Source organism: Myxine glutinosa, chromosome 8 (assembly GCF_964187855.1).
Source record: "Myxine glutinosa chromosome 8, kmMyxGlut1.1, whole genome shotgun sequence".
In the NCBI taxonomy this organism is placed as follows: domain Eukaryota; kingdom Metazoa; phylum Chordata; class Myxini; order Myxiniformes; family Myxinidae; genus Myxine; species Myxine glutinosa.
Window position 1 is genome coordinate 101,655,849 of NC_136268.1, and position 144,179 is coordinate 101,800,027.

The following is a 144,179-nucleotide window of genomic DNA, read 5'->3' on the forward strand; positions in this document are numbered from 1 at the left end:
CGTGGGCCTCACCACTGCACATCGTGCCAAAGCCGGGGGGCGGATGGCACCCGTGTGGTGACTACCGCCGCCTCAACGACACTACCACCCCCGACAGGTACCCGATCCCGCACATCCAGGACTTTTCCGCCCGTTTGGCGGGACGGGTCATATTTTCCAAAATTGACCTGATACGGGGATACCACCAGGTACCTGTCCGGGCGGCCGACGTCCCGAAGACGGCCGTCATCACGCCGTTCGGGCTGTTCGAATTTTTGAGGATGCCGTTTGGCCTCAAGAACGCGGCCCAGGCGTTCCAGCGCTTAATGGACGGCGTGCTGCGTGACCTGCCATTTCTTTTCGTCTATCTGGACGACATCCTCGTCGCCAGCACGTCCCGCGCCGAGCACCTCCTCCACCTCCGAACACTGTTCGGTCGCCTCAGCGAGCACGGCTTAATTGTCAACCCGGCCAAATGCCACTTCGGCAGGACGACCGTTGACTTTTTGGGCCACCGCATCACCAAGACCGGGGCCGTGCCGCTGCCGACCAAGGTCGAGGCCATCACCACGTTCCCGCGTCCCCGTTCCATCAAGGCCCTACAAGAGTTCCTCGGCATGGTGAATTTTTATCACCGATTCGTGCCCTGCGCTGCTCAGCTCATGCGGCCCCTTTACGAGGCCCTCCGGGGCAAGCCGGCCAAGCATGACATAGTTTGGTCCGCGGCCATGGACGCGGCCTTCACGAGCGCAAAACGGGCCCTCGCCGACGCAACGCTGCTGGCTCACCCGGTGCTCAACGCGCCCATCGCCCTCACTACGGACGCCTCCAACTACGCGGTGGGCGCCGTCCATGAACAATGGGTGGACGGGGTTTGGCAGCCACTCGCTTTTTTCAGCCGGCAACTCCGGCCGAACGAGTTAAAATACAGCACGTTCGACCGCAAGCTGCTCGGTCTATTCCTGGCCGTTCGCCATTTCCGAAACCTCCTGGAGGGCCGCCCGTTCACGGCTTTCGTCGACCACAAGCCGTTGGTCTACGCAATGGCCAAAGTCACGGAGCCGTGGTCGGCCCGCCAGCAGCGCCACCTCTCCGCCGTGTCGGAATTCACCACGGACATCCGGCACGTCGCCGGCAAAGACAACGCCGTGGCCGACTGTCTTTCTCGGGCCAGCGCGAACGCGGTCCACCTCGGCGTGGACTTCGCGCTCATGGCGGCCGACCAGACCACCGACACCTCGGTGCAGGCCCTCCGGGCAGCGGACACGGGCCTCCGCCTGGCCAACATCCCCTTCGCGGGCACCGTCCTGTTCTGCGACGTCTCCCAGGGCCAGCCTCGCCCCATCATGCCCGTTTCCTGGCAGCGCCGCATCTTCGCCTCCATCCACGGCCTTTCTCACCCGGGCCGGAAAGCTTCTCAGAAGCTGGTGTCGGCGCGTTTCGTCTGGCACGGCCTTCGACGGAACGTCCGCGACTGGGCCAACGCCTGCACGGCCTGCCAGTGGGCCAAGGTCCACCGCCACACCCAGGCCCCGCTAGCACCTTTCACCGTGCCTGCACGGCGTTTCGACCACGTCCACGTGGACCTGGTGGGTCCCCTGCCCCCATCGCTGGGGTTCACACACCTGCTCACCATGGTGGACAGGACCACCAGGTGGCCGGAGGCCGTGCCCCTCACCTCCACCACCACCGCCGACGTGGCGCAGGCGTTCATCGCCACCTGGGTTGCGCGCTTCGGCGCACCGGCGGACATCTCGTCCGACCGCGGCCCACAGTTCACGTCCGAACTTTGGGGTGCGGTCACCCGCTCGTTGGGGGTCACGCTGCACCGCACCACGGCCTACCACCCCCAAGCCAATGGGTTGTGCGAGCGGTTTCACCGCTCCATGAAGGCCGCACTCATGGCCGGCCTTCAGGACGACGGTTGGACCGACCGGCTGCGGTGGGTCCTTTTGGGCCTCCGCACGGCCCCCAAGGAGGACCTCCGGGCGTCCGCCGCCGAGCTCGTCTACGGCCAGCCGCTCCGCGTCCCGGGCGAGTTCGTGCCCGACGCTACCAGTCCCTGGTCCGCCGCACACCAGCGCTCGGACCTCCAGGAGGCCGCCCGACGACTTGCCCCCGTGCCAACGTCCCGCCACGGTGGCCCCCAGTCCTACGTCCCCCCGGCGCTTTGCACAGCGGAGTATGTCTTTGTGCGTCATGACGCGCACCGGGGGCCACTCCGGCCGCCGTACGACGGGCCCTTCCAGGTCCTGCGACGGGGCGACAAGTCCTTCGTCGTCGACGTCGGCGGCCGGTCGGACCGGATCTCTGTGGACCGCCTCAAACCGGCGCACGTGGACGTCGACCGACCACCACGGTTGGCCCTTCCTCCGCGGCGAGGCCGCCGCCCGTCCACAGTTCCCCCCGCTCGACCACCCACCACCAGATCGGACCCCCCCCCCCACGACCCTCCAGGGGTCGCTTCGGCCGGGTCATCCGGACCCCCCTTAAATTGACCCTGCCGGTGCAGGTCGATTCTGGAGGGGCGTGTGTAGCGGTTCCCGCTGAATGTACACAATCGCCTTGCACCTGCCAGGATGCGGCCAGGGCGCGATCTCCATGCCGGGCTCGTCCGGACGGGCCCAGACGCGCCTCTCCTGGGCATGCCCGGACTCGCTGTTCCCGGGCACGCCCGAACCTCCCGGGCACGCCCGGTCTCGTCTTTCCTGGGCATGCCCGCTCTCGCCTTTCCAGGGCTCGCCCAGAGCGCCCGGGCACGCCCAGCCTCGACTTGCCAGGCCGCGTCCAGGACGCCCGGGCATGTCCAGACTCGCCTTTCCAGGGCTCGCCTGGAGCGTCCGGGCATGCCCGCTCTCGCCTTTCCAGGGCTCGCCCAGAGCGCTCGGGCACGCCCAGCCTCGACTTGCCAGGCCGCGTCCAGGACGCCCGGGCATGTCCAGACTCGCCTTTCCAGGACTCGCCCTTGACACCCGGGCATGCCCGGTCTCGGTTTTCCCGGGCAAACGCCCCGGCATAAATGTGTATATATTGTTGCGGATATGAGATTGGCATCCATCCATATCCGCTTGTAAATATTCCCCTATTTCCTCCATACTTCCCAACTATCCCCAATCCCCCATTCCCTAGTCCCATTTCCTGTAAACAACACTCTGTAGACCCGACCTCCCCCTATTTCCCCCATTAAATGTCGCATCCAGGTCCACCGCATCTCACGTAGACAACTATAGGACATCTTGCTAGTTATTCTTAGTCTATGTCAGTTAAGGACTCGTTTCCATTAATTCTGACTCTTCGTTGCACCAGAATGTGATTGTATGGCACCGTTAGGAAGTTTAGGACCTCCCAATACCTCCCCGCAGCTCTTCCTCATGGTACAACAACAACAACAACAACAGCGGCGGCGGCGCGGGGAGTGTGCGTCCTCACTCCGGCTTGGTTGGTAGGGGGTGTTGAAAGGGCACCAAGCCTTTCCAACGAGCCGCCATCGAGCATGTGCTCGACGGGGTTACCACGTAGGGGCTCGCTGTCAGCTCCTCGTCAAGGGCGGAGCCCGGTAACCCCCCGCACCGAATAGAAGCGGCGGACCGATCCCATCTGGGGCGGAGCCAACGAGCCGAGGGCGTGTCACTCCCCGCTGAGCATGCGCAGGAAGAGGGAGGTGACGTCAGATGCGCGCAGAGCTGAAGGAGAAAGGACGCACCCTCCGAGCGCCGAGAGACTTCCCAAAGACTGAGCTGTATCCTGTCCCTGAGCCAAGGTGCACCTTGTGCTATCGACTGCCTGTCCTTCCCTGCCATCAATCCCTGTGTAAGTCAGTCTTGTTCCGTTTGTCTGTGGTCTGTCTGGGATAGATAAGATTGTGTCTAAGTGCCTATCTCTTCTGTGCTTTACCTCATACCTTGTAATCTACCCCTTTTCTCCACCACCAATTATATCCTCCTCCGGAGGTCTTGAGAACTGTACCCCTTGTGTCGTTTCATTTATCCCAGTCGTTGTGTCCTTTCCAAATCATTGATTTAGCATAGCGCGACTTGCTCAACGTCGGGTGGAATCGGGTGAGTTGGGGAAGAATCGGGGGAATTGTTAGGTCGCGGCAATACCACCGCTCGGTAAATAACATCTTAATCCGCGATCCGTAACAACTGGTGTCGAGGAGTGAGATCGGACCCGAAGCGCGCTTAACGCGCTCAAAATTACAAGTAACCGAAATTTGTTTTGTTTTAAAATAAAAACCCGAATTTTGAAAGTCGCGCTATGGCGGATCAAGACGGCTGGGTTCCGGTAGAGGAGAGTGAGGCAGGGTCGATCCAGGACCAAATTGAGGGACATGAGGAGAGCGAAGCAGTGAGGGCGGCAGGTTCGCAAAATGGCGTCCTCGCGCACGAGGTTACGGGCGCGCAAAATGGCGCCTCGCACATGGCTACGGCGACCGCGCCCGCGACCGTAGCAGCGCCGTTGGTGGATTCGAACCTTTTTTTCCTGCAAATGAGGGCCCTTATGGGACAAATGGGAGACCAAATTGGAGGTTTGAAAAACAGTATAGAGGCTCAGAGTGAGCAAATGGGGGTAATGGGGAACCGGATGGATGCTCAGGGTGAGCGATTGGAGGGCCAAATGGGGGTAATGGGGAACCGGATGGATGCTCAGGGTGAGCGATTGGAGGGCCAAATGGGGGTAATGAGGGACGAAGCGAGGGGTACCGGTGAGGGGTTAGACAAGAAATTTGGGAAATTAGACAATAGATTAGGGGAAATACAGGAGGGGTTAACGGGGGTAGAAAATAGAATGGCTGCCCAGGAGAATCAGATAGAGGGAGTGAAAAATGGGTTAGAGGGGTTAGAAAACAGTATGGAAGGCAAATTGAGGGACATGAGGGACCAAGCGGAAAGGGAAGTTAAAAAAATGGGGCAGCAGATAGAGGGGGTCAGAATGGGGGTAGAAACTAAATTGGATGCTCACAGGGAGGAAATGGAGCAGATGAGGGTGGCATCTGGGCAGGAGATGCAAGTGATGGGAGAGGAGATCAGAAGAGGTGTGAGTGAGGAGGTCGGAGGAGTGCGCGAGGAGGTGAGGCACTGTAAGGAGCGCATGGAGAAAGAGGTGAGAAAGGGGACTGTAAAATTGCAAGGTGGCATAGAGGAGTTGACGCTGGAAGTGGAACAGCTGACGGAGGGACAAAAAGAACTAACGGAGCAGGTTCAAAGGAACACTGCGGTACTAGGAGGGTTAAGAGCGACACAAAACGACATAAAAAATGACTTGATAGCGACACAGAGGCAATGTCAGATGGTACGTGAGGGACTGACAACGAGGTTGGACGAGGTGACAGAGGTAATGGAGACGAAGGACCGGCAGGTGAGGACGCACATGGAAACGGTCAAGGTAGCCTTAGAGGAAGAACTTAAGGGGGCGCACGAGGAAATAAAAGAGGTGAAGCAGAAATTAGAAGAAGTGGAAGAAGGGGTGAGCGAAATTAAGAAGCGACGGAGAGGGGATAAGAAAGAGATAAAAGAGGAGGTAAAAGAATTGGTCCAAAGTCTGTGTTCGGATCGTGATGATGTGCTCATTAACCGGATGAGGGATTCGCAGGTGATGGAGGAGAAGCGAAGAGAAAGAGGACCCGGTGTAAGTGGTGACCAATATGGTCGTGCGTATGATGCGCCAGGTGATTTAATGAGCTTGGGGGTCGAGATGGACCCGGGTGTTCGTGAGAGGCCGTTGGTGAAGTGTGCGACAGGTCTGGTGTGCGAAAAAGGAGGTGTGCGAGAAAGTCCGACTCTGGGGTGTGTGAGGAAAAAGTGCGTGCCAAGGAGTGAGGGTGCTGTCGAGAGTGAGTCGGTCGTAGCGCGTGTGCGAGGGAGCACATGGAAGCGCGTAGTGAGGAGTGTTACGGAGGGTGTAAAGGGAGAATGCACGCCTGTGGTGAGTGTTACAGAGGATGTAACGGGAGAGGGTGTGCGAGAAAGATGTGTGACGGACAGGTGCATGGGGAAGGAGTGCGCTGTCAAAGGTAAGGAAGAGTGTACACCTGTGGTGAGTGTTACAGAGGGTGTAACGGGAGAGTGTGCGCGAGAAAGGTGTGTAACGGACGGGTGCATGAGGAAAGAGTGCGCTGTCGAGAGTAAGGGTGAGTGCGCTGTCAAGAGTGGAGGTGAGAGTAGTAAGAGTGACACGGAGCGTGAGTTGGTTGTGGCAGGTGAGAAAGGAAGCACACCTGGAATGGTAGAGCATGTGTGGGAATGCACACTTGAGTTTGTCGTGAGGCACGTGGTTGGGTGTGCGAGTGAGAGCACCCCTGTGATAGTCACAGAGGAGGTGACCGAGGAGGGGGCGCGAAGAGGTGTGTTGGTGAGGTGTGCGACCAACGAATGTGTGCCAAAGTGTTCGGTGGTCAGGTGTGTGACCAAGGCTGTGAGTGGAATGAGTGTACCGAGGTGTGTAAGGAAAGGTACGAGGAGCATGGGAACAGCTGGAGGTATGAGCAAGAAAGGGGTAGCGTATGCGTGTAAGCATGCAGGTGAAGCATCGACGGTAACCGGGTTAGCGGTTAGAGCGACTTATAGCCGAATCGGGCCCTCGGTGCGTGCCGGGCTTCGCGTGCCGCGAGAACCAGCGGGGATCCGAGCCACGGCGGGTTCGAAAGGACCGGCGTACGCGATCCACGCTGGGCTTCGCTTTGAACGGCCGCGTCCGTGCTCCACTAGGCGGAGTGGGCAGCCCGATAGGAAGGGTCGTCATGGCGACCACTTTTTGTTGGGGCATTCCGGCAGGTCGAGATCGGGCCATGGGATGGCTCCGTGCCGAGATGGTGCGTGGGACCTCGGCCCGGGTAAACCTCCTTCCCTGCACCGAATGCGGGACGTATCCAGCCGCTGGCACCAAACAACCCGCATTCATGGCTTGGCTGTACGAAGCCGAGCTTTAGAAGTAAATTGGCGCACCGAGAGGCATTAGTAAGTAGACTGTAATGACGAGGATAGTGTTTTGGCCCCGAAATTAGGAAAACAAAATTTGATGATTGGCAAAGGATTGGCAGTAATGATTGGCAGATGATGGGTAGCGATTGGCAAATTTTTGATTTGTTTAAATTTGATGTGCAAAATTGGTAGTGGGAGATGCCCGATGTGGTGGGATGGCAACTCTGTCATCCCTCACAAACGGGGTGGGGCAAATGCGCTATAGATTATGGGGTGTATGGCAGTGAAAACTAGCCCGGGTGGGTTAGGATATTGTGTGTAGGGATCTAGCGAAGATGACATTAGGTAACGTTAAGGTTAGTTAGTGACTGATACCTGTAGTGGGGACGCAGGTAGATTAGAGTGGATGATAATGACGAGGGAGCGCAATAGTTTAAAGGGACGACTGGGAAGCGCAAGTTTCAGAGGGGAGTAGTTAGATGAGATGATGCTGTGTGAGAACTGGACAGGTGTGTGGAGCAGTGTATGAGTAGTGAGTGTTGTGGATCAGCGCGAATGCGCTTGGGGGAGAGAAGGGTGCAGGCGGCACCAAGTACGAGAGCCCAGGTGTGCAAGTACAGGTGTGTGGAATACTTGGAGTAAGTGGTACGGAGTGGTGTGCATGGTGCGAAGGTGTGGATGGGGGAAGAGTGGACCCCTTTCATGAGTACCCGGGGCGGGTAGTGTAAGTGTTAGGTAGCGGGTATAGGTAAATTGTGGTTGGATATTGGCATTTGTGGTGCGGTTGCAGAATGGTATTGTGGATGGGTGCATTAGTGTTGTGGAAATGGCTGGGCGTGTAGTCTGTTAGTGTGTGTAGTTGGTTTGGGCACTCCACCACTGTGAGGATGTCGGCCAGGTGAGGCCGCAGGTGGGCTCTGGGAGCCGTTAGTGTCAGTGGGTGCCTGAGGATCCCGGGTGTGGATCGGGCAGCCCGTGCCAGAGAGGGCACTGAGGGGGTGAGAGTGCGAGAGGGCCTTCCCCAGTTAGTTAGGTTAGGGTGAGGAGCAGGTAAGCTCGGGTGGCAACTACAGTGGTGGAGGTGTGCAGGTGGGTAGACCTGCTGGGAGAGCTACACGTCACAGCCCAGAAATTGTGCGAGGGCACCGGGAGATGAATCGGGGGAGTGAGACCCCAAATTGAGAAGCACCACAGGTTGGTCAATGGGAATTGGTTTTTAGAACCCATAGTGTAAGTTGGCCAATGGATTGGCAGGGAAAGACCCCGGGTAATGTAAAGTTGTTAAAGTCATTTAGGAAATAGTTAGGATTGATGAACCTGTCGCACCATACGCAGCCACTTACCTGAGGTGAGGATGATGACTCCACACCTGTGTTCCTTTGTTCTGTGTTGCAGGAAAGGAGAATTGCTGTGTGGATTTGTGAGACGCATCACGACGTGGATGAGACATTGGGGTGATTCCATCTCTCCCTCCCTAGGAGGGACTGATGATGAATTGGTGATGGCAAATTTTGATGTTGAGTTGGAGATGGCAAATTTTGATGAGAGTTGGAAATGGCAAATTTGATTGGTTAGGAGGGAGAGAAGACGAATTTGGTTTATGGGAGGAACGGGGAAGACAGTAGGGACGGTTGTTTGATGTGTAAAGTAGATGTTTATGGGTAGTGTTGTGTTTTGTGGATACCGTAAGGGGTAAGGGAGGGGCAATGTAGGTTACCTGGTGGGGGGGGGGGGGGCGTACGGTAGGAACGTACCTGTCTCACCTGGTTCCCATGTGCCCCCAGTGTGCATTACCTTACATTGCGTGCACTTTTGCGCCCTTACCACCTTACTCACTTGTCTTCTTTTGTCTCCCACCTCCGAGGATCTGGCTTTGGGGCAGAGAGAGAGGAGAGAGAGGTGCTGGCTCTGCAGTTGTGGGCCTGTACTTCCGCTGCTTGCTGCCTGGATCGATACACCATATGGACCGCAATTTTGGTGGCCGCCCACAATGGACCGCAGTTCTTTTGCGGGCAAGCACCACCCGTTGATGGACCTCTGGGTCAACGTGGCACCTATGCCATACAGGTGAACCACTTATAGTTGGCCCCCCTGACGGCCACAATTTAGAAATGGACGCGGTTGGCGCCTTTCTTTATTCCTAAAGAAGCCAGAAGGCCAAGTGCACTCCAGGAAGGCAAGACCAGCGGCAGAACATCGGCCGGCTGCGACACCACCGGTGACTATGAACACTTTATTGGTGCACCGGATGGTGCTGACTGTGTGTATGGGGTGGTGCTTTTGGTGCTTGGACGGGGTGCTCTGCACATTATTAAAGGCCGTAGGGCCACAGGGCACTCGTGGGTTGGTGTATCGATGCTGGCATGCGTGCTCTCTCTATGCATAACATCTGCATGTGTTCCTCAAAGAACAGGTCCTGGATCGTAGTGTAAATATCAGTGTAGTCTTGTGTAAATGATGCTCCCTACCGGCTGTATGTTTAGTTTGAGGATGCTTTCCGCGATTCGGTTATCCTGTGGGTGTGTTTCTGTGAGGAGAAGGGTGCAACGTCGCAGGGGGACATATTTACTCATTTGTGAACATCTGTAAAACTGTCGCACTCAGGGTTGAGTTAATAGTAGAGGGAACTACATCTGAGTGCCACACTAAAGTAAGTAAAAATTTATCGGGTCGGGGCGCCCCGAGGTAGAGAAGGGTGCAATGTTGCGGATATGAGATTGGCATCCATCCATATCCGCTTGTAAATATTCCCCTATTTCCTCCATACTTCCCAACTATCCCCAATCCCCCATTCCCTAGTCCCATTTCCTGTAAACAACACTCTGTAGACCCGACCTCCCCCTATTTCCCCCATTAAATGTCGCATCCAGGTCCACCGCATCTCACGTAGACAACTATAGGACATCTTGCTAGTTATTCTTAGTCTATGTCAGTTAAGGACTCGTTTCCATTAATTCTGACTCTTCGTTGCACCAGAATGTGATTGTATGGCACCGTTAGGAAGTTTAGGACCTCCCAATACCTCCCCGCAGCTCTTCCTCATGGTACAACAACAACAACAACAACAGCGGCGGCGGCGCGGGGAGTTTGCATCCTCACTCCGGCTTGGTTGGTAGGGGGTGTTGAAAGGGCACCAAGCCTTTCCAACGAGCCGCCATCGAGCATGTGCTCGACGGGGTTACCACGTAGGGGCTCGCTGTCAGCTCCTCGTCAAGGGCGGAGCCCGGTAACCCCCCGCACCCAATAGAAGCGGCGGACCGATCCCATCTGGGGCGGAGCCAACGAGCCGAGGGCGTGTCACTCCCCGCTGAGCATGCGCAGGAAGAGGGAGGTGACGTCAGATGCGCGCAGAGCTGAAGGAGAAAGGACGCACCCTCCGAGCGCCGAGAGACCTCCCAAAGACTGAGCTGTATCCTGTCCCTGAGCCAAGGTGCACCTTGTGCTATCGACTGCCTGTCCTTCCCTGCCATCAATCCCTGTGTAAGTCAGTCTTGTTCCGTTTGTCTGTGGTCTGTCTGGGATAGATAAGATTGTGTCTAAGTGCCTATCTCTTCTGTGCTTTACCTCATACCTTGTAATCTACCCCTTTTCTCCACCACCAATTATATCCTCCTCCAGAGGTCTTGAGAACTGTACCCCTTGTGTCGTTTCATTTATCCCAGTCGTTGTGTCCTTTCCAAATCATTGATTTAGCATAGCGCGACTTGCTCAACGTCGGGTGGAATCGGGTGAGTTGGGGAAGAATCGGGGGAATTGTTAGGTCGCGGCAATACCACCGCTCGGTAAATAACATCTTAATCCGCGATCCGTAACAATATATTGCTGCCCGATAAACGGGCTTGTCAGAATACCTGAGCTGTTTTGTTTCAATAAAGCAACTCGGACGAATTCCGTCTTTGGTCGCGTCAATTCTTTCGACTCGCGTTGGAGCGCAGCTCCTTCAACAGAACAGTATGTTCACAGAATGGAGGAGACAATAATTCATAGATGTTTCGGTGAGCCCGATCTACCTAGACAAAGAACGCTTGGCTGGCAATGGCTGCGGTGACCACTTTGAATGGAATAAAGGCCTTAATGACCCTCTAAGCCTAAGGATACCTGTCATCTACCTTGCATAAACCCTAAGATCATAATTTTCATTGTTGTTATTGACTCTTGTTTGTTATAAAATGTGAAATGAATGAATGAATGAATGATCGTTTTAAGGCCATTTTCCCCCGCCAGAGCAGGGGTTACCCTTGCGGGCCCCATGACAATCATGGTTCCCTGTTTGAGGCAATGTTTTTATGGCCGGATGCTCTTACGATGTGCAGGGATACGGTGTACCTATTCTAAATCTAGGTACACACTGGGATCATTCATCCCAGTAAGCTGGTACTCAATTTGCCGACCTCGGGAGGATGGCAGGCTGAGTCAACCCCCCTGGCGTTGATTCAGCGATCGATCGGGATTCAAACCCAGGATCCTAGGATCCCAAGCCGGCACCCTAACCGCTAAGCCAACACCAGGCTAGAAAATGTGAAATGTTAAATACATTAATTTGTGCATTGCAAGGAATACCTTTCCCCCACTAGAGACCCATGTTTATCCTGAGCATAGTACTCTGCATGTTACTTTACCTTTGTTCTGTTAACCGTGCACCACAATTGCTTTGTTGTTGCGTCGCCCCCACCAGGGATATAGTGGTTGCTACCTCAGCCTGCCAATGGCTGATGCTGCTGATTAGCTTCAGGCACTGGTCCCGTGTCAGGGTGCTCAAGTGAGCAGCGGAACGAATCGACTCTGCCTGTCGACCAAATGTCCTGGCCAGGATGCACAGAGCTCTTGTCACTGGGGCGTGCTGAGTTCAACAACTACTTTGCTACTCCCCATGCAAAACATTTATTCAATGTAGCTCACAGGGGCTAACGAAATGAGCTTAGGGCGGAAGTGGTGATAGAAAGGAACCAGAAATTGTGGATTATATTTGACACAAAATGGAACTCAAAGCATGGTTTTACACAGAAGTTCAGCATCACTCATCTCTCACGTTTCCCATCACCCACCATTGTCTCCCATGATTCTCGTATTGGTTTGCTGTAGAAGTTCACTCATGAGGCATTCCACTTGTTGCAACTCCATCTGTTGTTGTTGTTGTTGTTGTTGTTGTACAATCCACTTAAACTCCCCAACCCCCACGCTTTCCTCCTCCTCTTCCTTCCCTGGCTTGGGCATATTTTCAGCACCTGTTTGTCCCCCCCATCACTTTCTTCCCAATTGCTATCTTTTCCTGGACTAAGCTCACTTGCTTTTCTGTGCATTCTTGCTGCCCACTGCTCCACTCACTCTTTCTAGAAAGCCCTTTTGTGAACACCTTCCTATTCTGTTTTCTGTTACTCTCTCTTTCAATTCCTTCTTTCTCTCTCATCCCATCTTTCTGCTTGTCTTTCTCTGCCATTTTAAAATATACCAGGCCCAAGGCTTCACCCTCCACTGTGTGTGGTCCCAATGTCTCCTCTCTGCACAAAGTGCCGTGATTCACGTCTTCTCTTGTATCACAGCTCATGTCCCATTCACGACCACCATGTGAACTATGCCGTTCCAACATGATGCTCAGACGGTCATTCCATGTGTTCCACGACTCTCGAATTCTCTGTAGAACCTGCTGCTGCAGACTGATCGACTCTCCCATGTAACGCTGCATATCCTGGCACAAACACTGAACATTCAGGCACAAATGTTAAACAACATGTCCTGGAACAAACACCCAAATCGATTAATCTCTAATAGATAAATGCCTTTGGGTTCCCTGATCTCATTGCCGCATTAGATCTTGCTTATTTACAAGCATCATTGTACAGCATCATACCCTTATGCTAACCAATGCTCATGAACACTCCAAGGTAATTCCATGTATCTATATATATAAAACACAGTGTGTGTGTGTGTGTGTGTGTGTGTGTGTGTGTGTGTGTGTGTGTGTGTGTGTGTGTGTGTGTAATGTTACCGATAGACTCCTAAACGGAGAGGCTTACGTGCTTGATATTTGGCATAGACATGGCCATTGAGCCTGGGACGAACATGGCCGAACTCAAAATATTTGACGATCCATATTTTTTATTCATATTTACCTCAGCGCATTTCAGCGCACGGAATCAACGGAATCAGAGCAGGTGGGCGCTGATTCGCTCAGAGCGATCACGTGATGACGCTATGAACGCTATGACGCTATGAACGATATGACGCTATGAACGCTATGACGCTATGAACAATATGACGCTATGAACGCTATGACGCTATGAAAAAAAAAATCGCTATGACGCTATGAACGCTATGACGCTATGAACGATATGACGCTATGAACGCTATGACGCTATGAACGATATGACGCTATGAACGCTATGAACGCTATGAAAAAAAAAATCGCTATGACGCTATGAAACGCTATGAACGCTATGACGCTATGAACGCTATGATGCTATGAACGATATGACGCTATGACAAAAAAAAAATCGCTATGACGCTATGAAACGCTATGAACGCTATGACGCTATGATGATATGAAAAAAAAATCGCTCGCTTTGCCAAGGGGCTCGCTCCCCCCGTTCCCCTCCCCTCCCCTTCCCCCTCCCCCTCCCCTCCCCCGCCCGGCAATGCCGGGTACTTCTGCTAGTATATTATATACCAGCGGGGTATGCTTACACATTGTAAGCAATAAGGCACCATGCTTCGTACATAATAAATAGTAGAAGCTTTATGATTATCGACAAGCATCACCGACCCCCTGCTAGATATCAATTGGGTTCAATTTTCTCAAGGATGCGTTTATGGTTTTTTAATGTAAATTTTCACTGAGATTTTTATTTCACAATTTACATTTATATAAATTACAATTTTCAAATGCAAGGTATAGATTGAGGTTTGTTAAAAAAAAAAACGAAAAAAAAAAACGCATTTACAGCTTAGTTTATACACATTTTCATTTCCGGATGCTTCCGGTTAGCTTTAATGTCCATCGGCATACCAAATTTCAGCTTTGTACGACACCCGGAAGGTAGTGAACATTACTATTAGTCAGTGAGTCAGTGGTTGGAATGAGCTTTATATATTAGATATATACAGTGCCTATAGAAATTCTACACCCCCCCCCCCCCCCCCCCCCCACTTTCGAAATTTTCACCATTTGGTGCCTTATAGCCTGGAATTAAGTTGCATTAAATCAGACTTTTTCCACCTTTATTTACACATCGTAACCCACAACTTCCAAGTGAAAAACAAATTCTACAAATTTCAGGAAATTAATAAAAAATACAAAACCAAAAAATATTGGTTGGATAAGTGTCCCCCCTGAGTTAATACTTGGTGGAAGCACCTTTGAAACAGGACAAGTGAATACACAAGGAACTTCAATGCAGAAAGAGGCCACTTGGCCCATAAAGCCTGCGCTACATCACCATCGTATCAATTCAATCTAACTGTTCTCAATCAATCTCAATGAATTCAATCCAAGTGAACTTAAATTCACTGAGAGAGGGAGTGCGAGTGGTGGAGGAGTGGGGATGAGAAGAGTGGGCCAAGCACAGACATCACCAGTGTTTTATAATTGGTGCAGAATTGTTCTCAATGATAAGTCATCTTTACCTGTTGCCAATGCCTCATATCAGCCTCAAGTTCTTCCATCATGGTGGTCATGGGCAGTGTCAATAGCTGATCTGTACCAGGCCTGACAAGGGAGTAAACATCATGAAAAATACAGATGGTGATTATATTTTTCAGATTTTCAAATGTCAAAATTATTGGTCTACCATGATTTGTACAGTCGAGATTTGAAAGATGACGAGAGCAATACATCATGCATTGGGAGGCAAATTTGCTCTGGAGGCAAATTGTACATGGTTCAAACGAGGTGCGAACGAGGCATTGGTGTCTCAATGTATGTAGGAGTGTGCTATGATCAAGCCACCAACTGGAAGTACAATGCCAGGAGATTGTTTAGAGTTTGTTCCTCATTTGAAGAAAAAAAACAAAAAAAAACACCTTTAGAGGCCATTTTTCCCCGCAAAGCGGGGGTTGGCCTTTTTCGGGAACCGTGGTTGTTGTTGTTTTTCGGTCCCCTTTTTGAAGCAATGTTTTACAGCCGGATGCCCTTCCTGACGCCAACCCTTTTTGCCGCCTTTAACGACAAACAGGGAATTACCAGTGAACTGGTACTCCATTAGCCGACCTCGGAGGGATGACAGGCTGAGTCAACCCCCCTGGTGTTAATTCAGCGATTGACCGGGATTCGAACCCAGGATCCTAGGATCCTAAGCTGGCACCCTAGCCGCTAGCCCAACACCAGGGACTCCTCATTTGAAGGAGATGAGTAATTAACTCAAGGTTAATGAGGTTGAAGGACAGGAGCGGCGAGCACAAATAACTAACAGCACATTCTGCTGTAGCTGGTTCGTCCATCTTTGCAAGTCCCGCCATACAGATTCAAGCCGCTCTGGACTTGTTCTTTCTGTGATACAGAGCTCCTGGCACAGGTGAACCAACTCAGAAACCCAGCGTTTTGCATCTCCTTGTAACCACGAAGTCTCTTCAGCATCCTGTAACATAGAGTATATATTCTACTATAACCAGAACATCACTGCACCTCCAAAGGTACTGCTTGAAACTTGAACAATGGGGTAAAGTACAAAGAGTTCAAGAAAATGAAAACCATTTGAAACCAAAAAAAATTTAAATCACGAATTAATAACATACATATTTTATTACCTTCCTTATGGTTTCAGTAAAAGGGATTTGGGAATTAGCTGAGAATCAGCAATTCAACACAACACCTTACACATGTTGGGACAATCCTTATTATTACCTCAAAATTGTCAGCATTTATAACAACTAGGGCATGCCCGTACTATATCTATATCTAAAATTATATCCCCCCCTCTATTTACATGAAATGGTTTGGTCCATGAAATGTTTTGGTCTATTCGCAACGCCAAAGCGAACGGCGAACGCTTTACATGAAATGGTTTGGTGCATGAAATGTTTTGGTCCATTCGCAACGCCAAAGCGAACGGCGAACGGCTTGCGAGTACAGTGACAATCCCCCCGGGGTTTTAATTAGTTTTAAAACATCGTTTAACGCCAACATAGCGCCAACATAGTTTGCCGACGGGAAATTGCCCGTACTATATCTATATCTAAAATTATATCCCCCCCCTCTATTTACATGAAATGGTTTGGTCCAAAGCGAACGGCTTGCGAGTACGGTGACAATCCCCCCCCTCTATTTACATGCAATGGTTTGGTCCAAAGCGAACGGCTTCCGGAGTTTGGTAAAGAAATCGCCATCGCGTGCACAAACGCGCAGGAAAGCGAATGAATCGCAAATTCGGTTTTATTAGTTTTAAAACATAGTTTAACGCCAACATAGTTTGCAAACGTGAAATAAATGAATACGCTGTCAAATGTGCCATCCGAGGCAGAGTGTGTCCTCCACGTTCGGCACACGCGATCGTTCGCTGCTCTCTGATTGGTTGAATCGTTTTTTGGACATAGCTCGGTAAGTAATTGTCCGATTAATATGAAACCTTGAAAAGGCACATCCTCGGGTCCCCAGCAATATACCTGGCAAGTTAAAAGTATATCGGACCCGTGGTTGTCGAGAAACAGCGGTCACAGACAAACAAACGTACAGACGTACAGACGTACAGAGATTACTGGAATTATAGATAGATGGCTATCAAATTATTGCCAATAAAGAGTACCCACGTTATTGCTCAGCGGTGAATTGGATTTACGAAATACAGTGGCCTGAAAAGGTACTCACCCCCCTGCCCCCCACCCCTCCAAAGCTTCACATTTTGATGCCACCTGAGCTTATTTCATGATGCTTTCAAATCAAACGCAATATATAGTCTTCACAAACTACTCCAAAGTGATAAAGCTAACAAATACAGATACAATGTGAATAAGTTAGATAAACAGAGAAAATCAGATTATTCTCAGTTGCATGCGTATTCAAACCCTTTGCCTAATTAACCCTAAATCACTTCAGGAACAAATTATTTGTTTGAAAGGTTACAAAATAAGTGTAATAGGTTTCACCTGTAGGTAATCAGTGGTTTAACTGAGAAATTGAGCTTGCCCGCTTATCTAAGGAGTTTAAGGTGCAATTCACTTGGTCAACAAACAAGGCAAATATAAAGACCAAGGAGCTTTCCAAAGAAGTCAGACATAAAGTGGTGGAGAAACACCGTTCAGGAGAGGGTTATAAGAAGATTTCAAAGTCACTCGTTATCCCTTGGAGTTCAGTGAAATCCATCATTAAGAAGTGGAAGCCATATCATACCACCCTGACTCGACCCAGATCAGGTCGCCCATCCAAACTCAACAGCCGGGCAAGCAGGAAACTGGTTCAGGATGGCACTGTAAATCCAACAATGACTTTGAAAGATCTGCGTGACTCTATTTCCGAGATGGGGGTCAGTGTTCATCAATCAACAATATCCTATTGCCTTCCCAAAGCTGACCTTTATGGACAGGTGGCAAGAAAGAAGGCATGATTGAAAAAGACACATCTAAAACCTCCTGTGGAGTTTGCAGGGAAAAAAACATCTTATTGATACTGCCGGTATGTGGAGAAACGTTTTGTGGTCAGATGAGACAAAAATTGAACTTTGTGGTCTAAATTCAAAGCATTACGTCTGGTGCAACGCCAACACTGCACACCACCCAGTCAACACCATCCCTACTGTCAAGCATGGTGGTGGAAACATCATGTTATGGGGCTGCTTTTCATCAGCAGCGACAGGCAAGCTTATCAGGATAGAAGAGACAATAGCCGGTGCAAAGTCAGGAGAATCTTTGATGAAAACCTCCTCAACTCAGCTCTGAATCTGAAAATGGGTAGGAGATTCACATTTCAGCGGGACAGTAACTGAAGCACAAAGCTAAAGCCAAGCTGGAGTGGCTGAATAAGAAGAAAATAAATGTTCTTGAGTGGCCCAGTCAAAGTACTGACTGGAACGCAATTGAACATTTATGGCGAAACTTGAAGATTGCAGTCCATCAACGATCCCCATCAAACTTGGCAGAACTTGAGCAATTTTCACATGAAGAATGGGCAAAGATTTCACCATCTCACTGTGAAAGCTGGTAGAGAAAGACTCCTAGCAGTCATTGCTGCAAAAGGTGCTTCCACCCATAGGCGTATTGATGTGGTGGGAGTAGGAGGGGAGCAGGGGTGGTGGTGAGGGGAGGAGAGGGTAGGGGGGTCACCGCCCCAAGCGAATGTGGATGGTGCGCCAAATGACACCACCCAAAACATGTTTTCATGCTCCATTTTGGTTGCACTGTACTGTATACAAATTACAATACAATGGACTCATGAGAGGACAAGACGTAACTTTCAGAACTTCATTTTACAGTTTAAACTCCGTGGTACATGTCGATGTGTCGTGTCGATTTTTACGAACCCTTTCCATCCAGTTTAACATTCTTGTAATTACTAATCTCCTAATTCATATATTCCTAAACACAGTAAATAAATCCGTATTAGTAATTATGGGGCTTCCAGCTGTGTAAATCTCTTATCTTATCTAATTGTTTTGTAAATCTTCCAACACACGAAGTTATGCATTCTGTAATATAAAGTGATCCAAAGGGATTGAAGGGTTCTAATTGTTGGACAGATATTTTGTAATGACGTAATTACGTGTCGATCATATCCAGATGTCTTGTGCCGTACGATCCCAATTAGCAATGGCTGGGATCACGTGTCAAGTTAGTTCTTTAACTTCCTTGTCTTCCTCTCTTTTCCTTTTGATGTCTTGGGATTGGAATCCCCACTTTTCTCTCATTTCACCCTCGTTATGTCTGCAGCCATTTGAGGATAATTGTAATCGGCGCTCTTTCTTATTTTTTCCTTCTTTCACAAATAGTTTCCTTAAGCCTGGACGGCGTGTACACATGACGTGATACAACATCGTGTATGACCCATGACGTATGGTGAGGACAGGTGTGAGGGGAAAAAAGGAGGAAGGTGCTGGCACTTGAAGGGTCTGGACAGAAGGGTGAATGTGGTGAGAGGCTTCAGCGAGTGTGGTGGGCTGGCAGAATGGCCTAGAGGTACGCACACTCGCCTCTAACCTGTCTAGCCTGGGTTTGAATCCTGGCCCAGCTATAAACTGTCATCCTGGTGTTTCACAGGCGGGGTGATTCATCAACGTGTGTGCTGTCCCTCGGGTGGACGTTAAACTGGGTGTCGTCCCGTCTGTTGGCATTAGTTGTCTAATGTCGAAGATTCCACCGATGTTCTTCAGAAAGAGTAAGGGAGGCCAACTCTCCTGCTGAACGCACTGGGGAAGCTTAGGGATCCCTCATATGCCCCCCCCCCCCCCCCCGATATAAATTACTGACTATGCCAGTGCCTGTGGGGCACCAGTGCCTGACCCTTTGCCCCGGGCACCACAAACCCTAACTACACCACTCCAGTTCCACCAATTTACTGATCTAAGGGGCTAGATACTTTTGTAAATGGTGAATTTTGATTTGTACATGGTTTTTGCAGGTATTCCTGACATGTAACCTCCTTCAACTATGTGTTTAGTTTGATCTCTTCAGTTATGAATAAAAAAGTACATTTGGAAAAATTGTTTCTACATAATTCGTAATTCATCTAAATGTGGCATTATTGGTAGGAGGTGAATACTTTTGCATGCCACTGCACGTCCTCAGTAGGTAGTTCAGCAGGATGTAACAAAGGTAGCCAACTTGCCTTTGAACTGTCTTGAGAGATAGTAGTCTCTGTCAAAGATAGTGTCGGTCTGTATCAGCAGACAATTTGAATGATAGGTTTTATCAACTGAAGTTTGCCAGTGGTATGTGATACTCCGTGGGAAGCAAAGTAAAGCTGAAGTTCCAGGCATTGACCCTTCGTCATATGATAAGTTTTATTAACCCAAGGTTGATAGAGGTATGCTAATCGCCATGGGAAACAACGGGTCGCTGAGGTTTCAGGCATAAGGCTTTCGGAGCAGGAAACGAGGTTGGAGAGAGAGGGTTTATACATATATTGTTTCGTTTACCTAATAGGCATTCATGAACGATGAATGGGTGCAGGATCACCAAAATTGCTGCACGACAATGTTGAGTGCTTCCATATGGAGAGGTATACTCTCTCATCAAACTACAATAAAGTAACAATGAAAAAGGTTGCTAGGAATGAGAATGTTATACATATATCCCATTCGGTTCCCTAATTGGCTATTATCACTTCATGGGTAATATGGGCCCAAGCCCTGACATAGTGTAGCCATCCATGACCAAACTGTTTCCCAGAGCATCATTCTGCTGAAGTACCTTCCTATCCATGGCTGAGAGCCAACTTTGAGCAGGTCGCCACTTTGTTGCAGGATGCTTTGGTTAAGGCAGGCATCTGAAATTTGGCAAAGGTATAGGTACGCAATGGCCTACACTTTTTGAAAGTTACGGTGGGATCATTAACATCCACCAGTGAATGTGGACATATTAGACATTTGGGCTAACATCCATCCGAAGGATGTTGCCTTAAATCTTCAATTCCCTGCGCATGAATCACCAGGATGACAGATCATAGTTGGGAACCCAAACTGCACAGCTATCCTGTCAGATTATTGGTATATTAATCAGCATTTCAATGACGTCTAATAATTATACTTTCATTTATTAGCAGAACACCAAGTGCACACGAGTCATGAAGTGCCAAACTCAACCATCGATGTCATGGAAGAGAGTTGGGAGAAGCAGTGTGTCATATGATGGGTGCTGTGGGTACAAATTGTACCTGCCGTGCCTTACCGTGCAGCTTAATAGAGTGGCAAAGTGTGATGCAAGCGCCAGCCAAGTCTGAGCACGACTGTGCAGCCTCCATACCAGCTCCGTGCCTTGCTCCTCACTCGCCTGCATGAAAGTTCATGATGGAAAATGATCTCACATGTACAGGAATTGCAAATAACAAGCAAACTACAATGAAACGGTTGCTTATTGAGATATGGTATGAAACGGTTGCTTATTGAGATATCTTATACATGCTGTTATTAGGGTCTTCCATTTCCACATGGAAGACCTATTGCTATTAACACTTTCCATTTCCAAATGGAACACCTATTATTATTATTACCCTGTGCTCGCGAAGCAAAAAGCAGGGTTCGGCATTCAGTTGCGTACATGTGTGCGTGTGTACGTGCGTGTCTGCATTTTTAAAATTCATTTTCACGGCAACCGTTGGTCCGATTGACACAAAATTTTACCATAGGAGTGCCTCGGCCTGTATCGTTTTTTTTTCATAATTATGACTTCATAGGTAACGTGGTATGGACGCCATCTTGGAAAAAGGTTGCACCTCTATATCTCTGAAACCACTCAATGGAAAAAGTTGAAACAAGGCTCATTGTCAAGTACTCCCCATGGGGAATAAGATATGTTGATGATGTCATCGATGCCTTAATTATGACGTCATAATTCGACAAGTACAACGCTTGATTCGAACAGTATGAATTTTTTTCTCTGCAATTGTTGGTCAATTGACACGAAATTTTCACCATAAGAGCCTATATAGCTTGTAGAATTTCACTGATAAATTATGACGTCATATGTCACGTGGTTACGGGTGCCATCTTGGAAAAACTTCGCACTTCTATATCTCTGAAACCGCTCCATGGAAAAAATGTAAACATGGTGCATTGCAAGTACTCCCCATGGGGAATAATATATGTTAATGATGATGTCATCAGTACCTTAATTATGACGTCACAATTCTACATGTATAATGCTTCATCCGATCAATATGAATTTTTTTTTCTCTGCAACTCTGTGTCTGATGGAAACAAAATTTCCACCGTAGAAGCGCCCCCTTCTGCAGAATATTTTAATGATAATTACGACGTCATAGGTCACGTGGTACAGGTGCCATCCTGGAAAAACATTGCACCTCTATATCTCCAAAACCGCTCCATGGAAAAAATTTAAACGTGGCTCATTGCAATTAACTCGGCATGGGGAATACGTGTTGTTAATGATGACATCATTGGTTCTTTAATTATGATGTCATAATTCGACAGGGACACCCCTTATTCTTTTCAGTTTGACATTTCTTGAGCGTGATCTATGCACCAATTAATTATGTTAGAGAATATAAATTTATGATGTCATCGCTCACGTGGCCTGGCAGCCATATTGGATCAAAAAAAAACCCCTCCAAAAAGAGAAGAGTTGGCTTGCACCAAGTTGACTGCTCAGGGTAAGTATTCTATGAACACCATCTAGTTATTAATTATTATTATTATTATTATCATCACATTATTAGGGCTTTGCATTTCCAAATGGAACACCTATTATGAACTCCACCACCAAAGGTGGACAGAGGTTACATTTTCATCCTTGTTTGTTGTTTTTTTTTTTTGTCTATCTGTGCTCAGGATATCTCAAAGAGTTATGGGCAGATTCGGACGAAATTTGGTGGACATGTTAGGTATGCGACAAGGACGAATTGATTAGGTTTTGGTGAAGATCCAGAACTGCAACCGGATACTATAATTTTAAAAAGATTCTTCACCATTGATAGATAGGGCCAAAAACTATAGGTAGCATAATGTCTCAAAAGGTTTCAAAAGGTTATGGATGGATTCAAATGAAACTTAGTGGATAGGATGGGTGTGTAACAAGGGCAAATTTATTCGAGATTTTTTTTAATTTTTGAAGTGATTCTTCACAATTGAGAGATGGGGTCAAAATTATATATAGCATTATATTTGAAAAAAGTTGCGGATAAGATGTGTCAGTGATGAGATCAAGCCGATTAGATTTTGATTAAGGTCTGGATGCAGATCCAGCATCTCAGTGGGACACAAAACGAAAACTGTGCCGCCTGGTGGAGGTAAGCAGCTCTCCACCGAGTGACGTTCTAGTTAGTACATTATTAGGCCTTTTAATTTGCGAATGGAATACCTATTGTTATTCTTCCAGCCATATTACTATTATTATTAAGCCTCCCCCTAAAGAATAGCGGGGCTCATACCTGTTGTAGGGTTGTCCCTAGTACTTGATGGTACCTCAGAGTTTATTAGACCCCAAGGTGGCCACAAAGTCCCTATGCATAATAGTGTGTCCTGTTACTTATTTGTTTTCCAGGTACGGCTTCAGTATGACGGACACCAGTGAGTACACGATAGAGGAGAGACTGATTACTTGTGTTTGGTTTCACGACCGTGCGCGAGAAAGAGCAAGTTTTGAAGACATAAGGACAAGATTTTCGCAGAGGTTCGATAAACCAGCTCCTATGCGCGACACGATGCGGGCATGGGAGAAGAAGCCTTTTTCAACAGGGTGTCCTTGATTTAAAGCATTCTGGTCGTCCGGCATCACGTCAACACCATGTGGACATTATTGAAGTGTTTACCTCAGCAATCGATCCAGGAATGTTTATTTTTGGTGCAAAGAAAATCGTGACCTATGATGTCATAAATTTAATATTTCAATACAAATGGGTCATAGATCATGTGCATGCAATTTCAGATTTTAGGATAAGGAATTCGACTTAAACATTTTTGGCTGGTATACCATTTCACCTGTGATGTCATCATTATCATGCTTTTGTTCCCCATTGGAAGTACTTGACAATGTGCCAAGTTTCAAATTTTTCCATTCAGCGGTTTCTGAGAAATAAGTTTTTAATTATTTGCTTTTAAATCAAGATGGCTGCCATACCACGTGACCCATGACATCACAATTATCATAAAAAACATTCTGCATGGGTGTCACTCCTACCCTGAAAGTTTCGTCTCAATCGGACATATGGTTGCTGAGAAAAACGAGGTTTAGTCCAGATGGACGTATGGACGGACGGACAGACAACCCGAAACCATAATGGCTCCGGCGACTTTGTCGGCTGAGGCATAAAAATTCAAATTTGTGCGGAGAATGGAGGGGAGCATACAGATAAATTCTAACGAAATTCTAACTGCGTGCATTGGGACTTTGTGGCCACTCTGTACTAAATCACCAATTATGTGTTTTTATTAATACATGGTCAAGGCCCGTGGAAGTGCCTGAATACAACATGCCAAAGGGAACAGCAGGAGAAAGGGGAAATGCCAACAGCAAGGAGGAGGGAGAAAGTAGATGGAAACGGACAAACAAGGGATGCAGGTAACGATGAGGGTTAGGGGGAGAACGCAAGGGGTGGACAAAAACGAAACATAAGCAAAAATTTGGGAGGGGTGGGGGTGGCTAACAGGTGTATAAAATATCCTGGTTTTGGATGTGGAATGACTTGAGATGGTTGTGAATGCTTAAAGACATGAAAGGAAGAATGAGTGTGGAAGGTGGTTCCACAGGGTGGGGGCAAAAGAGGTATACATGAGTGGAGGTGAGCAATGGTTTTAGATTTAGGTGAGCAATGGTTCTATATTTAGGTGAGCAAGGGGGTTGCTGGTGGACTGCTGGCGGACTGCATGCGTCCTGCAGACACTTGGGGGGATAAAAAGCACACAGAGGGCCGAGGGTGCAAGGTCAGAAATGAGGCGAAAGTAGACAAAGAGACCACTGACCTGTCAGCGATAGTGAATGATAGGCCCATAGACTCAGCTTTATTGTGAGAGATTCAAATAATCTTGAAATATTGTACAGTAAGCTAGAATACTGAATCTACCGATATTTTACAGTAACCTAAAATGCGGAATATACTGATATTATACAACAAGATAGGGTTCTGACTGGACCAATAATGTAAAGCATGATAGATTTATTGAAGCTACTGATATTGTTCAAGTCAATCGGATGAAAGTTGATGATTTTATTTGGCCTTGACCTTTGACCTTTTGACCTCAAAACATAGACTTATAGGTTTTGATTGGTGACCCAATTTAGTGACACAACATGCAAACGCTGTTCAAATTTCAAGTAATTGGATGAAAATTGATGATTTATGCTACCTTGACCTTTTATAACCTCAAAAACAATATATGCTTCTAGGTTTTGATTGTTTAATCAGTTCAGTGACCCAATGTGGTGAAAATGTAAGTTGACCCCAGGTGTGACGCTCACTTAAACCACTGGGCGGTGTCTATAAGACCTCGGGACGTCCGCGACTCGAGGCCACTCCTGCGACTTTATACAATGACATGTAGAATTGAATGGTACGTACCCACTTATATTCTAGGCTTGCTTGCATTGACTGATATATCCAATCTTTCTCATATGATGCCTTGATCCTGACATATATGTTGCATGGTGTATTTTACAGGATGATGTTTCGATCTAATTGAAATTAAACCTATCTATGGGACGAGTTGTGGATTTGGTTGATTTTCACAACACTTAATTTCAATTATGATCTTCGGAAATGGCGGGACACGAGTCTTGCGATGGCCGGATGAACGCAGATCACAGACGAGCGTTCCCGACATTCTCCGCGCTCCTGCGAGGCCCACCTCGGAGTCTTGCGATGGCCGGATGAACACAGATCACAGACGAGCGTTCCCGACATTCTCCGCGCTCCTGCGAGGCCCACCTCGGAGAAGAATGACCGGCGGAGGACCCGTCGAGCTAGCTCCAGCTACGGGGCTCCGACTACTCTCGCCGCCGGTCTGCCTCAAAAGGACCGGATGCGATGGGGACCTAGCAAGCCTTTTGCGGGACCGCGTCGACGCAAACTGCTCTCCTGAGGCCCGAACGCCGGAGCAGGCATGACGGACTCCGGCAAGGCGCCTGCTGAAGGAGGCCCCTGGGAAATGTCCTGGGCCGCAACCCCGTCGGAACGACGGACCCGCTTGGCGCCGAAGGTACGAATCTAGCCTCGGTTGCTCGAAACGCTAACGGCTCCGTCCGAGAGAATCATCCTAGATTTGCGTGCCTCGGCCCGAGATGAGATTCCCACGCGAGTGATCGCAACTCCCATGTCGGCCATGCCTCCACACGGCCGGCACACTCCGACCACTCGCTGCTCGGTGGAATCGCCTCCTCCGCGCGGATCGCGCACTGCTCGTCGGGATCACGCCGTGCTTCACATGGCCGGCTCACCCTGACCACTCGCTTCTCGGTGGAACCACCTCCTCCACGCGAATCGCGCACTGCTCGTCGGGATCACGCCATGCCTCACATGGCCGGCTCACCCTGACCACTTGCTTCTCGGTGGAACCACCTCCTCCGCGCGAATCGCGCACTGCTCGTCGGGATCACGCCGTGCCTCACACGGCCGGCTCACCCTGACCACTCGCTTCTCGGTGGAACCACCTCCTCCGCGCGAATCGCGCACTGCTCGTTGGAATCACGCCGTGCCTCACACGGCCGGCTCACCCTGACCACTCGCTTCTCCTCCGCGCGAATCGCGCACTGCTCGTCGGAATCACGCCGTGCCTCACACGGCCGGCTCACTCCGGCTGCTCGGGCACTGCGCCCTTCGCGGGCACCACTCTGCGAGGCCGGCGATTCGGATTGCGGCTCATCGAAATCCCACCTACATGTGGCTACTCAACGAGGCCGGCGAACTCCGCTGCCCGGAATCGCCTCAATGGAGGCTCGCTTGGCACCATGCGAGGACTCATCGCAGCACGGATGAGTTTCTAAGGACGTCGAGCAGGACCTTCATAGCCTTTCACGACACTCGGGCTTATGCTTATGATAGATGATCGTATACCATGTGTATTCTATATATATGACTATCGTATCGGCATGTATCGGCATGGCATGTATCGGCATGCCGACATGTATCGTATACCATGTGTATTCTATATGACTAACTATGTCTAAAACTCCGGACAAAACACGGCCCGAAAGCTAAACAAACGAGACGCTACTTCAGGGCGTGATATGTATTCGATCCTCTGACCCGACAGCTAAACAAACGAGACGCTACTTCAGGTCGTGCAGTCTATCGTTGCCAAGCATGCTCGCCCTCTCGAATCGGCGAAGCCGCACTGATTCAACGGGCCGAGCTCAACTTTCAGTTTCCCTCGTACGCGGTGCGCCCTAGATAATACTTTCGCTCGTCGGCCGGGTTAGTATTCCGTACACCGATCTCGAGCCCGCTCGAATGCTGCTGCCCAATGGACGCGAGACTTTAGATTTCGGAGTGCTACTTTACTCCGTCTGGGGATACCGCTCAGCTGGAACTCGCTGTCAAACCCGCCCGCACGCGCCCGAACCAATTGATGACGTCATCAACTAAATCACGCGTTTGCTTTACAGCACCGCGCCTGATCGATCCCGATTTAACGGGATCACGCGTTTTGCTCACGCGTTCGCGTTTGCTTTGCTTTACAGCACCGCGCCCGATCGATCCCGATTTAACTGTTTCCCGCGCTTGCGTCATCAGAGTTCGTCTACCTGGGTACCTCTACAGATAGCAGAAATCGATAGCATCGAAATACTCCATCTGACCGCCCCTGCCCGACAGTGCGTGTCATAACGTGGCGGCCTTCGAGGGCGCCTAGCCAACATCGCGGACTTATGCCGTTAATCGATAAGGCACGGGGCATTTGGGGGTGCACGGTGACCCCATGGCACGGTGACATTGAGCGTTGCGCCCGACTCCCTCGTCTCCTGAGCAAGCCACGTGGGCACCGGCCCGCCGGATCGCCCTTGACTCTGGGCTTGTTGCTTCTAGGACACTTGGGGGTGCACGGTGACCCCATGACACGGTGACATTGCGCGTTGCGCCCGACTCCCTCGTCTCCTGAGCAAGCCACGTGGGCACCGGCCCGCCCTTGACTCTGGGCTTCTTGCTTCTAGGCCAGGTCTCCTGGCTCGCCTCCACACATTTCGAGACTGCGAGACGCCTCGCCCGGCCGCTGCCTGATTGCGTTCCCTCTGCCCCAGACTGTGAAGGTCGCTCGACTTCGGTGCGCGATGCGCAGCTGTTATCTCGCACTTCACGATGGGGGGGGGGGGGGTTGAATGAGTGAGGGGGTGGGTGATGATCCATCCATCTGGGCCATCCTCTTGGATGTCGATCCGATCACCGAGCCCGATCTCTAGTGAGGGGGTGGATGATGTTCCATCCTTCCGGGCCGTTCTCTTGGATGTCGATCCGATCACCGGGCCCGATCTCTAGTGAGGGGGTGGATGATGTTCCATCCTTCCGGGCCGTTCTCTTGGATGTCGATCCATCCGGGACGATTTCCATTTCTCGATGATGTTCCATCCTTCCGGGCCGTTCTCTTGGATGTCGATCCATCCGGGTCGATTTCCATTTCTCGATCTCGACGTTTTCTCTCCGGGACAATCCCTCCGGGACGGTAGCCGGTATAGCCGATCTTCACCGATCCTCTGCAGGTCGGGTGATTCTGCGCGCTTCGCTGGGAAGGCGCATTTCGGTCGTTTCGTGCGTCGTCGTAACTGCCATGCCAGTCGTTCGGGCAGCCTACGGAGGGCACTCGTGGCGAACGTTTTGCTTGAAACTATTTGCCGGAGCTTGTAATTCGTACGCGCTGCCGTCAGAGAGCGCTCGAGTCTCGTGATCTCAAAACAGGGGGACTCCGGGGTATCGCATAACTCTCGTTATGGCTCTCGTCGGTTCTCTCCCTCGGCATGCGCATTCCATGACAATTCCATGACATGGATCTAATGTGGATCGACCATGTACCCATTCCATGACAATTCCATGACATGGATATAATGTGGATCGACCATGTACCCTTGGGAGCCAAGGCAGGTACAGACTTACTGTAATGGACTTACTGTAGTGGCCTCCTGTCATGTAATCTTACTTACTGTTACAACTCCTAGGCCGGTACAGACTTACTGTAATTGACTTACACTGTCATGGCCTCCTGTCATGTAATCTTACTTACTGTTACAGCTTACTGTAAAGAGGCTTACTGATTAATCTTACTTAGATGCACGGTGACCGTGAGGCGTGAGGCTTACTGATTTACACATCTTCCACATCGACACATCTGCCTGAAATGCGTTGCGTTGCGACGAATGGACATTCGCTCTTCGACAAGGTACACCTTATGTAATGAGTTGCATATCGCAAAGGTACACCTTATCCAGCACGTAGGCCTGTGAGACTAGACTATTGGGACCCACAGGCTCATCGTCTGCCAGTATCGGACATGTTTGCTAACCAGGCTATTGGGACCCACAGGCTCATCGTCTGCCAGTATCGGACATGTTTGCTAACCAGGCTATGAGTGCGCCTAGAGAACATCTGCCGTCCCTCCCTTCGCCTGATACACCCCTGCCTGAAGCGGTGAGGGCACTGAGGTGCCCCTCCGACACCTGCCTCCAGCGGCTACTCCGAAGCAGGGGACTCCGGATTTGGGGACGACGTACCCGGTAGTTCCGAACCTGTGCTGGCAGGGTAATTCGCCACACTGACCTCTACGGATGGACCGACTGACCTGTACTACTGATAATGGATTTGTTTCGTATAGAGCTTTCCAGGAAGCCCTAAAGACGCTTTGACAGTGTGCGAAACATAACACAATGGCGCAAAGACAAGAATCAATAGGGATATTTCTTTGACACCCGCATAATGATAATGATATAATGACTTCCTCTACCTATTAATGCTGACGCGCGCTCGCTTCCTGCCTAGTGGCAGTATAGTTCTAACGGCGGGGAGAATGTGGTGAAAATGTAAGTTGACCCCAGGTGTGACGCTCACTTAAACCACTGGGCGGTGTCTATAAGACCTCGGGACGTCCGCGACTCGAGGCCACTCCTGCGACTTTATACAATGACATGTAGAATTGAATGGTACGTACCCACTTATATTCTAGGCTTGCTTGCATTGACTGATATATACAATCTTTCTCATATGATGCCTTGATCCTGACATATATGTTGCATGGTGTATTTTACAGGATGATGTTTCGATCTAATTGAAATTAAACCTATCTATGGGACGAGTTGTGGATTTGGTTGATTTTCACAACACCCAATACACAAATTATGTTCAAACGAGCAGAGCAGGTGGATGGAGTTTGCACAATATTTGTTGACAAAAGTAGTCTGTCTATTGGAAGAAGACACTATATATAGATGTTTGTGTGGTGTGTGTCTAAAGGGGACTAACTGGTCGAAATGTTTACAGGTATACAGATAATGGTGGCCGTTAAAGAAGAAGAGCACTTGCACAGATGTGTGCATTTCAAGATAGCCTTCTTGCACTTGCACGATGAACAGGCGTTTGTGCAAGTGCCCTTCACATCGAGATTCCTGGGATTCTCGATCGTCATCAATGGCTCATGGGCTGTAGACCAGATGCTCACTTGGAAGACACTCCTTTTGAGATGTTGGGCCAATGTGTCACATGTGAGGGGGATTCTCTCCACATATCTATTCCTCTGGCAGAACATCCTCAGGTCAACTCATTGTCATTGGTGATAGAATCCATTGGAGTACAGCCTGCAGAGAAATTGCATCGCCGCTTCTTTCAACTTTGGTGATGTCTGGAACAGAATGCTAGTGACAGTTGCAAATTCTTCCATGAGGGATGGCATTTCTTCCTTCACCTTGCAACAGTATTGTTTACCCTTGAATTTGAATGAAGAGGTGTTGTCTGAGCCAGTGAACGCAAGGAAGAGGACCATGGCATTGCATGTTGGTGTTCTCAAGCTCGAGACAATGGTGTTCAGGGTGGTCATTCTGGTTGACTTTCCTGTCATTCTGGTTGCCTTGAATGAAATACAGATTTCTGAAGCTGGGTTCATGGTCATGATGTGGTGGAAATTGTACAGAAGTACTGTGACTATGTCTGTGTCCCCAGTATGAACCATCCGAAGTGATGAATATTGGAGGGCATGGAGGAGAAGATAGGAGGACCATTCATGATATTAAGAACTTGATAACCTGAAGTGATATAGGCATCTTTGTCATGTGGGAACTGTACAGGATGTTCCAAAAAGATCTGGACAACTTTGGATGTTAATTTATTAAGTACCACAAGTGATACAACTATACGCTTTGTTTTATATGATACAGAAACTCAAAGTGTTCTTTATTTTCAGGTCTGGTGGTTTCATGTAAAATAAAATGGTGACTACATAAGAGAAAGCTCAGTGTGTCGAATGGTTCATCGAGATGAGATCCGACACGCAAGTTCAACGTACTTTCCGTACAAGGTATGGAAGGAATCCGCCATCGTGGACTAGAATCAGAGAGTGGTACAAGAGGCTTAAATAGACTGAAAGTTGTCCGAATTATGTGTTTGTCTGAATTATGTGACTGAAAGTTGTCCAATGATGTCTCTGCTTTACAACGTTGTATGCGAGATTTTTCTGCAGCCTCTTCCGGTGGGATCAATTGGAATAAAAGTACAGCATTATGGTGTGGCAAAGGCAATCTCTCTTGTGTATCACCACCCTCACTCCCACACAACCTGGTCTGGAGAACGGATGGGGTTAAATATATTGGAGTGCATATTGGTAATCGTGAAACAGAAATGAAAAATTGGGAAGGAGTGCTGGAACAAATTATGCACAGATTGAAAGCATGGGAAGGACTGCTGAGGTCCATCTCCTATCGAGGTCGTACCCTTGTCATAAACAATCTGGTTGCAACAAAATTATGACACAGAATTATTGCTTTACAGCCATCAAACCAACTAATTATGGCTACTCAGCGAATGCTGGTAAACTTCTTTTGGAGTGGCTACCATTGGCTGAGGCCTGAGATATTGTACTACCCCCGGAAGGAAGGTGGCCAGGGCATTGTTGATATCTCTGGCCGGGTTGTGGCCTTTCGGCTGCAGTCTCTGCAGAGACTACTGTTCACTGAACAGCTGCCCTGGTGGCCCTTTGCATTTTTTCTGTTACAACAGGCTGGTAAACTGAGATATGATCGGCAGCTTCTTTTGATAGACCTCGAGCATATAAATTTTGCCTCTCTTCCGAGATTCTATCAGAGTTTATTGGACATTTGGAAAAGGTTTGACGTTCACCGCTTCCTTGAGGGCTATAATTGTCGAATGTTCCTTCAAGAACCCCTTTTCTTCAATAACTTTTTTCCTGGTATCCCTCATAGCCATGCCCTGATTAAAAAAATTATCCAAGGAGGGATTAACAAAGTATGTGATCTGAGAGATTCATCTGGAGTTAAGTGGAAACCTGCTGGTTTGGTGGCAACCTCAGTTGGATCTCGGTCTGTCCGACTTGTAGACCAAGTTGTACGTATAGTCATTAGAAAATTTAGACAGCTAAACATTGGCTGGGAAGGTGTTGGTAACATTGAGGATTTTCGGTTAGGTTTCCCTGAAATCAAAGTGCTCCTTTCTTCTTCTCTTCAGCCGGAGATTGAACATACCCCCCCTTTTCATCTTGTAACTAAGATTGGAATCCGTGATCTCTCTCGACAAAATAAGAATGTACCCCTCTCTGGGAGAACACGAGTAGCTTTGTGGTCAGAGCGGTTAGGGTCGGGGTCTCCGTCTACTCCCCTTTGGCCTCACATGTGCACCTTACCAATACATGGTGTGTTAGCGGATATACAATGGAGGTTAGCACACTGGGCGCTTCCCTCCAATATTTTTGTCCACCGTATTAACAGCTCGCTGCCGGAAACTTGTCCTTTCTGTGATCAGAAAGAGGATTTTTTCCATGCTTATGTACAGTGTCGTAGACTGACATCGCTTTTCTTGTTCCTTGAATATCTTTTTCACCAACTGTCCTTCCCTTTCAATATGCATATGTTTATATTTGGTGTGTCTTTCAGGCCCACATGTAGAGATGTGGGTGTTCTTCTCAATTTTTGGTTGCTGTTGCAAAATATGCGATATATAAATCTCGGAAAATTAAAATAGATAACGGCTATGGCTCTGATGCTATTTCTATTTTTAAAGGGTTTGTCTCAACACGATTCAAGCTAGAATTTGATTTCTTTGTCAGTAATGGAAACGTCCAACTTTTTGAGAGAAAGTGGTGTATTGGCAATGTTTTGTGCTCAGTCGACGATTCAAAAGTGATAATTACTTTATAACTCCTGATTGATTTGACTTTTTTTTCTTTGGAACTGATTGCTTGCATATATGTTTCTTCCTGTGTCCTTGAATACATTTCTCTCTCTCTCTCTCTCTCGCTTAGTTTTTCGCTTAATTTGCTCTTGATGTATTCATAGCTCTTGCATGAGCATTTCCTTTAAAATTGGTTGTGGTTTTGTTTGTGTCTTCACCTTTGGTTTGTAAAATATATATTTTTGTATATTTGCTGGTTTCTTTTAAATACCCGTTGCTCTTTTTGTGGTGTATTCATGATCCTTATGCAATTTATTTAAACTGGTTGCTTTGTTTTTTACAACTGCTTTGTGAAATGGCTTTACTTTTTTTTATAATAAAAGGACACAAAAGTCAAGTCTCTCTGTCTCTCTGTCTCTCTGTCTCTCTCTCTCTCTCTCTCTCTCTCCCCCTCTCTCTCTCCCCCACTCTCTCTCCCCCACTCTCTCTCCCCCTCTCTCTCTCTCTCTCCCTCTCCCTCTCCCTCTCCCCCTCTCTCTCTGTGTTGTCCAGTTCTTTCAAAAGCCTCATCCTCTGTATTTAGAATAAAAAATGTTGTCTGCAGGATTTCATGTCTGTCTGTCTATCATATGAGTTTATGATCGTCAATTTATGATCTAGGAACAATGTATTTCAATCGAATGCTATATTTTGAACACGAATAGAACATGAATAGGAAGACAAGTCTTTCATTTTACAGTACCTTGGCTCAGAATTTGTCAGAACCCAACATGTGCAAAGAGAAGCGAGATAATATTTTTACTCTTTGCCTGGCAGTCAAACAAAATTGAAAATCATCCCAAACAGGAAACTTACTGTTCTTAAGGATGTCCTAATGGACACATATGACGGGCACAAATAACAAATGTAATGCGTTAGATAGGGTGATGTAAAAGACGCTGGGGAAATGGAGTGGTGTTTCAGGGTGGTGTTCAGTACTGCTTCTGAGGTACTTTAATGGTAATAAACTTCCGGATGTATTTTTTAACGATCGTTAAAATCAACAAGGATTAGTGAATATAAATCACACTGCATGGGCGGGTATCGTGTTCTATGAACTCTCTAGTTTATAATAGATTACTTTAACTTGGGTACAATCATCCACCCAAGAGTTACAGCCTTTGAGTGAGTTTCACCAAACAGCACTTCGTCTTTTCCAAATAAGATTTTTTTAAAGGCCTGTACAAGATGAAATGCTTTGCTGTTAACATTTGATACCTTACCTAGAATTGAAATTCAAGATAAGGTATTGTCATTGTGCACCGTCCATGCCTTTTTCGACTTTCCCGGCCAAACTGCTGGGCAGATAAGGCTAAAATTTGACAGGGAGTTTCCGCTTCTGACTGGTAATGCGGATTGCAAACAAAGCTCGTTCCAGCCATGTGACAGGAAGTGTGTCAAAATGTCGGACTTAATAAATTCCTTCAAAAATCTTTTTCTCCAGACCCACTAGTCAGAATGCTTCTAAATTTGAGTTACAACATTAGGCCAGGGTAGAGATGCTAAATTGTGGTGGGTATGACGATCACATGACTGGAAGTGTGTTAAAATGGCCGACTTAGTCAATTTTTGAGAAAATCGCATAAATTCCATAAAAAATCTTCTTCTACAGACTCACCAGTCAGAATGCTACCAAATTTGACTTGCAATATTAGGACAGGGTAGGGATGTTAAATTGGGGAGGTCATTCTGCTCACATTACCGGAAATGTGTCAAAATGGCCGACAGTCAATTTTCTGGAAAATCACATAAATTCCTTTTAAAATCTTGTTCTCCAGACCCACCAGCCAGTATGCTAGCAAATTTGGCTTAAAATATTAGGCCAGGGCCCATATACGTATATATAAAAAAATAACCACCTTTAGAGGCCATTTTTCCCCGCAAGCGGGGGTTGGCCTTTTTCAGGAACCGTGGTTGTTGTTGTTGTTGTTTTCTGGTCCCCTTTTTGAAGCAATGTTTTACGGCCGGATGCCCTTCCTGACGCCAACCCTTTTTGCCGCCTTTAACGACAAATAGGGAATTACCAGTGAACTGGTACTCAATTAGCCGACCTCGGAAGGATGACAGGCTGAGTCAACCCCCCTGGCGTTAATTCAGCGATCGACCGGGATTCGAACCCAGGATCCTAGGATCCTAAGCCGGCACCCTAGCCGCTAGCCCAACACCAGGGCCGGCACCGGCCCATATAAGCGACATATACAGTGGTCCTATGTTTATTCTTTGATTTCCATCAAAGTTGCAATGGTTGGAAATATCGAATCACCATCTACAATATTAGGATAACACAAATAAGGATCCATCCAGTATGTTTAATCTCACTCTTCTCTCCAAAGCATCAAGATGGCTGTTTACCACCAACTCAGGTCAACACATGAGATCAGGGCTGTTTCTCTAGACATATCGAAAACTTTTGATACAGTCTGACATTCTGCATTACTCTCCAACCTCTATACCTATGGCATCCAAGGGCAACTCCACACGTGGCTCACTGACCTCCACCATGCTTGTAGCCAACATGTGGCTCTTAACGGAATCCTTTCATCTCCTCTCCCTGTCAAGGCTGGAGTTCCCCAAGGCAGCACTTTGGGCCCAATCCTATTTCTGATCTTCATCACCGATCTGTCTGCCTCTCTGGAAAATCCTCTTTATCTATTTGCTGATGACTGCACCCTCTGCCGTAACGTCTGTCATCCTTAAGACAGGCAGGCTGCAGCCTCTTCACTTTCTTCACACCCTGATAAGATCACAAGATGGTCAAACACTTGGATGTCTTTCAATTCTGAAAAATCTCACTCTCACTATCTCTCTCTGAAAGAACTGTCTGGCAAACCCTCCTATCTACTTTCTTAACAATCTTTTTGAGGAAGTTCAGTCAATCAAACTCCTGGGTGTCATTCTCAGGCATGATCTCTCTTGAGCAAACTACATTTCAAAGTTGGTCTCCAAATCCAGTCGCCAACCAGGCATGTCATACAAAGTCCTTCCTTGGCACACCTGAACTCCTATCTACCTACTAGGCCATCATCCGCAGCTTGATGGAGCACTGCTCTGCCCTCTGCCCTCTGGGCTGGCTCCCTTGCCTCACACCTTCAGGTGCGTCGAGAGCCAGCACGGGCCACGACGCAAACAACCTCGGGGCCCCCACCCCCACTCTTTCTTTCTTTTATAACTTTTTAAGGAACTTTCTTCAATTAAAAACAAATAACTTTTTAAAAACAAATGGTCACTTTTGTTTAGCCGTATGATCGAAAATAAAGGAGATAGCGGGACATTTGGACCGATCAGGTCAATTCGCACCCTCGACTGTTGAACACTATTTCTCCATAAGATTGGGAAAAACCGTGAGAAGATGGTTAATAATTTTTTTTGAACAAAGAGGTTACAAACCCATTTCTTTGTAAAGCACATTTCTGGTTAATAACCATTTTCTGTAAAGTTTGAAACTGTACCATAAACAGCGTTAATGTTGTTTTGTTTCCGGCAAGAAAGCCAGCAGGGAAAGCAAAATCAGCTTCTGGGTTTAAATGCAATGATGAGGAAGTGAGGATGAGCCAATGAGGGGTTTCACTGTCGTGTTTTGTTTTTTTAAATTACAGGAGAAGCTCGGGGCCCCCAGGTTTCTGCAGGGCCCCATCGATCCCCTTCTCATGAAATTCCCAAAATCCAGAATCACTGTTCACCTCCACTAACCTGTTCCTCTTTTTGCCTCCTCTGGAATCAACTAGCACACTCTCTTCAACCATATTCTTCCCTCCAGGTATTCAAGATGACCGTTCACCACCATCTCAGATCGTCTCCTAGCCAACCCTCGTTTTTCGTGCAATTTTTTATTAATCCCCATTTTTTCCCTTCATCTTCTTGCTGTGTGTGAGCTTGTATCCAGGTTGTTACCTTAACCACCAAAGGTGGATGGAGGTTATGTTTTCATCCTCGTTTGATTGTTTCCCTGTTTGTGAACATGATATCTCAAAAAGTTGTGGACAGATTTGACCGAAATTTGGTGGATATGTTGGGTGTGTGACACGGATCAAACAATTCCATTTTGGTGAAGATCCGAATGCGGATCTGGATAGGAATTTTTTTTAAAGTGATTCTTCACCAATGAGACATGGAGCAAAAAAACCATATATAACACGATATCTCTCAAAGTGGTGGACGGAATCGGATGCAACTTGGTGGATGAGTTTGTTCGTTGACAAAAACAAGCCAATTCGTTTTTGGTGAAGATCTGAATCCGTATATGAGAATTTTTAAAATGATCCTTCACTATTCAGTGATCGGGCTAAAACCAATATATACGTAGCATATCTAAAAAAGTTAGGGCAAAAGGGGGCATTAACCTCCAGGGGGCATTAGGCTCCACTACATTGTAAATCTTGAAGGTAAATATAATGCATTTACAATGTAGTGGAGCCTAATGCCCCCTGGAGCCTAATGCCCCCCTTTGCCCTATGGATGGTCTTGAAGGAAACTTGGTGGATGAGTTGGTTCGGTGATAAGAATAAACCAATTCGATTTTGGTTCAGTTCTGAATCTAGATCCTGCCCATCAGTGGGATACAAAATGTAAACTGTTCAGCCTGGTGGGGAATGTTCTCTACAAAGCGGGTGACCTTGTTCATGGTCCGTTCTGTGTTCTCGGTCTTCTGTGAGCCTCGACCTCTTATTAGAATAAAAAACAGAAATCCATGTATTGTATTTATACTAGTAAAGGGCCCATCAGAAATGACAGGTTGGTTCAGTTTATTGGACGGTGTAGCCTCGTGAGCGTGTCAGGCACTCAGGTGTGCTTATATCTTCTCTATTTATTAGACATCACACGGATGTAAATGAACCACTCGTTTTACCCTACGTGTGTTACACATCACGTACAGCGAATATCACCTCCCTACACCTTGTATTTATTGTTATTTTAAAAAACGCTTCTGTACACCGCCCTTGAGGCTCGGTTTTCAAGCCACCGTCTACAACTCCAAAAGAAAAGACATAATTATTCTTTTATGGAAAACGTTTTTCGAGTTTGTTTTATCCTCAAAAATAGACCGTAGTGAACACACATTCGTATTGAAAGATTGCCCTTTAAAACCTTCCCTTATGAAGGGGACAGACATCTGTACAAACATAAACTAACATTGTGTTTTATATAGTAGGTACACACTCAAATAATGGTGGTTCATAATGGCCTCCAAAGGTGGTTCTTCATAGTAGGTATGCACAAGAGCACGTGGGGTGTTATCTGAGTTGAGAAAAAAATTGACAACAGAGAAGCGAGGTGAAATACGCAATTTGTATAACAAATATAAAAGAAGGAAAGGTAACTAAAACCTTGCACGAAAAAGATAACATCGAGCATCGAGGTAAGGGCCTTGCACGTTGTCGGGAAAAGGGAGAAAAACTTTTTTTTTGCGTACAAAATAAACCGATGACCCCTAAATGCGAACCTGCATCAGCGAGGTGAAAATGGCTTTCCCACGACTGCAAGCATGCAGGACGGCCCGCTTAACAACCTCTTCTTATAGCAGCTTGCTCGGAGATGCTGTCCCTCCTGCTGGCACTTTGTCGGAGATGCTGTCCCTCCTGCTGGCACTTTGCTACAAGTCAACAGCGAAGCTCCAAGTGGGAAAGATTCCCTCGAGTCGGGAATCGAACCTGCAGTCGATAGCTTGCAGTTTTTATCTATATTCTGCCGGATTTCGCAGGTGTTTAACATAACACGGCTGTCGATAAAAACGACGCGCAGCAGTCATCACATGAGCCCTTCTTTGGGCGAATGACGTCACGGTGGAAGTGGTACAGTGGTACTTCATCTGTTTACATTTATATCAATTTACACACAGTCTCTACCTCAGAAATTTTGTTTACTATTGCTTGGTGTTTCTCATCGGCTTACCTTGTTCTCGTCCATATACAGATCGGCGATCTGCTCGCCCGCCTTTACGCTGCTCTGCAATATTGGCTTCTTCTTCTCCTTCGTCATTGGGCTTCTTCCTAGTCTTCTTCTTCTTCTCAGAGGTGCCTTAATTTGAGCAAAGGTTTGGTTTTTAAATAGGCAGGCTCACAAATAAGGGCAAAGGACTTTCGACTTCCTCTACAAAACATCTTAGATGTACAATTCCCATTCTTGGTCGTCACTTTTTCTTTTCTATTATGGCATAGCGAGCAATAGGCGTCTATTTATTACATACACACCAGAGGTTTTGAGTGGCGTGTAAAGGGGTGATGTTTTGGTAGTTTGGGTTGCGTGGTTTTGTACGAATTAGCATATTAACATTTTCATTTGTAATCTTCTTCGTTCGTAGGCAGCACAAGGCTGTGGGGTAGCCTCATTGGTTGAGGGCCCCTCTGTGCCGCTGATGCAGTGCCCCCTGTAGGTTAAAGCAGGAATTTGTATGATATGTTCGAGGTGCCAGTGCTAACCCTCAGACTCTTCGCGACGGACACCGTGGGATCTTCAACGTGCACCAATGAATGTGAGCAGACGGGACGCCAAGTTTAACGTCCATCCGAGGGACGGCACACACATTGATGAACCATCCTGCCTGTGAAACACTGGGATGACAAGGAACATTCAAGGAGTTTAGACGCAGAAGGAGGCCATTCCACCACAGCCATACCAGCGGTAGAGCGCATACCCCTGCCAGACTGAAGTTTACATTTTGTATCCCACTGATAGGCCAGATCTGCATGCGGATCTTCACCGAAGTTGAATCAATTAGTCCTTGTCGCACACCCAACGTGTCCAAGTTTTATCCGAAACCGTCCATAACTGGTTGAGATATTGTGCTCACAGTCAAGACAGACGTGAAAACATAACCTCCATCACCGAACAATTGTAGAACCAAGTCCGTTCCCTCAATGCACAAAGCTCCGTTAACAGATTGGATTTTATTCCAATGTCCATACATCATAAAATAAAAGAGAATAAGCTCAGTTTGGTACCAATCTGTGAATACATCACTTCACTCTTCCATCAGGAATATGGCACAAAGAGTGGAACACCATTTGGGTGTCACTCCGCTACATGAACAAACTTTTAGTTTCTTCTTCCATGAGGAATTTGTGAATCAAAGTAGGAACTTACAGCAAGAGGGGCATCTGGTGTGTTTAAAGGCAGTTCGATCTGCCAGATGTTTTATACACACAAAATGCAAATTGCACTTACAAATCCAATTAGTTCAAAAATATAAAAATTACACCAACCGTCTTTTTAATGTAGAGAACAATGAGAACTATCTTGAAAACAACAAAGCAAAATACTTGGGCGTATTCTAATACCGAGCAGCTGAGTCACCTGCGACTGTACCGACTCTACAACTGCTCGGCTGCCACCCTCCTCCATGTTCCTTTCACCCTCTTCGCTCCAATCCCATTTCCGACCCACATCAATCACCACTTCTTCTTGGCATCCATGGACACTCCTCCTGGTCCCAGTGCGACCAGTAACAGAAGACCGCCGGTGACCGAGAGCGTCTGAATAAAGACACGCAACAATGGCAGACATTACCTCCTCGGGATTCCTTGTGCATAGCGAGCGGGTGATGTGAGGGTCTACAAGCGCTTGAGCAGGCGGTGCAGACATGAAAAGTGGAAATGAAACAACTTTTGTAGAATTACAATCCATGTTACACTCATTCGTTATTAAGCCTTAACAACAGGAAAACTTCATCAATATGTAACGGTACGACAGGCATTGCTGAGGAATATAATGATTATCCAAAATACAGTAGTATGAAAACAATTAAACACATTCACAGCAAAGTACACGAGTTTTATTTGATTTCAAAACGTGGAGTTCGACAAAAACATGAACCTCCCACACCGATCATTGCAGGACTCGGGATCCATTGTTATTGTCCATCTTGTATTGATTGTCGAGCACAGGGGTGCATGGGATCAATTGATTGTAGAGCAATGTTGTCGTGTTGTTTCCTCACAAAGGATTTCAAATACTGTATTAAATGAGTGGAATTGTTGATAAAATATCCACAAGTTGGGAATTCCAAATCACTACTACTACTACTACTACTACTACTACTACTACTACTACTACTACTACTACTACCACCACTTTGTGGGGTCATCCGGTTCTGAAATTTTTGGCCCAAATAGTCTAGTAGGAAGACTAGGTCCCCCTGCACCCCCCGGAGATATACTTCTAATCAGTGTTTCTAGATTGGAAAAAATGTGTAGAAAATGACTAGCTATGGCCCCAAGCTGAAAAAATGTCCCACATACCATTTTTATGCAAATTACTGCTGCAAATTTTATGCAAAATTATGCAAATTTTATGCAAATTTTTGATGAGGAGTAGAGTTGAGGGGTCTTTGAGGGCTTCATCGAGGTGCTCTCGGTTGCAAGACTGGGTCATTCTGAGAAGCACAGCAGGGTCAGAGATCATGATGTTCTCCTCCTCAGTGAATCTCTCCATCAACAGCCTCTCCATTGCCTCACACACTGTTTTGAGGCAAAAGAGGGACTTTGCGTAGGCCTTTCCACTGAGAACACCTTTGAGAGATCCACTTGTTACTAGTTGTGCCTCAAAGAGAATCTCTGCATATCCAGAACCACGCATCTTGTGTCCAGTGAGCATCCCGATGTAGTTCATGGATGTGTGGAAGGGTCCAATCGTTACTACATGACTAGCAAATTCATTTGGCCAGCGCCAGATGATGGGAAGGGCTTTCATGCAGACACCCAGATCAAATGTATTCAGGACCCATCTCTGACCCACCTCAGCAGTTGCTGCCTCGGAACGCTTCAGTAGCTCACGAACAACTGCGTTGTCTGTGATCGGTCTGTGCCTGGTGCCTGCATGGCATGGCAATGGCCTGCAGCCTGTGCCTGGGCTAGGGGGTTTCACCTCTGCAACTGGTTCTCCCCCACCCAGCAAATCAACAGTCGACTACTGCACGCCTATCCACCAACCGATCACAGACAACGCAGTTGTTCGTGAGCTACTGAAGCGTTCCGAGGCAGCAACTGCTGAGGTGGGTCAGAGATGGGTCCTGAATACATTTGATCTGGGTGTCTGCATGAAAGCCCTTCCCATCATCTGGCGCTGGCCAAATGAATTTGCTAGTCATGTAGTAACGATTGGACCCTTCCACACATCCATGAACTACATCGGGATGCTCACTGGACACAAGATGCGTGGTTCTGGATATGCAGAGATTCTCTTTGAGGCACAACTAGTAACAAGTGGATCTCTCAAAGGTGTTCTCAGTGGAAAGGCCTACGCAAAGTCCCTCTTTTGCCTCAAAACAGTGTGTGAGGCAATGGAGAGGCTGTTGATGGAGAGATTCACTGAGGAGGAGAACATCATGATCTCTGACCCTGCTGTGCTTCTCAGAATGACCCAGTCTTGCAACCGAGAGCACCTCGATGAAGCCCTCAAAGACCCCTCAACTCTACTCCTCATCAAAAATTTGCATAAAATTTGCATAATTTTGCATAAAATTTGCAGCAGTAATTTGCATAAAAATGGTATGTGGGACATTTTTTCAGCTTGGGGCCATAGCTAGTCATTTTCTACACATTTTTTCCAATCTAGAAACACTGATTAGAAGTATATCTCCGGGGGGTGCAGGGGGACCTAGTCTTCCTACTAGACTAAAATCTTTCATGAACCGGCTGGTCAGGCCTGGCATTTGATTGAAGGTGGCAGGAAATTGTAATTTGTTCAGGGTGCCGGAAATACATCGTCTCATTGTGAAGAGCACTTTGACATCTTTGACATCCACCAACCCATCCCAGTAGACGAGACGTCCAGTTTAACATCCATTCGAGAGACAACGCTCACATTGATGCCTCTCCCTGCATACGAAACATGGATAACAGTTTAGAGGTAGCGATTCAAACCCAGACTAGACAGCTCAGAGGAGAGGGTGAATACCTCGTGGCTATCCTGCCATCCTGAACTTCCAAATCCCAATGTAATGGAAACTATTAATCGAGGAACTACACAGATGATAACATAATCGCAAAATTGATTTCCTAAGCCTATCACGATTGTTCTCCAGGTGATGTGGGATCACAGGTCATCCTACAGGTTAAATCAGCCTTGTGACAGGCCAAAAATAAAATTTTCTCTCCACAAGATTGAGATTCATGGAACACCAAAGTGATAAAGTATGAAATGAAAACCTTGAAGTTGTGAATCTCACGCGAAACTTCCAAGATCAGGTTCATAGCTTTATGGCCTAAAAAGACTTTATTCCATGCTTGATCCACCAAACCTAGACCCAGGATATCCAGGTCTAAATCTGAAAGCCTTCAAGGACTTACCTTTTTCCAGTGGGATGCATTTCCTGCAGGCTATTACTTTCTTCTATTTTCCCTTTCCACAATCAACGCTCTTTGGTCAAGGAAATTGGTTTCTTCTGACAAACCTACAAGCAATTGCTAATCATGAAACAGCATGGAAGACAAGAGCCTGGCGCTTCACTTGCCTGGAAGAAGTCGTACTTGAGGAAATCATGAAGCGGCTTGTAGGCCGGGATAGCCCAAAAGGCATTCAGGTACAAGTTCAGCGCTGAAAGCCAGAAGACAAGTGTGAGTGCAGCGAGTTTGGTCTTGTATCCCACAGCAACAAGCAGTATCAGCACCGTCCCCACAAGGTCCTGCACAAGCTGCAACGAGAAGGGGATAGGACGTGCACTTTAAAACCAGCTGCATATCTCCGAAACAGGAAGCGAAGTGCCAAAACCGACTGCAATCAATGTTTGAATTTTGAATGACTTGGATCCGTTTCATTTAGAAAGAGTACATTCGACAAACACGCTGAACATCCAGGGTGGGTTGCAATAGCTCTTTGGTAATGCAATCTCCTTCGTTTAAAAAGGGGTTCACAAAGGAGATGGCATTATCAATAAATTAAGAGATCAAGACTTGAAAAAATAATTCAGAAAAGGCAACTTCTGCTCCATACTCATCAACACATGATTGTTCCAGTTTTGCCAGTGTCAAAATACTCAAGTAAACTGATAAGTTCCTTTTTTGGTGAATAATGAGACCGAGAGGAACCCGATCCAGGCCTGAAGCTGCTACTTCGAGTGGAACATCCAACGAGGGACTCAATGGAGAAACTGTAAGGAGTATGATAAACTGAACCAAGCACCAACTGCTGTACCGTAAAATGGGGTGAATATGGACAGCAAGGTGAATAGGGACACAAACTGAAAAAAAGTTCGGAAACTTTTTTCGTTGAAAATTGATAACCATACTGATTTGTTGATATTTGTGTTGAAAGTGTTCTCTTGTTTTTTTTAAAAAGCAACTTATAGTCCTAATTAACCCCATATATGGGTTAAATAGGAATAAATAGGATTTTTATGGCTGTCCCTATTCACCCCGTTTTACGGGTGAATAGGGACAGTCACTAATACAAAAAAAAATAATCAAGAAACAATCCTGAGTTTCCAACCTTATTGCTAAATTGATAGCTCAGATGGATGCGCATAATATGCACCCATAATATAAACCACTGTGCCAATGAAAAAAAAATATGGGATAAAAAGTTTCTCCAAACTGTCCCTATTTCTTGATTATTATTTTTTTTGTATTAGTGACTGTCCCTATTCACCCGTAAAACGGGGTGAATAGGCACAGCCATAAAAATCCTATTTATTCCTATTTAACCCATATATGGGGTTAATAGGGACTATAAGTTGCTTTTTTTTAAAACAAGAGAACACTTTCAACCCAAATATCAACAAATCAGTATGGTTATCAATTTTCAGCGAAAAAAGTTTCCAAACTTCTTTTCAGTTTGTGTCCCTGTTCACCTTGCTGTCCCTATTCACCCCATTTCACGGTACATAGTTCTTTTGCCATTTCCCTTTTGTTTCCAAGTGTTTGGGACATAGTAAGTATGTGCTTGAAGGAGTCCGGGCTCCAGCATGATACGGACAAAAGGATGGCAAGGCACAAACTCGTCCGAGAAGATGTTTATTCGTAAAACCAACTCGGGAACACTAAAAAGCCCGTTTATTCGGCTGCCTTATAAAGCAAAACCAAAAACCGAAACCGAAAGCCACGCCTCTCAAGCGAGGCGTGCTTTGGTGGTCACGTGATCCACAGGTGTAGCTCATTATACCGCATGCGCGGCACGCTTTGGCGGTCACATGACCAGCCACTCTAGCACCGGGGATCCCCGCCGGTGACGTCACCGGCTGGAGCAAGGAGATTCTGATGCCGGTCTTGCTTGGGGGACCCATGGGTCGCTACACACGCCCCCCCAGAATGGACTTGGTCCAGGGAGGTCAACCTGAGGGGGGTCCGGATGACCCGACCGAAACGACCCCTGGCCGGTCGCGGGGGGGGGGGGGGGGGAGGGGTCTGGTGTGGTGGTGGTCGGACAGGGGGTGTAGTGGACGGGGGGCGGCCGCGCCGCGGTGGCAGAGCCAGCCGTGGCGGCTGGCCGACGTCCATGTGGGCCGGTTTGAGGCGGTCCAGCGAGATCCGGTCCGCCCGGCCGCCGATGCTGACGATGAAGGACTTGTTGTCCCGGCGTAGGATCCGGAAGGGTCTGTCGTAAGGTGGCCGGAGCGGCCCCCGGTGCACGTCGTGGCGGGCGCACAAAGACATACTCCGCCGTGCGGAGTGCTGGGGGGACGTAGGAGTGGGGGTCGCCGTGGTGGGACCGGTGTGGTGGCGGGTAGTCGGACGGGGGGGGGCGGCCGAGGGGCCGGGCAAGTCCTCGGGGGAGGCTGCCGAGGTTCCTCGCGGGCCTCCCGAGGTTGCAGTTCGCGGGTGCAGTGCCGAGAAGGCTCGAGCGGTGCATGCGAAAAGCGGGTGAGCCAACCGAGGGGCTGGTCAAGGCCTCGGGGGAGGCTGCCGAGGTCCCTCGCGGGCCTCCCGAGGATGCGGGGCTGGTCAAGGCCTCGGGGGATGCAGTGGACAGGGGGCGGCCGAGGGCCGGGCAAGTCCTTGGGGGAGCCTCCCGAGGTTGCAGTTCGCGGGTGTAGTGCCGAGAAGGCTCGAGCGGTGCACGCGAAAAGTGGGTGGGCCAACCGAGGGGCTGGTCCAGGCCTCGGGGGAGGCTGCCGAGGTTCCTCGCGGGCCTCCCGAGGATGCAGGGTCGGAGAGGTAGTTGCGGTTGTAGTTGTAGTAGTAGTTGCGCGAGGGTGACGAAGCGGCCGTGCCTTCGGAGGGTCTTGGAGTAGGCTCGCCCCTCTGGTCGTAGAGGAGGAGCCGAGCGCAGTGCGTGAACCTCATAGTCATGGCCGTCGTCGTTTCCGAAACTCCGGCATTTCGAAACCGCGTTCGAAACTCCGCCCGAAGCCGTGCGGGAGAAGCCGGCGTCACCAGCTTAGGTGGCTTCCCTGGCTAGGGCGTGCTCGCCGTGTCCGTTCGCAGCCCCCGCATCCGTGCGGGGGCAGTCGGGGTTGCGTGTTCAAATTCGGGGTCACCAGTGAAGGAGTCCGGGCTCCAGCATGATACAGACAAAAGGATGGCAAGGCACAAACTCGTCCGAGAAGATGTTTATTCGTAAAACCAACTCGGGAACACTAAAAAGCCCGTTTATCGGGCTGCCTTATAAAGCAAAACCGAAACCGAAACCGAAAGCCACGCCTCTCAAGCGAGGCGTGCTTCGGTGGTCACGTGATCCACAGGTGTAGCTCATTATACCCGCACGCGCGGCACGCTTTGGCGGTCACGTGACCAGCCACTCTGGCGCCGGGGATCCCCGCCGGTGACGTCACCGGCTGGAGCAAGGAGATTCTGATGCCGGTCTTGCTTGGGGGACCCATGGGTCGCTACATGCTAATCATAAAAGTTAATATACTGTTGTCTTCCTAGCCTTGAATCCAGGAAAAGTTTGACTTCATGAACCGTTATGAGAAAGGCCCAATAACTAAGTGTTGCACATGCACTAGTTGGCGCAGACTCTTGTTGCTGCATTCATTTAATGGCCACAATTATTCCCATGTTCTTGTGGGGAAGGCTGGGGGAAGTTTTTGGCCCAAGCCATTCATTAACCAGCTGACCAGGCCTGACATTCAAAGAAGAAGTTAGAGCAGGAATTTAGGCATGGTGCCGACAATATGCATGCCTATTCTTCACGAAGATCACCGTGGGATTTTTAACGTCCACCAACTAATGCTGGCAGACAGGACATCCATTTAACGTCCATCCGAGGGACCTCACACACATTGATGAATCATCCTGCCTGTGAAACACCGGGGTGACAACTTATAGCTGGACAGAGATTCGAACCCAGGATAGACAGCTTTAAGCGAGTGCATTGTTGTTGTTGTTGTTGTTTAGTGCCGGATAGTTCTCTCGAACAAGCTCATGGCATGGAAACATCTGACTGATCTCCCAGGAGCGGCTCAGAGATCCCCCACATCCACGTTGTTGTACACCTGCCTTCACAAAGTCAGGGCTACAACAGAGTTAAAGAGTTAGAGAGTTAGAGAGAGAGACAGAGAGAGAGAGAGAGAGAGAGAGAGAGAGAGAGAGAGAATTGAATTTGCAACACCATTTATTTCACAAAAAAACACACCAGGTCAAGTTACATTTTTACAGGAGAGAACAAAATAGAAAAAAACAACAGTTCTTAATGTTAAAAAGAAAAGTACAAATTCGATTCATTCACAACACATAAGGCTTCATTAATACACCATTTGCATTCAAAGAGTTTGACATTTTCATTCGCCACATAATAATCAAACTCTAACCTTACTCTTGCAGACACCAGCCCTTTAAACATAGGAACAACATCAAACCCATGCCCATTATCAATTTTAATTTTCCTCGATTTATATATTGAATATTTTGCTACAGCAGCTAAGAAGTTCAGGAGGACACCAGAGTCCTTGCAGGAGGGTCTGAAAGATACACCAAAAATAAAAGAATGTGAAGTAAAAGGAAAAGACAACTGATCAAAAAGGTGTGTGAGAATCAAGAAAAGAGGTATTAGTCTTTCGCATTTCACATAGGCATGAAAGAGATCCTCCTTCTGTACACAGAAGGGGCATGCTACTGGCACTGAGCTGTCAAGATGATGAACAAAGGTGTTCGTAGGGAGAGCCCAATGTGCTAGTCTCCACTGGATATCTGCGAGGAACCCGTAAATAGGTAATTTGTACATATTGGGCCACAGTGGCGTGGCAGGAGACCCTGGCCCTAACCTTTCGGACCACAAGGCCACTCGCGCCACTCCGGAGAAGGATGATGCTTGGTTTTCTCGAAGGAGCTTGTGAATACCCGCCTTTGTTACCAAGTGAAAATGAGATACAAGTTCACCATTCGACTGGAGAGCTGGGAGCACCTTAATTTCAGGGAAAGACAGCCGAACATCCTCGACATTGTTTATACCTTCCCAGCCAATATTTAACTCCTTAAACTTCCTCTTGACGATGCGTATAATTTGGCTGACAATACGCACGGATCTTAAACCAAGAATTGCCGCCACCCTGCCAGCAGACATCCATTTTGTCCCAGATGTATCCCTCAGGTCACAAACTTTGCCAATTCCTCCTTGAGTAAATTTCCTAATCAAAGTCGGACTATGAGGAATGCATGGAAAAAACCCGTTATAGAAAATAGGCTCTTGGATGAACATCCGGCAATTATAAGCCTCAAGGCAACGATGAACCCCAAAACCTTTCCAAACTCTCAGCAAACCCTGATAAAAAGTTGGGATTGAAACTAAGCTGACACGGTCAAGGTTCACCAGGAACAAGTGCCTATCATAACACAGGCCTCCCGCTTGTTGCAACAAGAAAAACGCAAATGAGCGCCAGGGCAGCTCTTCAGCATACAACAGACGTTGCACAGACTGTAGGCGAAAAGCCATAAGCCGGGTGGACACCTCCACAATTCCATGTCCACCCTCCTTCCGAGGATGGTACAGTATTTGCGGCCGAAGCCAGTGGTATCCATTCCAAAAGAAATTAACCAAGACCCGCTGGATGGCTGGTATCAACTCCTTGGGTGGCTGCAAGGCAATTAGTTTATGCCATAATCTTGCTGCTATCAAGTTATTTATAACAAGAGAGCGGCCTTTATAAGAAAGAGATCGCAGCAGTCCTTCCCATCGTTTCAACCGGTGTGTAATTTGTTCAATCATTCCTTCCCAGTTCTTCGTTTCTACTTCCTGGTTGCCAAGATAGACACAAAGATATTTGACTCCATCTGTTTTCCACTCTAGATTATGTGGGAGTGACGGTGGCAGTGTTAAAGAAAGGTTATCTGAACCGCACCATAAGGCTACACTCTTGCCCCAATTTACTTCGGCGGAAGAGGCCGCAGAGTAGTCTTTAAAGCAACGCTGCACCGCAGCAACACTACTTGGGCCCTTAATCAGAACACATACATCATCAGCATAAGCTGTGACCACAAATCTTGAACCAAAAACGGCTCCCACATCCTGGGTTATTCGCTGCCTGATGGATGCTAAGAGTGGTTCAAGGGCAATTATATACAGAAGTCCAGAAAGGGGACACCCTTGACGGATACCCCGACGGAAAGGAAAAGGGGGACATAAACTGTTGTTTACTTTCATCATGCAGAAGGTGTTAGTGTATAACAGCTTGACATAGGAAATGAAAGTTTCGCCAAAACCCATCCGCTCCAGAACAGAAAACAAATATGTATGATCAACACGATCAAAAGCCTTTGTTTGGTCAAGAAACAACAACCCAAAACTGGCACGCAAGTACTTATTACAAGAAATAATATCCCTTATCAGAAAAATATTGTCATAAATTGACCTTCCTGGTACACAGTAGGTCTGGTCAGGGTGCACAATAGAGCTGATCACAGTTCCCAAACGGTTTGCTAAGGCCTTCGACAAAAGCTTGTAATCCGCACACAGCAATGAGACAGGCCACCAGTTCTCGACTAGTTGAGTGTCCCCAGCCTTTGGCAACAGGCAAATGACTGCTCTTCTGCAGGACAGGGGAAGCTCTCCAACATGAAGGCATTCATCAAATACCTCAAGCAGGTCAGGTCCCACAAGTTTCCAAAAAGTCTTATAGAACTCTCCGGGCAAACCATCAATCCCAGAGGCTTTACCATCCTTCAAGCTCCGCATAGCAGTTTCAAGTTCAGCAGCCGAAACTGACATGTTCAATGTGCGTTGCTGGTCTTCCTCAAGTCTTGGAAGCCCGGTAGTCAGCTCCTGCAAGGTCTCATTACTTATGCTCTGGGGGGAGTACAAGTTTGTATAAAAACCCTTCAAAACAGACTTAATCTCCTGTTGGGAGGTCACTATTGGCCCATTAGCAGCACGTAGCCCATGAATCTGTTGTGATTTTTTAACAGAGTTCTCCAAACCAAACAAGGCCTTATTTGGCATATCCAACGTTAAATAACTCATTCTCATGCGTACCAGGGTGCCCATTGCTCGCTGCCGTACCAGTTCAGTCAACATTGCCTTTTTAGTCCATAGCAGCCGGTCACCTGTAGTGTCTTTCCCAGCCGTATTAATGTTTTCCTCCAGGGCTGCAATTTCAGCCTTTAATGAATCAATCGAGAGATTTTTCAATTTAGTGGCATAAAGACTATATTGTTGACAGAACGATTTGACCTGACCCTTTGCGAGGTCCCACCACAGTCGAAGGTTAGCATGTTCAAATTTGGAGGACCGAATTCTTTCCCACACGGCTCGAAAAGCCTCTTTGAATCTCATATCATTCAGCAGGTGGGTATTAAGTGACCAATACGCACTACCCCCTGAGGTCAGAGGCAAATTAAAACCCATTGAAACCAGGTAATGGTCTGTGAAACCAGTTGGGAGTATCTGGGTTGTGGCCATCACATTTAGCATTGGCTTATTCACGTAGAATCTGTCTAGCCTTGCCATTGATATCCTCCCATCATGGCATCTGCACCACGTATAGCACCGTGAAGTTGGGTGTTGCAACCTCCAAACATCTTTCAAATGCTGATTTTTGATGATGTTCTCCAAAATCCTCATAGAAGCTGGATGGGGTTCATGACCGGTCCTGTCTACGGAAGGATTGATAGTGCAATTGAAATCACCAGCAACACAGATGAAAGCGGTTGTATCCAGTCCTTTTACAAAGTCATGCAGAGTGGAAAAGAACACTCTTCTTTCCATGGGCTCACTCGGTGCATATACGTTCACAATGATGATCCTTTGCGTGTTGCAATAGAAATCCACCGCTATCAGATGTCCCTTATAAATTTCCTTAAAAACAATCTTCCGAGCAGGGATTCTATCACTCAAGGCGATGGCAACACCAGCTTTGGGTGTGGTAAACCCACTCAGCCACCACTGCCCTCGATAAAGTTTTCCCCATTCAGCAACCAGGGTGTTCGTAGCATGAGTCTCCTGTATCAGGATGATGTCGGCTTTCACCCTCTCCATCGCCTGAATTGTCTGAATTTTTCGTAAGGGGGTACAACCCCCATTGATATTCAGGGATGCGATACATATCTTTCGCAAAGCCATTTACAAAGGTAACTCACCCTCCGCCTGCAATTCCTTATTCGCCTTCGTGACCGCTTTCCGAAGACGCTGAAATTGGGCCTCCGAGATTTCCATTGGGTCATTTCTTTGCAGGAGGGGTCTTGCAGCCCTGATGAAAGTTTTCACATCGGGAAAATGGTCTTTGATCACAACGTAGCGTTGCCTAAACGTCTCGTTTAGGAAACTGATGACGTTTTCCTTTGTTGCTTCCATCTGTTCTTCTCCCTGATGATCATTCACAGACACAAGGCTTTGAGCTTCCTCATCCAGCTCCCTAACCACATCAGCGTTGAAACTCCTTTGTTGTGTGTCAGGAGCAGGCACACCTTCTGTGTCATCACCACTGCAGTCTTCTTGTTGCATCACAAGGGGCACATCTGTGCCACCACTGCTGCCTATTATAGGTCTGCTTGGACCATCATCCTTGGTCGTTTCAACCGGATGTGAGCAACAACCGTTGTCACTCAGGCCCTGGGACTGCTCGTTGTCACAAGGGACAATGGTGCCATCATCACAACCAATACTGCTGCATTGATTTTCTTCAACAAGAGCAAGGGGTGAAGTCCTACTCTCCTCTGTTTCGTCACCACCCTGCCCAGCTTGCCGAGAATCATCAGGATAGTCTGAGATACTGTTTGTTTGTACGAGTATCACTTTGCTACCTTTGTCTTCCACCTCGGCGCTCAAAAAGGTACGTTTTAGGTTCCTCTTAGCCTCGGTGCCTTTCATCAATACCTCCTCAAAGACCATATTCTCTTGAGGTTGCAGCCTCTTGTCCACATCGACTGGGTGCACCCCTGCTGCACTAACCTCAGCAACACCGCCACCACTTTCCACACCCTGGTCTTCTGGTGTGGACGTCTGTACTCCACCAGGCTCATGAACGGGGGGCACTGCATCAGTTACAGGGGGGGCCGACCCAGCTGCTGTAGCGTACGTCTTCTTGGCGTCTGGGCAATACTGCTTAGTGTGTCCGTGTGCTCCACATCCGTAGCAGATCAAGGTCTCGGTCGCCATGAAGATTCTATATTCATGCTCGCCTACTTTAAAGGTGTGGGAGGTGTTCAACTGCTTCGCTGCGTCTTTTAGAACAACAAAACAAAAACGTCGAAACGATTGTACGTGCTTCAACCTGCCGTTTCTCGTACGTAGAGGAACCCTAATGATTCGAGAGACGACAGTACCAAACTCACCGAGCTTGTGTAGGATTTCCTCGTTACCTAGAAAAGGCGGAACATTGCTCAGAATGACTTTAACTGCCGGCGTGTCCATCGACGACACAGGAACAAACAGATCGTTTCCCAAGGTCAAACCATTCTGCACAACAATATCGGCCAGACTTATTTGCGAAACAAAAACTACAATTTTGTGATTCATACGAGACGCGGCACGAATGTTACTCACGTCGATCAAATCCCCAATCGCAAGCAAAATGTCATCCATTTCAACTCCCTCCGGCGGGACAAGGCACAGCCCGTGCTTACGCGATAAACCCTCATCGGTAACACGATCGGCAGGCCTTTGGCTACTCCTATTAGCCATATCGTCAAAGGAGAAACGAAGTGAAAGCAAATAGATTTGTATAATCCCAAAAAAAAAGAATAGAAAAAAATATATATTAAGTAACTAAAAACGAAAGCACGGTTTAAACCACGTTAGGAAAAAACGTGGTTCAAACAAACCCTTACCGTGCTGGCTCTCCCTCTCTCTGTCTCGAAGGAGGAGAAAAAAAACGAGGGACAGGTGGTAACGAAGCAGGAAGGGAGGAAAAAGGTCAACATACACGACAAGAGTACAAAAGGAAAAAAAAACAAAGGAAAGGGAAAGGTAAAAAGGTTGGTGGGGAGAGGATGAAAAACAACACGAGCCAGGAGCTACAACACACAAGCACGAGCACGCGCCATCTTGCCACGCCCAACACTCGAAACGGCCAGCAGGGGGCGAGAGAGAGAGAGAGAGAGAGAGAGAGAGAGAGACAGAGACAAGAAAGAAAGGGCCAGTCCATGGGGACCGATCGGCACTCAGACCAAGACAGTGCTGCCCTGACAAATCTGGGCAGCAGGGAAAATGGGGAAAATTTGGCCCCGACATGCATTGGGGGGTACAACCACCGCGAAGAGGCATTCCCGAAAGTTGCATTGCACTCTTGTTGCCACACAAGGTTGACTACTTTATAGTATACATTTATAACACTTTACATTTTATTGAAACAAAAACAAAGTTACAATCATCATACTAAAATACACAATTTGGTGTCTGTCTGATGATTTTTGACCATGATACATTTGGTTGTTACTTATCCAATCTCCAACAAACTTCACATGAGGACTAATAGTGGGGGGGCCAATGTAGCAGATTGAAATGCCCGGTGAAATTGCTTGTTAATTTTTGGACACTGGTTGGGCTGTCTTTAGGGATGATATAAGTTCTAGAAAAAATATGTCTCCAATTGTTTCAAGTTCTTTATGGCGGCCATTTTGGATTTTCAAAATGGCAGATGTCGAAAACGTAAAATTCCATTATCTTGGCTTCTAAATGACCTAGAGTTTCGATTCTGGTGTCCAGTTGTACATTTTTGGGGATAGAGAATTGAATGAAACCTTCTTTAATAACCTACAAGGGATAAAAATAGGTTTTTATGGCACAGCCGAACCAGTGTCCAAAATCTAACTTAATGCACATCTATCTTAATTGTTATTTGTTATTTGTATGTTCCAGATTCGTGACCCTGAGCTATGATGGAGCCAAAAAGCAAGAAAACCAAGAAAGAAACTGATTTCACACTTTGCATTCAGTGCCAGGATCCCCAAGGTGCACTAGTGACTGAGCCAGCACTGGGCTCATATGCAAAGTTTCTCCAGTTCATCCAGGAGAGGGCACGATATGGTGATGCCGACTTCAAACAGATCAGCGAACGATTAAGCTGTTTCACTGCCACTGACTTGAGGAACAATAAAGCAAAGTGGCACCAGGCATGTTATGGATCTACATGCAACACTGCTCACCTGGAGCGTGCTAGAGTTCGCCACCAGAAAGCCTGCGAACATGGCGACACCCAGCATCTTCATAAGAGGTGTGGACGTCCTTCTTCTGCACCTGCCGCTGCAAGTACCTCAGGTTCTACGCAAGACGAGACTCTTCGCTTCACACGTTCATCATCAACTCCATTCAACAGAGACCTTTGTTTCTTCTGTCAAGAGGTCACTAAGGAAAGTGTACATGTTGTATGCACGTTCAACGCAGGTAAACAGCTGAAGAAAGCTGTTGAAGAAGGCAGCAACCACAAGTGGAAAGTTCAGCTGAGTGCTGCCATCAGTGCACATGATGCTCATGCGATCGACGTCAAGTATCATCTCCCATGCTGGGTGCAGAATGTCCAACGTGCTCCCAAGAGTGGGACATCAAGTGATGACAAAGAACACATACTGCAAGAAACTAATGTTATCAAAATAGCCGCAGACATTGAGTTTGTCAGCCTTGTTCGCTCTCTACTCCAAGCTGGTGAAATTCTCAACATGTCTGACCTGAAGTCGGTTTACTCCAGGATTCTTGACAATAATGGTGTGCACAATGTCCCATCACCTACTACCCAAGGCATGAAGGAGAAAATCAACTCTCACATTGATGACGTTCACTTCATGAAACCAAAACGTCGAAACGAGTCAGACTGTGTATTCTCCACTGCCGTGCGTGATGCAGCTGTCGAAGATGCAATGACGAAGACAAATGAAAAAAACATCGAACAACTGTTTGAGAGTGCCTCTGTTCTCCGCAGTGCCATTGCTTGTCAGAACAAGCACCCATGGCAATTTGAAGGAGAAATGAACACTGATGATGCTGAAAAGCATGTACCCAAAGTACTCTATGCTTTCCTCCGCTGGCTACTGGAAGGACCAGCCACGAGCATTGAGCCAGAGACTATGCGCTCAGCCACTATTCATCGAGATGTTATAACCATCAGTCAGAACATCATGTACGGCTACAAGTCAAAACGCCAAGTCACGTACAAGCCCAAAGAGCCAGATGCACCATTCCGCCATCGCTTAGAATGGCCACAGCAGCTTGCCGTTGCCATTGTAGTCCATCAGTCCACCAGAAACAAGAAGCTTCTGGATTTCCTGCATGGGTTCGGTCTGTCTGTTGATTATAGTCGGATCTTGCGGTTGGAGACACAGCTGGCCAACTCAGTCATAGAGTCTACGACAGAACAGGGTGTATACTTTCCAAGAACCATGCGCATAGGGACGTTTGTCTTCTTTGCAGTGGACAACAGTGACTTCAATGAAGACACACCTGATGGGAAGCGGACACTCCATGCTACAGCCTGGGCACTCTACCAACGACGGGAACATGCACCCTCCACAGATGAACATAGAACACTGACACTACATGACCGAAAGGCCAGACACCGCTCACTCAAGGTTCTGACTGCTCCAGACTTTGTTCCTTGCCAAGCACCAAACAAACAATCTGCCACAGGTACCACGTATAGCTTCAAGACACGGTCAAACCCAGATGTCACCAAGCCGTACTCTGCAACGGACACAGTGTGGCTACTTTCACGCACAATCATGCGAACAGCTGAAGCTGAGGACGTACAAGACGACATCATCCCACCAGATGACCAGCTGCAAGCTGCAGAACCCCAGCATGCTGACCCTGTTGGGTCACTCGTCCACGATCCAAAACAACCACCTGGCAGTAGGATCAAGCATCACGATATCCCAACTTGGACAGCCTACAACTCACTGCTCTCCTCTTCGAAGCCTCTGACAGAGGTCAACGCCCTGCCATTGGTAGCAGCACCAGCCCATGAATGGCAAACACTGATAACAGTCTTGAAACAGACACAGCAAATCAACTGCATGGTCATGGGTCCCGATAGGAAGACAGTGATCACCTTAGACATGGCCCTGTATGAGCGAGCCAAACAGCTGGAGATGACCAGAGATGACTGCAAAGGCAAGTGGGTACTGCGACTAGGGGAGATGCACACTGTGATGGCTGCACTGAGGGCTGCTGGGAATGCCATAGAGGACAGTGGTCTTGACGAGGCTTGTTCTGAGGCTGATATCTATGGCCCAACAACGACCAGACAAATACTGGAAGCCAAGCACATGAAGAGGGCTTTGGAGGCCCACATCACCACTGTCCAAGCCCTCTTCGACCTCTATGTGGACGAATTCTTCCAAGAGCATCCCCATCTGAGGGGCCCATGTACCCAGTCAGCACAACAGGTTGCCCAGAGCTGTCATCTACACAACCGAGAGGAGATGACAAGCGCGCAGAACAACATGCTAGCTGTCCTCGAGTCAAACGAAGTCCTGGAGGCCATGGCAAAGTTTGATGAGAGGAAAGAAGCCAAGAGTCCACTGTTCAAGTTTGTGCGACGCTACATGCGGATGATAATGCTGATATACACATTCATCCGTGCCACCCGTGATGGACAATTTGAGCTTCACCTGTCTTCACTGGATGAGATGTGCATATACTTCTTTGCACATGACAAACAGAAATATGCCAGGCTGACTCCCCGGTACCTTGCAGAGATGAAGGCCCTGAAGATGACAGATCCAGGGATCTACCAAGAGTTCATGGATGGGAACTTCAGTGTCCATAAGAATGAAATCCCCTTCTGTGCTGTAGGTGTGGACCATGCACTGGAGCACATCAACAGGATCATGAAGGTGACAGGGGGTATTGTGGGCATTACCCAGAATGCCAGTGCCCGCGAAAGGTTCTTTCTGACAGCACCAGAGCTGAGTAGGCTTGCTGAAGAAGCCCGTCAGATGGCTGGCTCACAATCAGCTACACGCAAGGAGCACCACGACCTATCAACCACAGTCTGGGCTCGGCAGGAAGACAGCATTCGTCGACTGAAGAATGTCATCAGAGAGTCCATGAATCCCATGACGCATGAGGGTGAAGACCTGACGACTATCATCACCAAGGTGGTGATGCCAGCTGAAGTACAGAAGGATGTCTGCAACCAAGATGAGATTGGTCAGAAAGCGTATAACACGTTTGTTGCAGAGCGCATCAACACAAATGAAATCAACCTTTGGGCCAGAATGGGAAAGGTCAAACTGAAGATGTGGAAGAGTGCCAGGAAAGCTGTGAAGCACAAACTGGCAGACAAGGTTGTAGAGCTGAAAGACGACAGGTCACTGTTTGCGCGTCCAAGATGGCTGCCATAAGAACCCTTTTGATCATATGTAGGTGTATAAATGTGTGTTTATTGGATTAAGTATCCGCAAATATGTACATTTGGACACCAAAATTAACACTCTAGGTCATTTAGAAGCCAAGATAATGACAATTTCGGTTTTCAACAAACGCCATTTTGATAATCCAAAATGGCCGCTATAAAGAACTTGAAAAAAATGGAGACATATTTTTTCTACAACTTCTATCATCCCTAAAGACAACCCAACCAGTGTCCACAAATTAACATTTGAATTCAACGGGAAAACATTGGCCCCCCCACTATAAGGATCACACAATGAAGGTTGTAGTGAATTCATTTTCCCTCCCCCTCCCCAAGGGGGTTTTCCCCACCAATGGGGTTGAATGTTGAGGTGTATGTATATCCATGCTAAGATAGCTTTATCGTGACGTTTTTCCAAGGCCGCTTCTAATAAACACAACACTAAATATAATAACATAATATTAATGTTATTACATAACAATATTAATACTGTTGCGAATATGGAATTTGGCCTCCATATCCGCTTGTAAATATTCCCCTATTTCCCCAATACTCCCCAACTATCCCCAATCCCCCATTCCCTAGTCCCATTGTCTGTAAACAACACTCTGTAGAACCGACCTTCCCCTTTTTCCCCCATTAAATGTCGTGCCCAGGTCCACCGCATCTCACGTAGACAACTTTCGGACATCTTGCTAGTTATTCTTAGTCTATGTCAGTTAAGGACTCGTTTCCATTAATTCTGACTCTTCGTTGCACCAGAATGTGATTATATGGCACCAGTAGTGAGTTTAGGACCTTCCCATACCTCCTCCCATCTTCTTCCCCGAACAACAACAACTACAACAACAGAGGGGCGCGGCGCGGCGCAGGGGGAGTGTGCGTCCTCACACCGGCTCGGTTAGCCGCCATGACCATGCGCTCCGACGGGGTTACCACGAAGGGGCTCCCTGTCAGCCCCTCGTCAAGGGCGGAGCCGGTAACCCCCCCGCACGCACCCAATGAGAAGCAACGAGCCGATTCCATCTGGGGCGGAGCTAACGAGCCGAGGGCGTGTCACTCCCCGCCGGATATACGCGGCGACTTACCGGATGCGAGGTCAGATGCGCCTGAACTACGGAGAGCAGAGGAAGCCACCGCCACCCCCAGCGCGACGATACCTCCCCGCATCTTTGGACCGGACCGAACCGGGTCGATTCTGCCCTGAGCCCAGGTGCACCTGGAGCAATCGATTCTGCCTTTCCTTGCCATCAATCCCCGTGTGAGTCAGCCTTTTGTCCCGTTTATCTGTCGTCTGTTGGGGTTAATATAAGAGTGTGTCTAAGTGCCTATCTTACTATGCTGTACCTCTCGTCTCTGTAGTCTAACCTTCCGCCATAATATAACCTCCTCCGGGGGTCTTGAGAACCGTATCCCTGGTGTCGTGTCCTTTGAATCCCAGCCGTTGTGTCCTTTTCCTTCATTGATCTAGCGTAGCGCGACTAGTCAACGTTCGAGCATAATCGGGTAAACTGTGCAGACGTGGTCATACCAAACCGCTCGGTAAACTAACATCCACAACCGCGTCTGTAACAATACTAATAATATCCCATTCCCCCAAGTGGTTTTTCCTCCTTGAACAAATGTTTGTTAACGTTTATAAATAGCTTATCGTGCCATTTTCGTGGGAGCAATGGCATCCTACCAGAAGTAAAAATATTATAAACCACAAACACGTATGATTACCTTTTGAAACAGTTGCTAATGCTGTTTAACACTAAACTGAAAAGGAGGAAACCTAGAGTGTGTTCAGTTACCAAGCAGCTAGCTCGTGCTCGCCAAGCCAGCCGTTCCTTATCAACGGCTTTGAATTGAGTGCTTGCTAGAATGCTTAAGCCACTTGGTGAGCTCTCACAAGAAACTTGCTAAATAGGTTATTTGGGCCCGACCGTAGATTTAGTGTCATCTCTATAGCCCAGAGAGGAATGAATGATCCTTCCTGTCGCTCCCGTATGCAACGGGTCTACTAGTAATTTGTAAATGAGAAAAACGGTATAATAGAAGTGTCAACTAATAAAACAGTGGTAAGTAGAATGGCACTCGGTAGAGCACATACCTCCGCTACACTGAACAGTTTATGGTTTGTATCACACTGATATGCCGGATCTGCATCCAGACCTTAACCAAAATATAACAAAATCTGTTTGTTCTTGTCACCTACCCAACACCTCCATCCAATTTTGTCATAATCCATGTCCAACTTTTTGAAATATCATGCTATATATCGTTTTTGGCCGCATCTCTCAATGGTGAAGAATCACTTAAGAAATTTAAAAATTCTAATATGCAGCTTCACATTTGGATCTTCACCAAAATCAAATAGATTCGTCCTTGTCACACACCCAACCTGCCCACCAAGTTTTGGTCCAAATCGGTCCATAACTTTTTGAGATATTCTGCTTACAGACAGACAGACAGATAAACAAGAAGATGTCATGCGGAGCACGATACTTGCAAAATCCACCCCCCCCCCCCCCCAAGAAAAAGGAATTCCATTGATACAGCAAATTGTCCATTTCATCAAGATTCAAATTGACAATCCTGATCAAAGCTCGGGTCAATAGGAAGAAAAGTGACGATTTGTGATGATTTTGGAAGGTTGACCTTGAGTTGACCTTTGACCTCAAAAATAGTTGGTTTCCCTATTTAGTGACTCAATGTGCAAATGCTGTTCAATTTTCAAGTCAAGCGGATGAAAATTGACTGTTTTTCAGATGAAAAGTGATGATTTTGGAAGTTTGACCTTGAATTGACCTTTGACCTTTTGACCTCAAAAATAGTATGTTTCTCAATTTAGTGACTCGATATGCAAATGCTGTTCAATTTTCAAGTCAATCGGTTGAGAATTGACGGCGTTTTAGATGAAAAGTGATGATTTTTTAAATTTGGCCTTGAGTTGACCTTTGACCTTTGGACCTCAAAAAGTTCATTTCCCAATTTAGTGACAATATACAAATGCTATTCAATTTTCAAGTCAATCGGATTTAAAATAGCGATTTTAGAAATTTGACCTCCAGATGACCTTTGACCTCAAAATCAATACACTTCTTCCTTGTGACCAATTCTACCATGCTTCGTGACGATCGGTTTAGAATTGACAAACAGACAAACAAACAGACAAACAAACAAACAGACGGAACCACAAACGCAACCGACCAATATACTTGAAAAATCTTCGATTTTGCAAGTAATAAACACAAACAAACAAGGCAGGGACGAAAACAACCTCTGTCCACCTTCGGTCACAGAAGTAACAAGGTGATGCTTGTACTACCAAAGTAGTTTGTACCCCCTGCCTGACAATGGGAGAATCGCAGTTTGCAATAGTCCAATCTGTTTCACCAGAATTCAAACCAACAATGCAAATAGCAAAAAACCTGTGCTATGTGGCCAAATTTACCTGTAAAAAGGGGTGAATGGAAATGAAGAGGCTGACCGTTGGCGAAGAGGGTGGGGGTGATTGGTAGTGAAAGGAGGGGACAGATTGGGAATGAAATGGGGAGGGTGATTGACAGTGAAAATTGAGGGGGGTGGGGGGAAGCGGTGGGGTAATTGGCAGTGAAAAGGGGAGAAGGGTGGGGGTGACTGGCAGTGAAGGGGGAGATTATTCTCTCCCTCTCCACTAGAAAAGGCACATACTCACCGAGACAGCATTTGCCTCAAAGTGTAGCAGCGTCATGAACATGAGCACAAGGAGCAAGCGACCACCAAGCTGCATGTACTGACGAAGAGTCGGCGTACCCACGCTCGGTACGCCAGCAAACATCGACCTGCCATCGGAGTGAGACTCGGCAAGCAGCAGAAGCAAACCTCCGCTCAGTGCCAGGTTCCTACAGGTACAGATACAAGTGAGGATCTTCGTTTATTTAAATTGACAAGATGTTTGCGGTTGATCGTTTGAAGAATAACGGTTGTGCAGTTCCTACAGAACATTCTTCAAGTATAATTTGTCATTTAGGGACAGTGGAGTGCTGAAAGGATTGGGTCATGGTTACAAACATAGCGACAAGATAGTTGCCATTCAATATCAATTTATGAGCAATCTACCATTGGCATTTACTCCACTCCCTTTCTCATATCTACAACAGTCATGTATAATACAAATGTGGGGATGGGCAAATCTCCAGTTGGCTCAACTTCTGTGCATATGGCAATTGCAGGTTAAAATTATGACTAATCCAGCCTCCAGCCCCACACCACCACATCAATAACCAGTGGCAAAATCAGTGTATTATTTGCCGTCAGACAACTTTGGCACCCATTGCAGCAGTGATAACTTCCAATGTCATGTGTTACCTGGGCAGAGTTAATTCTGAGCCGTGGAAAGACTCACGACACACCATCGTGGTTATAGGTATGGCATGTTCGAAGTTGTGACAATTTCATTTTGCCATGAAGGGTAGAATTTGATGATCACTGCATCCTAATGTTCAAATTTACAACCAAGGTCATGTTTACCATCATGTCATGTTTATCGGCAGCTGAGAAAGTTTGGACAGGGAAAGAATACTTCACTTTCTGAGTAGGCCTTCTGCATGGAATGTTCCAGGTCTTCTATATGGAATGGCGCAAGATTCAAGGACAGTGGGATGACATCTGGATGACCATCAAGAACCATTTTTCTCCAGCACAACATGCACACTGCTGGTGGTCCAGCATGGGCCAAGGGATAGCAACTATGATGATTTGCAGATGTTTTCTCAAGCAAATAATGTAATTGTATAATCAGATTTCCTTCCCACTCCATCTCATTGTGCTGCATTGAAAGACCCCCCTGGCATAAAAAGGTGCCTCACGTTCATCGTGGGTTTTGTGTACAAAATCTAGGCTCATGGAAGAGCAAGGTGATGGTGGAATGCGGAGGGTGATTGCAAGTGAAATTGGGAGGGTGATTGAGGGTAAAAAGGTGCCATATTGACAGGATGGAAATTGTGGCTGCAGTTGCACAAGCAAGGGAGAAAACACCAAAACCTGCAAGAAGGGCATTGGGTTTAACGGAGTTAATAAAGATTGGGGGTATGGGTGGGGGATTGTGATCCATCATCTGCTTGAAGCTTTCGAGGGAAGAGTAGGATTGAACAACCTCATGGAGGACATTCCACAAACAGTAGAAAATATTGGAGGTGTGCAATAAGCCTGGATTTTGGAAGTTTAATCACGAAGGGGTTACTGGAAAAATGCATACATCATGGAGCTGCTGTAGAGGGTCGGAGGGATGAGAGCGCAGAGGTAGCTAGACCAGAGGCCAGGCGGTAAATAAACGGAAACGTCAACGACCTGTCTCAAAGTGAGAACAACAGGCCTTGTGCTTCAGCCTCAATGTTAAGAGTTTTATATGCCATAGAATTTGAATACAAATCGACGGACAGTCACGTTGTATGCCAGTTTTTCAGAAATTAAAATTGACTATTCAGCCCATATCAGACACATTATAAAGCAGCAACACCTCTGTCATCCCAATGTGGAGTGCAGTTAGTTTATCCATCATCCTGATCATCAATTGTTGTGTAGGATGACAACATTAACAAGGAATAGCAAGGTGTTCTACGAACCATAGTGGTGGCTTCACTGTGACAGAGATGGGATGCCATACTCCAGAAAGACAATACCCACCCATACAGTCACGTGAAAAAGTAAGTACACCCCATGTAAAGTTTTGACTTTTTCAACATATTTCAACATACAGCTATTTGATCTTCATTTCAACAATATTGATAGATAAAGGTGATATAATATAACAAATATCATGAATCATTTACATTTTGTAGTCCATTGTATAATTTAAATAAACATAAATGCAAATTTCGCATGTGGAAAAAGTAAGTACACCCCTACATTTATCACTACTTCAAATACCTAAAATTAGAATCAGGTGCACCAGCTCAGGTGCAAATGATTAGAACATCGTTAGAGAGGATCTTGGAGGAACCTGTCTTATTTAAACCTCAAACATTTCGTTTGATTTGCTCTTTGTTGTTGAAGTGTGTGGCGTCACCATGCCTAGATCAAAAGAGCTCTCTGAGGCCTTCAGAAAGAAGGTTATAAAGGTTAGAAAGAAGGTTAGAAAGAAGGTTAGAAAGAAGAAAGAAGGCCTACGAGTCTGGGAAGGGATTTTAAAAGATCTCCAAACAATTTGAAATCAATCATTCGACTGTCCGGAAGATCATCTACAAGTGGAGACCATTCCAAACAACTGCCAACTTGTTCAGGCCAGGCCGCCCCAGCAAGTTCAGCCCGAGAGCAGACCGCAAGATGCTGAAAGAAGTCTCTAAGAACCCCAGAATGTCATCACGGGACCTACAGGTACCTCTTGCCACTGTTGATCTCAAAGTGCACGAGTCTACCATGAGAAAGAGGCTGCACAAACTTGATCTACATGGGAGGTGTGCCAGGAGGAAACCTTTGCTGTCCAGAAAGAACATCAGGACAAGACTAAAGTTTGCCAATGAACACCTAGGCAAAGACCAGCACTTCTGGAACAATGTGCTCTGGACAGATGAGTCAAAGGTAGAGCTATTTGGCCACAGTACCAGAAGACATGTTTGGCGAAAACCAAAGACAGCATTTGACCACAAGAACCTGATACCAACTGTAAAGCATGGTGGTGGAAATATTATGGTTTGGGGCATCTTTGCTGCATCAGGGCCTGGGAAGCTCACCATCATATAATCCACTATGAATTCTTCATTGTACCAGAGGGTGCTTGAGGATAATGTGAGGCCATCTGTCGGAAAGTGGAATCTCAACCGAAGATGGACCTTGCAACATGACAATGACCCTAAACATACCAGTAAATCCACCAAGGAATGGCTGAAAAGAAAGAAATGGAGGGTTCTGGAATGGCCAAGTCAAAGCCCGGATCTAAATCCCATCGAGATGTTTTGAGGGGATTTGAAACGAGCTGTGCATGCAAGAAACCCCTCAAACATCGCACAGCTGAAAGAATTCTGCATGGAGGAGTGGGCAAAAATTTCTCCCAGTCGATGTCAGAGACTGGTAGACAGTTATAAGAAACGCCTACTTGAGGTTGTTTCTGCCAAAGGGGGCAATACCACCTATTGGAGCCAAGGGTGTACTTACTTTTTCACATGCGAAATTTGCATTTATGTTTATTTAAATTATGCAATGGACTACAAAATGTAAATGTTTCATGATATTTGTTATGTTATATCACCTTTATCTTTCAATATTGTTGAAATGAAGATCAAATAGCTGTATGTTGAAATATGTTGAAAAAGTCAAAACTTTACATGGGGTGTACTTACTTTTTCACGTGACTGTATGTCATGAACATAGTGGACTGTTTGTGCACCAGGAGATAATAAATAATAACAATAACAAGTACAGATACATTCAAAGTACACCACCCCCATGCCAAATAAATAAACAACATCCTCCAGCGCACGGCACAAAGAGCCGGTATTGGGCGGGAGAAGTGTGCAATAATTGATTGAATTGATATATGTGGGAAAAGTTACATGGCCAGATCAGGAATCAAACCCAGGTCCACTGGAAAACCATACCAGTGCTCTGCCATCTGAGCTATCTGGGCGAATTACGTACCAGTAATTATTTAATCCTGTTCATTAAAATAATTGATTGATGAATTGCATAATTAAAATCAATAAATAACAATCATAAAATTATTTCTTCATCAATTGGCTAATAGCATACCTCAACCACCAGTGTTTCATCCTAAGCTGTAACTTTTTGAAAATTAATCAAATAAGTCATTAATCGAAAAAATAATAATAATAATTATTGATCAATTGACTAATCAATATAATAAATAATTAATTAATCAATCAAAAATATCCTTTTATAGCCAGATCACTTGGTCACTGTCATGTCCGAATATCTGCTTCCTTGCTCAAAAGGTGCCTGATATATTGCCCAGATGAGAAAGAAAATAAATAAGTGATTAATACCACAAATAAATAAATATTAATCGTAAAATAATTAAATTATTAATCAACTGGCTAACAGAATACCTAAACCACACCACCACCGTTTAATCGGAATCTGTAACTTAAATTTTTTTAAATTCATCAAGTCATTAATCAAATAATTAAATAATTAATCGACCAATTGGTTAATCAATCAAAAATACCCTTTACAGCCAAATCACTTGGTCATTGTCGTGTCCAAATATCAGCTACCGATCTCAAAAGGTGCCTGAGATAATGCCCAGATGAGAAAGGAAATAAATAAGTACTTAACTAATTGATAAACAAGTAATTTTTTTATTTTTTTTTATTTTTTGTATACAAGATCGAGGCTCGTGAAAGAGCGAACATTAATCACACACAAAGACAAACCGACACATAAAACATACAACATCGGGAGCGGTAGACAAGATGGGGAGAGAGGGGGAAGGACACAAACACAACATTTGAGAGCAGGGACCGAGAGACATGGAGACATCGAGAGATCTGAGAGAGGGCGAGGGCTTTGGGGGGGGGGGGCATGGGAAGGGGGTGGTGGGAGAGGTATAAAACATATGGACACTGCCAGGACTTCCAGGAAAGAAGTTGGAATTTCAAACAAGGTGGATCTGGGGTGAATTAGCGGGGGTAGAAAAGATCAAGGTTTTGGATGGGGGAAGATAAGAGATGGTGGTGAACAGCTGTTTTAAAGACCTGGAGGGAGGAGTGGGATTGAAGGGAGTGAGGGAGTTTGTTTCAGAGGCGGGAGAAAAGAGGAATGAAAGAGTGAAGGTGAGCAGAGAGCCGAGATTTCGGCAGTTTAACCATCAGAGGGTTGCTGGCAGATCTTGTGCGACCTGTAGGAATATTTGGGGGACAGAGCACAGAGAGAGCTGGGGGTGCAAGGCCGGAGAGGAGTCGGTAGAAGACAGAAAGACCACCTACCTGCCTGCGGTGAGTGAGTGAAAGGCCCTCAGAGATAGCTTCATCGCGGGAGATTCCAATAATTCTGAAAGCTTTGGTTTCAACAGCGTGAAGCCGAGCTAGGTGTGAGGCAGGAGCACCGGCCCATAGGGGAGAACAGTATTCCATTGAGCTGCGGATGAAAGCCTTGTATGTGGTGAGGAGCTCAGGTGTGCCGAGGAAGGACTTCGCACGACGGAGGATGCCCAGTCGGCGACTGGCTTTGGAGGCCAGCTTGGAAATGTGGTTTTCCCAAGAAAGATCATGGCAGATAGTGAGACCCAAAATCTTGAGCGACAGAACTTCTTGGAGAGGATTGTTGAGAAAGTAGATGGGAGGGTTGTCCAGTCGATCTTTTCGGAGAGACATAGTAAGAGTGTGAGATTTGTCAGGATTGAAAGACATGTTCCACTTGTTTGACCAGTCTGTGATTTTGTCCAGGTCTTCAGAGAGTGAGGAGGCAGCAGACTGCCGATCTGAGGGAAGAGGTATGGAGCGGCAGAGAGTGGAGTCATCAGCAAAGAGATAGAGAGGATTTTCGAGAGAGTCAGAGAGATCATTGATGAAGACCAGAAAAAGCACGGGGCCCAGAACACTGCCTTGGGGAACTCCAGCCTGAACAGGAAGAGGAGATGAGAGAAACCCATTCAGGGCCACACGTTGACGACGACTAGAGAGGAAGTCCGCCAGCCATGCGTGGAGATTTCCATGGATACCAAAGGAGGAGAGTTTGGTGAGCAGAGCGGGGTGCCAGACCGTGTCGAAGGCACGTGATATGTCGAGGGAGACAGCTCTAATTTCCTGTTTGGCATTGAGGACCTCCATCCATTGTTGAGACAGCAGAAGCAGCATGTCCAGAGTAGAGTGACCTGGTCTGAAACCAAATTGATGATCAGAGATCAAGCCATTGGAGAAGAGGAAAGATTTCATATCCGAAGCAATGATGGATTCCATGACTTTGCTGATAATTGGGAGAAGGCTGATTGGTCTGTAGTTGCTAGGATCTGTTTTTGCACCTTTTTTGTGCAAAGCGGTGATGTTGGCTGATTTCCAAGCAGATGGCAGTTGACCTTGAGCAAAAGAGAGGGTGAAGAGAACAGAGAGAGGGTGAGATAGAGCAGCAGAGCAGGATTTTAGGACCCGTGGGCTGATGCCGTCGGGTCCTGTTGCAGAATCAGAGTCGAGGGTTGACAGAAACTTTTCCACCTTGTCAGGAGGAAAGGACACGGAGTCCAGGAGCAGCAGGGTACGACTGGGTATGGTGGGTACAGAGAGGGATGGGTTTGGGACACAAGATTTAGAGGCAAACACAGAGTTGAGGCATTCAGCTTTTTCACGTGCGGAGTCAGCTGTGTAGCCGTTTGAGGTAAGGGAGGGGATGGAGGGGGAACAAACACCAGAAACGGATTTGACCAGACGCCACCAGGATTTGGAAGAGGGAGACAGATAAGAGAGTTCGGTCTTGAGAACGGAGAGATATTGTTTCCTGGCTCTCCTGAGGGTGGACACACACTTGTTTCGGGCTTTGTGAAAGGAAATGAGATTTCCTTCCGTTGGATTTGCTTTCCAGGAGACGAAGGCAAGTTGTTTCTGGGCAACAGCCTCACCACAAGATTCCGTGTACCATGGACGGGAGGAAGGGTATGACAACTGAAGACGAGATGGGATAAATCTGTGCATGAGAGAGAGCAATTTACTTTGGAAGAATTCCCAGGATGAGTTGATGTCAGAGGTGGTAGAGATGGGAGACCAGTCCAGATGATTGATGGCTGCTTGAAGACCGTGCCAGTTGGCCTGAGTGAAATGCCAGACTCGTCGACGCTGAGCAGGCTCCCTGAGGATGGTCAGAGAGATGTCCACTTTAACAAGGACATGATCAGATGATCTGATCGGAGCAGAAGAAGAGCAGCAGACATTTTCAGGGAAGTTAGTCATAACCAAGTCCAGAAGAGAAGATGTTCCGTTGACTGAGATCCGGGTCGGGAAATTGACAGATTGTGTCAGTCCCAGTGAGTCGCAGAAGTCCTTTGCTGAGGAGCCATGGCTGGTGAGAGAGGTACCCACACCCAGCCAACTGGCATGATGACAGTTGAAATCACCACATATGAGGAAGAGAGAGTTGGGATGAGTCAATAGAAGTTGGTCCATATCATCAGACAGCGAGATGTAGATGGAGTCATCACTGTTTGGTGGACGGTACAACACACATATGAACAAGAGGTGGGAGCGAAGGGGAAGCCGTAGCCAGAGGTATTCCTGGGGGTGAGGTGGAGAGAGTGCAGTGCAGGGCGAGTGAGGAAGAGAGTTTTTGATAAAGATAGCAACCCCGCCTCCAGGACGAGGCTCAGATCTATCATACCGGAGGAGGGAGTAGCCCGGGAGAGATACTATGGAATCAGAGACATCATAAAGGAGGAAAGTTTCTGTTAAGCAGATCACGTCTGGTTTGACAGAAGCAACCTGTATGGAGAGATCAGTTAAGTTTGAACGAAGGCCCCGGATGTTTGAGGTCCATACCGTTAATGAAGAGGAAGGGGGAGCATCAGATACAGAACAGGGGGGAGGAGGGGTAGGGTAAGATGTGGAAGAGGTGGAAGAGGTAGGGAGAGCTGTTGAAGGTGTGTCAGAGATTTCAGAATAGCTCGGAGAAAGGGAAGGATGGGGCGGACAAAAGGTTTGATGGTGATTGGGTGAGCCACAATGAGGTGTTATTTGAGGAGGGGGAAGAGCGAGGCAGAAGGTTGGGGGAGATGGAGGTGAGAGTTTGAAGGGGGAAGAAGCGGGGAGGACGCTTTGAGGAGGGGGAGTGAGAGGGGGGAAATTGAGAAGCAATGAGGGTGGGGAGATTTGAAAGGGAGGGGTGAGGGGGGAGTTTGGGAGGGAAGGGACAAGGGGAGGGATTTGAAAGGGATGGGATATGGGGGAGATTTGGAGGGGAGGGGTGAGGCAGGAGTCTAGGAGGGGAGGGGCGAGGGGCGTCTTGGCGGGGAGGGGTGAGGGGGTAGTTTAGGAGGGAGGGGGCAAGGGGGGAGATTTGAAAGGGATGGGTGATGGGGAAGATTTGGAGGGGAGGGGTGATGGGGCAGATTTGGAGGGGAGGGGTTATGGGGAAGATTTGGAGGGGAGGGGTGAGATTGGATTTTTGAAAGTGTACGATTTATGGGAAACGAACATTTATTGCAAAATGAGTTTCTTGTGACCTTCGAGTTAAAAATACGTTTAAGGACGCTGGATGGAGGATGGAGTGCAGGAGAGTTTAGGGAATGTAGAAAAAAGGCACTATAGGAGATGGATATTTTTTTTGGGATGAATTGATTTGGTGAGCAAGTCGAAAGCAGCCTTTTAAAGAAGAAGAAGAAAAAGGTGTTATAAAATATGACGGAATACATAACTTGAGGGGAAAGTGTAAACATTGAAGGTTAATGAGTGAAAACTATCTGGGGAAATGGGGGAGAAACACGTGGTCGAAGAACGAACGAACGAATAAGAATGAATAAACGAATGAGAACAGAGAAGGAAATGTTGTTTTTTTTTTGTTTTTTTTTTTAGTTGAGATTTACACAAGGAAGTAGGCTATGGGTGAAAAGACTGGGAATACAGAGAACGAAAGTTATTGGATCACAAACGACGGACCACTGAGAGAAAAACAAAGCCTCAAGGTTGTACAGTGCACACTGTACAAGGCCTCAAGACACGACACGAATTAACACGATTTTCAATACAGGTATGAAAGATTTGCACCGAAAAATCTTCGTCGGGACACAATATACGTACAACACCATAAATAAATACAGTTTTAACGAAAATACAAATGGGAACAATCACTTAACTTCGATTTCAAATCGTTCGCGACGCGGCAAAGGCCTTGCTCGCGACACGGCAAACAGACGATCAATTTATGAAAGATAAACACCGAGAAACAACCAAAGTTGCACACAATAACTTCACACACCGAAAGATAAATACAGTTTCGACAAAATACAATTGTGAACAGACTTAACTTCGAAAAACGTGGAGACCGTGTGGAGCTTCGAAAATCCCTCCCACCGTCTCCGAGATCTCGCGAGATCCCAATGAATTGATTAATGAATTGAATCGATTGAATTGAATTGAAATTAATGAATTGAATAATTAATGAATTGATTGATTAATCGAAAAACAAAACATACCGTTTTTGCCAAAGCACTTGCTCACTATTGTGCCGAAATTTCAGCTTCCAAGCTCAAAGGATGGCGGAGATATCGCCCATTCAAACAAACAAGAAAACAAAAAAACAACCGGAGTGAAAACTGAGTACTCCCTTTCAGCTCGCGTCATCGCTTGGGCCCCATTCGGTGCCCGGCGATGACGTCATGCAGCGCCTGTAGATGGAATAGGAAAGGAGCGGTGTACAAAAAGAGGCCACGTCGTCTGTGATGGGGAAATTTCACCATTTAATTTAAACTTAATTTTTATACAAAGCAGGTGATGCCAATGGCCTGGTTGTCTGGGTACTATGCAAACACTTAATGTAATTATTGTACCAACTCAAGAACATCCAACCACAAGAAAAAAATTAATTCACAAACACCATTTTTCCACCACGATGGACAATTTAATTTGGGAAGATTCTGCTAAATACACGACATAGTGGACCTGGGGATAGGGAGTGGGGGCCCCCATGTGCCTGGATTTGTGCGATGCCTCTTCCTGCATTTACCACAAACCTCTTCAACAAATAGGGGTCATCACTGGGAGATACAGTTTTAAAAAGCAGAAGTTGAACATATTTTAAACAATTTGGACTTTGCTCGTTACAAATGACAGTTAAGCTGCAAATGAATTCAGGTTCACATGACCAGAGTTACAACCGTGGTCACACTGCCTTGGTCTTGACCCTCGTCGGTGCAAAAGAAGGTCGATTTATAGGATTGCTCCAATGAAGGCTGAACCACCGAAACGTCTGCTTCTCCTTCTCCTAAAAATAAATAAATATTCGATGTCTTTCTACCACGTCTTGTTAGAAACCCTCGGACGGGAATTATATGAAGAATTGCAGAAATATAAAGGTACATTGGACTTGGATGTGGAGTCCAGGCATGATGAGGGTCAGGTGACTGTAACCACAATTAACAACACCACTTGTCAATACAACATCAAAAGTAGAAGCTACGAGGAAAAACCAAAAAAAACCAAAAGATTCTTACCTCATGAGGAATTTCAGATCCCAAAGAATACTGTAGGCAACCGTCTGTGTGATAAACACATCGGACAAGATAACAGCTTGTGCATAACTACCTCAGAATGATGTGTAATGTTTGTTAATATTCACAATTTCACTCTTAACGCCGACTCATCATCGTACAAACACTTAGGAACACTGCTCCGGATCAATTTGGTATTCATCGAGATCACAAACGTCATTTGGAAGACCTTTGCAAATGTAAAAAAGGACTTCCTACAAGTTTTCTGTTATCGGTAGTCAGGCATGAACTCAGGTTCCAGTAGCTGAACCAAGACCTGATGTTTACCTTTTAGCGGGGTGGCTTGGGGTCAATTTTCAAGATTACCGTTACCGGGCTGACAAAAGCGCCATTTTTGGTGTGAGGCTTCCTTAGGGTATATCAGTTGATTTTAGCCGAGGAGCCCTCTCGAAATATGTATGTAACCATGGTAACACAAACAAATCCAAGATGGCTGCCATTCATGATAAAATACCAATTTTCTTGGGTTGTAGTTGTTAGAGGAAAGCCAAATTGTATCAAAATATTACTTAAATATCAGAACCATGTCCTCAACATGTTCGGTCACCCTCCTGAAATATTAAAGTAAAACATAAAAATCCAAAATGGCCGCCATTTATGCTGAAATAGCAATTTCCTTGGTTTTTAGCGGTCATACGATGGCTAAATTGTACCAAAGTATGATTATATTATACCAGAATATTTTTATTGAAGCCCTATTTTTAAAAAAGATACACAAATAACCTACCACATATGGACAACATGGTTGTTTATTTCCCGTAGGTCTAAAGATCAAAGAAATCAAACTACATAATATTGACTGCAACATCCAAACTAATTGAATTTAAAAGTGATCTAAACTATTTTTTCTCAAGATAGTGCGTTCTTGAGACAAGGGTTTGAACATGGAAATAATGTGAATGTTTTAATTATGCTTTTATCCTAACCTTAATGTGACCCTTGTGGGTATCCGTAGTTATATACCTAATTTAGAGGGCGACATTGTGACTACAGGCTGTCTTTACTACAGCTACAGCTACAGCTAAGCACATGTATTGGTGGAAAGTTTTCTTTTGACCAGCAAAATATTCTCTACTATCCCATTTGACCAAGCTCATGAACAGGAGAACGCGAAAGTCAAAGGCTCTGGTGGTTGTATTGGACTCACAGGAAACCCTGTCGCATTTAGACGCTGGATGTTAACAGGTCCCGAGTTGGCCAGATTGCAAACACAGTTTGAGGAAGAATACTTTCCCAATGATGACCCAGATTTTCGGAATCATGAACAGGGCCTTGCATCACAAAAAACATTTCAGAAGGAAGTAAACAATCTTTCTGAAACCTTCAACAGAATGGGAAACCCCTTCCTTGATGATTTTGAAGAGCTAGTGACACTCGACAGTCGCAATTGCATGGATGAGTCTGTAGTATCCGCACTACGCACGGAAGACACAGGCATAAAGCAGTATCAGGACTATGTCAAGAGTGTACTTGAAGATCGCAGCTGCTCTATACATGACCCAATCAAGAAGAACTCACTGGCTCTCTTCAAGAGACCTAAACCCAAGGCCCCGACAAAGCAGGGGAAGAAGATCAAAGTGCTCCAGAACAATGTGGCACTTTTTGGCCAGTTGTACATTGCCATGCAAAGTCGCGAGGGTGACCTGAAGGAATTCTTTGCCCATGAGATACAACCCTTTCCACCTTCTCTCTCAGACTTTGGTAAGCTGCATTTACCAAACACAAAGTCCGATCTACTGAAATGTATTGAGCAGCCCGAGCAGCCTGAGCCACCTTCAACCTATGACTGCATTGTACTGGATGGTGTTGTCATTGTGCACTGTCTGCTGACTACTGCAGTCAGCACGTTCATTGAGTATGCAGACAAGGTGTTCATCCCCTACCTGGTGAAGCAGCTACAGAATGCCACAAGGTTGGATGTTGTGTGGGACACATACATTCCAGACAGTTTGAAGGAATCAACCCGGGAAAAGAGAGGAAAGGGTGTGCGCAGAAAAGTGTCCGGCCAAACCAAGCTTCCAGGCAATTGGATGGACTTCCTCCGTGATCCAAAAAACAAACAGGAGCTATTTGCCTTTCTGACGTCCAAGGTTGCCGAGTTTACCTTTCCATCAGGCAAATCCGTGTACATCACATCAGGTGAATCTGTAGTATCCACAGGCACCATCAACCCCATGCTGAACTGCAACCATGAGGAAGCAGATACGAGGGTCATAGTGCACATCGTGCATGCACTAGAGCAAGATATGAAGACTATTAAAGTGCGCACTGTTGACACAGACGTTGTAGTCATACTTATTGGTACATTTTATGATCTCATGGTCACTCAGCCATTGGTAGACATCTGGGTTGCCTTTGGAATGGGTAAGAATTACAGATTTTACAGTATCAATGCCATATGTGACAGACTTGGGGAAACAAGATCACAAGCTCTACCAGTATTTCATGCCCTTTCTGGATGTGATACCACATCAGCCTTCCAAGGTAAGGGCAAGAAGTCAGCCTGGCAGGCTTGGCAAGCCTATGAAGACATCACAGAAACATTTGTGTATCTGGCTCGTCACCCCTTTGAGCTTCTTTATACAGACGCTGATCACTTCCAGAAGATCGAGAGACTAATCATCATCTTGTATGATAGAACAAGTCCCTTGAGCTCCGTCAATGAAGCAAGACAGGAACTCTTCTGCCAGAAGAATCGATCAATGGACAGAATACCACCCACACAGGATGCTCTTCTTCAACATGCCCGGCGGGCATTGTACCAAGCCGGAATCTGGACACAGACATTTGCATGGACCAAGGTGTCAGATGTATGGGTACCAGTTTGGATATCAATGCCAGAGGTTTCCAGAGCATGCAGAGAACTAATCAAATGTGGTTGCAAAGGAGACTGTACCACATGCAAATGTGGCAATGCCAATCTTGTCTGCTCAAAACGTTGTGTTTGCCCATGTATTAAATAGACAAGTAAATAAGAACATTGCAGATGTCTAGATTACTGAGAAAGTAAGGATTTGCACATTGCACACTGAACATTATAATATATTTTTGTTCAACAGAAATCCCCCATGCTCACTACTGAATGACCAAAGTACTTGTACACTCAATTTTTTAAAATTATTTTCTTTAAAAGTTGATGACTGAGGTCAATTATATCATGTAGTGGTTATAAGTTTCATGATTGTGTGGCTACAAATTCCCCTCATCCCAAGTGGGACTGGGAGGTTTTTTTTAGACCAGGAGTATTGTAATATATAAAGCTATATCAATATGCAGTACCAGAGACTTTTGGGGGCATCCTCATTTTTTCAAAAACAAATGACATACTTTGCTTACATGTACCTCCAAGTCGGCTTTTTTTTGTTTCAGTGTTTTGTTTTGATTAATGTGCAGCCTATATCAGGTGTACATATGTACTTAATAGTCTAGTCCAAGCTGGATCCGACCAGAAAGGATAACCATTAGGAGTGCAAAATATCGAGCCCAAGAATTGGGTGTGTTGCTTATTGGATGTCACGCCTACCATTACAATCAGTATCCACTATAAACCAATGAGAGGTTTAGATTAAGTCTTAATCTAAACCTCTCATTGGTTTATAGTGGATACTGATTGTAATGGTAGGCGTGACATCCAATAAGCGACACGCCCAATTCTTGGGCTCGATATTTTGCACTCCTAATGATAATGTTGTATTTCCAGGGTACAATGTTTACAGCTTATCATTCGCAATAATTGATGACCTGGAGTTATAAGCAATGTATTCAAGCCAAAAGCTTCCCCCCCCCCCCCCCTAACATTGAGGGCGCCCTTCACATGAAATCACTGAATGTCCCTTTAAATTTACTGGTGATATTGTAATATCAAAATACACATTCAGTGTCCTAAAAATTTATATTTTGATACCAATTTTTGCTATCCATGACTTATATAACCCGGGAAATGTGTTTTTAATTACTGGATGGCGGCCATTTTGGATTTTTTGGTTTTACACGAATACGCGTAAAAATTCGCGAGGGCTCCTCGGCTAATATTGATTAATAGGTCATTAGGAGTGTTCATGCCAAATTTGGTGATTTTGTCCACCGTGTAACGGTAATTTTGCTAAGCCACCCTACTATTTTGATAACAAAGGAGAAAGCCTTGTTTTGGAGTTACTACAAAGGTGCTGCAAACATCTTGGGTCCCTTGGGTGAGCTTTACAATAAATGCCTCAAGAGGGGTGTATGGCACCTGCTTGAGCAGGCGAGGAACATGATCTTACAATCAATCAGTGCCAAAGAAACTGACACCCTAAATGAAGCGTAGGAATATCTCGCACGATGGATCAAGATCTGCTATAGACCAGCATGGAGGCCTTCGTTGATCAGCACGTCCATGCTGAGGCCTCCGTTTCCTAGCGCCTAGGCCTCCACATCTGTGTTCTGATAATCAGAAACCTGTTGTGAATATTGGATGCAGTTCATGAGAATAAGTGGAAAAGATATTCACCGACCTGTAACGCGACAATGACGAATAATCCGATGCAGGCCTGCGGTACAAACCTACGACTCAAAACGAGGATACAGCCCGCTGTGGGTATGGGTACAAGGAGGGTCGGAGTGGTGGGATAAAAATGGAAGTTTTGATATGAACAAATTGATGAATTGTAACTGAGGTGAAATAAATTAAGAATCAACCAAAGGCAACAGAGTCAGGAACTCGCTCTCAGCTCCTCCGGCTGGTCCCAGATCCTCACCGAGTTGACCGAGAAGGTTTACCAAGACAAAGAGATTAGCGAGAGCTGCTCCACACTGCCAGCTAGCTTCGATGTAGTCTCGCTGCTCTCCCCACTGGAACCACATGCGGATGCCATCCTCCAGGAAGGTGCTGATAAGGCAAAGGCGGGCCACATGTGGGAGGTAGTGATTTGTCACTCGCAGGAACTGAAAGACAAAACGTCACGTGTCAAATGCTGCTCAAACGCTGTACGAAAGTCAAGCAAGCAGAACATTGTTAAAAGGAGAGAGTTCAGATGTGAAAAAACTCATCTTAGAATACAGAATCGGGAAGGAAATCACAGACACAGGTAGCCCAGGTGTGGAACCCAAGTGGGTTCCTGGAAAATATATCTTCAAGCAATATGTTTGAAACTTACCTGGGATCAACTCAGAGCACCGAAATCTCACCTTTACCTTACTTGTGCCAGACCTAACACACAAGTACTGTGGTTGGGACTGTCAGAGTTACGGGATAATGTGAAAAGGCAGATTCTCATGTTCACCTGACATGATCAATGGCCACCCCATTATCTCATACACAGCTGCGCTTTCAGAAAATGATGCAACCAGCAGCCACGGGCTGCGTACGCAGCAGCAGCAGCAACACCAACAATTCCTATAATCGAAGGAACTTATAAAACTCCATTCCCATGCAGCGTCACGACTGAAGTGGTATACCAAGCACTGGACTCAGGATAGTCCAGCACTGGTGAATTGGATCTCCAAGGTCTAGTCCATTGATCCGGATTCCGGAATTCCCTTATATCCTTCCCTCATCCTCTCCAGCACCATTGACGCTTCCGACACCATCCGTGTGCCTCACACATGGAATAACCACGAGATTCACAATCCATCCATCCCTCCATGCTCAGAGTTAGCACAACTGAAAAGTTCACATTACCGCGCCAATGAGCCACAAAGATCGGCGGGGATTGGAACTCGGGAGAATGAAATTGGGATTCACGTGTGTTACCTTTTCTGCTGCATCTTCTGCAATGCCGAGAATCCCGTCTTGACCCATTGTGCAGGTCTCGGCCCAGAGCAGGAGCGAAGGAAGGGATGAGGAGCAGGATCCACGCGCTGGTACCGTTATCCGGAGATTTACCCACTTACCTACCCCCGCCCGCCTAGTCTGGAGGCGCTCATCACACCCTGCCACGTCGAACAGCAAGAACAAAAACGCCCACTCTCTGCGGCACCGCCCACTCGTAAGGCACCGCTGACCGCTGTCTGCATACAACACGAGCCTCTGCCCACAGCACCGCCCTCTCAATATAGCACCGCCCTCTCCATTTCACTTTGCTCTCTGAAGAGCACCTCACACCGCCCTCTTCCCAGTGTGTACCCCGGTTTAGAATAGGTACACCGTATCCCTGCGCATCGTAGGAGGCGACTAAGGGTTGGCGCCGGGAAGGGCATCCGGCCATAAAAACATTGCCTCAAACAGGGAACCATGATTGTCATGGGGCCCGCAAGGCTATTACCCTGCTCTAGCGGGGAAAATGGCCTTAAAACGATCATTCATTCATTCTAATAGCACCGCCCTCTCCGCATAGCACCGCCCTCTCTGTATAGCACCGCCCTCTCTGTATAGCACCGCCCTCTCTGTATAGCACCGCCCTCTCTATATAGCACCGCCCTCTCCACTTCACTGTCTTTACTCTCTGTATAGCACTGCCCTCACAATATAGCACCGCCCTCTCCACTTCACTTTACTCTCTGTATAGCACCGCCCTCTCCGCATAGCACCGCCCTCTACACATAGCACCGCCCTCTCCGCAAAGCACCGCCCTCTCCACTTCACTTTTACTCTCTGTATAGCCACTGCCCTCTCCGCAAAGCACCGCCCTCTCTATATAGCACCGCCCTCTCCACTTCACTTTACTCTCTGTATAGCACCGCCCTCTCCACATAGCACCACCCTCTCCGCATAGCACCGCCCTCTCTGTATAGCACCGCCCTCTCCACTTCACTTTTACTCTCTGTATAGCCACTGCCCTCTCCGCAAAGCACCGCCCTCTCTATATAGCACCGCCCTCTCCACTTCACTTTACTCTCTGTATAGCACCGCCCTCTCCGCATAGCACCGCCCTCTCCGCATAGCACCGCCCTCTCCGCAGAGCACCACCCTCTCCGCATAGCACCGCCCTCTCCGCATAGCACCGCCCTCTCCGCATAGCACCGCCCTCTCTGCATAGCACCGCCCACTCCGCATCGCACCGCCCTCTCTGCATAGCACCGCCCTCTCTGCATAGCACCGCCCTCTACGCATAGCACCGCCCTCTCCGCAAAGCACCGCCCTCTCCGCATAGCACCGCCCTCTCCGCAAAGCACCGCCCTCTCCGCATAGCACCGCCCTCCCCGCAAAGCACCGCCCTCTCCGCAAAGCACCGCCCTCTCCGCATAGCACCGCCCTCTCCGCATAACACCGCCCTCTACGCATAGCACCGCCCTCTATGCATAGCACCGCCCTCTCCGCATAGCACCGCCCTCTCCACATAGCACCGCCCTCTCCGCAAAGCACCGCCCTCTCCGCAAAGCACCGCCCTCTCGCCAAAAAGGTGTATAGCACTGCCCTCTCTGCATAGCACCGCCCTCTCTGTACAGCACCGCCCTCTCCGCAAAGCACAGCCCTCTCGCCAAAAAGGTGTGTAGCACCGCCCATCAAAATACAATTTACTTGTTCACCTTTTCAACGAATTACAAAGTTCCCCAACAGATTTGTCGTTAAAAATCTTAAATATACCATAATACAAACATTGATAAAATGAACAAATATAATTTAGTGACAGTAAGTCAAATTAAAAACCCGGAAATGACCTTTTGGTATCACATGATAGGAAATGACGTCATTAGGAAGTAAAGAAAATCTGATCAATTTATTTTAACTGATATAAATCAAATTCATGTTTCCATCACAATAATTGTGTAGTTATCGTTAAAACCATTGTTTTCAGATTCTCCTTGTTGAATCAAATGCTGTTCAGTGGTTAAACATATAAGACTTAAGTTAAGAGGATGCAGCGAGTGCAGGTACAGTACTGGTACAGGTGGTGGTGAGGATGCAGCGAGTGCAGGGAGTGAAGGCAGAGGTGAGTGTGCAGCGAGTGCAGGCAGAGGTCAGGGTGCAGCGAGTGCAGGCAGAAGTGAGGGTGTAGCTAGTGGTGAGGGTGCAGCTAGTGGTGAGGGTGCAGCGAGTGCAGGCATGGGTGAGGGTGTAGTGAGTTCAGGTAGTGGTGAGTGTGCAGCAAGTGCAGGCACAGGTGAGGATGCAGCGAGTGCAGGTAGTGGTGAGGGTGTAGCAATGGGCCTCGCACCCTCTCTCGCGTATACAACGGTGTGAGGGGGTGGAGTGGGCAGACTACTCGCCTTACCCTCCCCTCCTCCAATTACTCTCAATAAACCACGTCCCAATTACTGCAACTATAATGCACTCCTCGCTGTCTACTTTGACATTAAGGTCTTCCATCTTATTGTAGTGGTTACCTTATTCACATGTCGCGGTTACCTTATTCACTTGTCGCGGTTAACTTATCCGCATGTGACGGTTACCATTACGATGGGTTTGGTCTAACCCACGCACACGGGCTTTTGGTTGTGTCGTCGTGACGCACGCGCGGCTGTTGGAGCCACGCCCTCCGAAGAGGGTTCTTGGTTTTATATAAGCCGTTACGACTTCCGTTCCGTTCGTGAGGAGTTGCTGGAGATTTCTGTACAATAAACAATCTTTGTACCCAACGAAATGGCCTCTTCTTGTCGTCTTCGGCAACTGCTAAATTATATTGTTTAAACTCCCAGCATTATAATAGAATACCTGCAGGGAGGGACCTGCGGAACATCTGAGCAGTGTAAAATGTGAATTTGTAAATATGTAAAAATATAAAATATATGTTCAAAATGTGTAAAGTGTATAATATCCTCAACTCTCTCTCCCTTCCCCACTCCAAACCTTCAACCCCACCTCCTCCCCACACCACCCTCCCCCCAAGACTCTTCAACCTCCTCTCCCCTTTAACCCCATTCACCCCTCAACCTCCACACACTGAAAGTTCAAACTCTCATCTTTGCTCCCTCCCCCCTCCCAACTCTCTGTCCCCCCTCATGCAAAAGGGCATTCCCACATCGATCATTACATATTATTTCACTGCCTCATCGAAAAATCAGAATATTTAACTCTTAACCCCACCCCTATCCACCCCACTATCATGCAATCAACGACTTCACAGAAACCGCAATTGAAGTGGCAACAGCATGGTTCCAACATGTTTGGCCCATCACAGTCACCTGTCCAATTCACAATGCAATGGGATATGTGGAAACCCCGTGGAATTGCAACTCTCAAGTGATGTTAACAGCCTAATTGTGCTAATACGTGACCCTAAACCAATTGTCTTCTTCCTAATGCATATAAACACATCGTCGAAAATAAAATATCGCAAAGACCTGCGGAGGAAGTAGAAAAAGGCCTTGCCAGAGAGAATTCCACATAGTTATTTGGGTGGTGTATAGGCAACAGACCCCTGGTGCCTTGATCGCTCCTGAATTTTTTTTTTTATCCGGATTTGAAGCAAAAACAAGCTCACTGCCTATGTGCATATACAAATAACACATCGTGGTTATATAGTTTCAATAGATTCCAATTGCATTGCTGACTCCAGAGGCCTGAAAGTTAAGGACTGCAGACTCAGGCCTGAGGCCTATACATACCGTGGCCCTCACAAAGCCCATAACACTTATCACCTCCAACCTTTCGACATTTGATGATCCTTTTAACAGTTGCTTTGGTCGTTTTAAACCGAAGGGAAAACTTATAGGGAGGGCATGGTGATCGTGAATATGACAGCTCCAAAGATGTATTTGGCTTCGCGTAGCACCAACATGGCAGCCGTATGATTTTCAGGTTACAATGGTGGGTGGTCAGGCCAGCTGTCCAACCACTGAGTGAGAAAGACCGTTACACATGGACGGACGAAGTGTATTATCATAAAGATAATTTACATCAATGATTTAGAGTTTTAGAGAGTGGGGCTAATTGTAGGCGTGCCAAACTTTTCGACACTAACTTGGAGGTAAGGTGTGATCAGATTCAGGAAAGTCGATACTTTACTAGATTGGGCAAAATATTGGCAGATGCAGTTTAACATAAGGAAATGTAAGGTGCTGAAGAAGGGTAAAAAAAAGAAAGAAAATAGGGATTACATGATGCAAAGGGTAGTCTTGGAGCACGTCACACAGGAGAAGGATGTGGGCGTGGTAAAATATATGGGGGAGGTGAAGGAGGAGGTAAGCATTGGAGATGTAACAGTGAGTCGGGTGGCCAAAGAAGGTAACCCCTTTTTGTCGCATAAAGTCTTTTTATTGTTGATTATTATTCATCTCTAGATGTAGATGGTTGGTTGAAGAGTTGAAGGGGAGAAGAGGTTGAGGAGTTTTGGGGGAAGGGTGGTGTGGGGAGGAGGTGGGGTTGAAGGTTGATGATATCCAGGTGGGTCTGGACTTCCCACCCTTGGAGAAAGAGAAAAATCAGAAATTCCAAGATGGCCACCATATAATCGAGAAAATCAACTTGTATCAATAACTTCACAACTGGGAAAAGTAAACATTATTAAAATGTCCTTTTATTTTTTTTCTGACATGAGGAATCCGATGCCACTATAATGTATTTGATAACAATATAAAATGACATCCATATACAGATAGCTGACAAAATAATGGAAACACCTTGGTAAATGAAGGACACCAAGCAACAGCTCCCACACAGGTGTCACCCATTTTTTAATTAAGTAAATAACATCCCAACATGCTTAAGGTCATGCATAAAAATGCTGCACAGGCCTGGTTGCCTACAATTATGGCTAGCATGGCTGCAAAATGAGACATCCCCGTATCATGACTTGAACATGAATGATTCATATTTTTACACAACTGCAATGATGTTCATGTTCTTTTGTTAAATATCCATTTGTAAAACAAAATCCAACATATGACAGCCATTCCGTGGCATCTGCAATGTCTAAACCAGAACAGCACTTGGTAGAGAACAGCACTTGGCCAGGATGAACAGTTTACGTTTTGTATCGCACCTATGGGCCGGATCAGCTACCGGACCTGAACCAAAATCTAGTTGGCTTGTTGTTGTCACCTACCCGACTTATCCACCAAGTTGTGGTAGTCCATCCACAACGTTTTGAAATATCGTGTTATACTGTACAATGTACATCTTGGCCCCATCTCTCAACATTTTGAACCTCCATTCCTACCCCGCTCTCTCCCCACAAGCATACCATCAATGGATGAGTTCACTTGTCTGTTTGTAATCGATGCAAGGTTAACTCCTGTGATTGGAAACTATAACCACATTTTGACTTCTCCTATCTACACTTCCCTTTTTGTAGAGGTCTTTTGCAGCCACCTAACAAGCAAACAAGCAGAACGGCTGGGTGAAGTGGGCCTTTATGACCATCTCTCTCTCCAACAGTCACTCCTGACAATTCACCAGTAGTCGAGTAGTTTTTCAGAAGGATTTGAATCAAGCAGCATTTGAATCCACAATCAGAGGCTCAGACAAGACCATGTTGAGACCAATTGCCTCCATACTGCAAGTAGAACTGTCAGGACTGAAAAATGCAACCCGTCCCTGAAAAAGAATACTCAAGGACTTAGTACAACTTCACGTTTAATGCCAGTCAAACAATGAAATACAGCACGAACTAAACACACATGACACCAGCACATTGAAACCGTTCACGTATCAGCATTTTTTTGCCATCAAATCCAAAACAAATAAATAATTAAATAAAATCTTGTCTCAGCACAATGTAGTTATGAATGCATGAAGCCCAAGTGATCTCACTGCAAATAGCTAGACCCTTTATGATGCTAAGGTTCAACGCAGAACCTACTCAAGGTCTCCATTCTGGCCCAGAAGAAGAAAAATGCCATTCCCAGTGCAGTACCATAATCGTATTCTGATGGGTTGTAAACGGAGAATAAAAAGGTGCTGATGCATCTTACAAACCCTTTTAACGTTGATATCAGTGAGTGCAGGCATGAGAACATCAACACTAGAAGGAGAGATATCAAGGGATGGACATTTTTCAATACCGTGCAGAGCTATTACAATCGACGGAATCAAACATTCTCCCAGAAATAATGATGAACGGTTGAGCAATTTCTCTATGGGTTCAGCTTTACATAGCAGACAGTAACAACCACAACCAATCTTCAACATATCTGCTGCTGCTCATCGTGCTAACCATCTTATGGAGTCAGATGGTCAATGGGTTCAAACATTTGCAAGGCCTGTGAGCCAGGTCACCTTTTGTATCTCCTCAACTCATCACTATGATCAAAACAACTTAAACAACATGTCAGATTTCTAATCCCCAAAACCCCAGCATTTCCAAATTGTCGATGTGCATGTCATTCAGTTTCAGCAGGTCACATAGTGCAAGGTCACAGTGAAGCTTGGTGGCACTGTTGGGACCCAAAAGGTGACTTTGTGATTGTTGGCTGCAAGCTGCGAGCATCATGTCTCCCCAGCAAATGCACACACATTTGTAGATGCATCTGTGTTTGGGAATGCTGGCATGCTGGTGTAAACTGCATATGTTTACAGGGCTGGGGCAAAGTATGAACACCTGTCATACAATCTTCCTGGAAGTGAGTACCCTCACGATGCAGCCCATACCACCCACAGTAAGCGCCTGGAGGAAAAGTCCAAAAAACAATTCAGGTGGGAAAGGTTTGTGGAGAGGGGAGGGTGGGCAGGTACAATTAGATGACTGTCGAGTATGTGTTTGTTGTGGAGGTGTCAATGTTGGTCAACAACGTTCAAAATAACTTGGTAAAAGGTTTGCATTCAGACATAATTTCAGTGCACTGTTAGGTACATAACCAGCAGATACTTCTGAGTTAAAGCCATTCACTAATCCAGTACAGCAACGTGAGTGACACATGACAAGTACAGCAATGTGAGTGACACATGACAAGTACAGCAACGTGAGTGACACATGACAAGTACAGCAACGTGAGTGACACATGACAAGTACAGCAACGTGAGTGACACATGACAAGTACAGCAATGTGAGTGACACATGGCAAGTACAGCAATGTGAGTGACACATGGCAAGTACAGCAATGTAAGTGACACATGACAAGTACAGCAACGTGAGTGACACATGACAAGTACAGCAATGTGAGTGACACATGACAAGTACAGCAACGTGAGTGACACATGACAAGTACAGCAATGTGAGTGACACATGACAAGTACAGCAACGTGAGTGGCACATGACAAGTACAGTAACGTGAGTGACACATGACAAGTACAGCAATGTGAGTGACACATGACAAGTACAGCAACGTGAGTGACACATGACAAGTACAGCAATGTGAGTGACACATGTCAAGTACAGCAACGTGAGTGACACATGACAAGTACAGCAATGTGAGCGACTCATGACAAGTAAAGCAGCGTGAGTGACACATGACAAGTACAGCAACGTGAGTGACACATGATAAGTACAGTAAATGTGAGTGGCACATGTCAAATACAGCAGATAGGACACGTGACAAGTATAGCGATGTGAGTGACACGTGACAAGTACAACAGATGTGATTGACACATGACAATTACAGTAGATATGAGACATGAAATGTACACCAAATGTGAGTGACACATCACAATTACAGTAGATGTGATACATGAAAAGTACAGCAAATGTGAGTGACACATGACAAGTACAGCAACGTGAGTGATACATGAAAAGTACAGCAAATGTGAGTGACACATGACAAGTACAGCAATGTGAGTGACACATGACAAGTTCAGCAATGTGAGTGACACATGACAAGTACAGCAATGTGAGTGACACATGACAAGTACAGCAACGTGAGTGACACATGACAAGTACAGCAACGTGAGTGACACATGTCAAGTACAGCAACGTGAGTGACACATGACAAGTAAAGCAGCGTGAGTGACACATGACAAGTACAGCAACGTGAGTGACACATGATAAGTACAGTAAATGTGAGTGGCACATGTCAAATACAGCAGATAGGACACATGACAAGTATAGCGATGTGAGTGACACGTGACAAGTACAACAGATGTGATTGACACATGACAATTACAGTAGATATGAGACATGAAATGTACACCAAATGTGAGTGACACATCACAATTACAGTAGATGTGATACATGAAAAGTACAGCAAATGTGAGTGACACATGACAAGTACAGCAATGTGAGTGACACATGACAAGTTCAGCAATGTGAGTGACACATGACAAGTACAGCAATGTGAGTGACACATGACAAGTACAGCAGATAGGACACGTGATGACTATAGTGATGTGAGTGACACATGCCAAGTACAGCAATGTGAGTGACACATGACAAGTACAGCAACGTGAGTGACACATGACAAGTACAGCAAATGTGAGTGGCACATGTCAAATACAGTAGATAGGACACGTGACAAGTACAGCAACCTGACATCACAAAGGTACAGTAATGTGACACACAATGTATGTGAAGTAATATGACCCAGGAATAGGTGGTGGTTTGTATGCAGCCTGTGGCTCTTTCCTTGGCTGCATAATTTTCTGGGGCATGGCTGTGCCACTGATACAATGCCCCCATTACCAGTCAGCTGGTACTCATTTTTCCGACCTCTCGATGGATGACAGGCTGAGTCAACCCACCTGGTGTTGATTCAACAGTCAAACAGGGGCTCGAATTCAGGACCCTAAGATCTCAAGCCAGCCACGAGACCGTTAAGCCAACACCAGTCTTACAGAAACAGATACAGTAACACGATTTATGTAATCTCAACCATGAGCCTTAGATCTTTCGAAACATAACACAGTACATATTATCATACAAATAATTTCTAAATGTGTAACAGTCTGCTGTTCTAATGTCATTCATGAGGAAAGGTAGTGCAATGGGGGGCAGTCAGCCAAAATGGTTAGTGGTGATAATGCTCAGCACTCCTTCGTTAGAGCACTACAGATAAAGATGTGCTATCTAATTGGTAGGGACTGTTAAAGATGTGACCTAGTGGCAACTTGTGGAAACCTTTACCACACTCCCTGTCCAGTTATGGCCCGACTCTAAAACATGAGGAAACCCTAAACAGTCCAGTTAAAAATAAATCAATGTATGGGTGATGCCCACTCCCCTTCGCCGGTGCCAGCTCTGTTTTATCTGTTGGTCTCATCATACTACCCCAGTACCCCAATGGGTAGTTGGGGTAGTGTGATGAGACCCCATTTCTTAGTAGTACCCCATTCTTACAAAGTACCTTTTCATGCCACTGCAAGAGGGCAGCACTACTGTGCTCACTTGGTCGTTCAAACCCTCGATATATGTATTTCATGAGCAGATCTATACCAGGAGGATCCAAGGACCGCACGGCCCGGTCCATGTCACTCCCACGACTTGCAGTCAACACTCGCAGAACGACTTGTAATGCATGTTCCTGTAAGGGAGGTATATACAGGGGGAAACAGAAAGGACTAGATATTGTTACGTTTGTGGGGGTAGATGACGGAATCCCATAGTACAGATAGGATTGTATGATATAGCATGGACCGTGGACGAATACGAGACATCTCGATGTATTTAAGTAGGGAAACTGGAGCTCAAGAATGTTTATGTGTCTTCACACAGGGGGTGAAGCTGTGTTAACTAGTTAGGGATTAAGGCTAGTTTCCCCCATTTTTCCCCCAGTATGTGATTGCCCCCTGTGGCTTTTCCCTACATTTTTACAACTACAACAAGGCCGGCCATAAAAACCTCCGTTACAACAACAACAACAACAATCGGCCCCTGCAGGCAGGCAGAGAAGTTCGGCAACTAAACCCCACCTCCAAAGGATCGTAACCAGCAGGCTACGCCCAGAGTTTCGTCATTGGTTGAGGAGACATGGGGGATATGATGGGGTTCGGCGATTGGCCAGTGTGACGTCAGAGCGAGAAAGTTCGAGGGAAAAAGGACCCGTTGAAAGAAGAATCGCTCTCTTGGGTTTTTGTGCAAGAGGAGGAGGTTCAGCCATTGTTGTGCGGGCTGGTGAGGAGAGCTGTGCTTGTGCTGTGTGGACTTTTGGCGCTTTGGAGGAGGAGGATGTTGAGGCCGTTAAAGGGGAGCAATAAGGTGGCGGTTTGTGGGGCTCTTGGCGCTTCGGACGGCAAGAGAGCAAACGAGGGCCGTTTTCACAGCTGGCTCGACGGCTCGGCGCCATATTGGGCGCTCAGGCACGGGACTCGACACCGTGCTCAGACTTCACCGAACGATCTCATTGAACAAGCTAAGTGCCGGCTGAAGGGATCTTCTTTTTATTTTATCATTCCCCTGTGTGTTCATATTTGTGAGTGGAGACGTCTCACCGTGGAGAATTTTAGTTTTTACCCCAACCATTATTCGTCATGTCTGTTCATTGTGGGTTTTGGATTAAACCCGTGTGCCTTCGTCCAGGTAAGCACACCGCTGCCTTCCATCCCACGCGCACCCCAAAAATAACCGCTAAGATTTTGGGAGTTCGCCTCGGGAGTACAAACGAAAGGTCATTCGTCACCCAGTGGTCTTAATCGCTGGGCGACACGACAATATTTTGTTAATGTTTCGTAACTTTTTTATTTGACACCAGAATTTCATAAAACTGGCTTAATATTGTGCAGAAAATAAATAATATAACTTTTCATTTGATCTATAAATATAGAAAAGGTTTTCAATTTTAAAAAACCCACGCTAATTATTAATGTGGCAAAATTACAATGTGACATATAAAAATATCTAGTCCTTTATGTTTCACCTTATACATGTATACATCATGTCAAGAGCACATGCATGGAAATAATTATAGAGCACATACATGGGGGTAATTATAAAACACCCCACCATTAGAAAACATCATACCATGGGGTAATTATAAAACACCTCAATCTTTCATCCTTCAATCCTGACAAATCTCAAAACACTCACTCACTCTCCCTCTGCACTTCCAAGGTTTCTAAATACAAATTGGCTGTTCTGATGCAAAACAGGTGACAGTTAGTTAAAATGTCTTTACCTCTGCCACCGAAAGTGAACAGAGGTTATGTTTTTCATGTCTGTCTGTGAGTAGGATATCTCAAAGTTAAAGACGGATTTGGATGAAACATGGCGTATGATTTGGGTAGGAGACAACAACAAGCCAATTCGATTTTGGTTTAGGTCCGGATCCACGGCCGATCAGTCGGCTACAAAACGTAAACTATTCAGCCTGGTGGAATATGCGCTCTTCCGGGTGTTGTTCTAGTTTTGCTATGTGACGACACAATGGAACATGCAAAGAGTGGTTGGCAGAGGGATTGATTTTTGCCTGCGTTTACCATTTGCAGCATCTTGGACTTGTAGTGGCAAAAGCCCGTAACAGCTATGGTGAGGAAAGCAAGATTGGCACAAGAGCAGAATTCAGTACAAGAGAGGCACCGCTGTCAAATAGGACCAGCCCTGCCAGCTGAGGTCTACTTTTACAAAACCAAACCTTAACAGCTTGGTTCTTTGTGTTGAGTGGCGGGTTGCGCAGCGCAGCATGTAGAGCTCCCAACAGGTCTCCCATGGCAGAGAACGGTCAAGGATATTTACATTCTTGAGGTCTTGTAAACAATGCAGAAACAAGGATGTGTGTAGAGTGAACATTCACCAAGCTTCAATTAAATAAATTAAAGGAATGAGATCTGTTCCTTCCTATCTTACGCTTCGCAACCCGATACGCCTCAAGACAAGACAACACGTACATATGCATGTATACACATACACGTATATATACACACACACACACACACACACACACACACACACACACACACACACACACACACACACACACACACACACACACACACACACACACACACACACCACCTAATCACCAGCACCCTCACTCACACTCTTGCCACCACCACTACCCTCACATATCACCACTACCCTCACATATCACCACTACCCTCACATATCAACACTACCCTCACATATCACCACTACCCTCACATACCACCACTACCCTCAAATACCACCACTACCCTCACATACCACCACTACCCTCACATACCACCACTACTCTCACATACCACCACTACCCTCACATACCACCACTACCCTCACATATCTCTACTACCCTCACATACCGCCACAACCCTCACATACCGCCACAACCCTCACATACCACCACAACCCTCACATATCACTACTACCCTCACATACCACCACTACCCTCACATATCACCACTACCCTCACATACCACCACTACCCTCACATATCACCACTACCCTCACATATCACCACTACCTTCACATATCACCACTACCCTCACAGTCACATACCACCACTACCCTCACATATCACCACTACCCTCACATATCACCACTATCCTCACTACCCTCATATATCACCACCCTCACATACTTGATAGTGATACCACCACCCCATCCTGACACACCACCAACAACAACCACCATCCCCACTAAAACCCTCACGTACCACCACCACTACTACTACTACTAGGAGTAGTGGTGGTGGTATGTGAGGGTTTTAGTACTACTACTCTCATATACCACCTCTACTATAGTAGTATACTACCCTCATATACCACCACCACTATCACATACCCCACACCATCAAGAGCGACCTCACACACCACCCGGAGAAAAGGATATTGCCGAATGAGCTTTTCCACATCTTCCTCATCCGGTCCCTGCTCCGAGCTTTCCTCGGGCTCGTCTATGAACTTGTTCTCATCATACTCATCAACATCCACCTTGCGGAACCTGCTTGACAACGTGTTCTTTGCCATTTTCGAGTGTTCGCACCGTGCGGGATGACGTCCACGCTCGTGTGCGTCACCGCGTACGAACGCTGATGTCTACACAATGACGTACAAACGCTCCTGCATGCGTCGCTACGGTGTGCGCGTGCACCCAACCTTCTCGTTTCCAACCAACAAGGAACGAACCATTTTTTCTACCTCTCTCAGCAAGCGCAACTAACAGTAATAGTAATAGCATTTTCTTTTCAGTTAGGATTGACCAACGCTGATGTATTAAAATTACTATTTACGACTCAAGTTATTTACACTATTTTTAATAATAATAATTATTATTTTTATTACCCGTTATACCTTTATGTGCACAATTATTGCCAAATTAATAAATAGTTATTCTTACTGAGAGAAATAGCGATGTTATTTACCTGATATGTGATACTACAAAGTAAGAAATTCACACCCCGAGTGAGAGGTCAAAGTGGAATCGTCCCCTGACCCGGAAAGACTCCGCCGGTTTCCGGTTTGCACTTCCTCTGATCACGGTCCTCAGGAGCAATGGTGGGTTGGTTTGAGTTGTGCTTTTCAAATCGGTTCCATCGGTCCGGTTCCCGGTTCCTTTTCTTGTGAAAGTGACAGGCTTTCGTTGCCTTGCTACCCTTGTAGTTTGATTGAAGGAGAATGGTGCTGGTTTGTTGGTTTTCCGCAGTGTGTGCACATAAACCAACACGGCTAACACATAACTGGGTGACTCCATTGTTAAACCGAACATTGACGTGAACGTGTTGAACCTCGAACATGTAAGGGGACTTGACGCTTTTATCTTTGATCCTGAAAAACCTCAACGCTCATACTCAGATGTATGGAGAGAAAGCCTAGGCCTTCGAGTGCTCCCCGACTACCGAACGACGCGGCCTTCGCATTTGGTTGTTGCGTGAATGTCACGTGTCTCGATCTTTGCTTTGAAACGTTTCGCGAAGCTATTTGCCTTCCCAAGAAGTAATTTTATATAAAACCACAACCATTTCATTTTCACATCACTATTATGACTAAGTTAAACAAGAATTTTTATTTTTATTTTTACATAATACGTACTTCGTTGTTATGGTTGTGCATGTTGTTTGCTTCCGTGTATGTACTTTTATATATTTTTCTATTGCGTCAATAAGTATTCCTACATATAATTTTGTGTGCTCCTTCCATGTCCTAAAGGGTTCCTGCTGTCATAGAATAATAAATGTTACCATGGGAACCCCGACATTAAGCTCTAAGTCCTGCTTCTTCTTCATCGCAGAAAGAGGACTTTTAAAACGTACATCATTGTTATTAGAGACACAAAATTTTCTTCCCAAGTAAATGGATAGTTGGCTTTCCAACGGGACCATTTTTATTTGTCCCCCACAGGTGAAACCGGAAGGGACTATAGGCTTCCTCTCCGTCTGTCTGTCCCGTCCATCTATCTGTCCCACCTGTGGTTTTCCAGATTTTCCGCCCTGACCCTTCAACATATTCAACTAAAATTTGGTACATGGATTTATTGTGATGAGCTACAGAATAAGCTTTACTTTCAGGGCATTTCGTCAGTTTTTTCAATGAGTGATGCCCTTATTGGACTTCGAAAATATCACACCAGTAGGGGACATTTATTGCAAAGCAATCCCTACAGACCACGTCCTCCACTCGTTACACAAATCTACCACGTCCTCCACTCGTTACACAAATCTACCACGTCCTCCACCCGTTACCCAAATCTACCACGTCCTCCACTCGTTACCCAAATCTACCACGGCCTCCAGTCGTTACACACACCCACCACGTCCTCCACTCATTACACACACCCACCACGTCCTCCACTCGTTACACACACTCACCACGTCCTCCACTCGTTACGCACACAACCACAACTTATTCCACTCGCTACACACAACCACCACTTACTCAACTCGTTACACACAACCACCACTTCCTCCACTTGTTACACACAACAACCACTGTCTCCACTCATTACACACATTCACGACTCACTTCCTCACTATTCACACCCCCAGCACATCCTCCACTCGTTACACACATCCACCACTGCCTCCACTTGTTACACAACCACCACTGCCTCCACTTGTTACACACAAGCACCACTTTCTCCACTTGTTGCACACAACCACCACTGCCTCCACTCATTACACACATTCACCACTCGCTTCCTCCACTCTTCACACACCCAGCACTTCCTCCACTCTTCACACACCCAGCACTTCCTCCACTCTTCACACACCCAGCACTTCCCCCACTCTTCACACACCCAGCACATCCTCCACTCGTTACACACAACCACCACTGCCTCAACTTGTTCCACACAACCACCATTCATTACACACATCCACCATTCACTTCCTCCACTCACTACACACAACCACCACTTCACACACCCAACACATCCTCCACTTGTTACACACATCCACCGCTGCCTCGACTCACTACACACAACCACCACTCATTACACACATCCACTACGCACTTCCTCCACTCGTTACACACCCAGCAGTAGCACTTCCTCCACTCTTGATGCACCCATCACATTCTCTACTCCTTACACACATCCACCACTCCCTCCACTTGTTACACACAACCACCACTTCCTCACTTGAACGTCGCTTTCCAGACATCTTGGGCAACTGAAGGAGTGAGCAGAGCCAACCACGAGATGTAGTGAAAAGCACAGTGAAATCCCAAACGCGGAAGTTCTCTCCGGAAACGAGTTTAAATGGGTGCGTGCGGTGGGGGGGGGGGGGGGGGGGGGGTGGAAGGTGGCGGACGGTTAGTAGGTTTGTGGGGGGTGGGGGAAATCATTAATATTTCAGAAATTCTCCAATTTAAACTCAGATGGTGACATAATTTGTTTAAGCGTGAGTTCCGATTGTCGAATACTATATCAAATGTCTAAAATCCATGCGGTAATACGAATACAGTACGTACATCTTGCCTCCAAAGGTTAACATACAGTACTAACTTATAAAATATGACCTGAGGGCACCTATAATAAGCAAGTCTACTTGAAGTGCATATATACCTTTGCTTTCAGGTTGTGTGGTGTATGTAAAACTTATGAATAGAGTGAACAAAACCCCCCCTGTTTTTAGACTCAAATTTCCGTTATCGTGAATTTTGCTTACCGTTATATGAAATTTCGTCACTACTCCGTTTCCTTTAATTTAAATAACGATGTTACAATCCCGCAAGGTCAGCGGTGGTGTACATCTGCCTCTGTACCTGCGCGCATGTCTACGAGAGGCTGTGGGGATCTCCCAGAAATACAGGTTTTTCATTGGCTGTCGGAGGGTATTTCCGCGTACGTCATAGCCGATGACGTAGTGGAATGCTCGCGCCTCTAACCTCGTTTTCGAATTTTCACGAGACCTCAATTTCTGTCATACGATCGACTCGAAAGTTTGGCTTGTGTTCAGCGCTTTTCAAATCGACGATCGAATGTTCCGGACAAAATAAAAGGTACGTTGGACGTTTTTTCAACGTGTTATCTAGTTTGTGGTGGAATTTCATTGCAATCTGATGATGCGAAGTAAGATATTTTGGCCCCGATATCGGGATTTCCTGACATAATTTTGCAAAAAATGATGATTTTAATCATCTTGAGAGTGGACATTTCATTTCTTTACCCGTCTGTAACAGCATCTAATACAACAGTGTTAAAGTTCTGATCTTGAGAATAAAACAATTTTGAATTTTCAAGGCAGTCTGGGTGTTTATTACAATTTCCGCCACGACTGTTAATTAGGTAATTAATTAATTATGTAAATCAATTTCAGGTCATCCAAAGTATGATGTATCATATCTGTTGTAGAATGCTTCAATCTATAATAACTGAAAGTTTCATTCAGTTCTCTTCATTTTTAAGGAAGTTATGGGCTTTTATGTCATTAAATTGACTGTCCTCGATCACAGCTTTTGTTTGAAGTTAATGGAAAAACAATAGGAAAGAAGATGCTAATTTCCGAGTATAAAAATGACCATAACTTCTTTAATACTGAAGATATGAAAGCGAATTAGGTATCAAATTAAAGGTCTTTCCATGCTTTATCTGATGCTATAAATTACAGGCTTGATCTTTAACATCTCAAAATTTTGTAACATTCCTACTTTAAAGCAAATTTCCATAACGCGGGGGATTACCTTTCCAAGTTTCAGTCGAGTATGTTGAAGGGTATGGGGGAAAAAGTCTGAAAAACCACAGGTGGAATGGACAGAAGGGAGAGGAGAACTATAGTCTCCTCCGGTGAAACCGGTAGGGGACGAAAAAGACAGAGCATTCAACATTGCAGTCTCTCTGTGGATCACGGTGGATTTGAGAATGAACGATCTATGTTAAAGGAGGTTTGCGTTCGGACTCGCACACTCACTGACACAGACGGATTAGCCGCTCTCCTTCCGTCGGTAACGGATAATGCTAACTCCTGGTGGTGTAGCACATAGCGATGCATGATGTGTTGGTGCAGCCATTGCCAGTGAGAGTCGAACCCAAGGAGCATTTCCTTCTGAAAACCCATCACACACTGAAGAAGAATAAGTTGTTCAAGCTGTTCCATTGGCTGTTTAATTGGATGGTACCTTAGGTCATCTCAATTCCCGAAGAGATTAACTTATAAAATGGGTCGTGATGTCCAGGTGTTTGTCTGTCTGGTCGTCCATTAACTTTTGCTATTTTTGCTACTTGACCCTTATTAGGGGGTGCGAGGGGTTATCTCCCCAAACTTTGTATCCATACTTGTCTCCTATTTACCAACCGATTGCTCTGAAACCCGATACAGCCCTTCTACTTAATAGCACGCACAATGGTTCGGGCTTCGATTTCGGATCAGGGGCTCCAAATCAGCAGAGTTCTTAACTACAACCTCAAGAGATGACCAACCGTCATATCACTCAGGGCTATTTTTTCATTTTGTTGCAACTCATAGCCACGGCCCGGGATCGTCTCTGCACCTGGAGTGGCTGCCCGACCAGTCTGTGCGCCTGGCGTCTTGGCCTGACTCGTCTGCACTCCTGGTGTCGCGACGTAACTCATCCGCGCACCTGACGTTGCGGCCCGACTCATGCATGCCTGGCGTTGTGGCCCGACTTGTCCGCGTGCCTGGCATTGAGGCCGACTTGTCTTGGGATCACGGCTCGACTCTTCTTGGCATTGTGGCCTGACTCGTATCCACGTCTTGGCATTGTGGCCATATTCATCCGTAGCCGACTCTGACATAATCCAACTTGTCACCCCAATGCAATCTCGCATTCGGTCAGTTATCTTACCAGAAATGTAGTTACAAACAAAGCGCGTTGAATGCTTGGATTTTAAAGGCCTCTGAACCCTGTGTTTTAACAGTCGGGCATGTTCCATATCACTATTTCCAGGGCAAGATTAAGACTCATGAGCTTCGTGGGAAGAAGAAGGAGGAACTGCTGAAACAGCTGGATGAGCTGAAAGAAGAACTGTCACAGCTTCGTGTGGCTAAAGTCACTGGTGGTGCTGCGAACAAGCTTTCCAAGATGTATGTGCGGCCTTACCAGTTCATAGCTCGTGTATCATTAATTCCTCCATGTTAAATGCTGTGTTCATGGCACATTGTTTGAGCAAATTTCATTACTGAATGGTCGTTTTGGGTTTGTAACCCCCCCCCCCCCCACCCTGCCCCCACCCTCACCTTCCGTGTATGGTGTGCAGCCGCGTGGTGCGCAAGTCGATTGCCCGTGTTCTGACAGTCATCAACCAGACACAGAAGGAAAACCTGCGGAAGTTCTATAAGGTGAGTTCAGGTAGTGATAACAACAGGACTACCTTTTTAATATAAAATTGCTGCATTGTGGCCCAGAGCGGTTTCATCCGTGCTGTACAATGGCTCTGGAATGATGATATTGTCACTGCATGACGTTTACCATTATCCCCTCCCCCTCACACCCACCTGTCTCCGATGAGGGTTAACATGCAAGCCGAGGACTCGTGCATGCCAGACCAGACAAAACATTTACGGACTGAATATGTAAACACGATAAAATGCAGAGTAAATAACTACAACACTTGGCACCAGATCCAGTGAACTTCCATCCACACAAATCGACACCGGGTTTTATGGGCACAGGCCCACATGGCAGTGACATAGGGAGCCACTCGCGTGTCAGCTGTGGTCTACTCCGTGGCTCCTAATTGGACGAGCAGAGAGGCAAGGGCAAGCGGGAACGGTGCACCCAGCGAGTGTCCAAGCAACACGGCATGTTCCAGATAAGAGATTATTTTAAAAATCTGTCCCTGCTTTTGAAAAGCTCATTGCCACATCCCTACCCGGGGCTGTGCAGGTCCACTCCAGTGTGCCGAACCACACCGCTATATGCCAACAGCGACAGCCAAACACACTCGCCATCGGTGTGACCACCAGGCAGCGTCAATGGAGGCTCAGCGTACTAGTGTGTTTGCAACCACCAATCATGTATCGTGGGTGTGAAACCGTCACTGAGCCACTGGCAGCCTTGTTGTAGTGGCCTGGCTGCAAAAGGCTACGTGCCCCCACCACGACACACTGCACCCACTCCAGACCTGATCCAATCTCAGACAAGGTTGAACACCTGAAAAAATATAATTTGCCTCACTACATTTGCAAAGCACCGCCCCCAGCGATTTTGCCAGAGGGGTGAAATTAGCAGGGGTGAAATTAGCAGAAAAGATCAAGGTTTTGGATGGGGGAAGATAAGAGATGGTGGTGAACAGCTGTTTTAAAGACCTAGAGGGAGGAGTGGGATTGAAGAGAGTGTGAGAGTTTGTTCCAGAGGCGGGAGAAAAGAGGAATGAAGGAGTGAAGGTAAGCAGAGAGTCTTGATTTTGGCAGTTTAACCAAAAGAGGGTCGCAGGCAGATCTTGTGCGACCTGTAGGAATATTTGGGGGACAGAGCCCAGAGAGAGCTGGAGGAGCAAGGCCGGAGAGGAGTCGGTAGAAGACGGAAAGACCACCAACCTGCCTGCGGTGAGTAAGTGAAAGGCCCTCGGAGGTAGCTTCATCGTGGGAGATTCCAATGATTCTGAACGCTTTGGTTTCAACAGCGTGAAGACGAGCTAGGTGTGAGGCAGGAGCACCAACCCAGAGGGGAGAGCAGTATTCCATTGAGCTGCGGATGAAAGCCTTGTATGTGGTGAGGAGCTCAGGTGTGCCAAGGAAGGACTTCGCACGACGGAGGATGCCCAGTCGACGACTGGCTTTGGAGGCAAGATAACTTACCAAGATAACTTGAGAAAGGCTGAAGGGATCCAAGTAAAGCTTGGTCCGGGTATGCATAATGAGGTAAAGGTTAACTGATTAGATTTTGGGGTTAAAGGTCAGAGGGATTGTTAGGTTTATGTGTTTATTACCTTCGCCACCGAAGGTGGATGGAGGTTATGTTTTCACCCCTGTCTGTCTGTTTCCATGTGAACAAGATATCTCAAAAGGTTGTGGATGGATTTGGTGGAGAGTTTGGGTGTGTGACAAGGATGAAATGATTAGATTTTGGTGAAGATCCGGATTCGGATCCGGCTTGGAGAATTTTTTAAAAGTGATTCTTCACCCTTGTGAGATAAGGCCAAAAACGATACATAGCAGGATATCTCAAAAAGTTGTGGACGGATTTGGACGAAACTTGGTGGGCCGGTTGGGTGTCTGACAAGACCTAATTGATTCGATTTTGGTGAAGATCTGAATATGGATTCGGATACGAGAATTATTTAATTTTTTGAAGTGATTCTTCAGTATTGAGAGATTGGGCGAAAAGCGATTATATAACATATTTTAAAAGGTTGTGGACGAATTATGAATAAACTTGGTAGAAGAGTTGGTTAGGTGATGAGAACAAGCCGATTCGATTTCGATTCAGGTCCGAATCAAGATTCGGCCTATCAGTGGGATAGAAACCATAAACTGTTCAGTCTGGCGGAGGCATGTGCTCTACCGAGTGCCCTTTCAGTGTTGGATATTCATTTACTGATGTTCTGTATTGATTTACTGACATGTCTTTTGTATTTAGTTCGGTTTGGTTTGGTTGCATAAGAACATCAGCCTTTCATGGAACGCATCTAGTTTGTATAGCGAGGAATGCCAGTACCCCACAGTCTGCACCATTGCTAAGTACCATGCAGTATAGGGATTCTCCTGCATGGGAGCTCTGTACCTCTTTTTCTGCCCACCAGGTGGCGACATTTCCTCAACTTAACATTATACATGGTGTTTTTCTGCCTGCGGAGTGTCATTGGTCCACGTGGTTTTTATTTTTCTTTATTGACTCACTGAGGGTTATCCAATGTGATGTTATGGTAAAGGTATTCAATTTCCCAGCTGCATGCTTACACCCTGGTCTTACCCAGTGTCCATTCTGTGCAAATCCTTGCAGGGAAAGAAGTTCAAGCCTCTGGACCTGCGACCAAAAAAGACGCGCGCCATTCGCCGACAACTGACTAAACATGAACGCGGGCTCCGTACGCACAAACAGCTGCAGAAGATGCGTCGATACCCATTGCGCAAGTTTGCCGTGAAGGTCTGACTTTGGCCCATGTCGTAACTAATTCCACAATAAAATATATTTCAACAAAGCCCATTGTGTCATCTTTCACTACCCTCGAGTAAATAATGCACATGCCACTGAATTACCATGCGCTTATGGTAAGTAGTGGGAGCAGGGTAGTTATGGGACTTTTAAAAGGATTGTAGTGCAATGGTGGGAAATTACCGACTCCCTTCACACTCCCGACCACCTTCTCCCTGACCACATTAGGAACCGTTACGGATTTTTATAAACAACACTACATTAACCATTTGATTCAAACATTCATTGTTCTCGATGCCAGTGGTCGGACACCAAATGGCCACGTGATGCGATTTGTGCTGGTGCATCATTCTTACATTTCCTCGTATTGCGAAGCTTTCCATGCCCGATCCAAAATCTTGTTTCCCGATAGGAGAGCACAGCCAAAGCACTGCACCGGTGAGCATTCCGTAGTTTTTTTCCATTGCTTTCCCAGCAGATTTCCAAGTGCACATAATTAGAATTGTGCTTTCTGAGCTGTTAGCCATGTTGGTATTTTATCTTCAGTGTCTGACAGAATGGCACACAGGAAGTATGGTAACCTTTGAACTATCGTACACCACTCCTTTCCTATGCCATCTACAGGCGCTGCATGACGTCATTGCCAGGCACCGAAGAGGGCCCCTCAATGACGCACGCACGTACTCGGTTTTCACTCTGGTTTCTTTCTTGTTTTCTCGTTTGTTTGTCCGGGCGATATCTCAGCCATCCTTTGAGCTCGGAAGCTGAAAATTTGGCACAATAGTGAGCAAGTACTTTGGCAAAAAAGGTATTTTTTGTTTTTTGATTAATCAATTAATTGATTGGTTACTTAATTATTATCTATTAATTAAGTACTTATACCCTGGTAATCCCTGGTGTTGGGCTAGCAGCTAGGGTGCCAGCTTAGGATCCTAGGATCCTGGGTTCGAATCCCGGTCGATTGCTGAATTAACGCCAGGGGGGTTGACTCAGCCTGTCATCCTTCCGAGGTCGGCAAATTGAGTACCAGTTCACTGGTAATTCCCTGCTTGTCGTAAAAGGTGACAAAAAGGGTTGGCGGCAGGAAGGGCATCCGGCCGTAAAACATTGCTTCAAAAAAGGGGACCAAAAAACAACAACAACCACGGTCCCCGAAAAAGGCCAACCCCCGCTTTGTGGGGAAAAATGGCCTCTAAAGGTGGTTTAAGTACTTATACATTTCCTTTCTCTCCTGGGCAATATCTCAGGCACCTTTTGAGCTAGAAAGCTGGTATTTGGACAATACCACAACAATGACCAAGTGATTTGGTTGTTAAGGCTATTTTTGATTTTTTAACTCAACTGGACTATGTCCAGCTGTGTTTTTGTCGACACCCAGTGTCCTTTTGTCTGTCGTCTGTAAACAATTCGACGTCTACGCGCCAAGTCACAAATATTGATTAAATTTGATGAAACTTGTTATGCAGCATCTTTAAGACATAAACTAGTTTGGGATTGCATTTGGGCGTTGCACGCCTAAAAATGGGTGTGGCATGGCGGCCATATTGAAAAATCAATTTTTGTCAATCTGGTACTTCCTGATGTAGCTAGAAGGCTGAAACTTGGTTTGTAGACAGTATGTAACAAACCCCAACACATGTATTACGGGTTTTGACGATGTCCGAAAAATGACCTCGTCGTGACCTATGACATGACTTTACCCATAAACATCAGTTTGGATGACGTCCAAGCTCGAAAAGTCACAAATACTGATGAAATTTGATGAAACCTGTGCCTTTTGCCACTTAAAGATATTTGAAAATTTTCCTTTTTCTGGTTTCCATGGAAACAAGTTGGACATAGTGCATTTTGTTATACATTTCGTTTTCCGGAGCAGAACTCAAAAACCGTTCAATATATCTTAACCTAACTTTGTACACATATTAGTTAGGTGCTGACCTGGTGCCTTTTGCCACTTAGAGATTTTAAAGAAAATTTATTTTTCTGCTTTCCATGGCGACAAGTTGGACTAAGTGCATTTTATTAGGTGGGGCTCTATTCTAGGACAGTTATTGCACATTTTGTAACAAATCATTGCATGTGCACTAACATGAAGATAAATTGGTACCTTTTGCTATATATGGCATTTTAATTTTTTTTTTTTTTTCTCTATGGAACAAGTTGGACTTAATGCATTTTCTGGGTAGAGTTCTATTCCAGGTCATGGCAGGTTCGACAATAAGCAGATATATATAATGTCTGTAGGTATGCATCTATTTGCATCGTTATTTTCAAAAACATTCTTCCTTTTCAGCACAAATCTCTATACTGAACTCCTGAAAGTATGCAACAAATGGACCCATGTGTGTGACTAATAGACTATCACTTCTGTGTGCAATCAATCTGTCACCCAAGTTATATGTGGACATTCTCCGAAAAGACTCGTGGCATGTTTTTCATCATCACAGCATGCAAATTGCGTACTTTAATATTGTAATGGTTTTGCTCTAAATGTTGTTGTACACAGAGTTCAACGCATTACCACTTTCCACACCGACTATATATGTTCATCGAAAATAAACTGGCAACAACAGATTCCTGAAGAACAGTCGTACAGTTCAATATGGAAATGTTGGAAAACTGTTTACTAGAACAATCAGCTAGGAACAGAGTAAAAGAGCATCGAGCATTTGTCCACTCCACAACTAAGCAACTGTTTTTCCTTTCTATGTACTAGTCTTTCAAACTATTGACAGTGTGAGAATGTATGGATAATTCAAGAGAAAATGACGACGTTGTAATGTCACTTGAGTCCAATTCAATGAATAATGACGGTGTGTGTGTGTGTATTTGATGAATGAATACTTAAACCCTGTTGAACACATCTATTGAAATATTCAACATATCTTGATTCAATACCATACATGTATATTGTTTGACCAAGTCTTTCTAAATAACTTCAAGTCTGAAATCTGAGAAAAGTAATTGTAGTTTTACTTTTCATGCCTCACTTAAAACTCATTTTTTTCTAGTTTCCTGTTTAAACATGAGATACCTTCAACGTTACTGTACCTCTTTAGCACATATAAACTATATAGTTTGTGGTTCTATTATGCATATTCTAACCATATTTATATAGACCAGCTGAGTTCAGGTTCCCTGGAACCTCTAGTTTTTTTTATATTTTATGATTATTATTTTTTTCTTTTCGTTATTAATCATTTATTTATTTTCTTTCTCATCTGGGCAATATCTCGGGCACCTTTCGAGCTAAAAAACAAACAAACCACCTTTAGAGGCCATTTTTCATTTAGAGGCACCTTTCGAGCTAGGAAGCTGATATTTGGACACTGCAGTAACCAAGTGATGTGGCTATAAAGGATATTTTTGATTTATTGATTGATCAATTAAGCGATTAATTATTTATTGATTAATCAATTAGTTATTTAATTTTTTCGATTAATGACTTATTTAATTTTCAAAAAGTTACAGCTTCGGATGAAGCACTGGTGGTTTAGGTATGCTATTAGCCAATTGATTAAGAAAATATTGTATGATCATTATTTGTTGATTTTAATTTTGCAATTAATCAATTCTTATACACCTCTCCCTCCCAATACAGTCTCTATGTGCTGCACGGTGGGATTGCCGGGCGCTGAAGGTGCCCCGGCAATGCCGCACTGGAGGATTTTTATTTATTTGGCATGGGGGCGGTGTACTTTGAATGTATCTGTACTTGTCTTGTTTGAGTTAAATTCACTACCCCCACTATATACTGTCGTGTTGCATCACATGTTGTTGTTTTCAAAAAACATCACATGTGTTGCATCACGTGGACGTTAAACCGGGTGTCCCATTTGCTAGCATTAGTTTGTGGCCTTTAAATATTACACAATATCCTTCACGAACAATTACCTCTAGCACCTTCACCAAATTACAAATTACTGGGCCAGTTCATGAAAAAAAAAAACACCTTTAGAGGCCATTTTTCCCCGCAAGCAGGGGTTGGCCTTTTTCGGGGACCGTGGTTGTTGTTTTTTGGTCCCCTTTTTGAAGCAATGTTTTACGGTCGGATGCCCTTCCTGCCGCCAACCCTTTTTGTCGCCTTTTTACGACAAGGAGGGAATTACCAGTGAACTGGTACTCAATTAGCCGACCTCGGAAGGATGACAGGCTGAGTCAACCCCCCTGGCGTTAATTCAGCGATCGACCGGGATTCGAACCCAGGATCCTTGGATCCTAAGCGGGCACCCTCGCCGGTAGCCCAACACCAGGCTCATGAAAGTTAGGCCAAAAATGTGACCCGGCCAATCCCCAAGATTAGGTGGAAACACGTGGGGCCATTGGAGGAGATGTTTTATTTCCTCCACCACCGAAGGTTGATGGAGGTTATGTTTTCACCACTATCTGTTTGTTTGTGAACAGGATATCTCAAAACGTTTCGGACAGTTTCAAAAAGTTTTGGACAAAATTTGTTGGAGAGGTTGGGTTTGTGATGAGGACGAAATAAGTCTATTTTGGAGAAGATCCGGAACTGGATCCGAGAATTATTTAATTGATTCGTCACAATTGAGAGAGAGGGAAAAACTATATATAACACCAGCAGAAGTACCCGGAATTGCCAGGTGGGGGAGAGGGGAAGGGGGGGGGAGGGAAGGGGGAGGATTGGTGGGGGGGGGGGAGAGGAGGGAGGGGGGAATGTGAGGGGAGGGGGGTTTCACGGCAGAAACGTTCATCACGTTTGAGTTAACTGTGATGCTGATCAGGAAGAAGAAGAAGCCGTACAACCAACTTCGTACACTTCCGGAATTGTTTGATTTATTTGTATTCAAATGTCTGGTGATTGTTTTGTATTTACTTATGCGAATGTGTACTTGTTTATAACTGTCATTAATTTAAAAAGGCTTAGGCACTATCGAGCGATATATATATATATATATATATATATTTTTTTTTTTTTTTTTTTTTTTAATAAATAAACTCCAAAAACACGCTCTTTTTTTTTTTTTTTGTCTAAAACACTCCCAGGCACTCACTGATGAACCTCTGAAAGTTTGACGAATATCCATTCAGCCATCTCTGAGAAAAATGGTGACACAGACAGACATCTCTCTTATATAGTAGATGATATTTCAAAAAGTTGTGGACGGATTCGTTACAAACTTGGTGGACAGGTTGGGTGTGTGACAAGGACAGATGGATTCGATTTTGGTGAAGATCCAAATTTGGATCTGGATACGAGAATTTTTGAAATTCTCGTGATTCTTCACTATTGAGTGATAGGGTCAAAAACGATATATAGCATGATATTTCAAACAGTTATGGACTGCTTATGCCAAAACTAGATGGATGAGTTTGTTCAGCGACAGGTTCACCAATTTGATTTTGGTTCAGGTCCAGATCCATGGGATACAAAGCGTAAACTGTTCAGCCTGGTGGAGGTATGCTTTACCGAGTGCCCTTACAGTCTTCATAATGCAACAGCTTCATTACATATTTATATTTATACATATGGGTTAACCAAGTAGTTCCATTGTGGTGTAAATCCCACATGCTCTTGGAGTATGTCCTTTGTCTGTAATGTCCTTATGATTCATGTAAAGCACCTTGATATGTCCCAACATCCTTGCTCCACGTTTGTGTATATAAGCCAACTCTCATGATTTTAGCCCCAGGTTCACAGCCACACAAGCTAATCTCAGGGTTTCCGGCCTTCCAGAAGAAAATGGAAAGCTTTTTGTGATCGGGTGTTGAAAATCGCCTCTTACTGATAGCCAGATTGCAAAGCAGACTCTATTTGTAGGATGAGGACGACAAGCATGTTGCATTTAGCTATTGCTCCCCATTTTCAGTGTAAGGACTGAGTTTTCAAACAGTGCACCAGTGGATATCCACTATTTATGTAAGAAGCAGAGTTGTGTGAATACATTGGTATTAAATTTTTTTACATGTAGCTGTGTGATTTTTTTTCTTTTTTTTCTAACTGCCTTGGTTGAAGTGATGAAAACCAGTCCTTTCAGTCGTGCAGCTATTGGATCTAAGGACACTGACCTGAAAAAGCTAAATCCGTTGACAGTGAAGATTTTCAATGTTAACGGAATAGTCTGAATTCCAATGGGCAATTTTTCACCTAACCCCTTTTTGTAGGAGAAAGGTTTTTATTTTATTTTATTATTGATTATATTATTCATCTCCAGTATAAGTTTGATGATATCCAGGTGGATGTGGACTTCTCACCTTTGGGGCAAATGAGAAAAGTCTGAGGCCTATGGGTGGTCGAAGGAAAGAGGTGTCCAGCCGTGGCGCAAAACCCACCAGCACGAGAACTAACGGCCTATGGGTGTTTGAATGAAAGAGGGGTCTAATTGCTGTCCCAGACAATGTCTTACTAGCACAACAGAGTTGCTGAACCTGATAAGGTGTTCATGCCAAAACCAGATGCCATGCAAAGATGCATCTGCAACAGGTCCAACAATGGCATGTACTATGTTTTGCTCCTGTCAGGGTGGACATGTCTTCGACAATGAGGAGCAGAGAAGTTTGGCATCTGTTTGATGAAGATATGGAGGAAAGTTTGATAACTAAACATTTTCATAAAGATGCAAATATGAGGATTAAACAATGAGTTAAACAATTCCAGTGTCTCTATAACAGTAGTCATTTCATATATGATGAAAGATGCAGCTTTTTATGTTATGAAAGCATTTCCGAGATGAACCATGATCTTACTTTTTCTCTAAATCTGAAACATATAATTAATTGAGTCATTATCATATGTTCGGTGGTTAATGACATTGAGATGATCATTTCCTGCTAAATTGGTGGTAATATACGTTGTACATATATGGATGCCGTTTTACATTGTTATCAAATAAATAATGGTGGCATCAGATTCCTCATGTCAGAAAACATATAAAAGGACATTTTAATCGTGTTTATACCTCTTCTAGTTGCGAAGATATGAAAGTTGATTTTCTTGCTTCTATGGTAGTCATCTTGGATTTTCTGACTATTCTCATTTTCTCCAAGGGTGAGAAATCCATACCCACCTGGATATCATCAAAGATATGCTAGAATATCTAAAAGAGATGCTAGCTTTTGCCATGTCAATATTTATTCCAGAGAGCACCTAAAACCTTTTGGCTTTCTGGGTTCGAAGGCAGGCCCTGATCCCCAACTGGTCAGGCTCGGCTCACACTTACACGCCAACTCTACAATCTCTTCCATAAGCCTTAAAGGAATGAAAAACAAAACCTTGAACTCGAGCGATGCCGTAATCCCGGAAGAGTTCTTCACATCACATGATTGGTTCAAAGCGATCCAAGATGTGCTTTTATATCCAAATGTTGAGTGTCAGAGTGCATTGTAGACATTTTTGATGATGCAGTATGTTTTACCAAACCTGTTCTAGCTCCTTGCGATTCCTTTCATTGTGAATTAAAGGTGAGGAGTGTTTTCCACCCTTTCGACTTGTTACTTACACTACAGGACAGTTTTAAGGTTGGGGTCTTTCATTCAGAATGTGGTTGAATGTGGAAAGCGTTCAGAATCATTGGAATCTCCCGCGATGACGCTATCTCCGAGGGCCTTTCACTTAATCACCGCAGGCAGGTTGGTGGTCTTTCCGTCTTCTACCGACTCCTCTCCGGCCTTGCTCCCCCAGCTCTCTCTGGGCTCTGTCCCCCAAATATTCCTGCAGGTCGCACAAGATCTGCCTGCAACCCTCTTATGGTTAAACTGCCAAAATCAAGACTCTCTGCTCACCTTCACTCCTTCATTCCTCTTTTCTCCCGCCTCTGGAACAAACTCCCTCACTCTCTTCAATCCCACTCCTCCCTCCAGGTCTTTAAAACGGCTGTTCACCACCATCTCTTATCTTCCCCAATCCAAAACCTTGATCTTTTCTACCCCCGCTAATTTCACCCCAAATCCACTTTTTTGAGATGACTTTTGACCTCTTTCCTGGAAGTCCTTGGTGTCCTTGCGTTTTATACCTATCCTGCCTCCCCCCAGGCCCTCTCCCTCCAAAAACATCTCCCGATGTCCCTGCTCTCAAATGTTGTGTTTGTGTGCTTCCTCCCCTTCTCTCCCCATCTTGTCGACCGCTCCCCTTTTTTATATACTTTGTTTGCTTGTTTGTTTGATTTGTTTGTTTGATAAATGTTAGCCCCCCACCCCCCCACCCCCCAGGATTTCCATGTTTTAAACGTTTCCCAGTGTGTACCCTGGATAAGAATAGGTACGCCGTATCCCAGCGTGTCGTAAGAGGCGACTAAGAGGGTTGGCGTCAGGAAGGGCATCCGGCCATTAAAAAAAAAAAAAACATTGCCTCAAAAAGAGAACCATGACAATTACAACTACATATGGGCAGGGTACAGCCCGAAGTGGAGATCGGTTTCTGAGGTTTGGGACATGGAATGTAGGGACAATGACAGGGAGATCAGGAGAAGTGGTGGAAGTATTGGTCAGAAGAAGAGTGGACATATGTTGTGTGCAAGAGACGAGATGGAAGGGAAGTGGTGTGAGAATGGTGAAGGGTAGGCAGGGACAGAAATACAAGTTTGTGTGGCAAGGGTGCCCGGAGGGCGTGAATGGTGTTGGTGTCCTGTTTTCTGAGGGGTTTGTAGACAGTGTGGTGAGTGTGACTAGAGTGAGTGAAAGATTGATGATGGTGAAAATGATGATTTGAAAGCTCTTGGTGAACGTCATCTCGGGATATGCTCCGCAGGTTGGTCAAAGCGATGAAGAGAAGGACAAGTTCTGGTGTGCGATAGAGAAGCTGATGGAAAACGTGAAAGATGAAGTTGTTGTGGTAGGAGGAGACCTAAATGGACATGTGGGAAGGAGTATGGATGGTTTTGACGGAGTTCATGGGGGTTACGGATATGGTGTGAGAAATGGAGAAGGTGAAAGGATTTTGGAGTTTGCTGATGGAGCTGATTTGTTGATTTGTAATACTCAGTTCCAGAAAGAGGATAATAAGCTTGTTACATATACGTCAGGTGGGTTGACGACAACCGTTGACTCCCTGATGGTGCGTAGGCGAGATAGGGGGCACCTCCGAGACACAAGGGTGATCCCGGGGGAGGAGGCTGTTTCACAGCACCACTTGGTTGTCTGCGACGTAAGGGTGAAAGGTGCGAGGAGAGCTCGGCGGGTGAAGTACCAACCGAGAATGAAGGTGTGGAGGTTGAAAGAGGTGACAGTAAGGGAGGCATTAAAAGAGAGGCTGAGTAGGGTCGAGGATGATGTGGTTGAGCTTGAAAGTGGTTGGATGTCAATGAAAGCTAGTCTGTTGGGAGCCGTTGGTGAGGTATGTGGATGGACAAAAGGACCACCGAGGCACTCGGAAACATGGTGGTGGGATGATGAAGTTGGAAAGAGGATTGACGAGAAGAGGAAGAAGTTCAAGGAGTGGCAGAAGGCGAAGGGTACGGGAGCAGAAACAGCAGAGCATGAAAGTTATAAGGCAGCCAGGAAGGCTGCAAAGAAAGAGGTAGCAAAGGCGCAGGAGGCATGTAGGAAAATGTTCGGAGAACGCTTGGATTCGGAAGAGGGTCAGAAAGCAGTATTCAGGATTGCAAAGCAGATAGCGAAAGAGAGGTGTGATGTGATGGGGGTGAGCTGCTTGAAGGATGAAGTGGGACAAATCGTTGTCGACCCAGATGAAATTAAAGGAAGATGGAAAAGATGTATGGAAATGCTGTTGAATACAGAGAATGAATGGGATGGCAACATAGAGAGTAACCCAGTTTTAGGACCGGCAGAGAAGATAACTGAGAAGCAAGTTGAGGAAGCGATAAAAGCAATGAAGGGTAGAAAAGCGGGAGGGCCGACGGGAGTTGTGGGAGATATGTTGAAGGCAGCAGGAAGTTGGGGTGTGAAGAGAATGACAGAGATCTGTAATCTGGTGGTGAAAGAAGGCCGCATTCCAGTGGATTGGGAACTGAGTACCCTCGTCCCTCTATACAAGGGGAAAGGTGACCCTCTGGAGTGTGGCTCGTACCGAGCGATAAAGTTATTGGAGCATGGAATGAAGGTATTGGAAAGGGTGTTGGAGAGGAGGATAAGGAAGAAAGTGAAGATCGACGAAATGCAGTTTGGATTTATGCCAGGAAGAGGAACGACAGACGCGCTTTTCATTGTGAGGCAGTTGCAGGAGAAGTACATGGAGAAGAGGAAGAAGTTGTTTCTTGGGTTTGTTGATCTGGAGAAAGCATTCGATCGGGTTCCACGCAAAGTATTGACATGGGCATTAAGGAAGTTAGGAGTGGAGGAATGGTTGATCAGAGTAGTGATGGCAATGTACAAAAGAGCGCGCACAGCTGTAAGGACGAAGGACGGGAACAGTGGTGAGTTTGAGGTGAAGATGGGAGTGCATCAGGGGTTGGTACTAAGTCCACTACTATTTGTAGCTGTGATGGAGGTGCTGGCTCAGAACGTAAAGGAGGGTTTACCGTGGGAGTTGTTGTATGCAGATGATCTGGTGTTGATTGCGGAAAGTATGGATGGACTGAAGGAAAAGATGAACATGTGGAAGGAATGTATGGAGACAAAAGGTCTGAAGGTGAATATCAGAAAGACGAAGGTGATGGCAAGTGGTAAAGCATGTGGTGAGGTGGAAAGAACTGGGAAGTGGCCCTGTGCTGTGTGCAGGAAGGGTGTCGGAGTGAACTCCATTCAATGTACAATGTGCGCTGAGTGGGTTCATCAAAAATGTCGTGGTCTGAGAGGGTCATTAACCAGTGTGGCAGCTACATTCAAATGTAAGGTGTGCACAGAGGGAGCTGCAGATGGAGGAAATGTTGAGTTGGATCTAGGAGACGGCGTGAAGCTGGAAGGTGTGAAAACATTTTGCTACCTCGGAGACATGCTGAATGGAGAAGGTGGATCAGACTCGGCAACGGTTGCTCGAGTGAGATGTGCATGGAAGAAGTTTCGGGAATTGAGTGGCGTGCTGATGATGAGGGGAGTGTCGTTGAAGCTGAAGGGAAAGGTGTATGCTGCATGTGTGAGAAGTGTTACGATTTATGGGAGCGAGACATGGGTAATGAACGTAGAGCAGCAACGAAGGGTGGAAATGCGAATGGTTCGACGGATGTGCGGAGTATCGTTGAGAGAGAGGAAGACAAATGATGAATTGCGAAAGATGATGGGAATAGAGCCTGTGATTGATGCTGTGAAGAGGAACAGGTTGAGATGGTTTGGTCATGTGTTGAGGAAGGATGAAAGTGACTGGTTGAGAAGAGTGATGGAAATGAATGTAGAAGGAAGTAGAAGACGGGGAAGACCGAGAAAGACGGCTAAAGATGGTGGAAGAAGAAATGCGGGCAAGGGGGTTAACAAGGAGAGATGCAGAAAATAGGGCAAAATGGAGAAGATTGTCATGGGGACCGCAAGGCTAACCCCCGCTCTAGCAGGGAAAATGGCCTTTAAAATGCATGTTGTTGTTGTTGTTGATAAATGTTAGCTCTTTCACGAGCCTCGACTCTGTATACAAAAAAAATAAAAATAATTATACATGGAATGGTCTCCCTGGAAAGGTAATAGCAATAGAGGGGGTGGATAAGTTGAAAAAGGGAATTGGATATCTACCTGGATGCATGGACAATAGAACAAATTTTATCTTCTTTATAAGTACTAGGGCATGCCCGTACTATATATAAGCTAGGACGTGCCCGTACGTGGGTGCCCGTTCCTTGCCAAAAAAAAAAAAAAAAAAAAATTTGTGTAGGGGTGTGTGTGTGTAAACATCCTAGGGCGTGCCCGTACGTGGGTGCAAAAAAACATGCGTGCAAACAACAACAACAAAAAAAAACTTTGAAACCACGTGGCAGTAACGACCACAGAACCCCCCCCCCCCCCTCTATTTACATGAATGGTTTGGTCCATTCGCAACGACCACAGAACCCCCCCCCCCTCTATTTACATGCAATGGTTTGGTCCAAAGCGAACGGTTTGGTCCATTCGATGTGATTCGATGATTCGATGTGAATGGTTTGGTCCATTCGCAACGACCACAGAACCCCCCCCTCTATTTACATGAATGGTTTGGTCCATTCGCAAAGCCAAAGCGAACGACCACAGAACCCCCCCCCCCCCCTCTATTTACATGAATGGTTTGGTCCATTCGCAAAGCCAAAGCGAACGACCACAGAACCCCCCCCCCCCCTCTATTTACATGAATGGTTTGGTCCATTCGCAACGCCAAAGCGAACGGCGAACGGCTAAATCGCCATAGCTCGGTAAGTACTTGTCTGATTAATTTCAAACCTTGAAAAGGCACATCCTCGGGTCCCCAGCAATATACCTGGCAAGTTTCAAGTATATCGGACCGGTAGTTGTCGAGAAACAGCGGTCACAGACAAACATACACACACACATACACACATACAAACACACAGAGATTACTGGAATTATAGATAGATGTATATTGTTAAACCAGACTTAGTTTGACTGTCCAATCAGAGTACTATATTTTGTACGTGCTGCTTCTTAGCGCAGAATTTGAACGATAAAGTATGGACAAACTGTGATTAAAAAAAAGTGTGGGACAAATATGGTGGTACCCAGAGTGCCCGGGAGTGACCTCACCCTCCACACTCCCTCCCCATGCAAGTTCGCTCGTGCTCAGGCCAATGTCACATGCCATGAGCTTCCACGAGCCTTCACATAGTGTAAACCTATAAAATAAATGGGTTTCTCTCTGGCAGATTTCTATCTAGCTCGTTGTCCTTTTAGTTTACAACACGAGCTCACGTTCTGCCAGTGTTTTTCCCAAGTGGATAGGAACGTTTGCATTGGTAGTTTACACTTCGTAACCTTCCAAGTAACTGCTCCGGTTTAGTCAAATAAAGCAAAAACGGGTCTGTCACTCGTCTTACTTAAATATTGATTTGTGAAACGTGAAAATAAACTTTGAGAATTTATCGCTTTGAGCAACAATGTCACTTCTGTTAACAGCATAAAATGCAGGAATCTCTTTATTCCCAGTGGTCCATAGTGCATCTTGGGATTTCTGTAAGTTATGTGTCCCAATGTATGGTATGCAAAGGGAGGAGACGTTGAGTCTCCCCATGTGTAGTACAGTTGTGGCCAAAAATATTGGCACCCTTGCACTTTTTTCAAATAACTCACAATTTTCTCGAAAAATAAGTTGGAATTGACAAAACTATTTGGTCTCCACAATTCTTTCTTTCACTGTTAATATTACAGAACCTTTGTTTTTTATTCAAAACTTAATATATCCTTTTAAATCATAAAAAAATTAATGGCATTGACAAAATTATTGACACCCGAGACTTAATATTTCGTTAGCACAGCTTTTGGACAAAATAACTGCAGTCAAGCGCTTCCTATAGCCATGAATGAGCTTCCTACACCTCTCTACTGATAGTTTGGCCCACTCTTCTTGTGCAAACTGCTCCAGTTCTCCCAGATTTGAAGGGTGCCTTCTTCTAACTGCTGTTTTCAGATCTCCCACAGGTGTTCAATGGGATTTAGATCTGGATTCATTGCTGGCCACTTCAGGACAGTCCAGCGTTTTGTCTTGAACCATTCCGGAGTGCTTTTTGAAGTGTGTTTGGGGTCATTGTCCTGCTGCAAGACCCATGACCTTCGATGGAGACCCAGCTTTCTGACACTGTGTTGAACGTTGTGCTCCAAAATGCCTAGGTAATCTCCTGATTTCATGATGAGATGCACACATTCAAGGTACCCAGTGCCAGAGGCAGCACAGCAACCTCAAAACAGCACTGAACCTCCTCCATGTTTAAATGTACGGAAGGTATTCTTTTCTTTGAAGGCTTTACTTTGTTTTCCGTAAACATAGAGATGATGTGCTTTACCAAAAAGCTCTAATTTGGTCTCATCTGTCCCAAAAGAATTTTGACTTGTTCAGGGGTGTTTTGGCAAACTCCAGTCATGCTTTCTCAGCAGTGGGGTCCTCCTGGGTCTCGTACCATAGCAGTTGATCGAGGTGCTTTCTTCACCATTCAAACAATCCTTCGCTGCAATCTTCGATCAAGTTTTATTTTGCGGCCATGTCCAGCGAGGTTGGCTACAGTGCCATTGGCCTTAAACCTCCTGATAACATTGTGTATGGTGCACACAGGAACATCAAGGTCTCTGGAGATGGACTTGCAGCCTTGAGATTGTTCATGCTTCGCTACAATCTTGTGTCTGACCTCCTCACAATTCTCTGGTTTTCTTTCTTTTTTCCATGCTCATTGCGAAACACACAGTGACACAAAACAGCAGAATGGCTCCTTTTCTCTATTCAAACTGGTTGAATGAGTGATTTTTATAATGCAGGCACCCGTAACTCACTGCATGTGAATTCAATTCCAAAGCAAAGGAGAGTCACCTGCTTGAAATCTAATTATTTCTAACAACTTCTAAAAAGTGCCCATAATATTGTCCAGGACATTTTCGTATTTCTGTGTGGAATAAGCTAAGATTTCATAATTTTTAAAGCTTTTTGTTGTTTTGTTCCACTGCAACCCAAAGAAATACATATGTGGATAACAAAATATTTTTAATTTCAACAATTTTCTGGAAGAAATGGTGCATTATTTGAAAAAGATTGCTAGGGTGACTATTTTTGGCCATGACTGTATATGAAGCAGATGTACTCACAGAAGTGCTGGAAAAGGCATGATGATTCTGCACGGATCCTGTATTCCATGCCTTCTTTCCCCAAGCACAGAATGTAACCCCTTTTTGTCGAATGAAGTTTTTTTGTTGTTGGTGATTATTCATCTCAAGCATACAGTCACGTGAAAAAGTAAGTACACCCCATGTAAAGTTTTGACTTTTTCAACATATTTCAACATACAGCTATTTGATCTTCATTTCAACAATATTGATAGATAAAGGTGATATAATATAACAAATATCATGAAACATTTACATTTTGTAGTCCATTGTATAATTTAAATAAACATAAATGCAAATTTCGCATGTGGAAAAAAGTACACCCCTACATTTATCACTACTTCAAATACCTAAAATTAGAATCAGGTGCACCAGCTCAGGTGCAAATGATTAGAACATCGTTAGAGAGGATCTTGGAGGAACCTGTCTTATTGAAACCTCAGACATTTAGTTTGGTTTGCTTTTTGTTGTTGAAGTGTGTGGCATCACCATGCCGAGATCAAAACAGCTCTCTGAGGCCTTCAGAAAGAAGATTAATAGATGCCTATGAGTCTGGGAAGGGATTTTATAAGATCTAACAATTTGAAATCAATCATTCGACTGTCCGGAAGATCATCTACAAGTGGAGAAGATTCCAAACAACTGCCAACTTGTTCATGCCAGGCTGCCCCAGCAAGTTCAGCCCAAGAGCAGACTGCACGATGCTGAAAGAGGTCCCGAAGAACCCCAGAATGTCATCACGGGACCTACAGGTAGCTCTTGCCACTGTTGATGTCAAAGTGCACGAGTCTACCATTAGAAAGAGGCGGCACAAATTTGATCTACATGGGAGGTGTCCCAGGAGGAAACCTTTGCTGTCCAGAAAGAACATCAGGGCAAGACTAAAGTTTGCCAATGAACACCTAGGCAAAGACCAACACTTCTGGGACAATGTGTTCTGGACAGATGAGTCAAAGGTAGAGCTATTTGGCCACAGTACCAGAAGACATGTTTGGCGAAAACCAAAGACAGCATTTGACCACAAGAAACTGATACCAACTGTAAAGCATCGTGGTGGAAATATTATGGTTTGGGGCAGCTTTGCTGCATCAGGGCCTGGGCAGCTCACCATCATATAATTCACTATGAATTCTTCATTGTACCAGAGGGTGCTTGAGGATAATGTGAGGCCATCTGTCGGAAAGTTGAAGCTCAACCGAGGGTGGACCTTGCAACATGACAATAACCCTAGACATCTATCTATAATTCCAGTAATCTCTGTGTGTATGCGACCGCTGTTTCTCGACAACTACCGGTCCGATATACTTGAAACTTGCCAGGTATATTGCTGGGGACCCGAGGATGTGCCTTTTCAAGGTTTTAAATTAATCGCAGAAGTAGTTACCGAGCTATGTCCAAAAAACGATTCAACCAATCAGAGAGCAGCAAGCTATCACGTGTGCCGAACGTGGCGAACACACTCTGCCTCGGATGGCACATTTGAGAGCGTATTCATTTATTTCCCGTCGGCAAACTATGTTACCGTTAAACTATGTTTTAAAACTAATTATAAAACTAATAAAAACTAATTTGCGATTCATCGTAACTGCGATATACGACCTTCCGGAGCTCCCGTGAGAGCGTGCGCCATTACGGATAGTAATTCAATTAAAAACATAAAAACATTGTCCCAATTCAGTCAGAGCGAAGGGCGTTGTTTTAAGCGAAGAGCGTTTTATTTTTCCCCTTAAATTCAGTCGCCGGACGGTGAAAGCTTTTTTGGGGGGGCAGCTACTGGCAGCCACGTACGGCCAATCACAGGACACGTTGTTGTGTCGACGTGCCGTGTTGTTTTCCCTCGCGGTTTGGAATGTTTTTCCTTTTCATTTTTTTTCTCTTCTCTTTCTACTTGATGATGGTAGCAGTTCTGTACTCGCAAGCCGTTCGCCGTTCGCTTTGGCGTTGCGAATGGACCAAAACATTTCATGGACCAAACCATTTCATGTAAAGCGTTCGCCGTTCGCTTTGGCGTTGCGAATGGACCAAAACATTTCATGGACCAAACCATTTCATGTAAATAGAGGGGGGGGATATAATTTTAGATATATATATAGTACGGGCATGCCCTAGTATCAGTAAATCCACCAAAGAATGGCTGAAAAGAAAGAAATGGAGGGTTCTGGAATGTCCAAATCAAAGCCCGGATCTAAATCCCATCGAGATGTTATGGGGGGATTTGAAACGAGCTGTGCATGCAAGAAACTCCTCAAACATCACACAGCTGAAAGAATTCTGTATGGAGGAGTGGGCAAAAATTTCTCCCAGTCGATGTCAGAGACTTAGTCTAGTCAAATTTCTGGGAAACGTGAATTCATGAGGCATTTTTGAGTAAAAGCAAGCAAACCACTTTTTCTGGGGTAGTTTTTCGTGCTGAATACGAATCTGTTGTTTGCCAAGCCCAAAAATGCGTAATTAGGTCACTAATCAAGGTCAAAGGTCAATGAGTGCAAAATTCAAAATTTTTGAAAAAATGTTTTATTTTACATCACCTATCTGTACATTTCAATTATTTTACAGTATTTTGTCTGGTAAGGTTACTACAGCTTTTCACAATTATGAAAGTAAAGGGAATTGTGAAGGGAAAAAATCAGATTTTTGTGAATATATCCGTAATGAAGCAACTTTTCGTTTTTTGACATACTGTTTTAATTCACTTGAATTGTTGCCTTAAATACCATCAGTGAAGTGGTTTACCTGAGTCCTATATAATAGCAAGATTGTTTTCTACACTAAATGTCAATATTTGACTAATTAGCCACTTAATTAAGGCTAACGGTCACAAGGCGCAAAGTGCACTTACATGGCACAAGGCGCAAAATGCACTTCATGGCAAACATGTTTGGAGTGCAGGCAGTTGATCATTATCACATGTATTCTTAATTAATCCTGAATCAATTGCAGTCTGTCAGACTGATTGGCTGGAAGGAGGAGCCATCCAGGGGAATGCCAATTAGCTTAACTGTGTAAGCTCTGACCCCCCCCCCCCCTACTTTGGCCTGTTTCGACATGGTGTTTCACTGGCATTGCACTTGCAGGCCTCAGTGCAGAACTGTTTCCCCCACTTCCGACAAGAGCAACTATCAGAACTGCAACCTTTCTTGCAACCACACTGAGTAAGTTCTCGGCATCCCTTTGGAATTGACGGTAAAGTTGTAAGAACCGGTGACAACTTGTCATCAACGAGTTTCCATCCACAATCAGTCGGCGGTGGCAGATCTGTCATTGGATTACTGGCCTCTCTCCAAATGAAACTTTGGTAGTTTGCACGCTCTATGTGGAACTTTGCTGCATCACTAGATGGAGGTAGGGTCTCCGTTGCATGGCATTTGTTGAACAGTTTAATGCGGGCTTGATTACAGTTCTCAGATGGTTCCTTGTAGATATGGCAAATGAACTTTTCAGCATCTTCTGTGACCTTCTTTGATGGTGTCGGAAACTGCTGTTGTTGGATCTTTTCAACTGCTGTTGGTATATCCAACGTTGACGTATTGGATGGTTTGATGTCTCCAAGACCGCTTTCAGCAGATGGCCCCCTCTGCCAGGCAGCTAACTGAGTAGCGTGAAATGTATTTTTGCCATCTAGGGTAGAGTCATTGATGTCAATATTGTCGCCAGAAAAATGCACAAATCGTCCCGAAACCAGGTTGCTGGTAACAACTGCCCCAGTTTCTTGATCAAGCGCTTTCAGAGTGTTTTCAGCCATGGCAGTGTCATACCTAAGAACCCGGTTATAGCTGATTATGTGCCCAGCATTATGGAATAGCTCAACTAATTTCTTTGATTGAGTTGACTGGTGCAGCGTCATACCCATTCCAACGTGTTTAGGCGGTGCCTTCTTGTCTCCACATACACCATAGACCATGTCTTGTCCAATGCTAAGGACCCTTGTCTTCTTCACCCAACCAGTTTCAGACATCTCACTTTCGTCAAACTCAGCATCGACACTACTTTGGCCTCCAAGCAAGATATTCACAAAAGTAGTGTAATAATGTTGCTTCTGGGACACCTCCGTTTAACATGGGAAATCCCTATCTAATGTCATTTACCCCCTTGTCTTTTTCAAAAATCATAAACACCTCTATTTCTCCCACCCTCATCTTTATGAACCTTTTGTCTGTAGTACCTATCCTTAATGTTGTTCATTAGACCACTCAAACACTACAAATATTTGTTTTCTCTTATAGACCTATCATCCTTCTTCTACATATCATCTGGCAGATTAATCTTTGACCCACTCAAACATTGACCCATTCACTTCCATATTAATTCTTTCCCTCCCTCATTGCCCCTAAACACCTATATTTCTCTCACCCTGTTCTTTACGAACCTTCTAACCTTTTGACATGTTATCCTTATTCATTAGACCACTTAAACACCTGTGATCCTTCTGACCTCATGGACCTTTTAACCTTTTACTCTTAATATCATCTGGTGAATATAACCCACTCAAACAACGACCCTACAAATATTTGTTTATGCGTGGGAAATAATTTAATTCTCCTACAACTCTCTTCACCATCTAATATATTAACAAAAAATATGTTTGAGTTTGGTTCTTTATTAAGATATTTTAACTGAGCTAAGATAAAATGGTAAACCTCCCTCAATGTTCTTGCTTGAGCGCCTCCAGTGCCACATACCATTTTTAAATTAAAGTATATATTTTCCTGACAACCATCAAAGTTTTCCGTCCACTCAAAAATATTTCCATATTTTTTACCCAATTCACCGGTATTTAAATTAATTCTCTTATTTGTTTTGTGAACTTTTTTACCAGTTGCCTTTTCAATTATACCTATTTGATATTTTTCACATTCATTATGTTTTCCATTTATATACCAAGGTTGATTACACCTCCACTCTTTAGTCTGGTTGATACTTGGTTCTATCATTTATATAATAGTAAAAAAGGCGGCGGTAGCCCGTTAAAATCCCCAACCCCCCCCCCCCCTTTTTAACTTATCACTTATATATATCTTATCACTTATATATATCTTATCACTTATGTATATCTTATCACTTATATATATCTTATCACTTATATATATATCTTATCACTTATATACTTATATAACCATAAGGGAGACTATCAATTCCATTTTCTAAAATAAACCTCTTATCATCAAAAGCCCCCAATGCTTTCTTATTTATCTCTTCTGAATATAATTGATGTTTATAACTTCTTATTCCATTAATCTTTCTAAACTCTTCTTTCTTTGTTGTTAAACAGTTATAATAATCCTTAAAGTTTATTGTTTCTTTAATAACATTTTTCTTTACACCTTTTAACTTCTTATCAGTCTTTTCAACGTTATTCACAATGTATTTATAAGCATAAGCCTTTGACCTCAATCCCACAAATTCACTCATAACATTTCCTCCTAATTCATCCTTGAACTTTCCAATCACCTTTTTATTTTTAGAAGAGAACAACTCACTCTCTGGACTGTAATTACTCGTGTCATAGATATTAATGTCTCTTTTCATGTCTGAATAAACATCGTTGGTATTAATTTTCAAAATAAAACTATCTGTATCCATATAAAGTAGATTAACATCATTTTGATATTTCTTCCTCAAGTTATTATAAAAGTAATCATACATTAATGACTTTGATAAATCAAGAATTGTTGTTCCAATATAAATAGGTTTGTTCATTTCAATACTCTCTTTAATCAAATGGATCGCACAAAAGTTCTCAGTAAAGACCTCAGCTCGAGTAAAACTCGGTCTATTAATTAATTTTGATGCTTGTTCCCAAGATGTTGGTAGTCTGATATTTTGTCTTTTCCTCACATTCTCCATAGTCTTACCAAAGACCGCATTATTCATCAATTTATAAAAGTCTTTCTCAAAATCTGTTTTTGACTCTGTTCTTCTTTGTGTATTAAAATCAATGTACCCCTTTAACCAATGACTTTGATTGAACTTTAGAACCCTATGGATCTTCTCTACTCTTAGACCTTTTGATAAATATTGTCGCAAATTTCTTTGGTGTAGAACATAATTTTTCTTGTTATATAATGTAGTAAGTAATTTTTCTGTTGATTCACCTATATCAAACGATCGTTGATAATCACTCAACCATTCTTTCTTTGGACTTGCTTTCTCACAAGCAAATGGGAGATCTTTGTGTAGGTTATGGAGTTCCTCTGGATATTTTAAATCAATTTCAAAATAATAACCAACTTTTTCTTCATCCAATTCTTTTTGTGTAGAGATACATACATCTTGTAAAACGTTTTTGTAGTCTTTTTCCTTTACCCATCTAAGTTTTCCATAAGGAAGAGCCTGAGACATTGCCCAGCCATACAGGTTGTTCGCGTCATAGTACATCAAGTAAGAACTCTCTTTCGTTGGATCATAATTTGGAAGATATTTGTTATTTGCTTTTGCGTATCTACTCGAGCAGACTTGTGAAATTCCACCTCTTTTTGCCTTTTCAATCATCAAAAGCATATCAACATCGGTTATCAAATCCAAATCTTGTTTTGTCATTTTCAACATCGCACTCCAGGCCAATCCAGGTGCTGTGTAGTAGTGAGCAGGATCCAATCCATATCCAGTGCGACAAACAGATCTAAAGGCTTCAAATACATCGGCCAATAAAAGCACATCAGTTTTGAGATACAAATCGTGATACTCGCCAAGATTCTTGATGTTATATTTTTCCCAAACATTTTGTGCGTGTACATAATCTTTATCAGATATATGACTATTATTTAATTTGTTATAGAAATTTTCTTTTGAAGGAAGTTGTGTTTCATTGAATCTCTCAAATGAGTCCATATAGTCATAGGGGTAAATTCCCTTTTGTGTTAGAAAATCTTTATCTAAAAAATACTCTGAAAGACATGGAAACTCTTTTAGATTTTGAACCAAGTTAACCAATGGACTTGCCATGAATTTAAATGTATCAAGAAATCTGATATGAGTAATAGGAGATGTGTGAATTGTTTTTGTGAATGAAATGTATTTCTGATCCGTGTTTGGAATTGCTGAGATACTTCCAGAAGTCTTTGAGAGTTCCTTGATAAATAGATGTGTATCATAATGAGCGTTGTTATGAAGAAAGACAGGAATGAAAGAGGGGAGTTGATAATTAATATTACAACTTTGATGAGCCGGACCTCTATATTTACCAGTGAGATGACAATGGTCTCTAACCTTTAGACCTTTACCAATTTTCTCCTCACAAATATGACAGACATTGTTTTTTATAAATTCCCTTTTTTCTTTACTTGTTAAGGACATTGGTTTATTGGTTTCTCTCATTATCTTGGTTAATCGAACACAGTCTTTTTCTAGTCGTTTCACAAACTCCTCTGGGGTATTTGAGCCTCTATACATCTCTAACTTGTTATATTTATCACCAACGGATGATTTGATATAATAACAAAAACCACAAGGAGTATGTTTTTGATATTTATTTGTGTATGATTCTTTTGGATCTTGAGAAGCAGTATCAATTTTTTCTAAAATACTTTCAAAATCAGCATATATAACAAATGGATGTTTGATCTTTTTATTTTCATCTTTGAATGTGATCTTTGAGCCTTCTTTAGGCATATTGATTACCGTTGATTTATGTTCGCCACAATAATTTGAATGTTTATCTAATCTTTCTTGTGAATTGAAGAAGTTAAGACAACGCAAACAAATATATATTTTATTTGTTCTCTTACAGACTTGTGGTTTTATTAATTTAGCAATATCTTTGATGTATGTATAATGTGAATTTTCGTCTGAATTAAAATATAGAAGATTAATATGAGTTTGTTTACAATTGTCAGAAAGCTTTAAAACCTGAATGTTGTTTGTTTCTGTTAGACCATAAACATTAACTGATAAATTATTCATCTTTTCAAATTTAGGAATATCATTTAAAGTCATCGGAAACTTTAGATCTTTCGTATTTAATGTATTCTCATATTTTTTATAATGAGATACTCTTTCATCATGAAAATGTGGAGGATGTAAGTGTGCTAAAATAGACCAGAGAAAACATTTATTGTCTTTATTTTTGATATTGATAACTGCTTTTCTATTTTTGATAACACTGGGTAAATCAATGTAAGAAGAAGCTTTTAGAGGATCTGATTTAAGAATATGAATGTCTATGTAAATAATTTTTCCTATATTGAATCCACTTCCTACGATTGAATTATCCACATCTTGCTCTTGTTTAATAAGTTCATCATAGACTCCTGATGTTTTAAAATCTTGATATGAAGATATAAAGTGTGGCTCAGTTCTCATGTATGGTGCATCTATAACTCCTTCATCCTTTGTCATTTCTAATTTTACTCCCATATAAAATTTAAGTGGTTTCATTTCCTTTAGTGTTTTTTCAATCAACGTTTGAACAGCAGGTTTAACTATTTCTACAGCATCAACTATAGACTCTGGTTCAGGAGGTTTGAAGTTAAAGACTCTTATTTTAATATGTCCTTTGAATGCTCCATCAGAGTTTTTAGTTGTGATAAAATTTGATAAATGTAGATTTGTTTTAAGATGTATTTTGAAGCCTTTCTTGAGGATATTTTTATTACATGTAGAACAGTGTTTTGTTTCAGGTGGAAGAGGGGAAAGTTTGTTTAAAATGTTGTATGTATGTTTTGCGGTGAGAATATGTTGTTTATAATATTTTACTTCCTTCTCGCAAGTATCACAATAAACCATATTTATAGCGTGAGAAAACGTGGTGTTTTATATATATCACTGTGCTTAAAATAAAACACTTTTGAGCTTTACAGCTCCGTTTTATATATATCGCTGTGCTTAAACTAAAACACTTTTTCACTCAGAATCATCTAAGTCATAACTATCACATGAATACTCAGAATCATACTCAGAGTCATCAATAAAGCTACTCTCATAACTATCATTTGAGCACAAACTATTAGTATCATAACTATCATCTGTGTTCAATGAAATACTATCATCACCATCGTCCAAGTTCAATGAAATACTATCATCACTATCGTCTGAGTTCAATGAAATAGTAAAATCTTCACTGCTGTATTGACTCATATTTAATTAGCAAGAAAAATATTCCCATCAATATCTATATACTTTCTTTCATTAACAGATTCAATCTCTACAATTTTTATATCAAAAGTTATCTTTAAATAATCTCTAACTATCATAGAACGAAATGACATTTCACCAGAAATATTAACATCATTCATTTTACTTAGATCTACACCCTTTGGATTATTAAAGAAAATACAAATGTCTCCTCTAGAATTATTAATGGTCTTATCATTCTTTTTCAAAGTATCGTGGTCAATCACTTTTTCAAGCTTTGAATAAATTGCCAGGAGTAGAGGAGAAACTTTTGTTAGATTTACTTTAATGGATGTCTTTCCAGGTATAGTTAGAGCTCTTCCTTTAAATGAAATAGAGGGGCTCATGTTATTTTCCATAACTGGTTTTACCCAAAAATTTCCATATTTATCTTTGTTCAATTTAACATCTTTGACATATTTTTCTATATCTTCCACCGAAGTAGAGATTGATTGAAATTTGTCTTTTGTGCTTTGAAACATTGTATTTATTAATGAATAAACTTGCGTTTAGTTTAAGTAAAAATTTACCACATAAATATGATAAGTTCTGAAGGATATTTAGAATTTCCAGACTCTCCATATGATAAATTAGAGAATTGTCCGGCTTGTGATAGAGTGGGGCTTAATGATGAGGATTCATATAAACAATGTATTTTCTGTGATTTAATTTTAATTAATGATAATAAGAAATATAAAAAAATATATAACTCTTTTAAATTAGAACCAAAAATGAATTACTTTACAAGATTAATAAGAGAGATGAATGTTAAGTATTGTGATGATAATACACCATTTCTTTCAAGGGAAGAGACTAATTGTATTGAGGAAATGTATAAGGGTTTAATGATATTTATTATTCAAAATAATTTTAATGGAAATGTTAATACAAGATACTATATAAATAAAATAATGGATTATTTTGAAATTAAACCCGAACTCAGGATAAAATATAGAGTTTCTCAAATAGCTCAAAAAAAGTTGGATAACTTGTTTTCCAAATATATAAATGAATGATTTTTTACCCGTTTGGGAAAATAAGATAAAATTTAATAACCATAAAAACATTCCAAATTCATTGAGATGTCTAATAGTTGGTTCAAGCGGATGTGGAAAAACCTGTTTACTTTTAAAGATGCTCCTTGGTTCTAATTTTTTAGATTATGATAATTTAATAATTTTTACAAAGTCAAGTTTTCAACCCGAGTATCAACTACTCTCACAGGGTTTTAATGCGGGTCTTAAAAAGGAAGACATTATCGGTTTATTTAAACTTCAAAACAAACTAAATGATTATAATATTGATGATATAATACAATTATTTTGTGATACACAGAAATCAAAATCGAAACCCATAACTTGTATTCTCAGTGATAATACGGATGATATACCTTCACCTCAAGATTTAGATAAATCAAAAAAGAACCTTGTCATCTTTGATGATTGTGTTAATGAGAGAAACCAAACAGTAATGGATAGCTACTATACAAGAGGGAGACATTCTTCTTGTAATTGTATATATCTTAGTCAATCATATTTTCAACTCCCTCGACGCTCAATAAGAAACAATGCCAATACTTTTATTTTATTTAAGTTAAATTCAATAGATGTAAATAATTTTTGGAGAGATAATTGCTCTACGTTATGTAGTAAAAAAGAATTTGAAAATTATATGAAACACACGATTGGAAAATATAAATATATTGTTGTGAAACAAGATGAGATACTAAATGATATTTTTCAATAAATAAATACAGAAAATGAATACTGAAGAAAGAGAAAGAAAGTTTAAGGAACATCAACAATTAGTTTCAAAAGTTGTTAAACAACAGGAAGAGATAAAGAAGAAACGGAGACAGAAACTAACTGGTGAAGAAGCCTTTGAAAGAAAACAAGAGAAATTCTTTAAACCACTTTTGAAAACTCAACACCCTACAGTTCCCACGGTAGAATTTACTCCGAAAAAACTTCAAATGCTCAAAGATTTTAGTCAGATAACAAAACAAGAACTTGGTGAATTAGAATATGATGACGAGGGATTATTTCGGAAACTTGAGCAGGTAAATCAACCCCCTAATTATGTTGTGGAAGCTCTTCAAAACAATGAATATTCTGCGGGTTCAAAAACCAGAGCAGGTCTCATTCCAACAGAAGAACCAGCAGTGTTTCATCTTGTGGAAGAAAAGGTATTGATATTTAATGATGAATTGATGTTCTTGAGTTCTACTCAACCAAATGTTAAATTAACTCCAAGATTAATGTTTCTTCTAACAAACCCCGGATTCAGCGGTTCAAAATATTTTGAGGAACCACTTGATATGGAAAGAGAGGAAGATAGGGTATATATTGAGTTGTTAAATACACTTGATTATGGAGTTTCTGTTGCTGGTAAAAGTAAGAAGAATGAGAAGGAGAAACATATTATTGATGCTTTAAGTAAGCTTGGTTCGGGTGTTAGTTTTCTTCCAAATGACCCATCACAATTAGTTAATAGGCTATTATTGTTATTAGGTAGTAAGAAGGCTGGAAACAACAATTGTTTTAATGAATCCTCAGCCATTTTAGATCAGTTGATGAACATGAAAATAATTAATAAATGTCAATACAAAGATATTTTATTAGATATTAAATAAGATGAGAAGCACAATTCTTAGTTTTAATTTCACAACGAGCGATTACACAGCTTCATTCCCTTACCCACTACAACTTGACCCCCTTACCTCATATGAGGCATCTTTGTTGTCAATGGAAACTTACAATACCCTTTTTAATATCACAGAGAAAAACAACAAGTTTAGTTATAATCCAGGCACTGCCTACAAAACTATAACTGTTTCACCTGGAGCTTACGAGATTTCTCAAATATCTTCAGAAGTCTCTCGCCTTATGAAAGAAAAAGGTGATGAACCAAAAAATATTGTAATAGATATTCAAACACACACTTCAAAATCAACTATTAAACTGAAAAATAATTATGAAGTTGATTTCACGATTGAAAATTCGTTCAGAGAGCTATTGGGTTTCTCTTCAAAAAAGATTGAAAATAACGGGACGTTTTACAGTGATAATGTTATCCAAATATCCTCCGGTATAAATTCAGTATTAATTCATTGTGATTTGATTGATGGTGCTTATAACGATGGAATAAGAACAAATACAATATTTTCATTCAGTGCATACTCAACCCCGATTGGTTATAAATTTAATATGGAACCAAAAAATCTTGTCTATTTACCTGTGTCAGGAAAAACCATATACAGAGTAAATTTTAGGATAACCGACCAAGATAATCGTATGATATCCTTTAATGATGAAATTATATCCATCAGAATTCACCTACATGAAGTTTTTCAATAAATAAATAATGGTTATTGTAAGAAAACACGAGTTGGGAAAATATAAAATAATTACAGGGGAGGGCATGTTCCTTTCACCAGACTATACAAGGTATGTGGGTAAAGGATACTATAAACCTAAGAGACAACGGGGTGTGGGTCATCAATTTCGAAATAAAGGAGATGGGATAATTGATACTCTAATGGGTATTGGTTCAACCATTCTTAAACATAAAGACCTAATTGGTTCAACTGCTTCTCTCATGGGAAATGTAGCAGGTGTTGTAAAGAGTATAAAAGATGCTCAAAAGGAGTCCCATAAATTACAAGCAATCAAAGAAATTAAAAAAGGTAAAACTCAACTATCTTCACAAGAACGACAAAAAATCATTAAAATACTTGGGTCAGGGTTTCAACAATTTTAATACTATATAAATACAAGTATGGAAGCGATTGATAGTATCTATGATTTGGATGATACGATTATCATTTCAAACTCTACTAAAAAGGAAGACTATTTTAAGGTAAATGCTATTACAGGAACCGACTGGAATTCAAACGGAACAAAAAGTTTTGAAATAAATAATCAACAAACTTACTTGAATATAGCTGATAGTTTCTTGCTGTGTAAATTTAAATTCACTAAGGCTGCGAATAATACTAATGCTACACTCGTAAATGATTTCTTCTGGAAAATGTTTGACAGTGTTCGCCTGTATATTGGAACACAAGAGGTTGAAGCGGTTGATTATGTCTCTGCTACATCTGAAATGATGAAATTTACACTATATTCGTTTGGTGATAGAATGGGTAAGGGAGCTGTTGAAGGCTTTATTCCTGATATGTCAACGGGAACAAACACAGACCCTGGTTATAGTCAAAGGAAGTCAATGTATAATGATGACGCAAAAGCTGAGAATAGTTTTACCGTAGCAGTACCTCTTAAAGGTATATTTGGATTTTGTGATTATGATAAAGTTTTGTATGGTCTTAAAATTAGATTTCAACTACAAAGGAATGATAATGTAAATAGATTGCTTTTTGGGGATGAAAATGCTTTTGGAGAAAATAATAAATTTGTTATTAATGATTTGTGTTGGTATATCAGTGAATATACTCCTAATCTTAAAACGGAAGAGATGTTAAATAGAAGACTTAACTCAAAGAAACCGCTAAATGTATCATACCTTAAAAGAAGATGTCAACACGTTAAACTGGAACACACTACCTACACTTGGAATTTAGGTGTTCTTCAAGGAAAGCCACGATACCTCTGGCTCATTTTTAAAAAACCAGATGGAGAGGAGGGTACTAATAAGAATAATGCGCTGAGTGATAATGCTAAGGTGAAACAACTTCGGGTTTCTCTTGATGGCACATTTTATCCGCGAGATAGATTGGAAATTGATTGGGAAAAAAATGATTATGCGGAAGCCTACAAGTCCTACCAAAAAGTGTGTGAAAGTAATGGTAATAATGATCCTATTTTGGATATGGTTGCATTTAAAGGTTTATATACAATCTACGCAATTGACCTGAGTTCTCAAAAGGAAACTATAAAGTCTAATCGAGTGGATACTTCTCTATACATTGAAAGAGGGGAGAATGAAGAAGTTGATGCTTATTGTTTGCTTTTGGAGGAAACAGAATTACAGATTAATACAGATAATGGTGTTATGATTAATATCACATAGGTTTTTTCTCATAAATAAATGGTTGGGGTATATGTTAATCAAATCAATCTTAATAAATTAACATCTTGTATTCAAAATCAAAAGCCTTGTATTATTAATGTTAATACAATTCAAAGAAAAGGAGCTGTAAGAATTGATGTTTTACTCACACACACACAAGTAAAAACACTAAATGATGTTGGATCACTTAAAATTAAAATGACGAAACCTATGTTAAAGAAATATTCAATAGACGAGTCAAGAGGAGGATTTCTCCCGTTTCTAATTCCTTTATTTGCTGGTTTAAGTGCGGCGGGAGCATTGACTGGTGGTATTTCAGCAGCGGTAAAAACTGCTAACGAAAGGAAGGCACAACTAAAAGCTCAAAAAGAATTGGAAAGACATAACAAGGAGTTGGAGAAACAAATTAGTGGAAGTGGTGTAATTGTAGATTTTGCTCAAAAACTTGAAAGTCTACCTGATAAAGCTAGATTGTTGGTTGGTGATATGCTTTCCTCTATCGCTCAAGCGGGTGTTAAACTAACTAAACGGGGTAATGGATTGTATCTTTCTCATAAATAAATGGATAAATGGTTTAAACAATTTGGAAAGAATACAACGTCAAATATAGAACTAGCCAAGTATTGTAAAACACTAAAAATTGATAATGTGGTAATCTGTATGAGAGATGAATTAATACATATAAATAAGAATACAAAGAATATTATTATGAATTTAGACACACAGAATGGTTCTCATTGGGTTTGTATTCATAATAGTCAGGATAAATATTATTTTGATAGTTATGGTATGCCACCACCTGTTGAAGTAATACAATTCTTACAGAATGGTGTTTATCAAACATTCCAAGTTCAAGAAATTAATTCTAAATGTTGTGGCCAATTATGTTTATATGTATTATTTCAACTCAACAATAATGAAAATTTTTATGATATCATTTTTTATCTAATATAAATGACCTATGTTGGAAAAGATGGTTCTATCTTTGGAAAATCCTCTCAGGATATTGATTTATCAAATTATTATACAAAGGCACAGGCTGAACGACAAAAATATAGTGTAAGTAAAAATATTAATATGAAGAATACTTATAAATTAATCAATTATCCAAACCCTACAGATGCGAATGACTTGATTAGATTCAGTGATTTATCACAATATATATCTTTAAAGAAAACAGCACGTTTTGTGAAACAAGTAAAATTTACAACCACAACACCTGGTTATACTGACCATACACCTTTCCTCATTGAATTTAACTACCTGCTTACAATTAAATTTTATAAAGAAGGACATTTAGTTAATATGCGAATTAATAAATGGGGGTATGATATGCCTGATTTAGGGTATAATTGGTCTTTTTCAATAAACATAGAAGACCTACATGATTTAAATCAGTCTCGTAAAGAAGAATATTATCCACTTGGTGAAGATAAGGATTTATGTGGAAGTACAATTAGTAAACAACAAATACGTGATTTTAAGAAAATAAAAATATATGATAGTATAGCGATGGTTCGCATGACAAAGAAGGAAGGTAATGAGATAAGGATAGAAAGCCGAGGAATACAAACCGATTTGGTAGTGGGAAGATGGGGTGGTATTACCTGTCATAATATTAATCTCACATATATTTCTGATACATAAATGGCAGGAAGAAGACTACAAGAGAATTATAATTTTTGTATTCAAGGATACCTACAAGAAAAGGGTGCTCGGTATTACATACCTTATGATTTGGAGCATATACATGGGAATTTTGTCATAAAAAACTGGCCTTATACTGATATTGTTAAACCCACAAATAGAGACTTGTTTAAAATATTAAATAAAAATGAACTTCTCAAAGTTATGAAATATAAAACTCTTTTAGAAATCGTCAACAAATCTTATTGGTATCCTATTATGAGAAAAATAATTATAGATACAAGAATATCTCAAAATCCAGATGAGTATATGTATAATATTCTTTGGGGTTCAAACTCAAGGGTAGCAAGGGATGAGGAAGGAGTTGAAGAAGAGAAGGAGGAAAGAGAGAAAAAGGAGAAGGAGGAAAGGGAGAGGGAGGAGAAGGAGGAGAGGGAGAAAAAGGAGGAGAAGGAGGAGAGGGAGAAAAAGGAGAAGGAGGAAAGGGAGAAAAGGGAGAAGGAGGAAAGGGAGAAAAGGGAGAAAAAGGAGAAGGAGGAGAGGGAGAAAATGGAGGAGGAGGAGAGGGAGCAAAGAGAGAGGGAGGAAAAATATAAAAAGATGGAAATCACTGAGATTCATAAAAGATTGAGTGTATTAAAGCAAATAAATCAATCTCAACGCACCGAAGAGGAAATTAAAGAATTAACAACTCTTATGAAGATAATGGTTTCAAAAATAAGAACGTCAATGTCTTCAATTTCAGGGAGGAGATTTAAACGAGAAAGTGGTGAAGAAGAAGAAGAAGAAGAAGGAAAAGATTATGTGATTGATGATGTTGGTGTCATTGACTTTAGTTAGTTTTTATTTGTAAATAAATGGAGGAGAGAGTGAAGGCATTCCTTAGGATTCTTTATGTTTTAAAAATAAAGATTGAAATGTATATGTTGAAAACCAAAAAGGTTTTGATACTCTGTCGGAATTTTTCTGATAAATAAATATGAGTTATTGTCTCAACTGTAAAAAGAAAACTAAATCTAAAAATATCTCTTATGTTAAAGCTAAAAATAATAGAGTTTATCAAAAAGGAATATGTCAAGTATGTGGCTCTAAAAAGTGCCAATTCATCTCTCCTAAAAGAGGAGGAGACATACAAAAGTTTCTGTCAGGAAGTAAATTTACAACAACTGGAATTCCAGGGGAATTACACCTTCCAGGGTATTCTTTCTGTGGTCCAGGAACAAACTTGGATAAAAGATTAGATGAGGCTGACAATCCTAAACCTTGGTCTAAACCTACAAATAGGGTTGACGAAGTGTGTATGAAGCATGATATTGCTTATGGGAAAACCACTACGTTGACTGAAAAACATAAAGCCGACAGCGAAATGTTGTATAATTTGTCTTTGATACAAAATCCAACGTTGAGAGAGAAAGTTGATAGGTTTATTGTGAGAAATTTGATAAATGCTAAATTGAAACTTGGTCTTGGTTATTCCTCAAAAAACTATTAGGCTCTAATGATGCCATCAAGACTGAGGAGCTTTTGGCTGAAGAATTACACAAACCTATAATCACAAAGTTTAAAAGAAGGAAGGTTTATTCTAAATACACTGACCACATATGGTCCGCTGATTTAATTGAATTGAATAATGACAGGGGATACAGGTATGCTTTAACCGTTATTGATTTGAGGAGTAGATTTGCCTGGGTTGTCCCTTTAAAAAATAAAAGGGGTGATACTTTAATGTTAGCCTTTAAGCTAATATTTGATCGGGATAAAAGGAAACCAAAGAAGTTATGGACTGATGAGGGAACAGAGTTCTATAACAAAATATTCATGAAATTTCTTAAGGGGAAGGGTATTAAATTATACAGCACCTTTAATGAAGGAAAGGCAGTTGTTATTGAGCGTTTTAATCGTACTTTAAAAGAGAAATTATATAAAAAATTCACACAACTCGGTTCTCAAAAATGGGTGTATTTAATTCAGGATATTGTAGATAATTACAATAATACAGTTCATTCATCAACACAATCAAAACCATCAGAAACATTTACAAAATTAGAATATGAAAAGGAGATTAATTTGAGAAAGCCCAAGTTTAAAGTTGGTGATATTGTAAGAATATACAAATGGAAAAGTCATTTTGAGAAAGGTTATACACAAAAATGGACTCGTGAATTATTTAAAATCATTGATGTAATGGATACAGTCCCTTGGACCTACAAATTATATGATTTAAATGGAGAAGAAATCTTGGGTTCATTTTACTCACAAGAATTACAAAAAACACAAGTAAGCAGATAATACCCTTGAAAATAATAAATAAATAAATAAAATGTAATGGGGATACGTTTTTAAATCTGTGAACCCCAAACACAGAATCCCACAACTTTTTAGTTGGGGCTTAACTTTTGTGTGTGTATAATGGGGATACGTTTTTAAATCTGTGAACCCCAAACACAGAATCCCACAACTTTTTAGTTGGGGCTTAACTTTTGTGTGTGTATAATGGGGATACGTTTTTAAATCTGTGAACCCCAAACACAGAATCCCACAACTTTTTAGTTGGGGCTTAACTTTTGTGTGTGTATAATGGGGATACGTTTTTAAATCTGTGAACCCCAAACACAGAATCCCACAACTTTTTAGTTGGGGCTTAACTTTTGTGTGTGTATAATGGGGATACGTTTTTAAATCTGTGAACCCCAAACACAGAATCCCACAACTTTTTAGTTGGGGCTTAACTTTTGTGTGTGTATAATGGGGATACGTTTTTAAATCTGTGAACCCCAAACACAGAATCCCACAACTTTTTAGTTGGGGCTTAACTTTTGTGTGTGTATAATGGGGATACGTTTTTAAATCTGTGAACCCCAAACACAGAATCCCACAACTTTTTAGTTGGGGCTTAACTTTTGTGTGTGTGTGTATGTGCGAGTGAGTCATAATAATATACAAACCCTAACCCAACCCAAGCCCTAACCCAACCCCATCCCTAACCCAAACCCATCCCTAACCCAACCCATCCCTAACCCAACCCCATCCCTAACCCAACCCCATCCCTAACCCAACCCCATCCCTAACCCAACCCCATCCCTAACCCAACCCCATCCCTAACCCAACCCCAACCCTAACCCAACCCCATCCCTAACCCAACCCCATCCCTAACCCAACCCATCCCTAACCCTCACATTCAAAATCCCAACCCTAACCCAATCCCATCCCTAACCCAACCCCAACCCTAACCCTCACATTCAAAATCCCAACCCTAACCCAACCCATCCCTAACCCAACCCCATCCCTAACCCAACCCCATCCCTAACCCAACCCCAACCCTAACCCTCACATTCAAAATCCCAACCCTAACCCAACCCCATCCCTAACCCTCACATTCAAAATCCCACCCAAACCCTAACATAATCTTTCTTTTCTTCTTTTTTAAATACGTATTTCTTTTTTTTTTTTTCCTCTTCCTCCAATTCTGTCTTTCAAGGCTTTTAAGTTTGAAGAAGTAGAAATGGGAAGAAAGAATTTTCCAGCATTTTCTTCCTCGAACTTTCTTGATATTGCTTAAATCAAGCGTCATTAAATAAAGAACATTGTTCATTGCTTTAGAATCCAAAGAGTCTCCAAGAGGAACCCCACAGGTAGAGTCTCCAAAATAAAACCAACTTTCCAAGTTCCCAAGGTATAACCACATTCCTGTTGAGCCTCCAAGATAGGTATCACATTCCGAGTCATCAAAACAAAACCCCCATTCCGAGTCTCCAAAAATATAACCATCTTTCCAAGTCCCCAAGGTAAAACCACAATTTTCAGAAATATTGGGGGTTTCCGTGATAAGTCTCACATAGTATAACTGCGGACCATCAGGGAAAACTTCCCTTTCCCAATTTTTTTGGGTTTCTATGATGTGTCTCACATAGTATAACTGCGGACCATCAGGGAGAATTCCCATTTCACAATTTTTTAGGGTTTCTATGATGTGTCTCACATAGTATAACTGCGGACCATCAGGGAGAACTCTCCTTGCCCAATTTTTTAGGGTTTCTATGATGTGTCTCACATAGTATAACTGCGGACCATCAGGGAGAACTCTCCTTGCCCAATTTTTTAGGGTTTCTATGATGTGTCTCACATAGTATAACTGCGGACCATCAGGGAGAACTCTCCTTGCCCAATTTTTTAGGGTTTCTATGATGTGTCTCACATAGTATAACTGCGGACCATCAGGGAGAACTCTCCTTGCCCAATTTTTTAGGGTTTCTATGATGTGTCTCACATAGTATAACTGCGGACCATCAGGGAGAACTCTCCTTTCCCAATTTTCAGAAATTTGTGGGTCTCCAATGTATGACTTGTATTCTGGCTCATCAAGGTAGAACTTGTTCAGTGGGTTTTGTTTTGATAACTCACAACAAGTATCATCATGGTAAAACTCTTTTTCAGGATTTTGTGGATCTCCAAGGTATAACTCTTTGGCTGGGTCATCAAGGTAGAACTCGTTCTGGGGGTCTTGGTTGTTCAAAATGTCTTCAAACAAAAAAATAACTTCATCCCAAGTTGTGTTAAAAGCAGAATTTTCATTTCGTATCTCAGATACAATTTCCTGTGAAAGAAAATAACAATGTATTAATTTAATACAATATTTTTTATTTGTATAAATCAAGCTCTATGAATATTAAAATAAACTTTGTTAACTCTTACACGAGTCTCATCTTAAAAAAAAAAAAAAAAAAAAAAAAAAAAAAAATTAAATAAATAAATAAATAAATAAACAAACTTACCTCCATTGATAAGAGGTTCGAGTCCAGTTCATCAATCTGAAGGTTGAGTTCTACACAGGTAGTAGGACTCCATGGAATAGCAAAGTTATCCCATTCCATTTCGGCATAGTAGTCCATTCTCAAGTGAAGCAGAAAGCGTGTTTGAAAAAGCCTGTGTGGTCGGTGCCTTTTATAAGGACTGGGTGTGTCTTCCTGTGGAAATTCCCTGGGCGTGTCTTAACTGGAAATGATGTGATGGAAATTCCCTGAAAATGATGTAATGTATTACCTGGAAATGATACAATGCTGAAGAGTTTATAAAGTGGGTGGGACTTAGCAAAAGTGGGAGGAGCTTAGCAAAAGTGGGCGGGGCTTAGTAAAAAGTGGGCGTGGCTTAACAAAAAGTGGGCGGGGCTTAGTAAAAAAAATGGGCGTGGTTTACCAAAAAGTGGGCGGAGCTTACCAAAAAATGGTATGTGGCACTGGAGGCGCTCAAACAAGAACATTGAGGGATGTTTACCATTTTATCTTAGCTCAGTTAAAATATCTTAATAAAGAACCAAACTCAAACATATTTTTTGTTAATATATTAGATGGTGAAGAGAGTTGTAGGAGAATTAAATTATTTCCCACGCATAAACAAATATTTGTAGGGTCGTTGTTTGAGTGGGTTATATTCACCAGATGATATTAAGAGTAAAAGGTTAAAAGGTCCATGAGGTCAGAAGGATCACAGGTGTTTAAGTGGTCTAATGAATAAGGATAACATGTCAAAAGGTTAGAAGGTTCGTAAAGAACAGGGTGAGAGAAATATAGGTGTTTAGGGGCAATGAGGGAGGGAAAGAATTAATATGGAAGTGAATGGGTCAATGTTTGAGTGGGTCAAAGATTAATCTGCCAGATGATATGTAGAAGAAGGATGATAGGTCTATAAGAGAAAACAAATATTTGTAGTGTTTGAGTGGTCTAATGAACAACATTAAGGATAGGTACTACAGACAAAAGGTTCATAAAGATGAGGGTGGGAGAAATAGAGGTGTTTATGATTTTTGAAAAAGACAAGGGGGTAAATGACATTAGATAGGGATTTCACATGTTAAACGGAGGTGTCCCAGAAGCAACATTATTACACTACTCACAAACATGAGTACAGATGGTGGTACACTTGCCAACTCTGCTTTTTCGCTTACATCGCAACCTTCGAATGCAGGATGTGACATGATATCACTGCGGAGTTGCAGAGCAACGTGCACTAAAGACAGAAAATGATCATCCTGTTGTCTAAATATGGGAATATAGTCTGCACTGTTCTGACCGCACACCATTTCTGAAAGAGGTATGTGACTGAAATGTCGTGGAAGAAGCAAAGTTTGTTTCTCTGAAGGTGCCAAATTTCTTAGCACAAGAAATTCATAAATGGCCCCAATGCAATTCGACAAAGTTTCTTTAAAAGTCCCCAGTCTACTAAGATACGATGTAGGAATTGTGCCGTCGCACTCACTGGCTAACTCTTTGTACCTCTCGAACACTGCAGATAGTTCAAATACGTGCCCTTTCTCAGCAGAGTGACGCAGCTCTTGACACAACCATGATATCGCCATGTCTGCTGATTTGCTTTCAGTTTCCGCCCTTTTGACATCCCTAAAGAATTTACTAAGACAGTTAACATGGTAACATGCCTCAGCTGAGATTAAATCATTCTCATTTGCAGTACGGACTAAGATGTTATGTACAAATTTAGCTTTTTCCGTAATTTCATTACTCATTTTGAAGGTTGTGACACGACTTGTCTTCTGCTTCTTGTCAAAGTTCTGGCAGAACATACACAATGTCCAGTTCATCTTAGTAGTACTACTGCGTAAAAACGGACATGCTTCAGCCGAAACACTCTTTCTTTCAGGATCTTTTTCGTTTTTCGATTGTTCCTTGGCTAGCTTAGCATTTATTTTCCCCTTGTGTGTGTATGCAGAGTAACATAGCTTATGCCATTTAAGTTTGGGGAGACTTTCTGGAGGCTCTGCAAAGAGAGTCGAAAGCCTGTCCACGGCTGATCGAAATTCATAGTGTCTAAGTTTGCATCGGAGCTCGGTCGCCTCTCTGATGGCAGCAATACCCTGGTTTGTCTGGTTGAAAATCGTATCTTTGACCTGGCTAGTTCCCTGACAAATGATACAAAGTTCAAACGACACATCCTCACGCTGTCGCTTGAGGCTGGCAATAGGTTCCATGGTTGGCCTGAGGGGAGAAACAGAAACCAAACTAAGCACCAGGCACGCATGTTCTGACCATGAAAACTACAACGTTGTATGATATACTGCAACAGCCCTTAAATGATCGAATAAGCGCAGGCAGTGTTGGCCCGGGTTTTAATCTTATTCTCAAAGACACAAAGTAAAGCTTCTTCAAGACAAAACATCTAACCGATATCACTAATTCATTAGTGGTAGATGCATTAGGCACTCATCGTCAATGCCCATGCCCTGCCTGTCTTTTTGCTACTGTTAGGTAAATGTACATGTATGTAGGCCTGCCTATGATGTGAGATGTCAAGCATACATTACACATTTGTATGTACATGTATCTCACCAAAGAAGAATGCATTCCTTTACTTTCATTTGATTTTATATTTCATTTTTTAACAATCTTAAAAAGACCCTTACCTGTACTCCTGAAATGTTTAATGCCTGATGCCTAGGGTACGAACTAGATGGCTTATGCTAGGCTATTAGATTCATTCTTCATCATTAAGGGTCTATTGAAGAACACCCTGCTCTGTCTGAATGGAAATGATTTGACAAACATGGCAAATGCATTGGGGTCAGAAAGATGAAGCCACTTTCACTGTTGAGTGAAAGGGATGGTTTCAAGTGCAAGTAACTGTTACGTCATTGCAAGACTTTCGCACTCATTGACCTTTGACCTATGTTGTTTACCGGTGACATTTAGATTCTGTCTTTATAAAATATATCTCTAGACCATCAATAGGAGCATAAAAACTCTGCCCCATTGTGCATTTAGAGGTTAAACTGCAAGCAAATTACGCAAAAACTAATTGTCGCCCCTTACAGAGATAAAGGCAAATGAGCATAGATGTGTCCTCACGTTTTCCTTTAAAAATAAGATTTTGAAAAGCTTTAGCAACCTTACTAGACAAAATATTGTAAAATAATTGAAATGTACAGATAGGGGATGTAAAATAAAGCATTTTTTCAAAAAAATTGAATTTTGCACTCATTGACCTTTGACCTTGATTAGTGACCTAATTACGCATTTTTGGGCTTGGCAAACAACAGATTCATATTCAGCATGAAAAACTACCCCAGAAAAAGTGGTTTGTTTGCTTTTACTCAAAAATGCCTCAATCATTCTATAAAGGCACATTTTCAGATTTTTTGACTAGGCTAACTGGTAGACAGTTATAAGAAATGCCTACTTGAGGTTGTTTCTGCCAAAGGGGGCAATACCACCAATTAGAGCCAAGCGAGTACTTACTTTTTCCACATGCCAAATTTGCATTTATGTTTATTTAAATTATACAATGGACTGCAAAATGTAAATGTTTCATGATATTTGTTATATGATATCACCTTTGTCTCTCAATATTGTTGAAATGAAGATCAAATAGCTGTATGTTGAAATATGTTGAAAAAGTCAAAACTTTACATGGGGTGTACTTACTTTTTCACATGACTGTATATATTGTTGCGGATCTCAGCGCCGGCCTTCTCCCCTTACCAAGGGGGGATTAGTCCCCTTGTCTTTAACTAGCCGACAGGACCCGGGACCTATGACATCCTTCCTAGACAGCGCAAAATATGGTTTTAGGACTAAGAATTTGCTATTACCTAATTACTCGCGCTGCCCAGAAACAAGGAAATAAGCCCCGCACTAATCACGTGTGTTGGTGGATACGCCGAGCGGTAGCGAACCCGTGACCCGAGCCGTTATCAATTGCTAGACCCCGATCCAAGCGGTTCTTATTCGTGCCACGCTTACCCAATGATGGAAATCACAAAAGCGGTCAAATTCATAAGAAAAGGAAAAACAAGATTTATTTACACTATGTTCAATGATCAGCAGAAGAAGACACAGTGCAGCCTTAATCACAGTCTTAACTTATTCCCTGGGCAAACAGGCCCGTTCACACTCAGACACACTCACACGGGGTTTGCAGATGAACAGGTCAGCACGTCCAGGGATGGCGTCCGGGCAGCTCTCCCTCCGGTCCCCAGCTCGCACCGCGAAGTAGCTTAAATAGAGACGGCAGGAGCTCTCCGCGTGTCGTTGGCGCGCACGGGATAACACGGGGCCAACGGTAGGGCTGGGCTCTGGCGGTTACACTGGCGGCTGCGGCCACGTACGTAATAGGCGAATAGGCGCTAACAATGCGCTTTTCAAGTCCTCCGACAAATCGTCTCGATACTGCCGTGTGCACGCGAGTCCCCTCCCTTCTCATAACTCCGGGTCAGTCCTGTTCAAGGGCTTTGTGCAAAGGCTTATATAGCCCTGCCCAGCGAACTCTCTGGGACTTGCCAGACGCGCCCTTACCACGCCCTATCACGCCATGCCCTCAGAGCCCTGGTTGGCTGGTAGCCCTTACCGTCATTGCCTCTGACGTGCTCCTCGACGCCGCCACACCCTGACCCCGCGCTCCTCCCTCTTCTTAGGCCTACCTCGTGTTACTTTGCTAGTTCGAGCGAACTAAGGGCAGCGAACGCTGCTGGCAGGCAAAGCGTAACAGAATTGAGGGATGCCAAATGGGGCGTGGGATCAATTATGCCCATGATGGAAGTGGGGAGGTGGCGCAAAATGGAAGGACCTAAACTCATGGCTTTACACAATGCAGATATTACTAGGGAGAATGGCCTACTCTTACACATACTATGACATAACTAATACTCTAAGTGGGCCTACGTGTTGCTTGTGGACTAACTATGGGGGGCAAACCTTTAACCTTTAATGATGTCATATGTACAAATCTCAAAACCGTATCACTGCCCCCCTCCTTCGCCAGGCTCATCCCCAAGCCGAACCCACACATGTGAGAACGTCCCGTTTTGAGCAAGGTTCAGGACTACTCTTTAAATTCCGTGTGACACTTAGATGTGGTTCCCCTCTACATTTAATCTAACACCCTGTATGTGACAGTTTTAAGACTAGATATGTCCCACCTACTGCGTTGTGTACTAACTAACAGACTCACACCCACAGCTAACCGAATTGCGGAAAGAATTCTCAAACTACACATAAAGCCGGTGGGGAGCATGTTACTTACAAGACTAATCTAATTATTTACATTTCTATAACCCAGGACCTGTTCTTTTGTGGGAAAGAAATTTGGGAGGAGAGAAAACACCATGCAATGCACCAATACACCAAAAAAAAAAATGCACAACACACATTTCATAATAAATGTTGGCTTTTGCTGCTTGGCTGCTGCTTCTTGCGTCTTCCTGCTTCGTCTTCGGTGTGCCATAATAAAACTTGGTCTTCTTTCCTGACACACCGGAATAAAAAAATGCACAAACCGTGTCCGTTTTTTATTTGCAGGGCCAATCTCATGGTCCATCTGCGTGACATTGACGCCACTTAAAAACCAGTGGTCCGCAGGGGTAAGGTAATGTTTGCAGCAAAGGTCAGCTCCAGCAAAGGTGCCAGGCCACAGAACGTGTGGTCCATTAGGTGCATTGGTGCAGCAAAAGTAAGCAGGAGTGCAGCTGCACAGTTCAGGGCTCCTGCACACTCCCCTCAAAAAAAAATGGTCCATGGGTGTGGAGGAAGACAAAGCAGAGTTAGCGGAGGAAAGGGCACAAAGGTACACACAATACAAGGTAATGCAACATGAGGGGTGCAGGAGAGCGAGCAGAGAAAGCTCGTCCCTAGCCGTTCGTACCCCCCATGTCAGCTACACTACAGTACCTTTACCCCTCCCTGTATTTACAATTTACAAATCCGTCTCTACGTTCTGTCTCCCATATCCCCCTCTATGCCAAATTCGTCATCCAATCCCTCCCAAGAAGGAAGAGATGGAATAAACACAATGTCTCATCCCGTCGAGATGCGTCTTTACCTTCCAAATCGTTTGCAAAATCTGGTGTGGAGTTCCATCTCCCTTGGTGAGTGGATGCGGATGGTGCAAAGACATTTCTCATCCTACCTATCCTCTAATAACATTAACTCAGTTACACTACCCGGGGTCTTGCCCTGCCAATCGGCATCTTTAAACTATGTGGTTCTAAAAACCAATTCCCATTGACCATCCTGTGATGCCTTCCAAATTTGGGTCTAAGTCCCCAATTTTTCTCACTGTGCCTTCGCACAATTTCGGGGCTGGGTCGTGTGCCTCTACCAGCAGGTCTATCTACCTGCACACCTCCGCCACTGAAGTCGCCACCCGAGCTTACCATGCTCCTTACAACTACTCTAAATCGGGGAAGGCCCCTCCTGGCTCTCTCACCCCTCTGATGCCCTCTCTGGCATTGGGCTACCCGGGTCCTTCTCCTGGATCCTCGGGCCCCACTAAACACTACTCTGACTCTAACTGACTGGCTCCCAGAGCCTACCTGCGGCCTCACCTGGCCGACAGACTACCAGTGGTGGAGTGCCCTAATAACCATACGCACCAACAAAGCCCACACGCCCATCCATTTCCACAGACTCATGCACCCATCAAAGCAATACCTTGCAACTACCTGCACCACAGGTGTCTATCCAAACAATTTACCGAAACCCTCTACCTAACTTTAAACTACCCTCCCCAGGTATTCGTGAAGGGGTCCATCTTCCCCCATCCACTCCTTCGCACCATGCACTCCACACCACTCATTCCACACCAAATACCCTCACACCACCAAGCTCTCTTGCACACCTCCTGTGCTCTTACCTGTTCTCCACTTGCACACCATGCAAGTCCATTCACACAACACAATTCCATTTATCCTCAATACACCACTTATACACTTCTACACACACACAGCATCATCTAACTAACTACTTCCCTCTAATACTCATGCTTTCCCTTCTTCCCTTACAAGCACTTCCCTTGTCATTATCATCCATCTGATCTCTCTACGTCCCCTCTACCTGTACCAATGTCTCTACTTAAATCTTGTCCCTTACTGTCATGTCTAAATCCCCATCAATATCCTAGCCTGCCCTCGGCTAGTTTTCACTGCCACCCCATAATCTAGCGCTCATGTGCCCCCAAAAATAATTAATGTGAGGGACGGTAGATCTACCATCCCTCTACATCAGACACTATTTCCCAAATATCACCCTCAGTCCTCTGCACTATGAGCCCCCTTCATTAGAGGTACTGGGTCCTGCCTCGGCCTCTAAAGCCGAGGCGATCCATGAGGGCATCTGCTCGCCGGTGTAGGGTCTTACCCGGTCGGCGTGGACGATCCGAGGGAGGGCTCGTGGCCCCATCTTGATCTTAATGACCACGTCACAAATTCGCGCCAGGACGACCCCCGGGCCTTGCCAGGGTGAGGTGAGTTTGGGACACCTGCCCTTCCACCTCCGAGGATTGAAGAACCAAATCTTCCTCACCGGAGCGTACTGACTCCCCTGGCTCCGGTGGTCGTACCTGCGCTTCATCTTGGCACCCGCCAGCTGGAGCTGGCGGCGTGCGAAGGCATGGACCCTCTCCATGCCTTCCTCCAAGTGACGTGCATAGCCCTCCCCCGGCGGCTTATCAGTGGTCTCTGGCACGGGACCGCATAGCAGGTCGACGGGAGTCCGCAACTCCCGCCCATACATAAGCAACGCTGGGCTGCATGCGGTGGCCCCGTGCTGGCAAGTTCGGTAGGCCATTAACAAATACGGGAGATTTTCGTCCCAGTTGTCCTGACGGGTGGTGGTAAATAATGCCAATTGTTGGATCAGGGTTCGATTGAACCTTTCCACCATCCCGTCAGATTGACGTCTCAAGGGCGTTGTTCTGGTCTTTCTAATTGACAGAAGCCTGCACACATCTTTTAACAATTGGCTTTCAAAATTTTGACCCTGGTCGGTGTGCAGCTCCTCTGGAATCCCATGCCGACATACAAATCCTTCCACGAAGGCCTGTGCTACCACCCCGGCTTCTTGGTTGGGGAGGGCATAGGCCTCCGGCCACTTGGTGAAATAGTCCATTACAACGAGGATGTACTTGTTACCTTGGCAGGTGCGGGGTAGTGGTCCTAGAATATCCATAGCCACCCGCTCAAGGGGGGCCCCAACCTGGTGTAATTGAAGGGCGGCCCTCATCCTCCGTGCTCGTCCCTTTTTAGCAGTACAGGCATCGCATCTCCGACACCAGTCCTGTATATCGCGCCCCATATTTACCCAATAAAACCTCCGGTGGACCCGAGATGTTGTCTTTGTCCTGCCCAAATGGCCGCCGGGACGGGTACCATGCTCCTGCTGTAATATTGTGTTCTTAAATTTCTCTGGAACTATCACCAGCCAAGAAGTTCTCTCAGAGGGAATCTCTACCCATTTGCGATACAAGATGTTACCTTTCAATTCCAGGGTTTGCCACTGAGCCCAATATGCCTTTGTTGGCGCCCCGAGGGGGGGTGACCTCTTCCCCATTAGGTATTTTCCCCAATCAAACCCATTCGTAGACCGGTCCCAGTACGGGATCCTCCCGCTGGGCCGTGCTCCAAGCCAAAGTTCCAAATTGTTCATCAGCGGTTCGTGGCAAGATTAGCCCTCTCACCCGGGTTGAACGGACTACGAGGGTAGGGGTGGAGTCTGCCAATTGCTCCCTCTCCTCGTGTCTCGCACAAAATTTACAATTTCCCCCCAAACAAGGTCGTCGAGAGAGTGCGTCGGCATTCCCATGGGCCTTCCCGGCCCTATGGGTCACACTGAAATCGTACTGCTGCAACTTTTCCAACCACCTTGCAATTTGGCCCTCAGGTTCCTTGAACCGGAGGAGCCATTGCAGGGAGGAATGGTCAGTTCGAACCAGAAATTTCCACCCGTACAAGTACGCGTGGAAATGGCTCATGGCAGCCAGCATAGCCAATAACTCTTTACGAGTGACGCAATAATTTCGCTCGGGCCTACTCATGGCCCGACGATAATACGCGATCACTCTCTCCACGCCCCCCTGTGTCTGGGACAAAACCGCGCCCAATCCTTCCTGGCTTGCATCCGTGTCCAGGGTAAATGTCCCATCACTAGTGGGGTGAGCTAGAATGGGTGCGGATGTCAAACACCCCTTCAATACTAGGAAGGCCTCTTGGCACTCCCTTGTCCAATTAAATATCGTCCCCTTCTCCATAAGCCGGTGAAGGGGCCGGGCCAACTCCGCAAATTTTGCCACAAAACGCCGGTAGTAGGAGCAGAGCCCCAAAAATCCCCGCACCTCCTTGATGGTACGTGGTGCGGGCCACTCCTCTACCGCTGTAATTTTGCCTGGGTCTGTTTTTACCCCCTCGCGACCAATGACGTGACCTAAATAGGCCACCTCTTTAGCAAACCAAGTGCACTTACTCGGGCTCAGCTTCAACCCTGCCTGTCTGAGGCACCCAAACACCTGGTCCAAATTAGCTATGGCCTGGGGGAATGTTTTAGCATGCACCAGGACGTCATCCGGGTACACCAGGCATGACTGCCATGGCATGCCGCCCAGTACATGCTCCATCAATCGTTCAAAGGTGGCAGGGGCGTTACACAAACCAAACGGCATCACAGTGAACTGATACAGCCCGTTATCTGTGGAAAATGCCGTTTTCTCCTTCCCTGCCCTATCCATCTCCACCTGCCAATACCCACTCTTGAGGTCCAAAGTTGAGAACCAATTTGAGCCCGCAATGGCATCGAGGGTATCGTCAATTCTTGGCAGGGGATATGAGTCTTTGAGTGTCACGTTGTTCAGTTGGCGATAGTCCACGCAGAAACGTGTGGTCCCATCTTTCTTTTTTGACCAACACAACAGGTGACATCCAAGGACTTCCCGAGGGCTCGATGATACCTGCATCGAGCATTTTTTCTACCTGCTCGTCAGCTTCCTCCCTCTTGCTCCAAGGGAGCCGTCAGGCGGGCTGACGAATAGGCCGGGCCTCACCGGTGTGGATCTGATGTTTCACCAGGCCCGTACGTCCAATATCCTCGGAGGACAAGGAGAAGATATCCAAATGGGTCTCAATTAATTTGTGTAAGGCCTCCCTCTGGGTATCCTCCAATTCTACGCTACTTCGATTTACCATCTCACAAATGGGATCGGGC

At 44.4% G+C, this 144,179-nt stretch overlaps 3 protein-coding genes across 6 annotated transcripts; 1 reads left to right on the forward strand and 2 right to left on the reverse strand.

The window, feature by feature from the left end:
- Positions 1-39,706: 39,706 nt before the first annotated feature.
- Positions 39,707-77,623, reverse strand: SURF4 (surfeit 4). Of its 2 annotated transcripts, none has more exons than XM_068124981.2 (7): positions 77,392-77,623; positions 76,397-76,583; positions 76,154-76,230; positions 71,604-71,647; positions 61,173-61,359; positions 43,289-43,468; positions 39,707-40,310 (listed from the first exon to the last, which is right to left on the reverse strand). In XM_068124981.2, the coding sequence occupies exons 1-7, from the start codon at positions 77,437-77,439 to the stop codon at positions 40,227-40,229; spliced, it is 807 nt and encodes a 268-aa protein (XP_067981082.1). In that variant the 5' UTR covers positions 77,440-77,623; the 3' UTR covers positions 39,707-40,226. The 2 variants fall into 2 exon arrangements, with proteins under 2 accessions (XP_067981082.1, XP_078639725.1); XM_078783599.1 differs by having other exon boundaries at positions 71,604-71,927; positions 75,777-76,230; positions 77,392-77,618.
- Positions 77,624-82,016: 4,393 nt separating this feature from the next.
- ARPC5L (actin related protein 2/3 complex subunit 5 like) lies at positions 82,017-90,344 on the reverse strand. 2 transcript variants are annotated; one of them, XM_068124982.2, is made up of 4 exons: positions 90,128-90,344; positions 88,956-89,028; positions 86,733-86,909; positions 82,017-83,055 (listed from the first exon to the last, which is right to left on the reverse strand). In XM_068124982.2, the coding sequence occupies exons 1-4, from the start codon at positions 90,262-90,264 to the stop codon at positions 82,948-82,950; spliced, it is 495 nt and encodes a 164-aa protein (XP_067981083.2). In that variant the 5' UTR covers positions 90,265-90,344; the 3' UTR covers positions 82,017-82,947. The 2 variants fall into 2 exon arrangements, with proteins under 2 accessions (XP_067981083.2, XP_067981084.1); XM_068124983.2 differs by lacking the exon at positions 82,017-83,055 and adding an exon at positions 83,078-84,124 and having other exon boundaries at positions 90,128-90,340.
- A 368-nt stretch (positions 90,345-90,712) lies between these two features.
- On the forward strand, positions 90,713-98,836 carry RPL35 (ribosomal protein L35). Of its 2 annotated transcripts, XR_010985567.2 has the most exons (5): positions 90,713-90,792; positions 95,641-95,777; positions 95,951-96,032; positions 96,580-96,837; positions 98,638-98,836. XR_010985567.2 is itself a non-coding variant. In XM_068124985.2 (4 exons), exons 1-4 carry the CDS (start codon positions 90,790-90,792, stop codon positions 98,785-98,787), a joined length of 372 nt encoding a protein of 123 aa, XP_067981086.1. In that variant the 5' UTR covers positions 90,713-90,789; the 3' UTR covers positions 98,788-98,836. The 2 variants fall into 2 exon arrangements, 1 of the variants encoding a protein (XP_067981086.1); XM_068124985.2 differs by lacking the exon at positions 96,580-96,837.
- The last annotated feature ends 45,343 nt before the right edge of the window (positions 98,837-144,179 follow it).

What these genes read in the sequence shown, in the direction of transcription:
- SURF4 (XM_068124981.2), bottom strand. Translation starts at nt 77,439, where the DNA reads ATGGGTCAAGACGGGATTCTCGGCATTGCAGAAGATGCAGCAGAAAAG. An exon ending in GATCTGAAATTCCTCATGAG is followed by an intron (nt 61,360 to 71,603) that starts GTAAGAATCTTT and finishes CTGTACCTGTAG; the next exon opens with GAACCTGGCACTGAGCGGAG. An exon ending in TCAAGTACGACTTCTTCCAG is followed by an intron (nt 40,311 to 43,288) that starts GCAAGTGAAGCG and finishes GTCTTTATTCAG; the next exon opens with ACGCTCTCGGTCACCGGCGG.
- ARPC5L (XM_068124982.2), bottom strand. Translation starts at nt 90,264, where the DNA reads ATGGCAAAGAACACGTTGTCAAGCAGGTTCCGCAAGGTGGATGTTGAT. An exon ending in GTGGAAAAGCTCATTCGGCA is followed by an intron (nt 89,029 to 90,127) that starts ATATCCTTTTCT and finishes GTTCTCTGCCAT; the next exon opens with GGGAGACCTGTTGGGAGCTC. An exon ending in CAAAGAACCAAGCTGTTAAG is followed by an intron (nt 86,910 to 88,955) that starts GTTTGGTTTTGT and finishes CCTCCCTTACAG; the next exon opens with GAACATGCATTACAAGTCGT.
- RPL35 (XM_068124985.2), top strand. An exon ending in GCGAACAAGCTTTCCAAGAT is followed by an intron (nt 95,778 to 95,950) that starts GTATGTGCGGCC and finishes TATGGTGTGCAG; the next exon opens with CCGCGTGGTGCGCAAGTCGA. An exon ending in ACCTGCGGAAGTTCTATAAG is followed by an intron (nt 96,033 to 98,637) that starts GTGAGTTCAGGT and finishes AAATCCTTGCAG; the next exon opens with GGAAAGAAGTTCAAGCCTCT.